General features: G+C 43.6%; 6 protein-coding genes and 2 long non-coding RNA genes across 17 annotated transcripts in view; 6 read left to right on the top strand and 2 right to left on the bottom strand.

Moving 5' to 3' along the window:
* The first annotated feature begins 5459 nt into the window (after window positions 1-5459).
* LOC118173979 (myopalladin-like) lies at window positions 5460-16257 on the top strand. The gene is made up of 7 exons (XM_035338952.1): window positions 5460-5575; window positions 12044-12117; window positions 13402-13464; window positions 14020-14161; window positions 14764-14787; window positions 15318-15437; window positions 15995-16257. The coding sequence occupies exons 3-7, from the start codon at window positions 13402-13404 to the stop codon at window positions 16255-16257; spliced, it is 612 nt and encodes a 203-aa protein (XP_035194843.1). The 5' UTR covers window positions 5460-5575; window positions 12044-12117.
* Window positions 16258-20944: 4687 nt separating this feature from the next.
* Window positions 20945-33133, top strand: MYOT (myotilin). 2 transcript variants are annotated; one of them, XM_035338417.1, is made up of 10 exons: window positions 20945-21120; window positions 22594-23193; window positions 25263-25413; window positions 26814-26912; window positions 28734-28783; window positions 29337-29469; window positions 30612-30819; window positions 31270-31435; window positions 31965-32098; window positions 32539-33133. In XM_035338417.1, the coding sequence occupies exons 2-10, from the start codon at window positions 22760-22762 to the stop codon at window positions 32709-32711; spliced, it is 1548 nt and encodes a 515-aa protein (XP_035194308.1). In that variant the 5' UTR covers window positions 20945-21120; window positions 22594-22759; the 3' UTR covers window positions 32712-33133. The 2 variants fall into 2 exon arrangements, with proteins under 2 accessions (XP_035194308.1, XP_035194309.1); XM_035338418.1 differs by lacking the exon at window positions 22594-23193 and having other exon boundaries at window positions 20951-21120.
* Window positions 33134-34095: 962 nt separating this feature from the next.
* PKD2L2 (polycystin 2 like 2, transient receptor potential cation channel) lies at window positions 34096-45971 on the top strand. Of its 3 annotated transcripts, XM_035338414.1 has the most exons (14): window positions 34096-34195; window positions 34304-34405; window positions 34704-34837; window positions 35979-36235; window positions 37079-37300; window positions 37964-38192; window positions 38688-38858; window positions 40391-40572; window positions 41757-41874; window positions 42615-42716; window positions 44068-44141; window positions 44240-44309; window positions 45118-45227; window positions 45707-45971. In XM_035338414.1, the coding sequence occupies exons 1-14, from the start codon at window positions 34159-34161 to the stop codon at window positions 45822-45824; spliced, it is 1926 nt and encodes a 641-aa protein (XP_035194305.1). In that variant the 5' UTR covers window positions 34096-34158; the 3' UTR covers window positions 45825-45971. The 3 variants fall into 3 exon arrangements, with proteins under 3 accessions (XP_035194305.1, XP_035194306.1, XP_035194307.1); XM_035338415.1 differs by lacking the exon at window positions 45118-45227; XM_035338416.1 differs by lacking the exon at window positions 45707-45971 and having other exon boundaries at window positions 44240-44284; window positions 45111-45227.
* Window positions 45972-47783: 1812 nt separating this feature from the next.
* FAM13B (family with sequence similarity 13 member B) lies at window positions 47784-106971 on the bottom strand. Of its 6 annotated transcripts, XM_035338402.1 has the most exons (26): window positions 106883-106971; window positions 96266-96271; window positions 83981-84147; window positions 82900-83090; window positions 82273-82485; window positions 80446-80623; window positions 79698-79842; window positions 76915-77072; window positions 70179-70220; window positions 69087-69242; window positions 67049-67184; window positions 66788-66817; window positions 64385-64452; window positions 63617-63671; window positions 63046-63193; window positions 60567-60632; window positions 59154-59364; window positions 57195-57324; window positions 56647-56728; window positions 56133-56362; window positions 55681-55764; window positions 54398-54493; window positions 52046-52129; window positions 51776-51948; window positions 51276-51377; window positions 47784-50109 (listed from the first exon to the last, which is right to left on the bottom strand). In XM_035338402.1, exons 4-26 carry the CDS (start codon window positions 83054-83056, stop codon window positions 49986-49988), a joined length of 2868 nt encoding a protein of 955 aa, XP_035194293.1. In that variant the 5' UTR covers window positions 83057-83090; window positions 83981-84147; window positions 96266-96271; window positions 106883-106971; the 3' UTR covers window positions 47784-49985. The 6 variants fall into 6 exon arrangements, with proteins under 6 accessions (XP_035194293.1, XP_035194290.1, XP_035194291.1 ...); XM_035338399.1 differs by lacking the exons at window positions 96266-96271; window positions 106883-106971 and adding an exon at window positions 93134-93391; XM_035338400.1 differs by lacking the exons at window positions 96266-96271; window positions 106883-106971 and adding an exon at window positions 92605-92741.
* On the top strand, window positions 53258-60867 carry LOC118173660. Its single transcript, XR_004754336.1, has 3 exons — window positions 53258-53392; window positions 59456-59459; window positions 60855-60867. It is a non-coding gene; the product is annotated as an uncharacterized LOC118173660 (long non-coding RNA).
* LOC118173654 (thymosin beta-12-like) lies at window positions 101873-104361 on the top strand. The gene is made up of 3 exons (XM_035338423.1): window positions 101873-102006; window positions 102908-103015; window positions 104026-104361. The coding sequence occupies exons 2-3, from the start codon at window positions 102916-102918 to the stop codon at window positions 104061-104063; spliced, it is 138 nt and encodes a 45-aa protein (XP_035194314.1). The 5' UTR covers window positions 101873-102006; window positions 102908-102915; the 3' UTR covers window positions 104064-104361.
* An 8356-nt stretch (window positions 106972-115327) lies between the features above and the next one.
* LOC118174004 overlaps window positions 115328-126159 on the bottom strand; it is a 38381-nt gene continuing 27549 nt past the window's right edge. Inside the window, exons 1-4 of one of the 2 annotated variants that reach the window (XR_004754489.1) lie at window positions 123402-123620; window positions 119447-119591; window positions 118594-119129; window positions 115328-117467 (exon numbers count right to left, since the gene is read on the bottom strand). This is a non-coding gene — a long non-coding RNA (uncharacterized LOC118174004). Of the gene's footprint in view, window positions 117468-118593; window positions 119130-119446; window positions 119592-123401; window positions 123621-126159 lie in introns of those variants that run through there. The other variant, XR_004754488.1, reaches the window with a different exon arrangement.
* On the top strand, window positions 117282-120859 carry WNT8A (Wnt family member 8A). Its single transcript, XM_035338999.1, has 6 exons — window positions 117282-117352; window positions 117439-117472; window positions 117683-117821; window positions 118730-118855; window positions 119014-119156; window positions 120166-120859. The coding sequence occupies exons 1-6, from the start codon at window positions 117282-117284 to the stop codon at window positions 120724-120726; spliced, it is 1074 nt and encodes a 357-aa protein (XP_035194890.1). The 3' UTR covers window positions 120727-120859.

Genomic DNA, 126159 nt, shown 5'->3' with positions numbered 1-126159 from the left:
GTGCCTGGGGGCCGCGAGGGGAGCAGCAGCTGTCGGGGAGGCACGCTGAGCACGCACAGGGAGCTCCTGCGAGAGCTAAAAACAGCGGGCAGCGAGAGCCAGACGCACGCAATCCGCCCGCTGCACTTGTTGTGGCCGAGGCACAGCACAAGTCCCTGCTCGGAGGCATTTCACTGCCTCAACAAGCTGCCTCCCGGGCACCCAGGGGACAAGCCAGTTGTAAGAACGCTGCCGTGAGGGGACGTGGAACGAGGGCGTGATGAGCACGAACCTTCGTGCTCCAGCAAGTCGCTTGCTGAGGGAAAGGCCAGGATAAAACGTTCCTCTCTGAAATGCCTTGGCTTTCAGAACCCTGGACCCACACCCACGGAGAAACTCATGAAATTTGGACATATTTTGTGAAACTGTATCACAGAATCACAGACAATGCAGTCTGCAGAGACCCAGCTTGTGGGCACATGGTCTCTGTAGATACCAAAGTGTCCTACCTAGGGCTGGCAAACTTCCACAACATTCCCCGCTCCTGGACTTACCTATAGATAGGTCTGTATAGCTCAGGCACAGCTTTAAGTTCCAGTGGAAAATATGTCAGATATGTCAAAATATCTGAAGTTAAACCCAAGGGAGCGGTGCCAGAAGGCATAGCTGTAAGATCATCCAACACGTGAATGCCTTAAGGCATCATATAATAACTCCTCCATTGCAACACTGAGCAAACTTGAATTTCAGACCAGTCAGACTAAAACACCACTCCTGGGACTCAGTGCGTGGGGAATGAGCAGCACCTCTGCTAAATTGCTTACAGAAGTTAATACCGAACGATGATTGAGGCTATCTGCCAGCAATGCCACTTCTGTTACGTAAAGACACATTTCCAAATTACTCATGCTCATTTGCGATCTTTTTCCACCACACTTGCTCAATCCCCTTGAAGTCTTCAAACATGTGCCAGCATAATTTAGAAGGGCATTTGCCTAACAAGTGACATCACTGGAGAGAATCTGAATTTACACCAATGTGCTTGTGATAAAAAACCAAGCTGGCTTACTGAGAGCATCACACCTTCTGTACGATGATGGGTAACAGCAGAAGAAAGGTGAAAGGTAGCCCACTGTCCTGATGTAAACCCGCATCACTCCTCCAAAGACAGAGGAGCCGCACCACCCCAACGTGGATTCGGGGCAGTACCCCAACAGGGATGGAGGCAGCCCAGCAGTTGCTGGTCTCAGCCAGGTTTGGCTGGGTTTAATCAGACAGACTTGGCTGAGTCTCCTGGTGAGTTCAGTCTCAGATTGGTTTGGCCAAGTTTCACCAGCCAAACGTGGTCGAGCCTGCCAGGGGTTGCCACCCACTTGGAGACCTCAGCGGTGAGAAGTGAGGGAGGAGGATTTGGGGAGCCTCATCTGGGGAGCCTCCCAGCTCATATGGTCACAGCCCCTCCACTGCCTTTGGACCTCAGGCAGGCTGTGGCACCTTCTGGCCGTGACACCTCTGGGTGACTTAAATCTCTCTGAGTTTGTCCCTCTCTGTTTGTCAGCATTTACTTTTAACCTGCGATCTCGTCCACTGCACTTTGCTGAGGACCTCCTGGAGGAAGAGCCCCAGCTGTGCAAGGGGCACCACCAAACACACACCACGTGCAGACACAGAAGCCTGTCCTCGCAGGCCTGGCTGCTCGGCATCCCCTCTCCCAGCAGCTACCAAGCAGTTTCAGGCCTCTGAGTGCCCAAAGTAAATCACTCCTTGGGAAAGACCAGCTGGCACCTGCCAGCCTGCCCGGTGCTCCCCTCTCCCCCAAAAGTCCCGGCACCACCAAGCTCCCTCCCTGTCCCCGCTTCCCTTGAGGCATGAACGCCAGCTTACACTCAGCTATGGCAAGCACAAATTGGCTCAATTTTCTGGAATTTTCTGCCTGAACACCAAATCTAAATGTTGGCCGTAAGAATTAAATTAATTCTTACCATCAAACCCACCCTAGACATGAAGTTGTCAGTGAAGCCACTCAGTTTCTCCCCAGGGCAGGTCCGTGTGTTTTCATGCTAAGGCCACTTGTTACCCTGTTCAGAAACCCCCTTTGGAAAAAAAAATAAAAAATTGTTCCTCATCTGTCTCAGAGCCTGACGTGGTATCAGCTGAAATGTCACTTCAAAAGCTCCTGACAAAGCCCTTCAGGAAGAAGGGCCGCCAGCATCTGTGACCTTTGTGCCAGCTGCTTGTCCATTTTGAGAAGGGTTTAGGATGGCTGGAATAGCCAGTTTCTTCCCACCACCCCTGCCTTTAAGCTGGTGTCAAAAAATCATCCATTAATTACGCCATCGGGAGGTGAATTCCTTGGGCTCAATTGTCTAGCTGGAGGACCCGAGTCAATCCCGCTGGCTGGCAGCGGAGGTGATCATCCACAGGAGCAGAGAGCTGCACTTCTGGAGTTTGAGACACCTTCCTCGGAGGTCTCCGAGCACAGAGGAGAACTGGAGAGGCAAAAAGCATTCAGAGGAAGCAGGTGCAGCTCCCAGAGCATCCCTGCACCATAGTCTATGATGGTAATATGATGGTAAACATCCACCCAAACTGCCACGTGCAGGCTTTCTGGGAGGTTTACAAAGCTGCATCCCTGCCACAGCATTTAGAAAGCAACAAAATGAGGGTGAGTGTAAAGCTTTGCCTGGGGATATCTCGTCCTACCCGTGCATATCTGCGCAAAGCGATTCCCCAGAGCACTGTGAAGCAGTGTTTTGGAGCACGGGACCGTTCCGGTGAACTCGCTACACTGACACTGGGCCCAGACACAACCCAGAGCTGCAGAAATGCCCCAGCTCCAGCTCCTCACCTCCACAGTACCTCACTGAACAACACACCTTGCTTGATATCTAAACATGTAATGGCAACGTGCTTCTGCCATCAGACATTACTTCAGCTCCCAGGACTTTACACAGCTTCCAGACTCGGTAGGAGCCTAACACGAAACTGCTGGAGTCAGCAAGGTGTGAACTGGCTCCACCAAACGCAAGCTGTCCCCTGCATTCCTCAGCATTTCGAGAATAGGAGCAGCTCCTGATTTCTTTAATACCCTGAGTAAATAGGAAATTGTTTACATTCCAGATCTGTATAAAAGCGGCCTGCTTCTAACAGAGTTTAGTCTCGCTTCTTTTTTTCTTTTTCTGGCCCCTTTTCAAAGCAGAGAATCGCAATCAACCTGAGCTGGCATCCTTCCAGCTCTCAGGAGCACTAACAGGGTAAATTGTAAGTGACTCCAGATCTGGCCGCTATTGTATCCCAACACTGGGCCTGTTTTGTTCCAGCTAATGGTGCGGCTCTGTTGACTCTCAAACATGCTGGAGAGAATAAATTGCTGCAGTTTATTCCCATCCAGCTGACATTCCCGCCATGCCATCACTCACGAGCAGGGATCTGCACATTAGAAATGTAACCCACTACCCCAGACAGCCTTCAGTCCTCGGAGGGGAGTGGGAGGAGAGGAGACTTTCCACTTCAAGACTCAGCACTGACTCAATCCACTGGCAGCAAGAGCCCCAAACCCAAAGTGATGGCTTAGAGGTGAGTAGTACTTTAATTTCTAGCATACTAATTACATTCTCAAGTTACACAATAGCTTTTCAGCGGGTGGGGAGGAGAGGCAGGGATGTGATTTGCCACTTCTGATCGTGGTGCTCCCCTTTCTGGCACACTGAGCTCTGCCTTACCTGGCAAACCAGGCGAGCCAACCCCTCAGCGTGCCTGCCTGCACGAGCAGCTCTTACCCTCATGCCCAGGAACCAGGCTGTCCTCCAGCACGACTGTGGCTTCCAAAGCACAAGTGGACTCTGGTGACAGCCAAGAGGCATCCCAGCTCCAGAGCGTGTGTGCACGAGGTGAAGCCATGATGGGCTCCCCCCTTTGAACACCTCACTTCATTAACAATTTCCTTTGCAAGCAGCCAATCCACCAATACTTCATTTCGTGTCTTGGGCTGGGAGAAGAGGCAAACGGTCCCCAAGGCGTTCAGCTGCTGCTTTACACTCAGCTGAGCTGCAGGCTCAGGTGTGCAGCCGAGCATCTGCTGGGCTCCACAGCTTCTTCCTAAAGGTGGCTCACCAGCAGGTAAAAAGAAAAGAGAAGGGACAGAGATGCTACAGGGAAGAGGGTGGCCAGAGAATACAATGCGTATTTTCAGTGAGAGTCTTTCCATAGCACTGAGAACTGTATGCAGCGGGGTTCCCAGAGTCACAGGCATGGGATTTGGATTTAGTCTTTCGCCCTGCTCCACCTTTCCGCAGCAGCAGACTGCTCTGATCCTCTAACAGCACATTGTTTGCAGCCACAGAAGTTCACAGCCCAGGAAATTAACTCAAAGGTACCAGCATGAGCCACAAGAACGCCTTGCCTGGGTATTCCCCTACAGCAGCCAAGGAAGCAGGATGCTTTGCTGTCCCTGCCCTGGCCATGCAGCAGCCACAGCACAATAAAGATCTCGCACACTCTGTGTGGGTCTTATCCAGAGGGCAGTGAAAACAAGGGACAGGTGGAGGTGGGATTTTTGAGCCTTCCAAATCCAGATGGAAAAACAGCTGAGGATCAAGCATTTCCTTAGCAGAGCAGGGAGCGAGGTGTACCTGAGGGTAGGACCAGCCTCTTGGCAAGCCCTTCATTCTCTCTGTAGCCTGGATGGCAACTCGTCCTTTTCAGATTTGACTTTTCAGCTGTGTCACTTAGTGAATATGGGGTAACCAAGCTTTTTCCATAACACTGTCTCTTTGTGATATTGCTTTGAAAAGTAGTGAGAAAATTCACCGCTTAGTCCTCACTGCCTGATGGAGGAACTTCATCCATTCACCAAAAGCAGTCAACAAGAACTGTAACTCATCTCTACCTCTATTGAAAGCTTAACTCTGAAACTTTAAGCACATTTACCGACCAGCTCTCTCAATAAGCAAACTTTTCGGGAGCGGGGAGCAGGCAGAGACAATGCCCTGGCTTTCCTATGCCTTATACTGCAGGCAAGCCTTCAGATTATCATTTCCTAACTTCCAAAGGCTACAGCTGACAGAACAACCCCTTGCTGCCTGCCAGGGGCTAGCAGCAGGCTCTGGTCACAGCTGGAGTCCCCGTCCATCGGCACTGCTGTAAGTGAAGCATTTGCAGAGCAGATGGGCACTGCTGCCCCCACCCAGCAGGCACTACGTGGGGCATTTCTGTTTTCCTGAGACTTTCCAGCCATTAAGCATTATAGCTTGCTTGCAGGACACTTGAGCAGGAGTTTAGCAGACAGCCTCTCTCTCTCCTTCTCTGGCAGACAGAAATTTCAAGCCTTGATGTATTTTTAGGACTTTTCTACCTAGGAAGTTGGTGTGTCAGCTGCCAAAAAGACAGAAACCCGAGCACCTGCTGAGATCACTTCCTAGATAGACTCCTCAGCAACCAGCACGATATCTGGTAGATCAAGGGACCACCAGCAATTTAGGCTCAAGCCACCGGTGGCTTTCATTAGATGAACTTTTTAGCGTAGAAGCCTTTTCACAAGAGGGGAGCAGAGAGTATATGACCAGAAAAGCTTTCTACCACTTGTAAACAGAAACAGGTACGTGCTAGCACAAAATGCAATCTGGGGTGAGAAAAATAAGTCACGCCTCAATTTTCTAATGAAATGGCATTAAAATCTGAGTTCCTGGGCACTGCACCATCTGTGGTTACAAAGCTATTGCTTGGGTTTACATCGAGTCAAGTGCAAGCTAAACCCAGGCCTGGCTTTCTAGCTTGTCTTTGGGTGGAAATTAACATATTTGCTTTAGCAATGCACTCAGGTTGCTTGGCAGGCCGACAGATTTGCATGACACCAGCTGCTTCCAGCTCAAATGCCCCACACGTAGCTAAAATTAGGCTGCTCAGATTTCTTGGAGGGGACTCTGCCGCACAACCCATGCCCAGCCTTCGCGTGGGCTCCCCAACAACAGAGCTCACTGCTCAGAACGAGCCAGGCACACACAGCGCTGTGGAAGCCCAAATGCCATTGCTCCTCGCTTAAACTAACCTTTTGCTCCCCTTGAACCTAGGAAATGGCACATGCCACTGTCATTAGAGCCGATTGTGAGAGCTGAAACAGGCTGGTCTTCTGCTTCCTAGTGTCAAAATTAGAAAACACAGAGCAGGTGTAACTTTATTGTGCATTTGAGAAACATCTGTGCAAGTTACTTAATTTTATGGAACACTTTGCCAGCTCCATTTTCTGTGAAATGGCTTGGGTTTTGTAAAATGATTTCCCTTTAACGTTTTCTTTGACTGTACAGCAATGGCTTAATTTAGGCTGCTTGAACAGTGACGACTTGGGGAACTGACACTTTTAATTTCATCGTCTAATTCTACAAACACGCCTCTAAACTAGTGATGTTCTTATTATTTGCACTTTGCACACGATTTATGCTCTGTATAAAAGCTCTGTGTCTGGAATAACTTAAAAAAAAAAAAAAAACAGGACAGTAGCACAGGGATGGCTGTCCCCAGCAGCCAGACGGACACCCTGCTGCTGGGAGGCCAGCAAGCTAAAAAAAACACTCCTGGCATGTCAGTGAAACTGGAGACGAGAGAGCTTTAAATAACACTCGCCTCACAATGCAAACACTCTCAAGGGAAAACCTAGGTTTTGTGCTTAATTTAAGGGCTTAATCTCACCCAGGGAATTTGCTCCGTGCGTGGAAGCACTGGCACTGCCTGTCCCCACTGCTGGTGGCTCCATGGGCTGAACGTGTGCCAGCATCACCGGTGCTGGTGGAGCTGACGCAGGACAGGATTTAAGACCAGAAATCACAGCGGGCACAGAGGTGAGGTGACTCACCCAGATACAGCACAGTGGCTGGTGGCCTGGAGGCCAAGTGCCGCTGACCCTGTGCAGTGACTTGCCCTGTCCGGGGCACAGCAGGCAGCAGGGACAAGGTGCCAAGGTCAGGGCACAAAACTCGGTCACTCACCTCTGCTTTCACCACGCCTTTCTCGGCTGCACAGCAGAGCACAGGCAGCAGGGTAAGAGGGCAGGCAGAGTTCAGGAGGTTTGGTTCATCTACTGCTCCACCAGCTGTAAAGCATCAGGGCTGCAGGGCAGAAGGATCTGATGGTCAGGATACGCTGCAGGATGGCCACCCAGGGCACACCTGTGTGACAGGAGATGACAGAAGCTATAGCAGGAGAAAGATATCATGCAGGCTCTGCAAAAGCTACCCCAGCTTACTATTTGCTTCTGAGGGCAACTTCACTACTGGCATCAGTCTACAGACATCACATTTGAATGTGGTCCCACCTGAGGCCGTGCTTTCTCTTGGTTCCTGTTCAATGCAATTTAAATGCTAGGTAAAAGAAAGAGGCTCTGGGACAGAAGAGGCTTTTTTTTTTTTCCTCTGTTTTGGTAATTACTAATATAGTACTGCCATCCCATGCTATGGAAGTCACAACTCATTCAGTGCTGCTCACAAAAAAATTCTTCATAAGTATCGGGTCTGGTCTGGGGAGAGCAGGAATCAGAACACATCATACGCTGCAGAAAGTGCAAATGTAATGCACAGAGAAACAGCAAGTCATTGCGGGCACCGGATAGCAAACCCCTGAGTCATGCACAGTTCCATGCACTGACCACACGATTCAGCTCTCCTAAGCCTGCTGGAATGAGATCTCCACCTCCTTGGAAGGTGTGCCCACACGAACGACCGAGCTGGCTAGGCTGCGCTCTTCCTTGGCCCCGTTAACTTAATCCTCCTGATGACTCACCACCGCACTCTAGGGTGACACGGGCAACTGGCTGGTTGAATGGCCTACTGCGACTTTTTCTACTTAAAAAAAATAAGCACAGGGGGTACAAAACCCCCATTTCTGGGACAATAGAGACCATTCCCACATGAGCATCAGCCGACAGGAGCTGCTGAAGCTGTGCCCGCTGCGGCGCCCAAACCACAGCTGCAGGCTGTGGTCATGGCATGAGAACCTTCCCGCTGAGGAGCCCCTTGAGATTTATTTTACCCTCTTTGGACCCTCATGATTTCAAGTGGAAGCTTAGCATCTCTTAAAATAAGCTCTAAGTGTCTTAATTTCGGTGCTTAAAAAGGGATTTGGTCACTTGGTTCTAGGAACTGTTTGACTCCAGTTTGACTCAAGTGTCCGATGTCCGTCGGCAGTTCAGCTGTCGCCCGAACAAGGGGTGGGACAGCCAGGATTTTCCAGCCTTGAGAAACAGCTGTACCCAAAGGAGGTGCGTGACAGGAGGGACAAAGTCAATTCACTCCCTCCCCTGGTCTGCTGCCCGTTCCCAGCCGCTGAGTGAGAGGCCTGGCTCCTGCGGGGTGAGCACCCCGCTAGGCGCCCCCCCAGCCCCACCTGGAGCCACCGGGCTCACCCCTAAGGGCTGGACCTGGGAGCCTCAAGGCAAGCAGAGGGCAACGTGGATGGAGAGGTGATGAGAGCCCCTCTTCTCACACCACACAGTGAGCAGGACGTGTACCATGAGCGATAACACGCTGTGGGCACTCTGCCCACAGACACCAACATCCCACAGGGTGGGGATGTGGCATTCCTCATGACGTCCTGCTCTGTACAATGGCCAAACTCACATTAAGCTCAAAGACTTCCAGGTATGGAGGCAGAACACACTTCTCAGCAGCTGTGCTGTTTATGCTTGGAAGTCTTTGCTAATCCCACAGCAAACTTGTCCTTGGAAGCCTGCGCACCTTTTTGTCTTTGCTGGACAGCATATATGGAAATCCCACCATATTCACCACCACCCCCAGCACCCCAGGAACAACAGAGAAGCCACTTTCATTGCACCTAGTCATGTCACCAAGTAACCTGTAACTAGAAAGCTCGCTGCTGAAGTGGTGACGACTTCCCCATTTAGCCCTGTAGCACAGAAGGCAGCTCAAGACAGCGCTTTTGCCTTCCCACTGCCTTTGGGAAAACCTCATTCTTTGTCTTCCTGCTTTCAAATCACTGTTAATTTGCATAGGGTAGTGCCACAAGACATCCAAGTGCCTAGCGTACGCTCTCAAAGTTTAAAGACCTCTATAAAAATAAGCACCACCCCCAAGTGCATGCAGATGGCTTGCAGAACGCATCACTCAAACTGACTGAAGGTTGCTATCCTGTATTTCTATTTCAGCCTGTTTCCTAAATAAAAGGCATGCCACTACATTAATATGTTGATGCAGTCTAGGCCTGCCCTCCTCCCCCCACACACACGCTCTTTATAACGCGGTGTATTTCAGATGCAGCAGATGCTCATTTTGATCCTAAAACAGATTTAATGGGTTTTCCATGATCTAAACACCTGGCAAAAGGGCTTCATGCAGCCTTAATACTTTCCTAACCCGATGTTAAATTTGTCCTAGTGTTGCATATAGCATAATTCTGCAGCCATGTCAACTATTCAGGTAATGCTAGAATGTCGTCATTATGGTTTATGTCAGCAGCATGATCTGTATGTACCTTGTAATCATTCTGGTGTTGGGTTGCAAAGGTCCCCGGACACTTCATTTGGCTGAGTCTAATTCCATCCTCCTCACAAAGATCTAGGGTTACACTAAGTAAAGGTTGACATTTACAGGAGACACTAAGACTGCTGGAACGACTCGCCAAGGTAAAGCCCTGGCTGTGTATTCTTTCAAGGGCGTAAGCTGTGCAGTGCCAACGTTTCTGCTAGCCTGCCTTGCTCAGCGAGGCAAAACGGGCCGGGGTACGACATACGGGGAGCCCAGAGCACTGCGTGTGTCGCTGCTGTGCTCCGGCAACACTCAGGAACAGCACGCCGGGCACCTGAGAACAGGGAGCTCAGGAGGGCCTGGAGCGATCACATAAAGGAAGGGAGGCATCAGGGTCCAAGTGCATTTACCCCCCCTACATTCACCCTGCCCTCTAAAGCAGCACCTGCCAGCACATCCAGCACCCCTGGAAGTCTCCTGGCTTACCAAACATCCTGAGCCCCTGTAGCATTAGGTCTCATGGGCGGCTTCAGACTAAAAGCTGCCTTTTTAGGTAATGAAGCTTATAGGTGTTTTGTTTTTTTTTAATCTATTCCCTTGAACTCTTCATTATCCAAGTCCAGTATTAACAGTGAAAACATCCAACACCCTCACTAGAAGCAAACTGAAAAAGAACCACACAATATGAGGTAAGATCACAGCATCTAACACGGACTGTGCACACAAGGGTGACTTGGACTACAAACCAGGGTGCTGCAAGCAACGTGAACCTCATGGATGGCTTCTGCTTCAAACTGCCGACACTTAGAGCAGGCACAAACAGAATTCCCTACCGTGGAACCTCCTCTCAATAAAACTAGGAAGATCCTGCTTTGGCAAGGGATTACCCTGTCCTCCCTCGAGCACGGTAACTGCAGCATCACAAATGTAGCTTCTGGCATTCACTGGGTGAACGCTGACTGCTCTGAGTGCTGCATGGCACCAGTCCAGTCTCACTTGCAGGTTTGACAGCCATCATCTTTGGCCATGGCCTCTGCCACATCAGGCCGCCTTAGCTGCAGTCACCACTTTGTGAATAATGCCACACAACTATTTGTCTCGAGCACAAGTGCTGGCATTAGCTGTTCAGAGCTAACGATCAGAGCCCATTTTATCATGGCTGGAAACTTGTCACAAGTGTGCCATCCCCTCTCTAAGATCTTGCCTCAGCTACGTCCCACCTCCCTGAGCAAACCTCCTGAAGTGCCCCACCACGCTGGTCTTAAACCCCAGCCTGCACAGCCTCACATCCTACCACTTCACTTACTCTTGCTCAGGGGCACATCTGTCCCTTCTGTTTGTATGCACGTCTTCCTCAATTCAAGATTGATCATGGATTTGGAACAGCCAAAAAAAGCGTTCCGCAGAGTGGAACAGCCAGGAGCGACAGCGTGCCGACAGGAGAATTACATCTTCCGTTGTACAGAAGTAAAGGGGGCGTAGGTCATACGATGCAGCTTTGTTAATGCTGTTTCAGTTGTGTGGGAAGACCTTTAAAGCAGATACGTCAGCCCAGAAGTTCCTTTCACAACCTGCACGTCTTATTTTTACCACCATTTCTCTTTGGAGGAAAAAAATCAGCCCATTTTACAGGTACTGAAAACCAACTACCCTGCCCATCACCTGCTAGACTGCAAGGAGGCAATGCCAAGCACCACGGGGATCCAGGGTGGACTACAGCCAGCGTTGGTTTGTGGCGGGAGCCCAGGGCAACTCAATAACATTGGCTTCCCTTCCCCGCCCTCCCACATCCAAGGATTTAGGATTATTCAGCAGTCCTTGCATCATAGCACAGCCCTGCTGATGGCTGTGTGATACAACCTTGGACAGGAGCCATCCTCGAACTGCTTGAGGGATACTTATAACTCAAGAGCAACAGACAGAAATATGAAGGCCACGGGTGGTCTAAGTACACGCGTAATTGCTCTGCTGGATCAGGGCCAAGGGCAGCGCCGCAGGTTTGAACGAGGCACACAGTGACATGTTCTCATCCAGATGCCCTAAAGCAGCCCATTGTCTCACGTGGCTACACCAGGCCACTCCGACCAGAAAGCAAACAGCCTTCACTGAAATCTCTTTTGATTGTTTTGGAGGACAGAAAGCAGGGAGAGAGAATATATCTCATAAATTATTTGGACCAAATCGTTATGCAAAGCCTCAGAAGAGTTCAGACGCATACACTGATTTTTATAGCCAACCGACCTGTTAGACGTACCTAAATGTGGAGGTGCCATTATATCTCTACACCATGCTCCTATCCGCATCTGTTTTGATACTTAATCAACACGCAGAAAAACCCTAACAGAACCCTGGAGCCCGATTTCACAGGTTAACTCTGTACTTTGCAAAGGTCCATACCAGTAGCCTTGGTTAAACATCGCCGTGCTCTGGAGGTGACCTAAGCCTACGCTCAAATACTGAAGGGTGTTACTATTTTCTTTGGCACATACCACTTGCTCTCTGAGCAGCACACGTTCTGTTCACAAAACATAGCCATTGTGTCGTAGGGAAAGTGAGACAGCTCTAAACACGCTGACTTCTGTTTGTCTCTTCAGGTTCCCAGGGTAAATCTGAAGGCTCGGCCTCCTTGCAAGACTCAGCATCCTGGCAGGGCCAGGGGAATGTTACAGTAAGTGCAAACATTGTTGTGTCAACTATATTCAGCCTCTTAAAGTCTTTGTCACCATCCAGCCTTATTTTTTCCCACATACACGAGGAAAAAATAGAAAGCCACCAGGGTTTTGCTGACCACTGGCTCCTCAGCCATCTAACAGCTGGTCAGTCCACCAGAGTTGCAGCACTTTAATTCAGTCATTAATCCTCAAAGAGCAGTTTACACATTTTTAAGATTATTATTTATAGTATCTTAGAGGTATTTCATAAGGATCAGCTCACACACATATTCAACAAGTGACAAAGAGGCAAGGGTCATCATGAATATCAAGATCTGGACCCTAAGCCCTGGAAAAAGGATTTCTGTCTTGGAACATTTCCTAGCTGGAATTGCTAAGAGAATTGATGGAGCAGGGGATAAGGCTGGAAATACTTGAGTGGCTGCCACACAGCTTAGCCATTTGTCAGCCTCCTTCAAAGATTCACTTCAGAACAGAGAGTTGATTTAGAGCACATACTCAGTCAAGAGCTGGGGAATTCAGACTATCTGGAGACCGACTGACATCTGAACTCAGGCTGGGAGGAAAAGAGCTGACCTGGGTTATTTTGGAGGAGAGGGAGATTATAAAAAAGACCATTACCCCAACAAAACAAACCCAAACACTTCAGTTGCATATTTATACGTGAGACACATGGTTCAAAAGCTAAACAAGAAGGATATGAGCAGATATCAACACTCTACCACAGAACAAGGTCGTATCTTGCTCTGCAAATATTTATCACCTTAAAACTGCCATTCTTCATTAATCAGAGACCTTATTCTAAGCTCTGTGTCAGTTGAGCTCTAAGGAAAATGCCAAGACAGAATACCAGTTCCTTCTCATTTCTCTACGTTCAACCTCATTGTAGTTACCATATGCACCACGGATGACAAGTAGACCTGGAACCAACTAAATCAGGTACAGATCTCTGTAGAATGGGACAATTACTAGAAAGCAACATGGATCTTTACACAAACCCCAAGATGTGGGCATTGGACTGGCTTACAATGTAAGACCAGCAACACTTACCAGTTACCAGCTCTTCTTTCTACTGATTTGGTGGTAACAGTCCAGTGAGGCATTTTCTCTTGGAGCATTCGAACAGAGACTCTCCGCAGGGTATGCATTAGGCTGGTACACGCACAACAGAAAAAACACTGTCATCTTCTTCTGTTTCAAATAACGTGCCAGCAACACCACCAGGTTTCTGCAGATCAGAAATTCAAGCTAAAAAAAATGCTTTTCTTCACTATATATAGATGCAGAGTCCCTCGGCAAGCCTGATTGGGTCTTCCTATGGAAGCACACCTGTGTTTACAAAGGTAAAGAGCACACATTGTCTGAGCAACACAGCCTGTTCTGTGACTTCAACTGCTAGCATTAGCTCTTGAGTGTTCTTTTTCTATCAGAAAATATTTAGAGGCTGTAACATTGGCTCATTCACATTTTAAAAAAGCCAACACACTTAATGAGTGATGCTATCAAACCAGCATTGTAATTCATAGCTGATCCAGACAGAATTACTCACATAAATTCATCTCATTTATTTCCTACAAAGAAGGTTGAAGTGGAAATCTCTCACAGAAACCTTCCTTATTGTGTTGTATCCAGTGGAATAGTTGTGTTTTTTTCCTGCAATTTTATCTTCATTTCAATGCATAAGTAAGCTAAAGCATTTTAATAAGCACTGGTCTACAGGTGAAAAAACCTCCATTCAAAAGCCTCTTCAAATACATTTAGAATTAAATAAATTATTTTAAGTAAAATAGGGACACCAAATCATCTTCACCAAAGGGTGTATTGTTCCAGAATAATGGTTCCACTGTGGAAATACTTATCTTATGTCAGCCACTTAATGCCAATTTCTCCTCCCCCAGGGTCTACAAAACATAAGAGCTACAAAGGGTCAATTAGTGGTATTTGAATGTCGCATTCATGCTACACCCACCTTACACGTTCACTGGTACAGAGAATATGATCAGATAACAGATTCTGCGGATTTCCGAATACTACGCAAAAGTAGGTATTGCTCTGCCTGCCTGATGCAATTTTACTGGGACAGGGACAAAACAGGAACGAGAACTGCTGTAAAAATTAAGAGACTACATATTATAGAGTCTTGAGTTAAGGTTAAAAGTATCAAATGAAGTTGCAGGCAGCTGTGCAGAGTCTATGCTTCCTTTGACAGTGCATGAACAGAGCAGGAGCAATGGGAAGAGACTGGCACAGTGACGGGGTACTGCTGGGCCACGAGGGCATTGTCACTGTGCATTGTAACTAATGATGAGCTCACAGAAAAAAACGAAAACATTTTAAACCATTTATCATATTCCCAGGCATGAGGTCATTGCTCCAGTGGGCCAAGTTCACAGCTGGGCTAATTCCAAAGTCAGTGGAGCTCTTTCTATACCACCTCAGCAGAGAGGTGTTCGTACCTTCAGGTCCTAGCCAAACCCGACATTCCCCTATCCAGATGGTATTTCCTCTGATGGACAAGAAGGGAGAAAGTCCCTTTTGTAATCTCACTGACAGCTGAGCTGGGAAAGGGAGAGAGGGCTGAAGGTCTTTCTTCCAGTCTGGCATTATAACCAATTAATTCTGTTCTCTCTTATTTTGAGCAGAGGCTTGTTCATCATCAGTTCCTGGTAAGTACACTGCACATTTCTTTGTTAGACAATTCACTGCTTTACTACCCCAAGCTTAGTTTTCCCCACCTCATCCAATATAAAACAATCATGTTCAAAGGGTAGCTAGAAGACGGCATCCAATGTCAGGCAAAGAGTTTTGCTTTTGACAGAAAGACCTGAAAGGCCCCAATTTATTCCACAACAATGAAATATCAAAGACGTGTACCCAATACATTAAGGGAAAACATATCAACTCTGTGGCTTTTCTGGGGTTTAAACCCATGCAAGAGAACATGTAATTTAGCAAAAATACAGATATATATATATATAATTGTGCTTTGTTCCCTTAAAGTCTCAGGAAGAAAGATCCTTCCTTCTCCTTTGCTCCTTCTGAATCCTTTGACTTCCTATGCTCTTTGCATCACTTTTTTGCATTTCATTGCTGCCAAGCCCCACGACTAAGTAACAGTCCTTCTGCAGTGACTGATTCCTACACATAGACTTGTGGCTTTCATGGTACAACAGCATGCCTGAATGTGTCGTTTCAGAGGAAGTCTGCACCCTGGTCATTACAGAAGCTTTTCCCGAGGACTCTGGAATATTTAAATGTGTTGCTGAAAATGAATTTGGATCTGTAGCATCCAGTGCACGTCTCTCTGTTTGCCCAGGTAAGCATATATGGATTTCTGAGCTGAGCATCTAAGCACAAGAGAATTAATCTGCTGCTGGTCAGTGCCACACATTTGTAGCAACCAGAATTCAGACCCTTCTGCAGGCTCAAAGAGAAATGCCCTCAAAACACCATCAGCTTGGGTGCTTCTCAAAGCTGAATGCAAGTTATTCTGCATTTCTGCTCCTGGCCCTTCCTCTTCATAGGTCAGGATGACAAGGTGCAGATGTAGATCTCTCTGACAGGGAAGTCTCATCCCTGAGCTTCAACCCCTCAGGAATCCTAGCTTAGCCCAACACACCAGTTGTATCTATACCTTGTTTGTTGTAACACACGACTTGTTTGGCTTATGCTGTCTAACCAGAACAGCACTTTGTGTGTAAGCCAAAGCTCTTGCTTTGCAGCTGTGCAAATTTTGTTTTACACGGAGCACAGGCAGGTTCAACTCTCACCCACCTGTACAGACAGACTAGTGTCACTCCCTGTAACTGCAGCATGCTGTACTGATGAACCGTTACTGTTTTCTGCCTGGCCTGGGGACAATTCTACTTCCAGGAGCAAAGGAGCTGGAAAGCTTTGCAGGTGCTGCCCGCTTGCCAGCTGTGCAAGTCACCATGAAGAAACCCACCTTCGCGAGGAACAGCCAAGCTGCAGCCAAGGACCGCGACGCGCCCAGCCTGCCATCCTACAGCACAGACACCCCGGGGCTGGGGAATCGAGCGGAATCCACAAACTTTGGCCAGATGAATTCAAAGACTGAAGCTGAAGATTTTCATGGCATTTATGAGAATTCACCTCAAGCTTCTCCTCTGCGGTAAGACAAAGAGAAAATCACATCCCTTGGTTAGTTTTACACCGTACTTAGGGAATTAACTTACTTGTCATCCCAGCAATACAGCTGCAAAGCTCCTGTGTCCCATACCCTAACAGATCAAACACATGGGCATGCAACAACCTGAGTTGTTTGCCTGTATGACAATAGGAGCTTGCAACACCAGCCTAGCTACACAACAGCACAAGCTCCATTTGGCAAAGTATGTAACAATCCAAAGGCTCGGGTAGGTAGATAATGGTATTTGCAGAAACACCTATCTCTAAGTAACTTTAAAAGCATAGCCCCAAATAATTATCCTCTAAAAGGCCTTTGGCTCCACAGCAGAGAAAAGGGAAAGGTCACAGTACCTGGAAATTTCAAGTAACTGCTCTGTTGTCACCAAGTTCCTCTGAAGCCTTGACCAAGTGGCATCACCTCATGTTTCCATCCACCACTCTGTAAAACAAAATAAAGCTTGAGATGCTCTGTAGGGGACAAGTACTGAACCAGTAACCCACCAAATAGAAATAAAACTGTCCTGTGTCATGGCAGGGACATTTCCTGCTCAGGAGATGGGGATTTTCCTCCCCCCCAAAAAAAAAAAAAAAAAAAAAAAAACATTTCTTCTTATATCAAGACTCAAGCCAGTTCCTACCCCAAATACAACTCTCAAGTAACTATGTACTTATGGCATTATTAGTTATGTTGTTTAAGTATTCCAGAGCAACTAAAGAAGTTACAACTCACATTTTCACAATTCCACCCCAAATTTTAGCAGGGTTTTCCAGGTGTTTATTGGCATTAATGGAGACCTCAAACAGAGAGAGTTAAGAGGTCCAAGCTCAGCACTGCAAAGCAGTTTCCTCAGTACTGTTTGTGAAGGGGAAGCTACGAGGCAGACGTGTGCCTCATCTCCCAGCTGAATGCCAGTAATGCATTACAGGGATACTGTTACATCGTGTGTAAACGGCTCGCTGTGACAGAAAGCATTCTCCGTGATATAGATTATTTTTGGATGTGCTCAGCCACTTTAAACCAGTTGTTTTAACAATTCTGAACACCCTCCTCCAAATTCATGACTGGGGAGCCCATATTGCAATATAGATTTCTCAGTGCACAGGAACTTTTTACTACATTACTGAGTAAAAATGGGGTTTACTTCAATAACCTGCAGATCCCTGTTGTCCGTTTTGCCCCAAGCTCACCCACGAAACCCAGGCAGTCAATCCCTAGTGAAATCAGCTGGGACCCTACAGAGAGCCCGCTGCAGAACCTGGCTGAAGCTAACTAGCACAGACTTCAGAGACTGCAGCCCTACCAAGCTGCAGAGGGCTGCCTACAACCTGTGACAGAGCTGTGCATGTGCTGTCAGCGTCTTCAGACATCACAAGCCAAGCACGTGAACACAGCACTGTATTCGAGTCAACCCACACCCAACCAAATCCAATCTGGAAAGGTGAATTTTCTTGGGTACCTACTGCAGACTTGCATCCCACTGCTTGTAATATTTACCTGATTATTTTAAAGAAGACCAGATTGTTAATTGTCTGCCAGGCAAAAATGAAAGCTTTTTTATAAAATCTCTGGCATAATTACCTCTGGGAAGGAATGGGGCAGTTGCAGACATTTGCTGGCTCTCCTTTTACAACAGGACTAATTTTTCCATCCTCTCTTCACATTGCTCAAAGGCAGCAGGTAGCCTGTACTTTGGCAGGAGGCTCTTTTAGATGACACTTCAATACAAAGGTTATGGCTTGCAGCAATGCCAGTGAGCTGTGCTTGGGTTTTTATTTTTAAAGTTCTGGTCGGTTTTTAATGCGATATCTGATGTCCTGCATGAAGAGATATAACGTTATCACCAAAATCAGCTATGTAATAGCTTTGAAAAATGTGGTTTATACAAAACGTTGACTAGCGTTAACTAAAAATGTTAACTCACGTACAGAGCTGCAGAGTGCTTCCAGTTGGCAGTGATACTGAACCACATTTTGGAAGGCATTTACATGCCTCAAGGTAGAGAGAAAAAACTATTAGACTTTCTAGAAGTATCCAGCTCTGAGCACTTAAATATTTTTGAAACATGCAGCCTTATTGTCACGTGCTTTGAAGTATTGTGAATGGCACTCAGCATTGATGCTGTTAAATTAAGCAATCATCTCTAATGATTAGCTGTTATTTTTAACTGCCTTGGTAGAAAGATTCAGCCATATAACTCTATCAGGTACTTGGCTGAAACTGTTACTGAGGACAAAAAGAAATACTGACAAATACCACCATGAATGAATGCAGTCCTTGTATTCATATTTCTCCAAACTATTGCTTAGCAACGGTCGCTCTACAAAAGCTAAGAAATGCAGTTGGAGAAGACCGCAGCTACCAGCTACTTCTTTCAAAACTTTTGTAGCTACAGGTTACAGCATCCTTCTCAGCAGCTTAAAAAAGCAGAGTAAAACCAGCCCCTGCTAGACTCTGTACAGATTATTATGTTTATTAAAGCCAATTAACCCAAACAAAGAAGAGGCTTCATGCACTAAGTATACAGCCAAGCGTTTTAGGTAGTTTTTACAACTGATTCGTAGCTTTTTCTAAACCTTTGTTGCTATATCACTCAAGAAACTACGAGAACCTGATCAGATGCAGTGCGTCACCGTTCATAGAAAGGAAACCGAAGCAGTACAGCAAAGCTACCCCCTAACAGTGCTGCTCAGGGTACTATTAAGTTACTCCAACATAAGCTACTAGATTCAGTCCTCTGCCTTTTTTAACACTTGAGCTTCTAGTTCTGTCAAGTTTTTTGTTTGTTTGTTTTTCCTACCGTCTAGATGTCACTTTTTTCTGTTCCTCCTCATTCATACAAGTCTCCCGGTCGCGTTCAGCCTCTTGAGTGTACAAAGCTGTCCTCAAATTGATGCCTTGCAGCCAACTTCACTTCTGAAACGAGTGTACTGCACCGTCATTGAAGTCCCCGGGAAGCCAGAGAGCCTGTCTGAGCACAGAGCCTGACCTTTAGCATGCTCACAGCTTCCTACACCACAAGCGATCATGCTACACTTACTGTCTTTTATTTACTTTTTAAAGTACTCAACTCCTTCTGGACAAACGACACATTTTTTTTTGCACATTAAAAAGCAACAACAAACAAAATAACCTCTCCAACAGCCAGGGACACACTTCCTCCCTTAATCACTTTCATCAGGAGGAATTTAAATAAATTAGCACTCAATTAACACCTGCTGTGTAGATTTAGTTCGCAAATACTGAGTTGATGTTTAAATACAAACCCTAAATGTGGATTAACTCTTGAAGACGGCTGTGCTGAAAGGCTCACCCGTACACTGAAGGGAGAGAAGAGGAAAGTTAAAGCCCACACACAGCCTGAGCTGCTGTGCTTACAGGGCTGGAGGTTTTTTAAACAATAGCGTGCGTGTTAGGCAACAGTTGCTAAAGTATAATTAAGACACTTAAAAACTATAATGATAATTTAAGGTGTAATTAAGCAATAAAGCCTTTGATCAAAGGGATACAAATCACCTAATCTACCAGCAGGATCTGTTGCTGTTCTGGTGAAAACAGCCGAGCTGGATCTTTAATTCCGAGTTAACACCCATAATAATACCCACAACTAACAATATACCATCAAATAACATTTTGCCATCAAGTATACTTAACTTGTGTTATTCAGTGAAGGACTGATGCTTCAGGCACACGTCTGATAATTTCACCCCCACGAGTGATGCCACAGCTTTCGATTGTGCAAGGAGCCCCGGGTACCGCTGCACACTATGGCCAGTGGGTGCTGCTGCGGGGTTACTTCACCTGCATTTATGTCGAGCTTCTGATATCTGCTGTTTTTAAGCCTTAAAAGCAGTGCCAAGTTTTATCACTACAGGGGCAATTAGCTGCTGTAGCTAACAGTTACGGTACCTGGAGAAAGGAGGAGTTTCACTGAGATGCTTAACAAAGCAGGATTTGGGGGTGTCTCAGCACATTGCAGCAGCCCTCTGCTGCTGCCTGCTACAGGCAAAAGCTGCTCTTCTGATCAGCACCTGCAGACTTCTTCAGTTCTTTCTCCTGCTTAGTCCCAGGATGTCGCAGGGAGCAAGGCTGACCCTCAGCAGTTTGATCGGTGGGGAGAGCCGGGAGCTCCATGCCCACTGCCACCGCCAGCTTGGGCGACCCTGGAAAACCACAGACTTCACAAACAAAGCCTCAGCTGCCGACTGCATGGAGTGGGATCAAATACCTGGGCTCTGGGAACACCCACGGCTGCTCAAAGTCATGGCCCTGACAGCGAAGCCACTCATCCCACTGCAGGCATGCAGGGCTGAGCCCCAGGGAACCATCCCAGCACCGGCCCTTTAGGAGGGCCTTGTCTCAGCTCCCCAAGTGAGCGGGGTCTGGGCCTCACTCCTGGAGGGGCTCAGCTCCTCCGTGAGCCTTGGAGGCCCAGCCTGGCCGTGGGGCATGGACACAAGGAGTTGGGGATGCTAGGACACAGGGTAGGGAGATGCAAGGGCATATGGCACGGGCACAGGACACGGTGACGCAAGGGCACGGTGCTGCCATGAGGGCAGGTTTTACCGCTGCCCACACTACGTGATTTGCTGACCACAGGCACCTGCCAAAAAATGAGGCTCTGGCCCTTAAATGAAGTGCCCCCGAGAGAGCTGGGCTGGTAGAGACTCTTATTCTGACACTGGTGTAGCTGGAGGACAGGCAGGTCCAGCAGTGTCATTTGTTGGCAGCACATTAAAGTCTCTGGTCTTATAATGCTACGCAGAGGGCTACTATGACAGTCTGTGTCAGTGAATGACGGCCCCTTCCCAAAATACTGGTTAAAGCCCAGGTGACAACTTCTAGGCTGTAGGTAAGGTTGTGTTTTTTTTTTTCCATCATTTTTTATTTCAAATCTGCTACTGAGCTGGCATGAGAAATTGCAGTGCGATGGGTAATGCTATGATAAAAACGTACCCTTAAGGTACTGTGGGTGCAGAGAAGGGAAAAATATGTTGTTTTTTGAAAGAAAGCAAAGTGTTTCTTACTGCTCTTTGTTTTCATCTGGTAAAGTCAAAAGTCTACTGTTTGTTTTCCAAATCAAGGTGGAATGATTTGAGGGAAACGTAACTTAGCCCTTGCTGCGATGGGTGGATCTGTGCATCATGGGGCAGTGTACATTTAGGATCTTATTTTACTGCGGTATTCTAGAAAAGAAAGTAAAGGTCACTTTCTGTACATAGCCTGTAGATGAAATGAATGAACCTGTACACAGGCAGTGATATCAAAGTGGTACAAAAACAAGATTCAACAAGTTTTTTGCGCTAGTGAATGAGAACGTAGTTTGGATATGCTCCAAAAATTTGAGCTGGCTTCAAATTCCAAGAACACGACAAGGGGAAAACCTGAGAATTTTTACTACAAAACCTGTTAACTTACTGTTAATTTACAACTAACATTGGTAACAATTTTTAGGAAATGAAATCTTTAAATCTTCATAAAACAAAAGCAATGTCTTCAGCTGATCTCCCTCCAAGGAATTTCTGACCCCGTGGATCCCTTCTTTGGGCTCTCCAATGGGAGGAATACAATATACTGTGTATATATAGCAGCAAAACAGCTGATCTCAGTGGGGCAAGATTACAATTTTTTCCAGCACATGTAACTGTGTGGATTTACATTCTCATTTTTTATTAGTAGCTTTTCATTTATTTGGGGAGGAGGGGGGGCTGATATTTATTTATCCTGGAGCTGAAGTTAGTTGTCAGTCTTAACAAACTTAGTAAGTTTGCTTAAATGAAACATTCCTCTTCTGTAAATTGATGGGATACCAGGTTTAGATATCAATGACTTCCAAAATAAATGGAGGACCTCTAAGCTGCTTCGCGTGCCCTGCTTTATCCTGTGGCTCTGTCATTCTGGCAATTATTAGCCACAACAGCAAGTCTCAGGAAATCTCTCTGAACAGAAAAACACGGTCCTTGGCAATCCGAAATCTCAATCTGATATAAAAAGCTCTGAGTTCAAAAATTTGGTGATGGGTTGTTGCAATAAGCCAATTGCTATTTCTTTCAGAAATTACTGGGCTCTTGCAGATAGGATAGCCATGGTGAGCACTGCAGCTGGGTCTGATGGAGTGCGTGACTTATTATTTTAACCTGAAATGTTTGTATCGTTTTAAAATAGCTCTAATCAATCCTAAATCGTCTTATTTTAAGCTTAAGCCTTAACTGTCAACTGCCTGAGCATAGTATTCTTTGGACTGCTAATGACTGCTCACAACACGGTATTTTTGCAAGTTAAATTGTGATGTACAATTTACTTTATCTGTATTGTCTTCCTTAAGGGAAAATCCACACCAAGACAGCCTCTATTCTGCAAGGCCAGGGTTCCATTCTATCCAGGAGCCCAGCCAAGAAAGCTTTCGTGGCCTACCAGCTAGTTTTTACCCGTCACCTATCCAAAGCCAGTTATCACCAACAAAAACCCAGGACAGTCGTGAAACTTCTCCTATGAGTGTCCATAATTTCCCATCCGTTTCCTCTATGTGCCAACCAACCATGTTTAACTACGAACGTCCAAAACACTTTATCCAGTCTAAGAATGTGTGTCAAGGGCAACAGCAGCCTCCGGGACCTGCAACCTCTACAGAGCCGAGCAGACAAATCAAACAGTCCTCCATTCTAATACAGCCTCGTAACCCTAGCGGGCAGAAATTCTCCTCCTCGTCATCGCTGAGCTCTTCAATCACGCTCTCCTCACCTTCCTGTAGTGCCCCTAAGGAATCCACATATCCCATCACGCCTGCATCTGCGCAGTCTCCTGCTAGCTCATCATCCGGGCAACGGCTTATATCCATGCCTAACCAACCCCCCGCAGCATTCCTGTGCTCAGTGCTACCCTCGCAGCCTGATTATAACAGCCAAACTCCTCCCGGGGAACCTCAGTAAGTATACACAGGCTGCTAACTTCCCCTCGCTTTCATCTGGCCTGGCCTGGCCTCTCCTGTGCACTGCCCAACCTGACCCCAACCCGGCCAGCTTGGCCGAAGCCAATGGTCCGGCTCCCATTGACTTCTGATGAGCGAGGCAGGGCTTTGCATGCGTGAAGTGAGGCGGGTTAGGAGGCTGAGTGCTTGCCCTTGGTGTCTCTGTGGGAAAGACGGGGATAAATGAGGAATTAAACTGCCCGGCAGTCACACCACCGGCTGTTGCACATGTTTGTTGGGCTCAATTTGAATGGTTTAGTGTGATTTGGTGGAAGTCACTTGTTTAACGGTATCCAGAACAGAAGATGGGCGACCATCTCGAACTTCTCTTAACAAACATGCCCAGTGAACAGCAAGGAAGGCAGCAGTATGTTTCACATACAAACAACGTTAAGATTCCTAGTAAGTTTCGGCAGAATTTTCAGGCTCTACATCATGATGGGACTCTACGCTTCCCTACGATACAGTTTTCATTAATCATACGTACTAGCAGAAGGGCAGCCACTTCAAAATTTTACCCCTCAAGACCAAAGACCAAATTCTTTCCTGAATAAGTATTATATCATTTTGCCTTTGGGCTGCAATCCAAATACCTCCCAAGGTCAGTGAAATCTCAAAGGGAGCTAGGTCTTGCCTTCTTACCAACTTGTACTCCTGCCAATATTAGCTGGAGGTCCCAGGTAAGTCAGTGCAGAATATCCAGCAGAGGGTATTAGAAAGGTGCTAGGGGCAGGGGGCTCATGCTGACCTGGGTATAAATACAGGTTTAAGTGTCAGTTTGTATTCAGGAAATCTAAACGTTTCTAGGTTGGGTTTTTTTGTTCTTCTTTTTTGGGGGGTGTTTTTTGGAGCACAGCACTCTGGGAAGGTGAGACCAAGTGGGCTAGCTGGGACAGTGAGAAGAGCTTTTTAAAAGTCCTGCAGGAGTCCTTGTGGGTTAGGTATGCATCAGGAGTAACTGCTGGGATTTGTGTATGTGGGGGAGGCTGGCTGTTTTAATAGCCAAGGGCTTTGGTACCTCACTATGCCTTTCATATAAGCTGCTCCAAAGAACTAAATGCAGCATCCTGTGAGTTGAGAAATTATTTTCCTAATTATTATACAGATGGGTAAATGGGGCATGAGACTTAATTAATCTGTTGGGCAACTTATTAAGTTATAACTTGGGCAAGCTATTAAGTCTGACTAGTTCTGGAACACACATGAGAATTATAACTCTTCTGCCATATTGTAATCAGGGGACCAAAATCCTAAGCAACCAAGGCAAGAGGAATTAGATGCAAATAACTATGAGGCCCTGCTGTGTTTAAGGAACGGGGTTAGATCCTGTCAGCACAGAGTGCTGTGACCTGTTGCAGACCTTCATAAGCTGGTGAGGGATGCTCCTCTTTTCCTAGCACCTTTCAGAATCAAGTCTACTATATATCTTGCTGCCAGAGCCGAGACTTCATCGTCTCTTGACTACAGATTACAGGAGCAGGCTATGTAGGCATTGTAGCATGAGCACATAAAGACTCCTGTGGGATAAGCTTAGTTATAGAACATCTGAAGAAGAAGATAGTAAATCATTTGTTCACACATAATGAACTAGTTTGTGACCCTGCCTGGATTTGGAGCACCAGGAGCCTTTTTAGCAATTGAAATTGTATAGGAGTGCAGTTCCCAACTGAGAACTCTCTCCTAGAGAGACTCTCCAAGCTCAGTGGAGCTCTCAAAACACTGCTAGCCTGGCTGCGTGCATTCAAACCAGGACAGAGGCCACTGCAAGATTTAGGGATGCTGAATGGTGACCCACAGAAAGCTACTGTGACAGTGCTGTGGGATGACACTGAACGACTTAATTAGACAATGATGCTTCCCCTTAAGTTTTTCATCCTCAGTCATGCCACCTAGCCTATCTATCCCCCAAACTCTTTATAGGTTCCTTTGAACCACAGTTTCTAGGTAGCAGATTGACATTTGTGTCTATAGCGAACAGCCAAGCAAGCCTACAGGAATAACTCTGTTTTCTTTTCCTGCATGAGTAGTTACTCAAAACCAATGTATAACAAACAAGCTAGCATCAACTCTATGCAGAAGACATCTGACCAAGAAATTCGAGGAACAAAAGAGGCCCTCATCCAGGACTTGGAAAAGAAACTCCGATGCAAAGACAACCTTCTCCAGAATGGCAACCAGGTAAGGGAAAGCTGCTGATTAAAGAACCGGTTTGCTCTGCCCAGGGTTCACCCTGCGCACCAATCCACGAGTTGATAAGCTATCCAAATCATTAGAAACTTGGAGAAATACCAATACTTAAAAGCTTATTCTAGAGAGTATCATCACATGTGGTAAACCTCTGACTTTTTATACAAACAATAGCAAATCAAAGAAAACGTGACCTTTTATCACAAAGTCTGTGAGCTATAAGAGGGCCTTAGACTCAGTGCCTATCTATTCATTCTGTGAAGGGACAAAATATAATCCTCTAGGTCAAGAAATCCAAACCTTGGTGACAAAAATTGCTTACCAGTTGGGAAGCACATTGCAACAAACTGGAGTAAGGAGGTCTCTCTTGCAAGATGCAACCTTCCTGCTGGCTGGAGCCAGACTAGTAAAATCCCAGTGTTCATAGTTCCTATCTTCTTTTTCCTGAAATAGAAATGGGTTTTGCCATTACTGTCAGTCTAAAAAGGCTTGTGACATATATATAGTCTTAAACATTGAAGGAAAAATAACGTCAGGTCAAATGCGTCCCTAACAGGAATGTTCTATCTGCTGTAAGAAAGTTTGCCATTGCAAGCCAGCCTTTCTTCCCATAGGAAGCCAGGCTAAAAATAAGGCTTATGCAATCACCACTGTCCTCCTCCCCTTGTCCTCCAACAATGTCTGACCCAACTGGCTGCTCTCAGCCACACTTAATCTCAGCAACAGCGATCTCAGGGATAGTATGCTCCCGCAGGTTTTGCAAAAGGTCTGTCTTGCTCTCTTCTAATGAAAAGTCCCCCAAGCCTTTTCAGATTCTTATCTATACAGGAGTAATCACATATATATCCTGTACATGAGATAAACTTAGTCAGTTTGTCCTCACCTCATAAATCCAAACCCAAGACAAACTCTTGGGAAGCCAAGTTTCAGGTGTTTTGGTGTTTGTAGGAGTAACACATGGGAGTAGAGGGCAGTAGGATCTAGCCTCTAGCTCCTGAAGTAAATCCACAGCTGAATGACTTGGGAAGTTTTCCCAGTGCTAACAGAACGGTACCCTGGGACTTACTCTGGCTTCCGAGATAATGCCATCAGTTACCCATAAATAATCCCAGTGCAGAAAAAAAAGAGGCGTGGAAGGCCACAGATGGCATTAGAGAGGCTTTGATGAACAGGCAGTTTAATCTTTTATGCATTTCAGTGCTGTATATATTGAGGCTGACTTCAGTAGGCATCACAGACTGCAAACCTGCTGGAACACAAGTAGTGTTTCTATTCAGCCACTGCTTTCGTTGACAACACCCTGACTTTGTGGCATATTAATACGCTCTTACAAGATGAACTGAAATAGTAAATGGACTTATGACAAGAATTCCGCTCTGCTCTGCTTTTAGCGATTAACTTATGAAGAAAGAATGGCTCGCAGGCTGCTAGGACCAGAAAACGCTGCATCTGTGTTTGAAGCACAAAGTGAAGATATGCAGAACGCACAGGTAAATGGGGCCTCTCTCTAGAGCAGCAATTTCCTGGTGGTGGTGAGGTGAACTGCTTATACTTAACGAGGATGGATGGAGAGATGGTGTTTTCTTGGTACCGGTGCAGGAGAGGGAAGGGAAGAGCTTTTGCTAGCAAAAGCACAGTTGGGATTTGGGTTTGGGGGAGGTGATGGTGGAGGGGTTGCGGTTTAAGCACCGAGTGCTGGCAGTACTTACACCATCCCCTTGCTGGGCCTGATCTGTAGGAATGACCTCTCTAGGGAGGAATTGCAACAGCTGCTACCCAGCCTCAGCACCCTGCCTGTCACAGAAGCACAGTGAGGGACCCAGGTACCCACTCTAACAGCCTGAGCTCTGCCTTGGCCAGGACAGCAAGATTTACACCTGTCGCTGTTTGGAGTCAGTGACTTTGACTACAGGAGGTCAGGGCTGTGGGGAGGGATTGGTTGGGTTTTATCCCTTCCAGAAGCTTGCAATGATTAACAGAAGACAAAGCAGTTATTTTAGCAGCCCACATGCTGATAGCCAAGAATCTATTACTACTAGCATGTTCAAAAACATTTTAGTTTGGGACTTGCATCATTCATGGGTTATTCAGAACAGGCCAGTTAAAAGCTCTCTCTGGCACTTCTGTGATCAAAGTTACTGGAAATATCTGTGATGTGGCACTGGACACCTGTGCTGCCAAAGAAAACATCCCTCCTGCTGCATGCATGCAGAGAGCTAGCAGGCAGGCATTCATCTTTCCAAATGCAGTTAGCAAAACTCTTCAACGCAAGAGACACTTAAGATCACAGCAAGGGTGGAATACACAGTTTGAGCTATTTCTCCCCAGCAATCACCTGACAAAAGCAGACAAGAAAGGAACATGCTGGATATCAGAGAGGGAGACCTCATTTTATTTTACATGAAAATGCTCCATACAAAGTGGAAGGAGAAATTGGCTTATGTTTAGATTTTTATTTTTTAAAATTCATCATTGTATTCACTGATTCATTCAGGGAATGAAGCTAAAACTTTATTTAAAGCTAAGCCTTTACTTACATGATGCTTGCCCTGAACTGAAGGCTGATTCTATGTTTGAAGTTTAAACCCAGGCTTGTGTTCCACAGGAATGGGCTACAGAGTGCAGAACCAAGCACCATAATGGCAAACACCCCAGAAATGTCCATGTAGCATTTCCTCTGGCTGATTCCATTGCTAAAACGAGTCACCAGTGATAGATAAACTCTGCTTATATTTTCCAAATATCCAAGCTCCTATCAGGAATCAGTCCTAGGTACTTTAGCAGATTTACTCATGTGATTGTGGAGCTGTCAGTAAGCTTACTTGGTGCTGTGATGTAGAAAGAAAAATATTTTCCAGCTCCGCATGTGTTCAGTGCTAGTGGTACCATATTTAAGTGGGCACAATACTATGTTCTTGCCAGTGATTCCACTTCTATTCCTGCTATTGGGAAGGACATTCTGTACTGAGCTCTCATTTTAGATACTGCCAGCAGCACTACTCCCCTCTAACAAAGGTTATTGGCTTGCCAAAGGCCCAGTGTGCCAAACGAAGCTGCTGCACCTATCACCTGTGCAGAGTGACAAGAAGCTGGCCTATTAATAGTACTTGTTGCTAGCACAGCAAAAAGTCTAGGGTGAAAAGAGAGCACGTGTGCATATGATGTAAGTTTCTTTACATCTTAACCCAACAACTTCTAAGCATTCAGTGTGCTTTAAGGAGCAATATACTAATTCAAAATGGCTTCTCATTTGGCTTGTAGGTTAAACTCCCTCTGTAAATTAATTCACCTTTTGTTTTCCTCTTTCCAAGCACCAGAACGCAGAGAACATCAGGCTGCAGGTTCCTACAACACATGTAAGGTAATGCATAAACCTGTGCTGTGCTGCTCTTCAAGATCTTATTTCAAACATTTCTAGACAATGCCAGCATTCCTTTGCTTTTCATTTTTCCTGAAGTAGTAATTACTAAACTCATTTACTTCCTTTCAACTAAAATGCTACTTGTGGATGGCTGCTGAAGCCTGTGGTGTTAAAGCAGTCAATTCTAAGCATAACACTCAATTTTGAAAGACTTGGATCTAGGGCAAATATGTGCCATAGTCTAGAAAATACTTTTCTAGTCAAAGCAAGGCCCAACAATGTAAATGATGAAACACAGCCTGATGAAACACAGCCCACATTGTTCTTGTAAATTCTTTTGGATATTAGGCCAAAGACGAGTTTTCCTATGTTATGCTTCTGTGTTAAACTGAATAACTTCAGCAAGGTAAGTGGTTCATCAATACTCATGCCTTACAGCTGAAAGACAACCAGAACTGTAGTGTTGGGTTCCTAAACCTCCTGAGTGACTCAGCACTGCAGTGAGATCTGTGCTATGGTAACCTTTATACAACTGTTACTGTCCTCGTTTTAGGAGCAGACCATCCTCAAGAGGAGACGAGCGTGGCCGTGACGCAATTCAGGAGAAGTTTTTTCAACCACGTTTTACACAAGTGCCAGAAGATGTCATTATTGAGGAGGGGCGATTCTGCAGGCTCGACTTCAAAGTAATGCCAGCCTTTCACTTTCAGTCCCCTTAGCTGTGTGGTGTGTGTGGCATGAACAGATCTCTGAGCTGCAGCGCCTCTGTGGCTTGATGAGCCAGAGCACTAACAGCAGGTTGCACAGGGTCTCTCCAGGCAGAGTAAAGCTGGTAACAGAAGATGGGTAAATGTGTCAACGTTTTCCCTTGGAAAATGTAAGTGGGATTGGCTGCATAAGAGTATGGCTAAAGCTAAATGGTGGTAAATATGGACCACCACCGAAGACTCACTAGAGCTCAGTGACTGACTATTAAGACCTTGCTTCAAGAAATCTTTTAGAGAAGGGACCTTGTGCCCTCCACTGGGACACCCACTAGCTTCAGTGGAATGGAAACCCATCCAGCACAGCCTATGTAGGAGAGGACTGCCTGCTTTTAATGAGTCCTCTATAAGACTGTAAGTGTGCCCTGGCTGGAGCAGGTATCTGGCAAGGAAATATACTAATTACAAACAAATAGAACAGCAGAATGGCCTCAGACTGCACAGTAATTGTGCCAACCCTAGGGTAAGAAAGAACCTGGCACTTGCACATATGCAGCTTTACTACAAGTATTGTTTTCTGATTGTGCCATGACTTGTTTTTTCCCAATTGCATCCAAACGGACTTCCAATCCCTTGCCTTAAACAGAGTCAGGCAATACCTTAACGTGACCTTTAGCCATTTTGCTGCAATGTGATGGACATGGATGTTTCAGACTGTGATGGGCAACCTAGAGCATGTCTGCAAATACAGTTTATTTGCATACTTTATCAAAATTGTACTAATTTTGGCACTGCTACAGTGCTAGCTGTGAGATTACATGGGTGAGTTCCCTCCCTCCATGAACCCACTATGAACATCTTTGACTTAATCAAACCTATTTTATGGGATGGGAACAACAGGGGTTTGCAGGAATGGCATCCACTGTCCTGTAGCTAGAGCTCATCTCTGCACAGCACTTCATGAGCCTTCCTCTCTGCGCAGCACCACATCAATATTCAAAAATTAATTTTTTGTAGTATGACCATGATTTGATCACCTATATACATTAATCTCTATACAGCATTGAAGAGTTTGTATTATCTTAAAGCTTTTTAACTCTTTGCTGCTTTTCTCCCCTTCACAGGTTAGTGGGCTGCCAACCCCAGATGTGATGTGGTACCAGAACGGAAGGATGGTACATCAAGACCAGTTTCATAAAATGATTGTGTCAGAAAAGGGATTCCACTCATTTATTTTTGAAGCGGTCAAATCATCTGATGCAGGGACATATGAATGTGTGGCTGTCAACCGTGCAGGAGAAGCATCCTTTGCAGTGAAAGTGGAAGTAATTGGTAAGACAGAGAACTGATGACTATCAGACACTGAAAACCTCAGTCACCTAACGCCTTCCTCTGTGTGTTTGGGATATTAAAGCAATTACAAAGTAGAGGCAGATCTCCAGACTCAAAGTATAACAAACACTTTACCTTTTCCAAGGCTACTTCAATATATACATTTGGGATGAAATATTTCTTCAAAGCTCTTGTAGTGGGGGATTTAAACTGTGATATCCAGAATTTGGGAGTTGCTCATCTCCTAGAACTGACAGTGACTCTCCTCCTAAAGTGGGTTGTGTCTACTACACCCCTATGCACATGGGAGTTAATTACCTGTAGGCTAAGAAGTTGCTGTAGGAAATGTGCCCTCCTAAATTTAGCATTTTGAAATCTTAAAAAAAAAAAATAGCCTGATAATAATGTTCAATACTTACAGTAACTCCTCATCTTTCCTCTTTAATTTAGCAAAAGAACATCACACACCTCCAACTTTCATCTTCAAGCCACAAAGCAAAAAGGTTTTTGAAGGAGATACAGCCAGACTCGAATGCCAGATCTCTGCCATCCCAACACCTCGGATTTACTGGAAAAGAAACAATGAAATGGTACAATATAATACAGACCGAATAAGGTATCCTACCAATGAGTTGGCTATTAGTGTGTTAGGAAAACAATAACCAGTTTTTAAGTCAAATTTGAATTAGCTGCTTATTAGAAACAGTAGCTGGGGAGCTAGATATGCCCCTCGTTTATGAGGCATGATGAACCAGCCCATGTGCTGGGCAGGCGTGATGCTCAGAGCATTGTTTTGAGGACACAGCGAGAAAATGCTGTGACCAGATAGATGCCACTGGATTCCAACAGCAGTTACACAGCCCAGTGAGAAGCATGGCTATGGCACCAAGAAATGCAGTGTTCGTCATGCTATGAGGCTGTGGCAGCTGCAGAAGGGTTGTGGTGCCGCCAGAATGCTACCAAGATGTGAATTATTGGCGGCTTGTAATAACAATGCAGTGTTTACATTTTAAAAAGTTAGCAGTGCCCTTCAAGAATTGTTGAGGGCTTTCTCAGCTCCTCACACGTATACAGATTATTATTTCAATGTTTTCTCGCCTTCTCCCTGCAAGCACTTACATGTAAATACCCACTTTTTTTTTCAGCTTATTACATGACAATACTGGAAGGATTTGCCTCCTGATTCATAACGCAAACAAGAAAGATGCTGGTTGGTACACAGTGTCTGCTGTCAATGGAGCAGGAGTGGCCACATGCCATGCCAGACTGGAAGTTGCAAGTAAGTACCACCTTGTGGTGCTGTAACCACAACTTGAACAGCCACTCGCACCTGTATTCCAAATGGACCCTGCAGGTTAATCTCCCAAAGCTTGGGCTGCTGGGAGGACTTCTTTCCCAAGATAATGAACTACACAAAAATAACTAGCCCAAGAAAATTGCATGTTTGTGCAATACGATCTGATGAGTCTTTTGCAAATGGTCTGCTTCTGCTGCCTGTCCTGCTAAAGCCTACATTTTGACAGATACCAAGGAGGGTGAATGTTGTCCTTCCCATAAATTTCCAGCTTGTCTGTTAAGTTCTTTCTAAGGGTTGGCTGTTCTATGTTGCAGATTTAAAAAAAAAAAAAAAAAAAAAAAAAAAAATCAATTGGGTTGCTATACCCTGGGTTTTTCCACAGTCTGGGAAGACACTGAAAGAGGCTTTTTTCTCTCTTCCAGCACACGCAAACAAGCCAGTTCCAGCCCCAAAGCAGTTACGGGTTCGACCAACTTTTAGCAAGTATTTGGCACTTAATGGCAGAGGACTGGACGTGAAACAAGCTTTCTCACCAGAAGGAGAGTTTCAGCGTTTGGCTGAGCAGTCTGGACTGTATGAAAGTGATGAACTTTAACTGGAAATGAAGAGGAAAACTCACACCTATAAGAGACAGTTACTACATAGATGTAGTTAACCAGTGGTTGCTCTGATTAGCAAAATACCTATCTACATACTTCTACTTTGACTCTTGCACATTCTGTTGTTCCTCTTTTACCTGTTAGATTTTATTTATATGTGTTGGTGAATGTAGCCATTTACTGAGTATTGTATTTTAACTATACAGCCTAAGAAAGCAGGGCAATTAGATTTTACAGGTGTAGGTGGCTTTAGCTCCACCTGTGCGTGGTTACTTGCTAAAGTAGATTGGTTTGTACTGCTTCTCTAATATCACTCTTGATAATATCAGAACTCTGTAATGTCTGAATACTAAAACCAGATAGACTAGAGTGTTTTTATGAGGACTACTTAGAGGCAAATAAAACTTTAAATATCCACCACAGGCTATGACTCTCCCTTGATCTGTTACACTACAGCTACAGCTGCCTGGCACCACATCCAGCCCAGCAAAGCCCAATTCTTACCCTGCTGGCTCTGTAGGGGTTCCTCCTGTTCCTTCCCCCTTGTCTTCTGCCTCCTCAGAGCTACTGCAGCTCTTAGCCCTGAAACACGTCAGCGAGGCACCACCAAGATTTTTCCTTCTTGCGTGCTTGATGCAGAAGCTTCACTATATAACACAGCACTAAGGCTGCCACAACTTCCCTCATTCCAATAAAGGAGCGACCAGGCCTCATCTCCATTGACTCCCAACAAGACGTTGATTTGACTAACTCAACTTCTATACTGTTATTCACAGCCATCTTGCTCAAAATACCCCCAAAACATCCAAAAACCCGATTTTGCCAAATTCCAGCAACCTAACCTGAAGATTTTTCAGTCCTGATCACTAAAGGCAGATGGGTGAAGACAAATCCAGCCTGAACTCGGCCTGTTGGGGTGCACAATAGCCCTGCTGCTAGCCAGCTCCCCTCAGAGCACCATAAGGAGTGGACAAAATTAGGTCTCGCCGGTGTGCTGGGCAATAACCCTGTACACCTCAGCTGCCCAGCTCCCACCACAACCCTTCTACTCCACCTGGGCTGCCAGGGCAGCAATAGCGGCTTTAACCGCACTCTACGGCTCCGAGCTCAGCCAACGCCGATTTACACCCGTGGGCTTCTCCCGAAGGCAAAAACGCCTCAGTGCTGAGGGAAGGTCGTAGTGCCAGAGCCGGACACCGGCACCACAGCCCCCACCCCACAACCATGGCTCAGCGCCCGTCGCCATGGCCGCAGCCCGCGTTCCTGCCGCTCCTGAGGGGCAGAAGGGAAAATCCGGGGGGGCGGCCGGGCGCTCAGCCCGCAGGCAGCCCCACCGCCGGGACAAGCGGGGCTCTGCGGGAGCCGGTCCCGGAGCGGGAGACGCCGCCCGTTGGGATTCAAACGAGGGGAGCGAGTGCCGGGAGCGGCCCCGGTCGGGCCGCCATGGAGGCGGCGGCAGAGCAGAGGCTGAGCGGCGGCGGTGCGTGAGGCGGCCGCGGGCCCTCAGCGCGGGGCTGCTACCGGCGGCTCCGGCCTCTCTGGTTTAAAGCTCAGCTTCTGCCTTCCCCGTTTTTCCCCCCTCCGTTAGGTGTCACAAAACCCCGGATAAGCTGCAGCAGAGAATTGGAGCTGAAAACGACCCTGCGGGAGCTGGTTGTCTACCTCATTTTCCTTGTCACTCTCTGTCTAGGTAAGTCAGCAGGTGAAGGGGGTGAGTGCGCCTGTTTACGAGCAATTAATTTGAAGCCTGGCACTGGTGAAGCCATCCCTCTTCCAGTATGCAAGAGCAGGTGAGGAGAGCATAGTCATTTAATCCTTACTCCACCTGTCTTCCAGCCAGAAGCGTTATTTCAGTCAAAATTGCTCTGACTGTGTTTTCCTAGCAGCATGACTGGTGCTGATGATTGAAGAGAGGCCAGCGTGCTTAGAAGTTGATGTCAACCTCTTATTTCATCTGTGAGCATCCCCATTTTGCCCTTTCTTCCTAGTGACATTTGGGATGGTGAGCACCAACATGTATTACTTGAACGAAGTGATGCAACGTCTCTTTCTGGAACAGTCTTCTGCTGAAAATCAAGGGATGGATTTTGATAGTATTAGGAACATGGACGATTTCTGGAAAGTAAGGCTTTTGGTGCAAGTATTTTCTTAGATATAGCAACCAGGTAAAAAGCTCCTAGTGTTAATACAGAGCAATAGAGTCTCCTGGTCCACCCAAAATGCCTGCACTAGATGTTGCAGCTTCAGATGAAGAAAGATAAATAACTTCTTAAAAAGTAGAAATTCAGAGTACAAACTGTAATATTTGTACATCTGATAAACAGTCTGAATAGACAGTTAAGGAAAACAATAGGGTCACTGCAGCATCAAATTCTGAATGTTAGTTTCAACAAAAACAAAGATTTGGGGTCTACAGTTATTCTGATTTTCAGCTGCTTAAAAAAAATTAAACCGTACTTGGTGTGATTTTCACTGGAATCACCAGGTGATAGTTGCAAGACAGGTATCTCTATTTTCACTACTAGATGAAGGACCTCCCAACATTGCCATCACTGCCCAGCTGACATCCAAAGGGAAAGCTTTTCATCCTACCCTTTCTTAAAAATGGAAATGCCTGGCTATGACAATTCACTTGGAATAATTGTACTCCCACTTATCATTGTGTCTGTTATTGTTAGTCCATAAAACAGCCCTTGCTATACAATCGTATGCTGATGTACTAAAAGCAGTTGTAATACATGTTCCAAACCGCGGGGGCATGTCGTTTTGCCCTCTGGATAACGTTTTTTTCAAATTCAGTGCTCTTTATCTGCATCTAAGAAACATACAGAGGAAGAGTTTTCAAAGAGCTTCAAAAATAAATACTTTCTTTAGGTTCAGATGACTAAAAGCCTAGTCAGAAATGCACATTTCAAAACAGATCTTCAGAGAGTAAGATTATGTTGAAACAACATGCAATATTTTGTGTTTAAACATTTTTTAAACTCATTTAATGATACTCCAAACAACTGTATGTCGTTGTTTTGCCCTGAGCAAACCCATTATGTATCTCTGATAGAGTACAATGTTCACCTATACAGTGTCTCACTTGACAGAGATATTTACACCTTTTCCTTATGAATCCATTCTACTCCCTGTGGAATTCCATCTTAAAATCCATACCTATAAGTAACCTGGGAACCCTGTAAAGATTTGTCTTTTAAAAAGCAGGGTAGTAGTGATATTTATACCTTTTGAATCTTTAACCTTGCTTGTATATATAGTTTGCAGAGGGACCCCTCTTGGATGGACTCAATTGGGACAAATGGTATGGCAACACAACATCAACCCTCCAGGAAAACACCAGCCATATTTACTATGAGAATTTACTGTTAGGAGTAGCCCAGATTCGCCAGCTGAAAGTACGCAATAACACCTGTTCCATCTACCCATACTTCCAGAATTTCACAAAAGACTGTTACTCCACGTACCAATATAAAGCAGAAGACAAGTCTGACTTTGGTCTAAAGAACGGATCTGAGTAAGTCATCCTACTTCAGATTTTCTTGTAGCATCTCTTGGATATATATTTATAAGAGATTTTCAGATCTGAAATACTTTCAGTTGGAACCAGACAGCAAGCACAAAAATGTTTTTGAAAATCTTACTAAATCCTTAATACCGTTATTCTTCAGTAACTTATAATTGTGCATGCCATGAGCTGAGTTTTTCCCTTGTTTACAATGAGATAAACCATAGATTTGTTTTTATGCCAATACTATGGACAGGAATTTGGCATTGGAAATTTATAGCGGAGAGACAGGAAAAACTGGAAATGGCAAGCCCAGTTCAGCAAAAGTACATGTTAATGGTTCTATTGCTATTAGCATCTCCAGAGAAATGCTCAGCTATATGAAGCCTTAACTTAAATCACATGTTTATAAATTAGAATCATGCTAAAGTGTTGTGGAAACAGAGCCAAAAGGCCTGTTCCACACATCTCATTTAGCACTGATTTAACCCAATGGGAGAATATGTGAACATGCCACAGTAACGATGAACTACAAAAAAAAGAGACATTCTTTTTACCTATGAAGATTTGAAGGTAATTAAACTGTCTAGCCCACATGGGTGAAATCCAGAATCATAAGCACTTGTTTTTTTTTGTGAATGTACTTAGTAGATAAAGAAATGGGAATATTTTAAGGTCATAAGTCTCATGCTTACTTCTTGTAAATAAAAGTGTTATTTAAAGGTCTGACTTAAATGGTCAATTGTGGATGCAGTGGAACACAAGAACTAACAAGTATAAAATAAAAAGTGAAAGCTTACTTCAGTACAGTTTTCATAGGCCAGCTGCTTTTTTTTTTCCTGTTGTTCATAGATGGAAATACAATTCTGCCCCTTCTTTATCCCCATGGTACTGGGGAGCCGCGGGCTTCTACAGTAGTGGAGGATTTACATTTACCTTGCCAAGATCAAAAGAGGAGAGCAGAGAGAAGTTGGAGTTTCTCAGGCAGCATGGTTGGCTCACTAGAGGAACCAGGGTTGTATTTATTGACTTCTCAACATATAATGCTAACGTAAACCTTTTCTGTATAATCAGGTGAGTTCTTACCTTTACTATGCATCAAATCCATTTACTAAGGCTTCCTGAAGGACACAAGGAAAGGCTGTTTGCCTCAGGCATACACAGTCATGTTTCTCAGGCAGTAGCTGGCAAGACAGTAGTAATTCAGTAAAAAAAAAATGCAGAAATTCAGTTAGAGCAGGGAACAGACCTAGTTCCTTCATTTCCAGTTTTTTAAATGGTTGGTGTCTGTACAGCTGGTTGATACTGTAGGAATAAATTCCATAGCCTTTTGCAAAGTCAAAATCTAGATTATTTGTATTGTTGTCAGCTATTGGAGGGAAGAGGCTCAGGGTGGGGTGACTATGTGTCCTTCTGAGACACAGTTTCTTTAAAGACTTAACCAAACAGCAGAGTTTGAGTGTTTGATTAAATAGATCTGCTGTCCTCACCCTTCACTTCCTTGTAATACCGTTTTCATGGGGAAGTGAGCGTCACCCTTAAAAGAAGATCTTGCAGATAAAGGAGTCATACCAGTTTTCCTGTTTTGCACAAATGTTTGGCCCAACTACAGTCCCAGTTAGCTATTATTACTGAAGTAATAATTAATGTTAGACTAGTAAGGGCTGAGACAATTTAAAGGTAACTGAGATAATTTAAGGGTAATAGTAACTAACACCAGTCCCCGATTTTTTCCAGGTTGGTGGTAGAGTTCCCTGCCACCGGGGGTGCTCTCACCTCCTCACGTATCTACTCTGTGAAGCTCCTCAGATACATCTCATTTTATGATTACTTCTTGGCTTCTTGTGAAATCGCCTTCTGCCTCTTTATCATTACCTTCATAGTCCAAGAAACTATAGAAATAAAAAAACTGAAAATGGAATATTTCAAAACTGTCTGGAACTGTCTGGATGTGCTGCTGGTAATGGTGAGCTGCTCCTCAACTCTTCTGTGCTTGCCAGCATAGGCTAGCACTGGGTAGACACCCATCGAGCCAAAAAAGCCCAACCCCACTCTTGGTTAGTCACTCACCGAAGAGGCCCCATCGTGGCTCAGCACACCTCAACTCTTTCCTAACCTTACCGTCAAGGTGCTGTGGCTCCATGTCCTTTCCACTCTTTATCCACCTTGTTTTAGCTGTAATCTCGGCCCAGCTAGGAAGCACTAGCACACAACTGTCAGCACAGTGAAATTAGAATGTATGCAGTATGTTGTATAGTGCAAATCCACCATTGTCACTGCACAGGTACAAATATATTGGCCAGTAAGGTCTCGTATGTACAGTTTATGACCAAACATCTAAAAGGTTCTTCAAATCTCATCAAGGGCCTGCTGACATCAATGCAGTCTTTCCTGTGCAAAATAAGGCTGAAGAGAATGGGGTAGCTGGACTTCAGTTTCACTGTCTTCTGCTTTCCTTCAGGTGTCCATCCTTGCCATCGGCTTCAATATCTACCGCACCATGGCAGTGTCCCTGCTAATGGAAAAGCTGCTCTCTGCTGAGGATGTTTATCCAGACTTTTATTTCCTTGCTTTCTGGCAAGTCCGTTATGACAACATGATTGCCATCAGTGTCTTCTTTGCTTTTATGAAGGTATTGGCTCTTACTCCTTTTCTTGTATCAATCGTAGTGTTTCTAAGCTTATTATAAACATTCATTTTTACCTTTTCACAAATGAACTGCAAAGGTGGGGCTAGAACGGGGAATTTTGTTTATAAGATTCCAGAAGTGTTTAAAAGTATCTCATTCTCGTAAACATGGGTCACACAGATTCCAAGCCCATCTAAAAAAAATTCTGCACATAGGCAGCTGTCTCCACTGGAGCAGCTGGGACACAACCATAGCCAAACAGCCTCCTTAAACTCAGTCTTTTCCTAGACTCAGTATTATCCAGGTCACAGCCTGACCTATACAAATGGCATGGCGGTAACAGGTGAAGCTATTCATAGTTTTCATAGCTAGAAACTATGAAAACAGTAGCCATTATATAACAGTTTGTGAAACCAAAATGTATCTGAAACTGATCCAGAAATGCCTTTCGGCCAGGACACCTTTAATTTCATTTTTATTTGCGAGTGGATTTGCTGATCTCCAGAGTAGCAAACCTCCCCAAGATTACAGGCTACTTTTACTCCTAACCAGGTGCTCTGGGACCAAACCAATCCTGTCTTTGCATCCAGTGCCCCTACTATACTGAACCCCAGTGGCCATGACTGAGGCCATCCTTTTGCCTGTGCCCAGCACACATCAGTGACTTTAGGCTGGTCAGCCTCTGGGTTCCCAGGGACTGGCTAAAACTTCCCAAAACTTTGCCTGATCTCAGTCTGCTTACAGGCCATCTCTCCAAAGGCATTTATTTGTAAAGCAGCCAGCACAATGTGGCTGCAAAACAGGAAGGGGAGGTGGTCACATCTGGCAGAAGAGATCACTCCTTACACTCATGCTCCATACAATTCAAGTTCTTGAACATACTCCATGGGGCTTTCTGGGTTGTGTCATTTGAAAATAACAGGCTTTTGGCCTTCCTCCACCTCCCAGGCCAAGGCTGCACGAAGCAGCTGTTTGGGAGCCCTGGCTGTTAACTGGCTGTGTGGAGTCTTCCTCATTACATCCTTTCTGTACTCCAGCTGCACATTGCCCCGCATTATCCTCCCAGACTCATTACTGTCAATTTGGTAGCACAAATGTGCTTACAATTAACAGCTGTCATTGAACAAGACCTGCATTCAGGCCTTGTTTCAGGCATAGAGTAACAGAGCTCCTTACTGACTCAGCTCGGCAGGGAATCCTCAGGTGCTGGACGGTGGCATGCCTTCAAGTCTCCTTGCCCAGGGTTCCGCTTCTGCCGGAGCTGACTACTCCTATCAGCACCCAAAGACCTGCCTATACGCTATCAGCTTTAGCACATATGCCCTGCAGAATATTCCTTTTCTCCAGAAACACACCCAATCCTTCATACTCCTTACAGATGCATACCATTAACATCTGGTATGCAATTTATTTCCAAGTAAAACTTAACCTATAAATTAGGATTACAGATAACATTCCAGAAGTTCTGTTAAGAAAATGCGATGCATTCTGACTACTCCCCCCCTCCCAGTAAAATATGGTCTGTTCTCTTGCAGATATTTAAATATGTAAGCTTTAACAGGACTATGACACAGCTATCCTCCACTTTATCTCGCTGTGCCAGTAACATCTGTGGATTTGCCGTCATGTTCTTCATCATTTTCTTCGCCTATGCACAGTTAGGCTATCTGGTCTTTGGGCCGCAAGTTGAAGATTTTTCTACTTTCCTAAACTGCATGTATGCAATTTTCTGAACTTCTTTATGCAAAATCCCCAGCTAGTGCAGGTACAAACAGTTTCTGCTAAGCAGAACTTTTAAAAGTACAGGTCTCCAACTCCTAAGCCTATTTCGTTGAGTAAAACCAATTTTGTTGGCCCTACAAGCTGCTTCCCAAAGCCATCATATGTCCTAAAGAGACAACAAATACACTAAACAGGTCAGAGAAGTGTAAGAAAGAGAAGCTCAGGAGCAGTTCACCCAACAGAGACAGGAGACCATCCCCACAGCTCCCAGAACAAATTTGCAGTGTGTGAGCAGGCCCCTGGGCAAGCAGGCAGCCCAGCCTGGCAACAGACTGTCTTGTTTTGCCTCTTTCAAAGCAGGGACTTGAAATTACCCAGCAGATGTGCCACCGGGTATGCAGTAAAGTCCCCAGCATGAAAACCACATAAGAAATGCTTCAGAGACCCGAGGGCTCAGAGCACAAACCGAGCATGTTCAGAAACTGGAATCACAGCTCTTTCAAGAAACCATCCAGCTGCACAGCTGGCAGTCCCTTAATCCCATGCACTGGCTCTGTTGCTTTCTTCCCCCAGTTTTTTTCAGCCACTCACCATAGCAACAACATCAGATCAGTTCCAGGTGCCTTGCACCTTTTGGCAACCTTAACCTGTCACCCAGGGTGCATTGTGTTTCAGCCTACAGCCACATTTCTCAGAGAGAACTTTAGAGGGGTATCTTCAGTGTACCGGACTGTTTGAAAGCAGCTTTTTCATATATAATTAAGGCACTTCTAAAGGCATAAAATAACTCATTCTGGATCCACTCAAATGCAAAACAGTCCTAAGATGCTGCAGTACGGAGGAATAAATAAATAAATGTCTTACCTAAGAATTAAATCCCCTAGAGGGGGTCACAGGGGCCTATGCCACTACCTTCTGTGCTAACAGAAGGGGTCCTAGAACAAAAAGGAAATCTAAAAAATGTAATACCAAGTTCTCAGACATATACTAGATGCCCAATTTATCATTGCAGTGTAATCCTGGCTTCCTTTTTGATTGCAGTGACTACAGTAATGGCAAATCAGTCTCAATTACATCTGATTGATCTTGAGTTTTGTTTGTTTGTTTAAATAATGCTTAAAATACTTCTCTTTAAGAGAAGCCAGTCAACCTCAGTCTTGTGCTTTTTTTTCCGCCCAGCTTTTCGCAGTTTCGTATTGTGCTGGGAGATTTTAATTTCCAAACCATAGAAGTAAACAACATCCTTGGACCTATTTACTTCATCTCATTTGTATTCTTTGTGTTCTTCATATTGCTGGTAGGTAAAAACGCTCACTTTTGTGTAAGCAGTAGAGAAGAACTACTAGGTTCTGTTGTGTAGCACTCTGAGGCAGTCTCTTCCACCCAAAGATGACGCTGTTGCCTTTAACAGCAGGCTCGGCTCTGATGCCCATCACTACACCTGGGCAGACAGACAGTCTGAACTCCTTTGCACAAGTTCCCAGCTAGCAAGACATTTCTCAGCTCTGCCTTCCTCTAAAGAGCCACAAAAGAGGCTTTTGCACCATAAAACAAGGATGTTGCACCTTTCACTATACTGCACCATCAATTTCTTGAGATTTTAATTTCTGAAAACTTCACTGAGAGCTCTTGAAAATTGCATGATTTCAGCCTTGTCCAGTGGAAGGTTAAAGAGAGACTTTGGTGGCACTCTGTAGTTGCAGGTTTTCTCGGTCAGTTGGATTGGTGTTGTCATTAGTAAGTTCTGATTGTAAAACCATCTGAAAAAGGTGCAATATAATACAAAGAAAACTGTCACTTCCAAGGAACTTGGCCATTTAGCCGATAGGAAATAAGAGATTCCTCTCCCAAAATAGCCCCTAAAACCCCAGGATTCTCAGAGAATTTAAGTGCATTAGAAGCATGCCTGCACCCAGCAAAGCTCCCCCAGTCCCGTTAGTTCCATGCCCTAGCATCAAACGGCCCCCAGAACCACAGGACAGGCATAACAAACACAGTTTCCAGAAAAAAATACCTAACTGCCTCCTTCCTGTGCAGAATATGTTTTTGGCTATTATAAACGACACCTATTCGGAAGTCAAAGCAGATTTTGCAGGGATACCCAGTCATGAAATCCACATCAAAGATCTCGTCAGACAGGTAAGAAAATGCTTCTGTGACTACCTAATTTATATAATTATTAGAGGGGGAATTCTATGCTACATCCGTAGCGAAGAACCTTAAACAGCTGAGCCATAACCATTTAAGAACACCCAACAGCTGATTTTTTACTTTCAGCAAATAATTGACAGATGTAACTTTCCATCAACCCCACAGGAGCTCTTAATGGTTATTATTGATACAAGTAGCATACAAATTAGGGTGCAAAGAGCCTGCCTTTACTTCACCCTTTCAAAAACAGTATTTAAGACCAGCCTGGTTTGTGGTATTTTGTGAGACCAACTTTCTTCAGAGCTTACTGTTGCTGTTCTTCCCAGCCGAGAAACTAAAGATCTTCTCTGCATGCAAGTTTAGGGATATTGCCAAGCGTAACTGAAGCGAAGGGGCCCCACACCAAAAGTGCTTGTAAGGATATAAACCTTAATGGAAGAGCAACGAGGCCTGTCTGTGCTGGTGTAACTGTATGACAGAAGAAGAGCAGGGACAGGGAATTACGGTGCTTCTTGAGTCAGAGCAGTCAAATGCAGTCAGTTAAAAGGCTTGGAAAACTTTGAAATCAGCAGCTAAGACAGATTGGGAAGACAAATTCTATTTATGTGCCTTTAAAATCCCACAGTTTGGACCATTTTTATGTGCCAGAAAGGAGCACAAAAGGGCAAAAAATCTTTTCCCAAATTTTCAGTCCAGCTTGAAATTGTGACCTCCTTTCCCGCTAAAGAGGCTGCGTACAGTTCTGTGGCTGGGAGAAGTCACTACCTCCTCCTAGAAACCAGCCTTTAACTGGGAAGGAAACGCAGCATCACCAGTAAGACTGAAATACACATGGGATGAAAAACCTACCCATTCAGGCCACGTTTCTCCAGGCTGGCTGACGTTGGTCGCTCTGTAAGAGGAAGGCTGGCAGCATTATCTACTTGAAAATTTCCTGTAAGATTTTACACGTTGTGGACACAAATTACTTTGCTTCTGCAAAGCTTAGCCCTTCATACAGCCAGTCCGGTCAGCAACAGCACAGCTTAGTTTCCTCCACCCAACCTTATTCCCCTACTAATCCTGGTCTAAGTTAAGATTAAGTTGTTTATACCAGAAAAACAAAAGCCTTACTGGATTTGGTTGGATATTACCTTCAAGTATTTCACAACCAATTTGAGATACAGCAGATAAGTTTCCCTGAGCTAAGGGAACCAAGAAAGCAGTAAGGATGGTGGCGTTTCTTTTTGATTGCCAAGGCATCACACGGGTGTTTTGTTCCTTGTGTTCAAGTCCTTGTATGGAGGTGTCTGGTTAAATTCAAGCCAATTAACATGCTCAACATTCTGTCTGTGCTCAGAGTTGCAATAAGACCCTTGTCAAGCTCAAACTGAAGAAACCAGAGATGGGTTCAGAAGATGAGAACCTGAAAAGGTAGGATCTCAACCCAGACTTCAACATTTACTCCCTGGACCTAGAACAGAGCTATTCTCACAGGACTTCTGTCTCTTCTCATTTGTGTGAATGAGAAGCAAGGAATTTTCATCCACTAAAAGAAAGGATATTTCCAAGCCTTCCCAAAGGGGCAGCGGTAACGAAAAGGTAGGCTTTATTTTTTCCTGTACCCTTACAAACTGGATCTATTTCAAAAGCTGTTTAATGCCAAAAGAGTCACAGTTGTCCCCGCTGTTACTTACAAAATCTATTTCTCCACAGAAAACTTTTTAACGTGATAGGAATAACAAAAGCTGGAGCTGTAAATAAATAAAAATTGCTAGCTATGCCTCAAGCTTTAAATGAAAGCTTGTTTGGGCTCTGTTCAGACAAGGTCATGAAATACAAGAGCAGAGCTGGCAGTAGCTCCAGGTCAGTGTCTTAGCAGTGCTATGAAGTTGTGAGCTGGGCATTTGCCCAAATGCTAAACGAAAACAGATGTATGGAAAAAGACATATTTTAGAGCAGTTTGTCAGGTCACAGGCTGCATATGCAGCAAGAATCACTGTAGCTTCCACTTGCTTTACAAAAAGGCTTCCAACAGTCCTTGGTAGACCCGTATCTGGGGTAAAGCCAGTGCAAGCACCTCTAAAACATCTTAGAAAGGAAAAAAAAAAAAAATCTACAAGAAAGGGAAGTCCAACAGCTAGCTGTAAACGCTACTCCAAATAATGCTTGTGGTCTCTCACTTCTGAAAAGATTTGTATTCTTACATCCTGTCTTTTTCAAAGATCCAGAAGGAAAATTACTTTCAGACGGAGAGAGAACATTTTTCTCCCCAGAAATGCATACGTCTTTTCCTGCTCATGCATGCCCCCTCCCTGCATAAGTGACACACTGACACGCTCACAGGTACCCAAGTAAACAGTGTTGGCTTTTTCTGATTTTTTTTTTAAATCCCTCTGGTGTGGAATAGAAGTCAAAGTTACAGAAAGGGAGAAAGCATCATCACAGGATCCCACCTCCTGACAACACTGACTCAGGCGCTGCTTCTCAGAGCTATGTCTCCCCTGCAGAATTTCAGCAGTAAGTGTTTGGGAGAGCCTGTTCTTTGAAGTCTTCTTCCCATCCCTAGGCAGTTGCAGCAGCCCTGGCTTGAATTAGCTAAAACCCTCACAGAGCGGCAACTTGAGAGAGACACAAGATCAACACAAAGTCAGTGATCTTAAGATACTATTTTAAGTGCTCTTATACTGGCTGACAACAGCTGCCCTCAGAGAGGGAAGATGGAAGCAGAAAGGACGTTTAGTAGAACAGTTTGTAAGAACATTAGTCAAGAATGAGGTGGGAAAAGAATTTAAAATATTACCGCTCTTCCAGTACATCTCTTTGTGGCTGCCCAGAGAGGGGGGACAAAGACTGTAAGGACTTGAGCTTGTGATGGGGTATTTCGGGACTTAAGACTCTTTGCAGCTGACACAATGCAAGTAAGCAAACAGGAAGGTTACAAATACAAGTTCTAGAGGAGCCCATCTCAAGGACTTGTTGCTGTATTTGTGTCCTAGGCTCCTCAAATATACAGCTGAGTTGGAGGAGGAATTAAACAACGCTAATGCAAAACTCAACAGAATTATGAAAAGCATGCAACAGCTGAAGCAATCTTCAGGCAAGACAGAAGAGTAAAATGGCTCAGCTCATCTGCTAACAGAGATGGCTTTATTCTTCATACAGTTGAAATTCAAAGTCAAGAAAGAGCAATTCTTCCCGACACCTTTTTATATATTTCTGGATAAAAGATGCGGAAATGTCAATAAAGATATATCATTGTTACTTCACAGTCTTATCTGTGAGCTTCAGGTAAGTTCTTCAACCCTGAGAAGAACTCACCACCCTTACCAGCATTCTGGATAGGAATCCCTAAAACAAATGCCATTTATTCTGCTGCCTCGTGTTGTGAAACACAGACATAAGCTAGCTGCTCTTGTAACCAAGGGAGCTGATAGTGAGCTATGACATCTTCCTGGGCCCACTTCATATAATTCAGTCTCTAGCTACGTGGCCCAATGTAATCCTCAGTTGTAAAGTCCAGCATGTGGCTCCTCAGCCCAGACTTCCCTGGACCACTTAACCTGCACTAGTGCACCTGCTGGCAACGTTAATGCTTCTTTCTCAAAAACTCTTGTTGCAGGCACCTACTGTTTCCAGAACAGGTTTGTTTTTCCCCTGAAGGCAAAATTCTTCTTTCAGGAAAAAACAAACACACGGAACAACAAAACTTTATCTAGTCTAGGGCTTAATAGCCGGAACCGCTAGAGGGCGATTTGCTTTCAACTGGAATTCTCAGAACATTTTTATTCCTAAATCCATTACTATACATCGCCTCAGAAACAAGGTGTTATGTTCAAGCCAGAAACTGTCTACTCGTATGTAGCCATTAGTATTTGTTCTGTGATGGGAAGATGATGTTCTTTGCCACAGGAAGAAATAAAACAGAAGGAATAAAATGTGTCCAAACAGCATCCGAGCATGCTGTTAACACCTGAGGTCATCACTAGGCTTCAACACCCCACCTGCACTACACAGCCTCTGCATGCAGTTTTTCAGCTGTACGTCTCAGCTACTGCGTAACATGCAAAGCCCAGCCTCCAAAGTATCCTGAAACCTGTATGAGCCCTACAAAGATTTGTAATACTATAAAGATGTCCTTACGTCTTGCAGAGCAAGTTACTAATCACACTGTGGAGGATCTGTATCACGGGCAGGGGAACAGAGAGCCATTTAAAAGGGACCCACAAAGAGGTTACTGGAGCCCAGTAGCACAAGGCAGCAGCCCTGCACTGGCTCCCTTGTTCTCTCCACTTCCTAGTTGTCTTTCCCATTTTACCTGCAATGCTACACATCCACAAGCAGAATCTTCAGTTCTTCTATCACTTGCCAGGCCTTACACTGAAGAAAGGTACGGTTACACAAAATACAAGTCAGTCTGAAAGACCTCAATTACCTTTAATATGATTTTACACCAACATACTATCAATAATCAATTTGTCCAGAGGAAAAGCATCCTCTTGAGTTTACAGAAATATATGCACAATTACTGGGTTTGCTTGCCACTGATACTGATTTTAAGGCTAAGAGATCATTACAGATACAAAGGCACAAATACTGCTCATCAGCTGTAGGTGTATTCAAAAGCAGTGAATTAATTAGCACAGTAATGGCTGAATCAGCTCTCTGCCCTGTCTCCTCCCACAGTTGCTACCACTGGAGCAGACATGAGTGAGACTAACACTTTGCTCCTGCATCACCACACACCAGGCTGGCACCCTAGCAGGAACTGAAGCCCCCCCATCATACAATCCATGGAGCTGTCAGTTCAGGACCCGATCTGGTCACTCTCCTGCTGGCTCTGCTGAGCGGCACAGGCTAAAGAAGCGAAATAAAACTTAAGCTACTGCAGCTTTGTCGAGAGCCGTCTCAGCACCAGTGCTGCCACCAGTTCTGGTGGCTCTGCTGGCAGGCTGTGGAACTCAGCCCTGCCTGAGCAACACCCTGAAACTAAAAAATAAAATGGGAATACTAAAGAACTCAGCACTTGTTTTTAAGGTAGAGAGGGGGTAAAAAGCACAAGAAGAAACGAAGATATATGACAATAAAGGTTAAGGTACTTTTATTATAAAAGTCTATACAATGAGCACCAGACATAGCAATGCAATTACATCTGGTTTAGTTATATATATATTCCATATCTATATATCCATATAGATATATAGGTTTTGCTTTTACCAAAGTAAAACTGTTATATCACAAAATGCCTAGTTCTACCATTTATTTATTGCTCAACAAGGATGGCACAAAACACACTCATAGCATAACTGTTGCCATGCTTATCTACTATACTGAATAAACAGCCAAACACTGCATAACAAACACAAAGCAGCTGTTAATTCTGAATTGGAACCAGTCTGATCACTCACTCACTTATAAAAATATTGGAATCATATAGATTTAAGCATTATAAAGGAGGAATATATTATTTAAAACATTTAAATAGTGCATATTGACATTCTGCATGTGGTATATAAAACACAAACATTCATGTACAACACTATACAGTACACATTAGTTTCAATGTTTGGATACACCCGTGTCTGCAGACTGATAGAAAAGTAACTGAAGTGTACATTGCACAATGAAACTGAATAAAATTGATAAATGGTCTCGAGACTAGTTTAACCTCATAATTCTCTAAGGTCCCAGATCATTTTGCTGTTTAAAAAAAAGGCATACCACCAGTGCTCAATAGTTTTAGTGCTTTTTTTTTCTGAATTCCAAAATTACATGCCTACAAGCAGAGTAAAACAAAACGGGAAGTATTCTACAGTACTCAGATGAAATCTGAGCACTAAAACCTACTTTCAATCTATTTCATATGCTTCATGGCAGAATAGCAAGTCTATGAGGTTACATGCTAGCCACTTTTTTCTTTGTGAGAAAGTTCATTTTTGGTCTTTCATAAAGCAGTGTGAGTAATAGCTATGTTGACATCAGCCAGTCGTAAAAACATGCAGTGAGAGGAGGTGCATGCAAAACATGGCCACAATCAAACTGATACACTGAAGAAAAAAAATTGAGAAAGCACCAGATAAAATTAACACTTAGATTTTGCCAGATCAAAAACAGCTGCTGATGGCTGCTGCAGAGCAAAAAGCTAGCTAAATGATCATTCAGCACAGCAGATGTGATGCTCAAAACATTATTTAGTTTCAACTCTGAAGCTAAATCATGCAAGGCCCATAAACTGTTTTGCTTACATCAAAAGAGTTAAGATAACTTATTTTTATTCTCCAACTGTAAAACAAAACTGTGATAAACAGCAGTAACTTCTGCACCCAAAACCATCAGTTCACCCTGTGGTGCGCATGAACTACGCTGATTTTAGCCCTTGATACCATACTTATTTCAGGCTGAGTGGATTTTTAACTGACCTAAGCCAGCTCTTTTCTGCTAGAGCTACGCAAGTCTGAGCAACAACAGATTTCCCACACACTGAAATGTTCATCCTGTTCCTCAAAATCTTCTGAAAGTGGAGATGCAGTATCCAATTCAGACAAAACACTATGTCACCAATAGCCGATAAACTATAACCAACAGAATGAACAACAGTAACGTAAGTCCTGTAGGCAGCATGTGATATAACTTTTCAGTTTTCCAAGTTTTAGAAGACACTAAGTAAGGTCACTTTCTTGTTTGTCCACTGTAATCTTTATCAAGGAGGAAACGTGACCACTAACAAGCAATATCCACAGATAGTAATTATTACTGTTATAGATGCAATTTACTAAAACTTAAAAGTTGTTCCACAGCAGTTCTTTGGAAGGAATTTCAGGCTGGCTTTTAAACGTTCCAGGAAAAAGAGCTGTATTTTTAATTTGCTGACTTTTTTCCCACCCTACAATAAAATAGGCAACAGGAGTAGTTCAGTGTAGCATTATGGTATAAATAATTTCTTCGATAATGCAAGAACTTGGTAACAACAAAAGTCTCTGAGTTCTTGAACACTAAATAACAAAATGCTACAATTGTTTTGGAACAAGATGAATGCATCTAATACAAAAATTTTGATGGAAATTGTGTTTGCTAAAGTTGGATAGCGCAGTCTCAAACTTACAAATCTTATTTGCTCTCTAGACAGGACCTACTTACCGCTCAAACATGTTATAGTGGCACCACAATAAAGTGCACAAACTGGATTCTTTCAACAGTGCATGACAAATGAACATAAGCACCCGATAAGTACAGTGGTAGCATACGGAAACGTTATTCGATGTTTTGGAGGAACGCAAGTTAAATTGATTTTGAAGAATCTTGTTTGCTGATTAGGACTTCTAACAGCCTAAGTTTGGCTTTAATTTTCTTGTACTCCCTGTACTCCTCAAGCATTGGAACACGATCTTCTTTCTGTACATTCCTGTAAAAAGAAGCACACCTAAGTTTCAAGAAAACCCTCCACAATGCAGCAAGTCAAACACAAGAGCAGCCACATGCAGTTATCTTAGGACAGAAAAACATTGTTGTCAGGTAATTCACCAATAATAGACTGTCTTATTTTAGTTCCTTGCACTTAAAATTGCCATCGCCTAAAAAAACTGAATGGAAAGCCCAGCAGCATTTATTCAGTGCAACCGTTGCACCATAGTTTATAAATAAATTATTCTCCTAAGTTCTTCTGGACTTCTTATTAACAGGGTATGAAGATTTCATATCCTGTGTATATGTTAAATAAAAAGACAAATCTCCATTTTCACTCTACGTAGACTGACCCACAAATTGATAGCAGAATATTAATTTTATTTAAGACTGGATTATAATAAGTTAGTCATTAATAATATGTCTTTCTTTTTAAATGAACTATTAATTATTAACCTCATTATTTGCCATTCAAGTCAAAAGGAGTTATGTCCCAATTTCAGCAAGCGTACGATGAAGCCCTCTTAGCCAAATTTGTACGACTAATGGTCTGGGAGTTTATCGTTACAAGAGAAATACAATAGAAAGTGTAGTTAAATGGATCAAGAAAATGATTGGTCTCTTAGCATGTTGTTATTTTTGTTCATGGTATGATACACCTTGAATAATCTCCTATGGCACAAACGGAAGCAGTTCAGTTGAACTCGTAACACATCCAAATAAGAAGCCTAAAAGAACAATACAGGAACGAGTAAAAGTGATACACCCTTAAGTGCTGAAGCAAATACCCACTGTCTGGACTAACCTGCTGGAAAAGAAAGACAAATAGGTGTTTCTTGTGCAGGGAAGTCTGCCTGTGTATCTGACTTCGGTTGGTTTTGTTTGTTAATAAAACTAGTTCTTAAAAATATTTCAATAAAGGGTATTTTTAATAAAAAATATTTTCCTTGTTATGCTTTACAGACTGTAAGAGAAGAAACAAAACTCTAGAGCAGGCTTTCTCCACTATTAAAAATACACAAGGATGTTATCTCCTTCAAGGTATTATTCATAATAAAGATGAAAACAGGTCAGATTCCATTTGGTAAAATTCATATAAAAAGCTGAAGAAACACTTGGCTACAAAACGAAGCTGCTGTCCCACATGTACTTCTATGCTAAACAAACCTTCCATTCTGCTGATAAAACTCCTCTTCAAATTCTCGTAATGTCTTGCGTAGCTTCTTTTTTTCAGCTCTGGCCTTCCACAGTTGCTCCAATAATTCAGGCCTAAAAAGAAAAATATTGTTTGCCATAAAAACAAGATTTAGATTCTTCAAAGCATAGTCAAAAACAACGGAGCTCACTAAGCTAATACTGAAATTATCTTGCTTATAAGGAATATAGTATCTGGTCGTGAAATATTGAGAACAAAGTAGTAGTTAATAAAAGGGTATAAATTTTCTGCTGTCTACATAGTTGTAGAAGATTTAGAAATACTACACAATTCACTAAACACAAAAAGATCTTAGGCATGTCAGAGGAAAGAATGCTCATTCAAGCCAAACACCTCCTGAGAAATGCTGAACATGTCAATCCTTTCCACACATCATCAAATTTGGTATCATGACTAAGTGCAAGCAGTACAACTTCTGTAAGAGAATTAGTCATTCCTTATTTATACACACATAGAAGCAGCTCGGGTGCTTGACAGCCTAAGGTCTCGGGTCAGTTTCTCTTGACCATCTTCAACATCAGACTCTGAGTTCTCAACTGGGCTTAAAACAGACTGTGATTGGACAGCAGTTTTTAAGATATCATTCAGGTCCGCAGACAAACCATCACTTTCCTCCTCTTCTTCCTGGAAGTCAAAGCAGAAATTCAAATAAGAAACGCTTCAGTTCCCTAGTACAAGTGCTTGGCAATACATTTTTTTAAAATGTATTTATTGTACACACCTTAATTTCTTCAAAAAAATGTGCAGTTTCACCTTCAATAATAGGCTGTAACACCTGCCCCCGCCTCTTGGTTGATGGTGAACCCTGCAATAGTACAAGTTTGATTATATGCAATGAGACATTAAATGCTGGTCAGAGTTTTGTTCAAGTCGCCTAACACCTAAAGGTGGTACTTCTTTCAGAAAAGAGAGACTGCAAACAGATTTACAGAGCACAAACAAAACAAGCTTAAAGACCAAATGGCTGAGATGCCCAAAGTATCCTTGAAACAGAAGAAAACATTGTGGCTTGTAATTTATGTAAAAATAGCTGAAATTGTAGCACTCTTTGAATTTTCAATAAAAAACACTCTACGTGTTTTGTATAAAATTTGTAAAGCTCAAATTCATATTCACTCTTGTTCTCCCAAACCACAGGCAGATTACAAAAATGAAGTTAAGGCCAAAGACATTTCGTATCTTCTGCCATGCACGCAGCAGGAATAATTCTGCCAGCTTCTCTTTCTAGACTACCTGAAGCCCAACAATTGGAAGTGCTACACCAAAGACATCTATTACTACCTCAGAGTCAATATCCTTCGAACTTCAGCCTGAACAGGTATCGTTGTGATATACAGGTGTTGCTGTTAGCAGCCTGTTAAACGCGTGCTGTTATGCTCTGCTCATTTATTATCCCTGGACATCATAAGCACTTTCAACAGATGGACTATTTGAACAGGAGGAAGGTGAAACATGAAAGCCACACGGACAATGACCTGTCAAAGAACTTCAATTAGAAGAGCTTCCTGCCTCTTCAAACAATGCCATACAGGCTTCCGTGTATGTGATTAATATACCACGATACCGTGACAGGTATCTCAGAAAGCAGTTGCCATATAATCCAAAAAGCAATTCTTGAAATACCTGGCATAGAACACAGCCTACCTAGAAGCTACCACTGAACAATCCTTGGTAATTAGAGAGTTCCACTCGTCTTTCTTACAGATTTCAAAAGTAGAGGCCTGTGAAATGTTGTGCCTGTTGCCTACAGCACAGAACAGGAATTATGTTACTAAGAGCTCTTCTGAATATAAAATCTTTTTGGCTGGTATCACCCACTCCTTTGTTTCACAACTTAAAAAAAAAAAAAAAGATTGATATTCATAAGGCTATTGGCAACGTGAAACATCTCAACTGAACCATCTCAACTGAAGAGTGAGATTTTTGAGGTGAGAAATGAAATAAAACCCAACCAGGCAAAGACACCAATAACAACCTGCGTCTCACCAGTGCTGCAGGAATGCTTAGGTATTTAAGAGCAAATTTTGTGTGTACAGAACTCAGAAAGGGCTACTGACTTAACATTGCAGTCCTGTTTTAGTTTAAGGGCAATGTAAATCATTTGTCTATAAAATCAGCTACTCAAAATGTGTATGTATAAAGGAACTATCTTGAGATGTTTTTTGTTTTTCAATCTCAATGTTCTTCAGCTTAAAGTGGGTAGCTAAGACCAGTCCGAGTCAACGTAGACTGTAGATTAAGTCGCTGCTGAGTAAGCCACTGCCCAGTTACATAAATCTGATAGAGGACTGTTTATATGTAAAGAGATTATCTCATGTCAGCTATGCAGTTCCTTCCTTCTAAAAGGGTCAAATGGCTAATATCAAAACTATGTTTTGTTCCAAGTCTGGGTCAGCATTGCAAGATTTTGATCATAGTTCCTGAAGAACAGACATCTAGCTGGTTGTCACTCCACAACAGATCATGATCAAAAAGGTTTTATCCATCTCTTTGCACAATACGGACACTTTTCTTCCTCATCACTTAGAAGAGGGGAAAGAAAGAAAACAAAGAGCACTAGAAGCTAGGAGGAAATGAAGTGAAGACACAATGAAAGCGCAGATGTTGTACAGATGCTGCAGACATTGGTAACAGATCTCATAACAGGGAAACAAAAAGGAATGGAATGGTTCCTGCGGCCATCCTATTGCTCGTGCGTCTAGTAACACTAATATGTACTACAGAAGAGAAGCAAACTTCATCGCAACTGGTGTGACTATTCCCTGGGGAACCAGAAGTACAATATGTACTGTGGATCTATACCTAGCACTGTGCCTTGAGAACATCAGCCAAGGAAAGTTATAACAGCTTATTTACTTCCACTGGGAGCCATTTACTTCCTCAGAGCTGTCAAGGTCACAGATAGCTTTGAACTGCACCGCTCTCAGCAGTAAATCAAATGCCTCAAATACAATGACATCATCTTATTATCTTCCAAAAGAAAGATGTGTTTTATGGAACAGTACTCCTAGCTGTTCTAAAGTCAGTCTAACACTTGAAAAGTGGAAAAACATAAATAGCATGTTTTACTCACAAGAATAGGAGTAATGCTTGCTCTAGTTAACATTTGTTTTACAAGTCTGTATCTGTCATAAAGTGGCTTCACAATATGTCTTTCTTCTCTAGTAACCTAAAGGCAGAGAAACCACAGAATTAATTATACCAGTCACTCAGTAATATACAAGCAAACACAAAGTGGTATGCTTCTCGTGCCAGGCCACAAATTCCAATTAGGAACATAAAACTATTTTAAACTGTGTGTATGAAATGGGATTTATGGAGAGAAAGGGAAATTATAAGGTGCTTCCTGCCCTCCCCTCCCCGTCTCTTTTCTCACTTTAAACTTCTTCCTGAAAAATATGGAGTTAAGACTTCCTAAAAGTTAGGGGAGCCTAAAGAGAAGCAGACCCTCTGAAGACCTGTAGAAAAAAGGAAAAAAGGGACCAAGAACCACAGAAGACTGTGTAACTTGCAGTGATGGCGACTCTACAGAAGTGACAGGGGAAAAAAAGGTGAAATTATAGAGATTTTATCTGATACCGGATTTCACTCTTATTTCTTGGCCGCTATGTTTACAAACATAATAAATCTTGAAGGTTATCATCAGCACTTACTGGCATTTTCTAAGGTGCTTCCAAGTCCAGTGCCAGTATCACTAATACCATTATTCTTCCTTGGTTTTCAGCACTGAAAGGCTTGTTCAGATACATATATGGTGGTGCTGATTATAAAGTTAGTGCGCCAAATCCAGAAGGCTATAGAATAGTAACCGTAAAGATCTTGCAATTGGACTAGCGATGCTGATCACTGCCCATAATTCAAAACCCAGAACTTTAGGCACTAATTGCTGGTCACTTCCTCTAACTTCCGTATCTCCAATTACGTAAGATACATGCCACATACTTTAGAAAAAAAGTGCCTCAGCATTTTTAGTTTTGTGAAATCCTAATAATCTTTCAGGAATTTTCCTGGAAATTCAATAGTGCCATTAGTTAGTTAGTTAAAGATTTTTCTCTTTGTTTCACAAGCATTGCACCGCACTATACCAATCACTTCTCAAAATCCAACAACCTACTGATCTGCAGAAAAAGGCCTAGGTAACGAATCAATACCTACATTCTAACTTTCAGAAGTCAGTGCAGTAATTTCCTCTGATGGCAATATAGAAACTGTCAGATAACGTTGTGTTTGGGAATAAAAGCACCATTAAATTCTGGTATTAGATAACAGTAATTCTTGTGCAGGAGTTAAGTGTACAGTTTGATGAAGTAAACTGTTATTAAAGTACACAGCTTGATGAAATAAACTATGTATTACCGGCCGTCCATGTTGACTTTCATAATACAGGAGACTCTTCTGGAGGGATGTTTTCTCTTCTACCAAATGGTCCTTTGTCATTTTCTGTCAGAAGAAAATCACACATTAATCAAACACAAGACACTTCAACAGTTGTTTCAACAGTTGTTCTACAGGTGGTATCAGCAATACAGGTGCCTTCGCTAAACTTAGTTAAGAGCATAATGTCCCATCTTAATCCATTCAAATCTGTCCAATATTGTCACTAAGTACTTGCAAATATTTTGATAAAGACTGAGCAAGGAAAATGTGGTTCATCTTGATCATTTCCCTACAGAATCTGAATTGGGAGGGCTTGGAAAAGTGCTGCTAATAAAGGCATCTTTTTGTTGATGAAACAATATCTAATCTGACCATACTCTCTCTCCCCCTCATTTTCTTAGAAATGTCCAAACCATAACCTTTATATTTACCTTTATATCTTCTGGCAAACATCTCTCAACTCGTTTTTCCTTTAATCTTTTCAAAATGAGTTCGAGCGTAGCTTCCTTGGTGGGCTTCTTCTCTTTCTGCACAACACGCATCTCATCTCCATTTTCTTCATCCTCTTGGTCAAGAGAAGAACCAAAACTTTTTGGAAGAGTGTTACTCCGTGGACGTGTTTGAGGTATGAATTCTCCATCTGAGCTCTTCTGCTTTGCATCTGAAAATAATAAAAAAAAATTAATCCAAAGGTTTAAAAGAACTTAAGTCCCTCAGTTGGTTTACCTGCAAACCAAGGAACATAGAAGTTTGCACAGGCAAAGTTTCTATTCTAAAGACAAAGCCGAAAGAATAATTTGATTTTGCTTCTGCAATAAAATAAGTCAGAATCTAGAAATTAAAGATTTTACTGTCCTGTGGAATTCTGCTGAATGACTTAGCACTTCTATTTCAGTCACATAGATAATTTGTGTTTGTACAAACCAAAAGTATAGTATCCCTTACCTTTAATTTGCTTTCTTAATTTGGTAAGGTCAGTCATCCATTTTAAAACTTTAGGATTGGCTGCAATATCACTATAGGAGGGCTGAAAAATAATACAAAGTTTTATGTAGACAAGCACATTAAAGCTTGTTTATAAACATATCATACAAGATTTGGCAGTATTTATGACAGCAAAGGTGACTAGAAACATGGATGCCACTCAGAATGTGGTAAGATCTCAGTGCCAACTTAATGAAGAACACTTGTGAAAATAAGGTTGAAACAAAATATCAGAGGTTGAACCAGAGCAGTAAAGACACTTTTGTCTCCATGCCTCATCAGACATCCCTTCAGTCAGATCAAATGTCACTGCCCTTCTCTGGGCTCAGGCATTATGGCATGTTTTCTAGTATTGCTGTTGTTCAGTTCACTTTTGTAAACAGCAGCATATAACAAGATTATTCTCATTTGTGAACTCACAGTTAGTTGCTCAGTGATGAAATACAAGAAGTAACTTAGCTCTACCACGCAGTCATTTGTCCTGAATAAAAGCAGAAGTGGCAACTTACCTTACTGTTTTTCTCTTTTTCAAATTGTTCTTCAAATTGCTTTATTTTTTTCTGTAATTTCTTGACAAGCTGATAAGGCGTCTTGTCTTCCCTTTTGTCATCTTTTGAGCTGAAGGATGCTCTTCGTGTTCTGTATAAAAAACATTTTAAAATGTCATTTAAAATAATTAAACCAGTGCAAACAACTGTATGTTTGAGTAGCAGGTGACTAATTTCTGTATTTTTTCCTCCAGCTCATAATCCATTCTTTTCAGGTTTTCAGTCAGAGATGTTTACTTACTGAATCAAAATGCTATCACATCCTCTGCCTTCAAACATGATGTATTATTTTCTCCTCTCTAGTTTCAGTTATACCCCTAACAGAAATAGCTCTTCAGTGAAAAACAGCATTTGAAATTCATGTGTAATAAGCGTTTTAGCCACCAAGAAGATCTGAACTGTTTTAATGACAATGTAATTGGAAGTACTTTAATTTATCTAAATTACCTAGATTATCAGTACTTCCTGAAATATCTGGCAAAGAATGCAGCCTCGTCTAGAAGCTCCCACTTAAGAATTCTTGGTAATTAGACAGCTCCACTTATCTGTCTTAGATGAACTACTAGATGCTTATCTTTAAAATATTAAGAATAATCTCCATCATCTAATCTGTCTGATTTACTAATACATTTCTGCAGAATGTGATTCCAGTTTTGAATCACCTTTTCCACTTGGTCAGCCCCTTGACACTTGCTCCTTGTGAAAACCATTTTCATTTCAAGACTAACCAGAAGAATTTTCTAGTACATGTATTATACAAGGCGCCTAAAAGATCTCTCAACACAGCTAGTAACACCTACGTAATTCGAGATACTAGATGCACTAATCTAATAATCCACTACTGTCGATCCTTATTAGTTTCAGAATGAGAACAGCTATTACGATCAGCACTTTTCTGCAGGTCAGCCTTCTGCAACATTTTAACAGTACTCATCGACCATCTTCTCTTGCTAACTGCAGAACACTCTGAAAAGTATTTTTTTTGTATCAGTTTGTCAATGGAAAATTAGAGATTCTAAGTTTGGTCTTTCATGTTCCATTTTTTTAAAATTATTTTTATGTTATTTCTTCCCTAATAAGCATGGAGATTTTTCTTGTACTGCTTTTCATAGCAGTACAGGCCACAGCTTATATACAATTTTCAGAGGATCACACTCTCCAGTGTCACACAAATAACTTGCAGCTTAATTACAACTCAGCTTTCACCCACTGGGTTAAATGGGCTTGATCCTCTAAATCCGCAACAGAGGACCTTCATTAAGAACCCTCTGTCTTCACTCTACTGCTATCCCACACCTCTCCCTCTAACAGTTGATTCTTTCCTATAACCCTTCTGAATGAAGGCTTTCCACAGCCCAAGTGAAGGATCTTCTCAGATTATTACTGCATGTTTTTGTTGCAAGGATGTGTGTAACTTGGCTCTTTACTGGAAGTGGATATGTGAAACAAATCTGAAGTTATGCAACATGAAAATAAATACTCATGCTACTGAAAAAAAAAGAAAATATTGCATAAAATCACAAATCAGCAGTCCAGTAAAGACTGGTACAAAAAAAGGATATAACTAATATCTATATCTTCAGCCATTATAGGAAGTGCCATTATAGTAGGCTGCCAGAAGCCCTGACTAAATGCCAGGGAAAGCTCTGCAAGCTTGTCCTATTTTTACACTCTTTCCCTCAGCACCTGCCAGTGGCCCCTTTGGGAGAGACGATACTGTCCTAGAACCACCTCTGGTCTGACCTGCTACGGCAGTCCCTGGGCATGCAGGACCACCAAATGGCTATATAGTGCTACATTTCACCTTGGTCTTCAATTAATTCATCATACCATGAAAACCATGAGGTTCTTAATCAGCTGAATTACTGGAAGTAACATCTCCTGTCCCAACACCGTGAGAGTTGCATTAAAATACAATACCTAACAAAAGAAAGTGCTTTGGATGAAGAATCTAGCGTTTCTGGATCATGTAAAAAACGCTGGCTTTGCCCAAAATCCAAACTACGATGTGACAGTATTGGGTGACAGTCCTCTTCCAATGGATGATTTGTCATTCTTCCAGCCTGTGGGGAAAGCTGAGCTTCTCCAGATTCACTGTCTTCCTGCCAAGATTTGAAAGCGGGAAATGGATCTGTAAGATAAAAAAAGGAAACAAAATGGTATTTGTCTGTTAAGAGAATTACAAACAAGAGTCAAAAGGAAACAAAAATGTGTACCCAAAGCTTAGTCTTGTATGCTATAAAGGATGTGGTGTCATACACAAAGTGAATAAAAACAGTGAAATACATCAGAAAGCTACAAATTCTGTCATATAACAACTGAAAGAAATATGTACTGAAATGAAGTATGCACACTAGGATCCCTTTTTCAAAGTGTTTCTTACAAGTAAGTATACATTTCTGAAAAATTCATCAGCGTAAGAGCATTATCATCAGAAATCGGAAGTTAAAAGAATGCATTTACTGTCCATTGCAATATATTGATGGGGAATTTAAATTTCATACCTTACACATACGCATTGAAAGATTGTCCTCTTGATTTTGAGCAAGATAAGCCTACAGTACTCATTCATTCAGTCTTTTTAAAGAAGTGTTGTTTGTTGGGTTGGGGGGGGGCGGTTGGTTTTGTTTGTTATTTTCTTTTTTTAATATATAGTTTAAATCCATCTTGACACCACTAAGAAAAAGAGATTTCTTAATTTGTGGAAGGTGATTTCTTTTGGGCCTGGGACTCCAAAACAAATTTTTTAACCCCTATGAAAAGTTACTTGCTAACATTCCTTACAATTCTCAACTGTGGTTTTCTTGTCATCTAACAAAAGCTGACAGAGCCTTCCAAGCACTTTAGTTTAAAACTCACCCCCTTCCCTTTCAGAACTTTGCCTATGTTTTCCACAGTCCAAATCAGAAATTTTGAAAACTGGGTTCGAAGTGTGCAAAACAACAATAACACCCACAAAGTAATCTTAAAAAAAAAAAAAAAAAAAAAAAAGTAACCCTTGTACCTGCTTTCCAGTGGACATTTACTAAGTATTATGGTGGGGTTATTTTGTTGTTTATATTTGGTGGTGGTGGTTCTGTGGTTTTTGTTGTTTTTATTTTGTTTTGTTTCAAGCTAGAACCTTGCCTGTTTACACAGTACAAGATACCTGAAGGGGACCTTTGGGAGGAGGGGGGAGGTAGGGAAGGGGGAAGTAGAGGGGGAAGGAACAAAAAAAAAACTTGCAAATCAGAACATTCCCAAGATAAGGGACAGCAGGTGAAGGGTTAGTTAGAAAGCAAACCATAAACTATCAAAAGGCAGATAACTGAACGTATGGCGAACCATACTTACCCTCCCCTTCTCTCTGCAGATGCATTGTTTTGAAATCAATGAGGGGGAAAGTGATAGGGCATGGCGCTAATAAAATGAAAAAGAATGGCAAAAATACTAAAGTGAACACACAGCACAGTCAGAACAAACCATACATAACATGTAAAGCAGGAAGATACAGTACCAGGGAAAAAAATCCCGTATTATGGGCCAGGCGCTGAGCACCCTCGACTTCCAAGCAATTTCAATGGCACGTAAGGATGCTCAGTCCTTAGCAAATTTGAACTGTTTACCGAAAGGTTTACAAAGAACTGACACAGGAATAGTTAAGACTTACTGTAGTTCAGTAAGAGTCTCATGCATCTTCATGTTCACAAAAGATAAGTTCTAAATATAGTTTTGCTCTCACTTTGTCATTAAAAGATGGTAGTAATTTCCAGAAGCAGGACAAATGCAGCAAAATACCTTCAGAAATGTACATTAACTGATCTGCATTTTCCCCTATTAAAGCAGCAAGTATTTCATGCTCGTTTTCAACAGCTCTGTTGGTTACAGGCCATTAAAATTGCCATCAAACAAGATTTAATAATCCAAATATGGAAGATTTGGACTAGTACAGAATTCTTTACAAAGCCAAGTACTTAAACAGAACGCCACAAGGACTTGCAATGCCTTGGAAGGCTGTGACCCCAATAACCATTCTAAAAAGGACTAAAGAATAGCCCAAAGTGAAAAACTTCACAGTGAAATACCATGTCTTCCACAATACCACGATTTTACTACTGAAAAGCATTTAATATATACGTATATATAGGTATGCTACATTCTCTTCAAAGATCTTAAAGCTAGTTGGAAAAGCAAAAACAAAGCAACTTTTATGAAAATATTTAAAGAAATAATGAAAATGGAATCCACAAACTTTCTAAGAATATGTATTAAACAGAGAGAAACTGCAACAAAACAATGTGCAAGTAAACAATTAATGTAAATAAACATCAAGAACATATAGCAAGTATTTCACAACTTTAAATAACCCAAATTGCAAACGTCATTTTTAGAAGGGTTAAAAATGAAGTATGGATTCATAGAGGGAATCCATTTGGAAATTTGTCACTGAAGTTGACCATTTAACAGCATTTTTAATTATTATTTGAGCTTCAATACAAAGTTTTAGGTGCAGACACACTACAACTACATGCTGAGCTGTTAAATACATACATTTGTGGTATACTTCACTGACTTTACTTCTAACACAAAGTAATTGCATTCAGTCTTTGTTACTAGTGTGTTATTAATGTTTGATGATGACACAGGCACCTCAAAGAATAGCTGCCAGGAGAACAGTCTGTTGGAAGTAAAACCTAATCCTTGTGTAGTAAAACTACCCTAAATCTACTGCTTTGTATTTGCAATCTTTAAAACTTGGAGATAAGTAGACTGGGATCATCCTGTTGGTGATGCTTCACAACATTTTAACAGACTAACATGTAGATTTATTTATTTATACTTTTTTGGCAAGGTATAGACTGATGATTCAGAGTATCAATACCAGGCAGAGGAAATCAGATGTAAGGAACACGTAAAAAGACAAGTACTTTGAAAAGAAGATATCATCTAGAGCATTTTGCTCTTGTTAAGAGTACAGAGAAGTTATGTTTCTACACAAGTAAAAGGACAGTCTAAACAATCATTTCCACACATTTGAGCAACAAAGTTCAACAATGTCACAAGTTCAGAGGCTTGCTAAACCTGAAGGCCATAAAGAATAATGTCAAAAAAGTACAGTTATGCCTCAGAGACGATTCCTTATATTTCATACATTTTCCATTTCCTAAGATCCAAACAACGGAGGGAAAGGGGCACAGAAATCACCCCCATCTGCACCTAACTTTTACTTGTAAACTGGCCGTTTCAAATTGGCCAGTGACAAGGAAACCAATACTGGACATTTCTGATGTTTAGAACAAAACAAACGACGAGATTTTCAGACTAAATCAAATATAAATGGCTGTGTTTAGTAGCTTAGTGATTTTAAGTCAAACAGCTAGTATTATAACTTCAATAGCTTGCATTGAAAAAAAAACACAAACATGATACAACATGAATATCAGCTGCATGGTATCATCAGATAAAGCATTTATAAGGACTCGTGTAAGAGACAGTCATGGAAACACTAAGTCACTTTTTTTTTTAATTAAAGAAAAGCTCTTGTATGAAGCTTACAGTTTTTTGGTTTCTTTAGTTGCTTTTTAACTGTTTTTGTTCTTTTTTTATTTTTTATTTTTAAGGTCCTTTCTTAATTAAATTGCAGAAAGTTCTGAAAACAGATGGGACCTTATATCATGATGTGGCCAACTTTATCACATGCATAGGAAGATTTTATTTGTATCAAACTAAAGAATAAAAGCATGAAGTTGTCAAGCCACTTCTCCTCCTTTGAAAAGTGTTTTTACATATTTTTGCTAGCTAACTATATTGTAAGTTGAAGGGTGAAAATTACCTTCCCATTTGTCACCATCAGATGCATTCTTCAGATCTAGACGTGGTATTTGGACACCCAGAGCTTCCTCAGAAACATAAACATCACCATCCCCTGACACCTCTGAATCAGTATTTGCATTAAGATCACAAGTCTTGCTACTTGAATCCTGTATTTAAATAACATAGAAAAAAATTATTCTTATTTAGCAACTGAAAAACAGGTAACTATTCAGGGCTATTTCCCACACTTCTGGAAATTCTGAAAAAGAATTTATTTCCTTACTCAAGTAAAGATGCTCCCATATTTCACAAACAAGCTTCTCCCCCCTCATCCTCTCCAACATTAGTCAAGTATTGGCATAATGAAATATTCCTTATATAACATGCAGAAGTATAAGCTTGCTCTCTTGCCAAAAGTTTCTGTGAAGCTAGGTGAAGAGATCTGATAAGGATTTTGCAAATCTTGTGGCAGGCCAACCAACATAACATAAATTAGGAAAAGCTAAAGTTATTTATTTTTAAAATATCTGCATTTAAAATAAGTTTATAAGATGTTGTGTATCTGTATATAAATGAAACGGTAAACTTACCAGAAGCATCTCTGAAGATTCTCTATCACTGCCACCAGCCAAAATACTATTTTGCCTAAAAACAAGACAGACATGGTTATCACTTTAAATACTTTCCATTCTTACACACAGCAGTCCAGTTTTAGCGGATATGCAATATATTTCTTTAAAGTGATCATTAAAATCCTAGGGACCAAACGCTACATTTTTTTGTTTCCTTCGTTTTGGGGACAGGGTTGGCTCTGTTATTTCCAACTGAAGCATGTGAACCTGGACTAATAGACTTGAAGCTGGAAATGAAAACAGCTCAAACCCTTATTCTCAAACAGGGAATAAGTACTTTGAAACAATTGAACAAACTGTACTTGAACTAAAACTTAAATCAGTGCTGAACTCAAACTGCAAATGAACTTGACAATTTTCTGGCTAATCACTATTACCAGCATTAATTCCAAAATCATTAAGAGTGATAGAGATTGCCAAAAAATATATATAATTAAATAACATTTTTCCTTCTATTTCTCTTGCCCAGAACATTGGGTTTCTGACAAAAAAGATATAAATCATAGGTTTGAACTTAAGTTTAAGCACATTAAGTTCCACTTCTTTTATATTATCATCATAAAAAGGCAACTCCATCTTGTCCTCTGTTTTCAGAGAAATTTTATGTTTAGTTTCCCCTCCCTTGTGCTATATACTGTGTTGTCACAAATTGCCAGTTTGGTACGCACATTCTCAAATCTGACAACATACATTCTGCCATTTCAGTGATAAATAAAAGATTCATACCTTTCACTATTATTTTCTCCATCAACATCTGCATCTTTATCACATCGCTTCAATAATACGTCTGCAGCCTGTTGGCAAAAAGCATGCTTAGAAAGATTTAAGAATGGCATTCTCAGCTGAAAACATTTCCATAATCACTTACCACAAAAAAGCCCTCAAGAACAGAAAGCACAAGTTTTTAGGCATAGGTGGAAATCCTACTATTTAACCATGCAATATTTTTTCCATTTAAGGTGAGGCCAGCAACCAGGCGTTTTATTCACTAGACCAACAGTGATCTTCTATCTTTGGACAAACCATGGTTAAGGTTTTAAAGTTATTGGTGCTGTTTTGTTTTTAAGGAAGAAACTAACGCTTTCAATACAGGTCGTCATAGCATGAGTTTGGGGGTAACTAGAGTCATGGTAGTCCTGCTCCCAAAGATAACTGAGTTAGATGCAGACTTGGGTTCAGCATTTATGAAATGAAAAAAGTCTGACAGACTTTCTAAAAGGAACTACTAATCCTCGTTGCTAAATAAAGCAGCAACAGAACTGGAAGGGTATGGAGAAATGCTGGTATTTCCACGACAGCATATCACAAAACAAGTTCAGATGAATTTACATAACCATTTTATGCATTAAAAGTTGGCACAGGAAGACTACTTTAAGTAGTCTTTTGGCTTTGATAAAGCCAAAGCCCAGCAACTGCTTTCCTTGAGAAGTGTTTTATCTAGGAGAATGTAAGTAATTTGAATTATAAAATATATCCTTCTTGAAAATGTCTGAATATAAAGAGAGTCACTCTGAGTTTAAACATACGTAACACTTGACAATTTTACATGGCTATATAACATTTGCCCTTATCAGGCCTAACTCCATTATTCTCTTCACATCTTCACGTTATTTCAGTCCTCATGCCAAGTTCCAATTCAGGAAAACAATTTCTAATTACAGGGCATTTCATACTCCAGCCGGTAATTTCCACCCTGGAGAGGCACATTTACTGTAGTTGCAGAAGCAGCTGCTTCTGTTTTCATTTCAGACCCAAAGGAAAGCTTACGTGTACAGAAGTTCATCTTCTGTTTCCTACAGTCCTATTTGCCCATCAGCAAAAAGCATATTTATACACAACCATTTAAGAATCACATTCTTCCTTCAGATTCTTAGCACAGTAAGGTACTTGTAACTCAGAAGTGAACATACTTCTGAAATATAATTCTCATAAGAAGTATAATTCTCATTTCTCAGCTGTTCTTTTACTGGAACTGCATCAAATTCAATGAAGAATGATCAATTTGAAATTTGTGTCGACTCCATCTACATTTGTATTTTTTGAGTTTTCATTTCTGGAGCTCAGCATATATTTTAAGTATGGAGTAATAGGGAAGCAAAGAGTTAGGAGTGAGCATGAGAAACCCACTCTTGAAGGTTTTCCTTGTCAAAAAGACCAAAAGCCTAGAACATACTACAAATAAAAGATGACTGAAGACCAACAGCCGGTCAAAAAACGCAGATGGTAGAAATATGCCACTGTACCCTGTACTTTCAGCACAGTTCTTGCAAACACAGTATTCACCTAGATTGAATAAAATATTACTTAATTCTAATATCACGTTTGGGGCACTTTGCCCCATAGGATACCAATCCAATGAAGATTTTACAAGACCTGGCATTAATGCATCAAAAAAGAATCTGGACAATCAATACATCCTGTAAAATTTAAATTTATAGAATATAACTTTATGGAACTTCTTATGACAGATTTTTTTTCAAGTAAGTGAGGAAGAATAGAATTGTTTTTTTCATTAGAATTGCTTATTTAACAGCTGCATATGTACCATTTCATACAAGTGGTAGTAACTGTATTCTCTCAAGGCTTTCTTGTTTCTTTTTCAGTGATGTATATTACAGCATTGCCTGCCCACATAAAAGCACCCTGAATGAGAGACTGATGTCTGACTGTAATTTCTTTCATTTTCTTTTGCTTAACACTACATGTTTAAAAACTCCTAGCATGCGTACCAGGATGGAGGGACACAAGCTATCAGCACAGCACGAGTCAGGTACACCAGCAGATAGGTTTAAGTACCAGAATCTCTTTCAAGTAGACAGGAGATGAAGATGTGTTGAGAAGAACAGGACAACTATCCCTATTGCAGAAAACAACAACTGTGGAAACAGTGAGAAAAGGCTGAGAAACAAGCTTCTTATGGAAGCATTTTTTCTTTTCAGTAGGCCAGTTATAAAACCATACTCTCCCTATAAAATTCTCATACTAACATTTTCCCACTGTTTATCACAGCAAAAGGCACAACTGTGGGCTACACTACAGTCATAGCTCTAGATCCTTTTCTCCTCACAAAGCCTTTATTAACACCGATGCTATTCTAACTAGTGTATCAGCAACATAGCACTGACTTACCTTTACCTGAGCAGAAGGAAGGGCCAGCACCTGTGAAAGAGAAAAACCCTTAGTCAGGGTCCAAGCAAGCTGCACAAAAAAACATAAAAATTTCTCTGCATGTCTACAAAGTGTGTACAGCAGAAAAGGCAATTAACTGCACAAAGCAACAGAACCACGTAAAGCTGCATTAGAGCTATTAGGAAGAGTCAGATCGCTAAAGTGCTTTGCTTAAGTTGCTGCAATTTACAATTTTCATATACAGGAAGCTCCTCCTCTCACCTGAACACTTTCTTCTTCCTTGGTTACAGTATCGTGTTTCATAGCTTCACTGTCTAAATCCCTGCTAACCAATACTTCAGAGCAGCCTCCTGCGTTCTCACTGCTACCACTGTCATTATCTTCAATAACATCATTCCTAAAAAGAGAAACAGAAAGAATTAGCAGCCTGCTCTTCAACCTTTAAGAGAAAAAAAATCCTTTAAGAGTATCAAATGTTGTTTTTTCCTCTTGATAAAATTATTCTGACTAAAGACACTGGCAATACATACAATTTCAATCACCTGTTGTAAACAAAATTATTTATGTAGTTTATACACACTTCTGAGGTTTTCTGTAACAGTATGATAGATATATACTAAATTCTCTGATTCTCCTATTAAGGGTCATGCATAGATCCCTCGCTATGCTGACCTAATGAATGCAATGACATATTGAAACTACCACAACTAAATGAAGTTGCTTTGCTGTGACTACACTCCTCTCAAACTAATTTAAAGCTAGTATCAGGATGTTCCCCTCACTGAGAAACCCTGTTATTTCTAACATTTTATCTTCCTAGTAATTAAGGCCTGTAACAGTATTCGCAAATTAAAACTACTTATACCATGAGTATGTCTGTCCACATATCCTTTATAAGCCAGCATAACAGTTACCACATGATATTGTAATTCATCACAAGCCTTTGACTTCTTTGCCTTTCTCCTCCTCTCACAAAGAACTCCAAACTACTTTTAAAAAAGCATCTCTTCTATCGGGTGTCTAGATACTAAACAGGATACTTTGTAACTTTAATTTTATTTTATTTTTCCTAATTTCTGCAGTTATTGTGTTATTCCTAGAAAATTTACATGTGATCACTGTGGATTTTAGTTTAGTTTTTCTGTTTAGCTGTATATCTGCCTTGTGCATAGGCTGTTGACTGCACTGCTTTAAAGAACCCAGATAACCTCTTTCAAGAACACTATCATGTATCATCTATTACGGTTAATCCGCAATGGAACGATGATCAGAAGCATTTGAACTAGTCACCATGCCAGAAGAGTATATTAGTTTCAAACCTGCAGCGATGCACTTTTAGCTTCTGCTTCTGTGAAGCCAGCCAGACTTAAAAGCGCTTATGCTGCAACTGAAGAAATTCAGCTACAAGAGATCTATCAGTGTTTATCCACTTACTTTTAATTCTCTTCAAATAAATTAACACTGGAACTCAAGTTATAATTGGACATTTATCTGCACTGATTATTTTTTTACAATCACTTGCTAACTTTAGCCCGAACTATTGTCACAGATAAGACTCCTAATCAACAGTTGAGACAGAACATTTAGAAAATATTTCAGTCTCTCAATACTTCACAATGTTTCAGGCTCTGAGCCACAAAGGATCTTGCATACCAAAATCCTTTGGAGTTTGGGAATTATTCATGATTATTTATTTATACTTAATAAACACAGAAGGCACCAGCTTCTCAGTGCTGCCAGGGCAATTGCTATACCCATAACCTAGTACAATTTATAATAAAAGCTAATCAAACAAGACTGAAGTCCTACACAAATAGACCTACAGTGTTTGTTCTACCTGTTGTTAACTGTTTTGTTGACACTGCCAGCCCAAGTAGTACAATAGCTATGTTGATGTGGAATGATATAGTAAAGAAAGTGAAATAGAACCTACCATAGCTTTTTTACATGGTAAAACTGAGTCACAAGTAATATAGGTGAGATAAAGTGATACATAAAAGTGAGATAATGGGGTAAATTTAAGCTCTTGTGCTACTCACACAGAAATCAGCAGTGAAGCAGATATGGTTCATTTCCAACATTCATAGCTATATTATAAGATCAACAAAATATTTGCTTCAAGAGCTGTTCATTACTTACAATTGATATAAGCTAATTTGACATAAAATGCAAGAAATTTTTAAGTTAATAGCAAAAGTCGTAACTTTTGCTTTGGGTTGAGGTAGACTGGGGTAGCTTGGTTTGGAAAAGCTAAGAAGTATAACCCCATACAATTCAGGACAGATTCAAAAACTCTTACTGGTTGTTAGATCCTTCCTCGTCCCCGCTGGGATTTTTTGCTTCACTGTTACAGCCCAGTCTGTGTTGCTGTATATGTTTAAGATCGTTATCTAAGCTGCTCTGCAGGTCGAAAAGGTGCTGTTCCACAGCTGCTCTAATTGTTCGCTCTAAAATGCTAAAAGGAAAAAAGAAGCCAAAAAATTCATATTAAGAATCCTCTGTTGCATTGATCAGCTATGCAGAAAGGTAAAAATACCAAGTCATACACATAACAGGAAGAGACCTTAAAGATCATCTAGATCCAACCCCTATAGCATGAAATAAGACTTGCACAGAAAGTATTATGAAGTCTGTTAAGAGTATTTTAAGAGTAACCAACACATTACAATGACTATGGTAAGCAAGCTAAAACCTACACACCAGGAGATCCAAAACCTTCTAAAGCCTAATATTGTAAGTATGTGACAGTAAAATCCTGTGTCTATGGCAGGTTGGAGTCAACCCCGGAGCAGGTACCATTTCAGCAGAGCTGGCTGCAGTGCCGCCTGAACAGGGCTGTAATTGTGAAAGGCAAAATCCAAGAAACAGTGGAGACAATGAACAAGTAACTGATGATGGACACAGAGCACACCCAAAGGTGTGTCAAATGAACATCAGTCTTTACAAAATAAATGAGTAGGCTGTTGAGTGCTTCTTAAGCATCTCATTCAAAAAAAAAAAAAAAAAAAAGTTAGGCCTGTAAAACTGTTTTAATTTTTCTCCACATTTGTATATGCAATTCCTCTGAACTGCACTATTAACAACTAGAAGTGGTACTAAAAATACACTGGTTATAATTTTAACCTGTTAAAATCTGTTTTAATATTTTTTTTTGAGTCAAACACCTGTGAAGTATCTAAGCACAAAACCAGACACGTTTTCAAATCTCACTTCTACCATACTGGGCTCTCACACTTCTGCAGTCAACAACACTGACACACGTTAGGTTTTTTTCTGCATTAAGTTCCATAAGTGAAATATTTCACACTGGAATATGTCTCATTTATCAAATGTAGTGCATTTCTTTTTGTCTAATAACAGTTCACAAATTTTACAATGTCATTGTACTTACTCTGCAGAGGCTGGCAAGATACTTATGGGAGAGATATGAGCACTGCAATAAAGAATAAATAAGTTAGTGTAATGCAAAAAATCACCACACTAAATAAAATTCTTGAAGACAGCAGAATGCACCTTAGAAAATACTAAAACATCTAGTGAAGCTAATAAAAATAAATATGGAAGAAAACAAACAATAATTTGCAGCCCCCTTAAAATTTCTCCAACAAAATAAAAAATAATTCCATCATAAGACAAAGTTGTATAAGTAGCATCGCAGGTTTCTGTCCCTCAAGAGCCAATACTCGGTATATTATGAAGCTGTAAGCTCTCAGAGGTATGGTCTTTCCCATGGGAAATACTAATCACTTAGTCTCAAAAGACTTCCTGACACCTTGCTTAAGAATGCAGATTTTAACCTTGCTGCCTAAAGCAAGTTCCAAATTACTTTGCTTTCCTCCACTGTTGGAAGTTCACAGAGATCTTCCCCTGCCTGTCAGATTGCTGCGTAATTTTATTCTGCAGTGTTTAAAAGGTCGGCAGCATTCTCCAAGGACAATTACATTTCAAGTCCAAGGCAGGTATTCTCCAGAGGTTTTGAGACATGGTATAGCCACTTGTAAAGCACTTAGGAATCTCCCAGCACAAGACACTTCAGTCTAGAATATTAAACTATTGAGGAAGGAAATAAAAAAAGTAACTAGTAAGTTAACTCAAGCACATGTTCTCCCTCTCCAATTTTCCCTTAATATGATCAAAATTCTCTTATTGTAAACGTAACACTTAAGTTTTAGTCAAAGTGATGATAAATATGCTAATGTCAAAATAACATGACAAATGCACAGTAACTGACAGTGAGTTGCACCTTACATGTCTCATTCAGGAAAACACATAGAAACCTCATTTCAACGTGGGATGTAAACTAATGCTTTTCCTTCCTATATCTACACCTAAGCTCAAAAAGCTGAAAAAGGATTATTTTAATCTACTCTTTACCATGCAGCAATACTGCTGGCAGCCAAAGTAGTTTTTAAAAATGCTTTTCATGAATACATTAAGTAAACCGAGAAATATAAAGGAGTAGAGGGATATCGCAGCCTCACTAGAGAAGTCAACAGGTACTTCTGCAAGATGGTTCTGGCTGGTAACAGCCCTGCTTGTGCTCAAAAAATTATTTAACAGTCTCTCTGCTTACCTAAGAATAATTTTAATACAGCGAGGAGCATCTTGTTTAGATCTTATCAAGTGTATTAGTAGTTTTATATCCACCACTAAAGAAGTAAAATAATGAGATCACCTGAAGCAGACTTGCTGTTTCTTCTTCCTTTAAATAGATGCAACAAGCCACAATGGACTTTCCTTATCAGGTAGTGTTTAATTGAAAGTAGTTAAAATATTTGAACACAATAAGGCATTTTTTTTCTTAGGCATCTTGTAGCTAACAGTGATGTGCACTGTATTTAAACACCATCACAACCAAGCCGGTGCTCACAGAATTTTTAAGGGACACATTTCTGAATCCAGCTCATTTTAAGATTCTGGTGTTTGTTTTTCAGGCTGAGGGGGAGACAACACATGTCTATTCCAAACACTGTGACAATAAAGTCACCTCTGAAGTCCTGTTCCACAACAGACATTGCCACATAGCTTTGGAAAAATGGAATACCTGTTGTAGAAGCTAGATCTTGTAACCACTAATTTCAAAGCTGCTGGATCACCTGAGCAGGTCTGAATACACCAGCATTTCTGCCTTCTTTCAAACAGTAACAGAAGTAAATATCCTGAGTTGTGTACCTCACCCTTTTTCACTGATATATCTGTGATCAGAAGTTCTGCATAGCCCTACTGCTTGTGCAAAGTGTTCAAGTCTTCTGATAAACAACTTTTGCTTTGACACTACTTGAAATAAAAAAACATACAAAGCTGTCAATAAGATCAGCCCCATGAACAAGATAAGAAAGAAGCACGAGCAAAATCTCAGAAAAAAATAATGAGATTTCAAAACAAGAAAAATGTACTTTTAAGTATCTGGTCTTGATGTTTTTAATGAGTTCTACAAGAGCTGCATTGTAAAATGTATGGTTACTTTCAGAAAGTTCGAATATGTAATTGTATACATTAAAATCAGTTTACTATTCAAACAGGAATTCCTAGGGCAAATAGGAGGAAAAAGAGAGGCAATCAGAGCACAAAGCACTGCAACACTAGATGTAAAAGAGCAAAAAGAAAAAAAAAAAAAAAATCAGTCAAGGGCACAAGTACAAACACTATTTATAGGAAACTGATGGCCTGGAATCCTTTTATTCTATCACTTGAGACAATGAGGAACTGTGTCAAGAGTGGGGAGAATCAAGCTCATCTCCAAAGAATCCAAAAGATTCCAGATAGGACTCACAACAAAAATTTTCCATCTTACTGCATAACCTTCAGCCCCCCAGCGGAGGACTGTTCATCAATGCTTTTAGTAAACACCTTCAGATGCATTAGAAGTACTCAGCAAAAGATGTGCACAAGTCAGCAGTATTCCAAAGCCCGAACAATCCTCTTACTACGCAAAGAATATCTTACGTCTTCCACTAATCACTTTAGCAATTAAGCACTTTTTGAAAGAAACGTGTCTATCGCTCTTAGGTGAAAACATTTCAACTTCCAAACCAACACACCACAGTTCCAGAATGCTTATTTAAAAGCCGTAATTTATACTGCTACAGTCGTAACGCAGCATGACACAGCAAGACACACAAAGGTAAACATCTTTGTTTCATAATGCTAACCCACTCCTGAGAATCCCTTTTGCTCCTTCTCCCTACCCATAAAAAGTCCCGGTAAATATCCTGAGATAGAAAAACACATTAACTAGATAAAACATTTCAAAGTTTTTCTTGCTAATTTACTGGCTGTACACTTATCCTTATTTCTCATTGAAAACAAAAGCAATCGTGACAGTATTTCATTTCATGAAATCCCCAAAATACATTAATCTCATGTCACTTTTAAGTTAAAAAGTCTTATTTCCTATCAAGGCAACGTTTTTCTTTTGTATATTTACCTGTGCAGCAGAACTTTACAGGCCATTCTGATTATTTTTGCTATCCCAAATGAGCACTTCATGTAAAAATGTTTCATCTGAGAAACAGCAAAGCGGGCTGGTGGCTGCTGGTTATGCATGCTGCTTGCTCGGCTCCGATGGCTGCGTGTCAGACAGCACTTCTGGAGTGCTGCACTAAACCCTGCAGTCTAAATAGAAATAGACTGCAACATGAGGTCACTCCTGACAATAAGCTGCCCAATCAACACTTGAAAGCTTTTCGAACATGTTGTTCACAGATTTTCCAGGATGGAAACAGGGACAAGTATTTGGATGTTAAAGAGAGAGCTAAACAAAAGCAGTAATTTATTTTCTAGTAATTCAGGCACTTGTTATAGTTGGTTAGCATTACTATCCGGAATTCGTGTTACTTTGAAACTGTTATCTCTTCTCTCTCACTGCCCAAGCTAATTAAGACAAAAAAAGGATAAAACCCCACAAGGAGCAAGGACCTCACCCTTGTCATTGAGTTATTATGGGGGGATAAAAGCAAACTGCTCACTGAGCTTACCACTTCCATATCTCACCTCGTATACATAGGATTCTGAAATGCCCAAAGAACATTTAAAGGGAGTTTTACTTTAGGCTTGTGACTGACAATATTTGAGATAAATGTGAAAAGTAAAGCAAATGCTATTTGACAAAGAGCTGTGAAGGGAAAAAAAATCAGAATACTGACAGATAAGGACTCTGAAGCAATTACTACAACAGCACACCTTAAAGTCAGCTGCAATGCTTAGTAATTCTTTTCTATGGAAGTCAGGAGGGCAGAACTGACAGAGCCATGCTGAAAAGGCTCCTGATAACAGAGAACACGTTTCCTTCACGTACACAATGTCAGCTCGTGCAAGAAACGCTCCCTGACTGCAGAACAGACTGATCACTCACAGACTGAAAGATCACTCAACAGGTTTAAATACCCTTCTCAAACAGTCACTAAATCAAACTGCATTAATGATTAGCCGTATTCTCACCTCACCTCTCACACTCCAAGTCAAAATAGCCCCATGCAGTGCAGGAAGGTCATATGGTTTAGAAAGAACAAGCAGAACGAGGAGAGAAAAAAAGGTATTGAGCAAAACTTTAAGTGATAGTTCAGGTAACTAAATGGAAGGTCATATGCCCTATCAGATGAACCAAAGTCATCCACCATTAACATGACACACAACCTCAGTCTTCTTTTCTTTCTCTCCATAAAGAGAGCAAAGATATACAGAAACTTGGTTCTCAAAGCCCAGTAACAGCAAGAGAACTGGTTCAACATGACTCTTAGAATTCCTTAAGACTTCTCTTTTCTTTACAAACTGCTGCAGGCCCTAGGCGAAGACAAGCATCCCAATAAATCCACATTAACATTAGTTTATTTTTAAAAATCAAGGAAATAAAGTGCAAAAAAAGCCATTAAAGGAACAATGAAAAGTTTTATGTTTCCAAAAATATTTGCAATATTTACAGTAGTTAGAAGTTTAAAAAAGGATACTTCGTTCAGCCTGTAATTATTATTTGTAATGTTTAGTGCAATTATTCTAGTTTTACAGTCAAAATTGTCTTTATTCTTCTATAGTATTCTTCCTTATCCTTCCCCACAAAATATGCAAAATGCCAACCATAATTAATGCCTATTAATTTTTAATTAACCCTAAACATCATGTAAAATGATTTTCTCTTCAGGCTATTAAATTTAAACTTTTACACATGTTGAGTTTGTCACTACTGCTGCATTTGCACATTCCGCAAGCACCAAAGGAACTATAAACAGTAGAATTGCTTAAAAACTTCAACTGGAACAAGGAACTTCTGCTGAATTCCAGTTTAATGAAGGTTTTTTTGTTTGTTTGAATTCAAGTCAAGCTAAAATTAAGCAGCTGCCATACTGCCAAGGATATAATTAAAATACTATTTCACTTGCAAAACAACAGAAGAATGTTTTTTTCATTATTTTACATTGTACTAATTCCTGCAACGAGGTAGAAGGAAGTGTGAAGCAAAGCAACTAAACAGATTTCAACCTGAAATCCATGCCATCTTAAGACCTGTCAGTCTTAGGCACTATACCTACTCCTGAATCTCTACTCCCTGCATTTGGCTGCTTTTAGTTGCCCTTCTCTTAGATTCCTCCTCACCCTTCCCTACAAGTTGCTACACATCCATACTGAAATACGTGCTGTAGAAGGGAAAAAGTAAAATTCCATTCATCAAATGTCAACTCTAAGTAAAGCAGACCAAAAAAACCTGTGTACTACAAGCAAATAAAATATGAGCCTATGTATTACAAGCAAGCACAAATAAGCTCTCAGACAAGTACGATTTTAAGTTTATGCATCACCTTTAATGAGGACACCTTAATTAAAAGCTGACTCCCACTCTAATACTCCTGCCTGTATTAGACTTTGCAGCTTCCAAGCTTGCTCACAGCTCTTTACCAGCATAGCCTATCCAAACACAGCCCTTTCCAGGGTCAGGCTCTTCAGCAGGTAATACAGGTCTCCCAGCTTCAGCAGCAGTTACACCCTTTTAGATAACATGGGACCTTGCCTTTCTATGCTTTTTTCTAAAAACCTTTTTCTAAAAATCAGTTAACAAATTAAACCTCAGCTTGTGCATAAGTGTTAGTCGTGTCACTGATACTGATATGACAAAGGAACAGCATCCCTGAGTTAAATTTAGCTAGCAGAGTTTAAATTAACTGAAAAAATGCTCAGGTGTTTTACAAATGTATGAAAAGTCAACTTTTATAACACTGTACTTGAATGGGGCATCCAAAGTCGTCTTCTCAATTCAGATTAAGATTTTCTGGATCCTCAAATGAAGTTTTCTGCAGTTGCAAGTAACCCCTTCTATGAAATCACATTTAACCTCTACAAAGGCCACCTTTAAACTGCTCAAAATTTCCTCTGCATTACGCCTACCAATAGGGCCATTCCAGAACCTTATTCCCCTAAATTCCATGGTAAAATTCTTAACAGTCACTATTAGCTCTCCACAAACATAGTTCTATTTGTCCTATCTTGATCCCCTTCGGCCCTCATGATTCTTCTTTCTAGAATATTTTCAGGATGTAATCACACCTACAGAGACTTCATTATAATTGTTTATGAAATATATTCTACATACTACAGTAAAATACGAAAGCACTTCCATTTAACACTTGACAAAACCTAGCATCAGAAAGAAAAAAACTGACATGGATAAACAACTGTTCATGGGTTCAGAAATGAATTAGGGTCGTGTAAGGACACTTACGCCCATTAGCTTGCGACAAGAAATAACCCTCATGTTTCTTATTGGAAGGGAGTAGGAAGAAAGGGAGCGGTGGAAAGATGGCATAGAACGGTTTGTATCTACTAATATACAGATTCTTTGTTAAGTGGTATTTAAAAAACAAATTCTGTAGCAGAAACACAATTTCACTAAAATATGGTCTTCCCCCCCTTTCTCTGCATAAATCATCACACTTAATTCAAACTGACTTTTACAGGCCTTCTACTGAATTCGGGAGGAGTTATTTTATTCCACACTTTACTACCACGAGAACTGCACCTACTTTTTAAGCTTTTGAGGTATATTTCAGTGTCTACAAACGTAAGTCTGACAGCTTCACTCTCACACACAGACTATATTCTGTATTTTAAACCCAAACTCCAAGGCAGAAACAAGTTACCTTGTTGATGGTGTAACGCTCCTGGAATCCGAGATACTCCCTGTCATATCTAGATGCACCACAGCTGGCCTTTCAACAGGTTTCTCTGTGCCATCTTCGGGAAGTTCTTCTGACTGCTCAAGCTTTACATCTTCCTCCTCTTCTAAGAGATCATTTATCTGTACAAAGATTTATTCACAGTTAATGGCTCTTTTAAGAGGTCCAAAGAATTATAAGAACATGTGAGATACAAAAAAAAAATCTTATTTATAAAAGGAGAAAATTCTTCAATTTCAGAAAAATCAGGAACACTATGCCTCTTTTATGCAAAACATACGTTCTACATCAAAAAAAAAATGTTAGACAAAAACTAAAGAGAGAAGTGCCTTTAATGCAGTAAATGAACACAAGCAGAACCAAGAAACAACAAAACCCTGGCCACACATAAGTCACGTGGCACAGAACCTTTCTTCTGCTACCGAAAAACAGGGACTGATAATTCTCCTCTTATTTGTATGTAAGAAGCATTTTCAAGCCCTTTTATGGAAGCCAGTACAGAAGTCCAAAAACCCAAACTTTGAAGTAGTAAATTAATATTTATGATGGCAAATGTAAGAGCAAGAGTATTGAGAATTCCCTCTGTGAAGCCATTGTCTATTTTTGTTTCACAGTTTCCAAATGCAGAGGATGTTTTTACTGAAGCAGCAAACAGTCACTTGAAAAACTAAAATATGGCCAAATGATATATTAATTCAGATGCTTTTTTTTAAAAAAAAAAAAAAAAAAAGAAGCAACTATGTCTAAAGCAAACAGGTAAACACAAAATGATTCTATTTGTTTCATGAGAACCCCTCTTTGATTATTGACCTCCCAACCCCACAAATCCAAAAAATCAAAGTGTCAGCAACAGTCTAAAGAAAGCACGCTTTATAAAATCTGCCATGTGAGTATAAAACAAATAACACTGAACTAAGAAAACTGAAACTTAAGAAAAGTTTAAGATTATAAAGACAACAGAGGAGGGTGTTTTTTTTGTAGGGGTGTGGTATGTTATATTGCACTACATTCAGGAAAAGTAATTTATTTATCCCTGATTTTCTTCTGCAATTGCAAGAGGATGTAGCAGTGAACCATGTGGAAGCCCACCCACACAGTTAGCTTCAAGCAAGGCTGTGTCCTGTATGGACAGGAACTCTTCTGCGCTGCAACACAACCCCACAACCCCTCGCACCAGTCCCACAGGGAGCAGAACCCAACAGAAGTGCACTGTTGACATCTGGTGGAGACATCATGAAATTATAGGGACACCCTGCCAGACCTCAAAACTTAAAGAAAAAAACAGCACAAAACACAACAAAAACCACACAACCACGCCACACACACTGTTTGGGAAGCAGTTTTGCCAAAGTACATAATGAATCAGAGATAAGTCAGTAATTTTAAAGCATGACAGCATAGACCAGCTAACTATAAAGAACAGTCATCGTAACCTAAGGCAATGGTTCTCAGTCTTGGGTTGCAGAAGTTAAATCCAGCTCAGCTGTATTTAACAGCTTCCTGTATGCAGCAGGACAATGCAGCTCTCAGTGCAAGACACACTCTAGCTAAGAGCTGAAGAGACATCAAACATTGCAAAGTTGCAGCAATCCACTTGAAGAGCTAGCAGAGCAGAAGCTGCTCGATCCAGAACTTGCTGCCCACGCTTGGCAGTCCAGACCAACGGGTGAGATATCTGCTGCAGCAAAGAGGAAGCAACCAGCTGTACTAGTACTTGCCTTACCCGTCTTGCTAGAAGGCTTTGTGGGATTAGTTAGGGTTTAAAAATTCAGCATTTCCTATTGCCTTACTTAGCAACTGAAAGTTACTCACTCTTTTTCCTTTTTTCTCTTTAAAGAAAATACACCATTTTAAGATAACTGAACAAGAAAAAATTAAGTTTATAGTTTTTCACATTGCTGAACTAGGGTTTAATCCAGGATTTTATTAACAATCCATGAACCTGGCTTTGATTAGATGAGCTTCCATGCATTATCATTTATGTGTCTTGTTACAATCAAAAATATTTGCCGTGCTGAAGAAGGCTGTATCACAACTCCACATTTTCATTTCCCTCCTAATAGACTATCTCAATTTTCCTCAGCATGACAAAGTATTTTACCCTACAAAGTTTAATTTGTTGTGAAGGCGGCAAAATAGTGAGAATGGATACCATCAGTACCATGAACAAGCGAATCTGGCAACCTGATGGCTGAATACGAAGAGCCAGAACATCTCTCTTCTACTCAACTTTGTTTCTCTGATTTCAAAACTTTTCCCAACTAATATCAAAATATTTTGAAGCCTTAGAATCAGAAACACCACTCCAAAATTTTAGTATAAGAAACCACCACTGATACCATCAATTAGTGAAGTGCAAGACCCTGCATGTTTCTATACATACTACTGAGCAAGACCAACAACAGCGTGGTTCTGCTTTCACTTAAAAAGCAGTTCTCCACTCCTAAAAGCTTATTAAAAAGCTAGACTGTTTGTATATAGCATATACATCCGTAATGGGCAGGATGTTATTGTTGGTTTAATCATACATGTTTTCCTATATGGCATAGATATACATCCCATAAAGCAACAATTCTGCAAGCACATCCATGTTATGAAAATGCATTTAAAGAAACACTAGTTTTTCAGTTTGCATTAAACTGCCAAAAGGCATATTAAAGAAAACTATTGCTATACACCTTTCATACACATAAAGTCATGTGACAGATACTTAAGGGATAAAATATTGCCAATTAAAATATTCTTACCTGCTCAGTTATTGAGCTTAAATCATTAGTAGATGAAAAATCTTCCTCTTCGTTTTCAAAGAACTCATAGTAGTTCTCCAGAAGTCCCGCCATTATTCTGCTAACTATTTCTTGTTCTTTCAGATCCTCCACATCTGTGTAAATGCTAAAGATTTCAACACTGTTTTAGTTTAAAAATCAAAAGCCAGCCAATTCCCCCCCCCAGAACTCCTGAAAATGGCTTCCATGACTAAGGGCTACACTTCACATTACCCCTATTCCATTCTCAACACATAATTTTAAGCACACCTTCACACTACCGTGCATTATAAATCTTTACACTAGTTTATATTTAAAAGTGGTGAAGTAACAACTATTTAGTCAGTTAACTGTTCATGAGGAATGTTTACAATTTAATTATTTGCCTGTAAAAAGGAAACCCCACTATACACTTGCACTTTAATGGCTTCCTTCCTGAAATGTTTTGATGAAAAAAAAATAATAATAAATTTAAATAAATAAATAAATTGAACCTCGGTGTAATTACACTAATACGACAATCAAATCTGTGGTTTCCAATACAAGCTGTAGTTCAGATCCAAGCAAAAAAATTGTAATGTGGTGCTGGGGAAAGACACAGAAAGAATGTTGCCCAAAGCAAATTGCATACTTGCTGCTGTTACTCAGGGACTAGGAAAGACTCTAGACTACAAATTTACACTGTCAAATGCACATAAAAACGCTACATAAACCTTTATAACCAACTTACTGAAAAACATCTGGGCCAAAGACTGCAGCCAAAGAACTTGCTGACCAAATTTCTTCATGATGCGATGCTACATTGGCTAAAAATTTACACAGAAACTTTAACAAACTGTAATTAACAGGTGGAAGCTGCTGCAAGAGGAACCTCAATTTTCTTCCAAATTCATCTTCATTATTATAATCTAGAAAAAATAAAAATATTTTAATCACAAAATAAAATTTGAAAAAGCATGTATTTTAAATCAACCAACCTTTTGATTTGGGCAACAATTACTTATTTCTGAAGTACAAGCACTTTGGTCAGCCCACAGTCTCAGTGTCAGAAATTGAAGTCCATTTGCACAGTCAGACTTTCACACTGTACCTGTCTGGGGTGTGTGGAAGAAACCCTTCACCTTATTGAAAGACTGGGGTGGGACACAAGTTCCGCACTGTAGTTTACATGTCACAGACATTGTGGTGTTCCCTTGTCACGCCAAAGGAGTATACCACAATCCCATTTCCAGTCCTGATAAGGTAACACCACAAATCACGGTGCATAGCACTATTAGCTGACAAATGAGCAGCGAGCTGCTTTCTGCATTACCAACTTAATCCTTTTGTTATTTATCATCTTTCCCCGATGGAAAAAAAAATAAAGAAGTTTTACTAGCTACTCCATGAACCACGACTTCAGCAACTCAAATCAAAGAAACGTATCACTAATGAAATATCATCTGCTGATAGCCACGTCAGTTTCCCATTATTGCACGCAACAAATACATGAAGAGAATTTCAAGTTTTAACATGCTTCTCTAGTCAGTAGCTTCCAAAAATTGTTTCCAGCAGAAGACTATTTGGCGCTGTAGGAGAAACACATCAGCATTCAGCCTCTGCTCACTAGTTAGCCAGGTAACGACTCTGTGTTCAAAGTTTCAGAACATGTGGATTACCACGGGAGGAAACTGAAGCACCTTCACATTCACTGTTGGAGATGACCCTTCAGTTCACCACTTACTAGATGTAGCATAAATTCTACCCTAAACACGAACAAATTCAACATAAAATCCAAATAGACAGAAACGTGGCTCTTACTAAGCACAAGCCCAGCAGTTGAAAACTACTAGTCAACACTGGAAGGTGAGCAAAACTCCCAGAGTTCCAACCAGTAAAACCATCCGTTATGTCACAGGGTGTGGAACTCTGATGTCTACCTACCTTTTGAGGTTGCAGCAGTTAAAACATTTGTCTTGCGGCACTGTGTTAGTAGTCAAATTATGAATCAGCTCTAACACCGCAAAACCCAGCAGAGGCCAGAAGACCCAGGACAGTGGAAACACGTAAACAAGCTGGGAACTGGCAAAGAAAATACTGTAGGAATACAGGTGGGAATTTGAAAGTGCAATGAACAACAGGGTGTTTTTTTTTCCCTCCTACAAATAAATTTTAAACTTAATAATAATCCACAGTGGGAGAGCAAATATGACGTGAGTATAGGGCTTGAGCTTTCTTGTCTGGTGTATATATAAAGCCAACTTGAATCCAGTGGCTTTGACCAGTGTCCCAGGATTCATGCACAAGCACGTGGAATACTTGAAATTTATCTTATGTGGCACCTTCACAATCTTCCTACCTGTTGAATAAATTGTGTCTTCTAAGGAAACTCAGTGTGAATTTGAAGGCCTGTTTATTTGGGCTTTTGTGCTTAGAAATGGTATTGTTTGAATGCCTCCTAATTCACAGGCTATTACACAGAACAACAAAAAAAATCTGTAGTGCCACTACACATCTGGATTTTATAGTGTTTTTTACTCTTAAAAATAGAAAACGTTCCGTCAAAAATATTTTTTACCTTGAGAAAGTTGCATCAAATGTGTGTGCAAACTGCCTGGGATAACTGGCTCTGGAAGTTCTTGAAGAAAAAATCTAAGAAGGCTAATAGCTGAGGGTACATCTGCCTCCTTAACCAGGTCCACATCTTCTCCATTATCGTATCGTTGCCGAAGCCACTCCACTGTCTCAGCATTCCCATTGACTTGAAAAAGTCCTTCTTGTTCCAGACCCCCTGCATTAGAAGGAAGTTAAAAACTTTTGGATCTAGTATAGATAAAGCTACTGATAATCAGATATGCACAATTCACAAACTGAATGACTTTGACCACAGTTCTGCAAGCCCTTTTCCTAGCACACACATTCTTGTGCCCAGCTAACAGTACAATAAGATAAATATTAGCAGTACCAAAAACACAGTTTTCTATAAAGTACTCTACCAAGGTGATTGGATTAATCTCTTCTAAACAGAAGTAATCAAACTTAACAGAAGGAATAGAGCAAGAAAACTTTTATCACCAAAGAAAATACAAAAATCCAAAGCCAATTAAATAGAAGTAACTTAAAATAAATACTTTTCAAATATCAGCCTGTTCTGTAATAGTAACAGATAAATATATTATTTTAAAAACAGAAAGATAATACATACCATGTTCCTCAATATAGTCCACTACATGGCGGACTATGAATGGAACCTCATTGTCTGGTTGCCCTTCTTGCTGCAGCTCATCAAGTGGAATTCCAAATATTTTGTTAGCGAGAACAGAGTTGCAGTTACTCAAGGAAGGGGAGGAGCTCTTCCTCATATCTTTTTGCAGCCAAAAATCAAAGCTGTCTTTTCTGTCAAATAAGAGGAATTTTAATTAAAATCGTACTTCAGCGTACAGTGTTGAGTGTACCAATCCGTAGCACATGTTTTAACTACCTAATGCAAACATTCTCCACTCTCTCTCAGTAAGGGCACTGATTCTGTGACAAGTTCCGTAATGACTCCCAATACAGCTAACTAGATGAATGACTACTGCTCAGGTGTTCTGTGAAGGACTGAGGAGAACATACACAGCAGCAAAGGAAATTCAGAAAAAAATTAAATACCATATTGTTTACCCAAGTAACCTTTAGGATACTTTTGGAGAGACAGATTCTTCAGTATGCTTTCTGAATGTATTTACCAATCAGGCTTTGAAAAAATCTACCTCAAATGACACTCCAGAGGAAATGAAACTAGTGGATCACACCAAAACAAAACCTCAATGTTTAGCTACATGAAAGGAAGTAAATAGTTGGTGATACAGAACTGCACTGCAATCAGTACCTAATAGATTTGGCATTTTCTGTTCTACACAATAAACCTTTCACCACCTGCATCAAATTCAAAACTTTGCTGAACATAAAAACCTCCAAAACAAGTTTCTAGCTGCTCAGTGATAAAATTCTTATCGTGCAGAAGCTCAAACATCACTTGCAAGTCTTTGCTTGATACAGGATGTAGTTAGATAAAGGTATTACCAAAGGCAGTACAAGTCACCCAGTTAAATTGTTACCCTGTCAAAACCAGAAAAATTCTAGCAAAGAAGAAAAATGCTCTTTCAAAACAAAAGAGAAGAAGGAGGTTGGTAGGAAGCAACTTAATGCTTTGTTAATGGATTGATAAATTCTAATAGATTAGAAAGACTGAAAGCTATCTTTTTATTTAAAAAAAAATGAGTTAAGTAGTTTAGGAAACTTACCTCAGAGTACTTAAACAGCCGAGTTTGAAAAACGTTTTCTGCGCCAGCTGCCCTCACTGACCAAGCATTCTTTTGTCATTTATGGTTGTTTAAGATTATGGCAAAAGATCAGCCTGTAGTTCCTCATTGAAGAATAGCAGAACTCGATCAGTACTTCAGCAGTTAATCTGAAAATAAGGAAAACATTATTAGACCGTCCGGTTTTCAACAGTTTTAAGCTCAGTCCCAAATGAAACTGCCACCTATTACGCTACAACACTAGGAACCCAGTGTTCTTCCTGCTCTATTTTTGAGTAAATAACGCTTTCCAGCTCCCAGTCCTCCCCAGACAGCAACCATGTTTTGGAGGAGTTGGCCATAAGCTCTATGCAATACTGCTTCATCTTGGTCCTCAAAACTCTTTTGCAGTGAAGCCTAGAGGAAAAATAATATATACATATTTCAGGCTTACAGGTGTTGAAATCTTTGCCTATGAAAGCAAGCAACACCGCCCAATATCCTTTCCTGTTCTGTCATCCGTCTCTAGCTCCCTACTGTCTCACGTTATGCACAAACTGTAAATGTGTCTTGCACAAGTGATCCTGCTCTGAGATCAGGACTCCAGGTGTGCTGACAACAGAAAATAAGTTATATTCTAGTCAACTGGCTTTACAATTTTTATCAATTATTTTCAAACCTGTCATTGGGTATTCGTGGTTACTAAAGAAGACTGCCAGATTTCAATAGCGAGTTGCTTTTCTTGACTCTCCCATGCTTTATGAAGACACTGCCCAGCCATTCTCCTTGTTTTTTTTTGGTGCACTAAATGATAATCAGCATAATCTTTGTGTGCAAGTAGATTTTAATCAATCCCAATACACCACGCAATTTTTAAATATGGAGTTGCAAACAGCCTATTTTCTCACGTCCTACCAAAGTCAACCCGTCCACAATGAGCCAGAAAGACTCACATTACCCAACTCTGGGGTTAATTGCAGCTGGGAAAAATCTTTGATGGATCTGCCACAATGCTTCAGGCTGCCTTGCCAGAAGAAACAAACAAACAAACCCTCAAAACCAACATCACCTAATAAAAAGAGTAAATTAGAAGCAACTACTTCTTTGTACCGCAGCACCAAACAAAAAACATGGAGTGACAGCTCTCGCCGAGGATAACTTTGTGCTCAGTTAGCTGGCACGAAAGCATAAGCCATTTTTACCAGGTGCTGAAGATAAACACGCTGCCTGAATATTAATTTCATTCAGGAGGCACCAAAAAAAAGAAAAAGACTTCATTTTAACTAGCTTGGCTATGTACCAATGAAGTTGAAATAGCCTGGTTGTCTCACATTTTAGAGCAAAACCAGATTTATGAGCCAAGTTTATACTTCAAACGAAATTTCATACAGCTCATCATCACCTAGATGAATTAGTGACTTTCACCCGCGCAGATGCAGACATCCTTATATATGCATAACTGAATATATCACGGGCATTAATTTATTTTCAGTGCATTCAAGTCTTCTGCCTTTTAGTACAGGCTTTGGTGTGACCTTCACAGGCTGTGATATTTGATATTCACCAACTCAGGAAAAAGCTAGATTTTTTTTTCAGTTACCGGATTTCCATCATGTTTTATTTCCTGTTATTTCTACCATTCTACAACTGAAAAGCAGGCTCAGAAACTGTCAATAATGACATATTACGTCTCCACTTCTTTATATTAACAGCTTTCCCATGCTTTGGCTCAGGATGTGCATTTCCATGGAGACGAGTCTGCAACCTAGGATATGATACTAGCCTTCAGTATTTCTAGAGTCTGCACTGAGCTTTTATTGCTTTTACTAAGCAATAGTGAGCTGGTTGTTTTCATGATCAAACATCTCAGTAACCAGAAGCTGAACCATTCCTTCAACTATTCATTCTTTTATCTGTGTTACCCAGACCTTCTAGAACATGCAATGCCACCCAGTTCACAACCTAAATGCTTCACAAGTCCTACAGAAACATAATAATTTAAAATAAAAAAATAAAAAAAACAACTACGTCATTTTTTTATTATAAATATTTTCATTACACCTTTCTCGGTTCCTCCCCTTGCTAGTGCAAGTGTTTACACAGATCCCCTGAACTACAATACTTTCTAAAGCTTAACTTCAGAAAATTAAAAGTACCCCTTATTGTTACCACACTTCATTTCATATTTTTTCAAGAGGCTGAAAGAAAACCACATGTCCTATGCAACATCTTGAGTTTAAACGGCTTAAATGAGGGTGAGACAGAGTTTCAGTCTATATTGCATACTTCGTTGCTCTCGTGTGATTTTTATTTTTTTTTCTAATAAGGCAAGTATTTCATGAAGTCTGCTGGGAAAACAGCCCCAAAAGTCTCATTTGGCCATTATAATAGCACTCACTTATCTTGGCAACTAAAGCGGTATTCACACCCACACATGAAATGCCACAAAGCGGAATACATGGCTAACTGTCAGTATTTGAAGAATACTTATGGAAGTTTAGACTTAAGTTTAGTTCAGCTTTTACTTTAGTAGCTGACCTACAAATGTACAGGTGTCATTTTAACTTCGAGTCCTCAGAGGTCCAAGAACTTTTCTTAAAATAAAGGAATGAAAAAACAAGAAGTTAAAAGTAAAGCAAACTAAAAAGGCTACAAACTGAAACCATGCTACAGGAATGAACACATTCATTCTAGACTTAGGATTTTGGCCACAAATCTCAACTAGTTAAGCCATTCTTTTATCTGCCTATTTTCTTTATCTAGCAAGTACTTCACATCGCCTGTGAAACCCAAACCAAAGCTAACAGTGACTTCAGTTCTGCTCTATTTTTAATACACTGTCTTATAGTTAGGCATTTTGTGGAATTAGCAGACACCACCAGTGACTTTTTGTAACATATCAAAAGTAAAAAATGCAATGAAGATGTTAGATGGTACAAGTGTTGCAGGGCAACAAAGTCGCCTGTCCCTACCTGTCTGGAAAAGCACCTTGGGTTCAGACTTGGGATCTGCAGCCCAGACGCTGCTGTCCTGAGGGATGGAGCAGGCCACTTGCCACTCACTACTCTCCAGGACAAGAAGGATCCATGGTTTAACTTTAAAGTGCCTCAAAAATGAGTGTTTAGTTCCCTCCTCTGTGTTTGATAACCAAGGAGAACACACAGAGGCTAACCAGCCTGCCTGGGAAACGTCCGCACCCCACACACCCTGCCTGGCACCTCCCACGCTGCACGCACACTGTGCCAGCTCATCGACAACCTGCACTCTTCTCCTTGCTCTTAACTTTTATCGAGGTGAAAGAAAATGGAGAGCTTTTTGTTTAAACTTAGTGTCACCCTCATAACAGTGGACGCTGCTGATTTCTATGCCATTTGTAACTGCACAGCACTGATGGCATCCCCAGCTAATGAAATGCTTTGGGGCAGAAGAGCTTTTGCTCCGCTGATTTCCAGCTTTTGTTCAGCTAACAAATCTGAAAAGAATATTTTGCTCATTTTAATTAATTCAGTCACAACTGAAAAGATGGCCAGGTCAAGGCAGGAGGATCAGCTTGGAAAAAGGAAGGGAAAAAAAAAAGGGAAAAGAAGGAGCTTTGAGCAAACAAACAGGCCCCCACCACCACTCAGGACACAGAAAAGGACAAATGATACTTGTCTCAAGAGCACAGTTAAAAGCATGTTAAGCTGTGCAAGTGCCTGAATATAAATAGAAACAGTATTTCCTCCATGTAAAAAGAACGCTCGATTTTAAAGCTATGCTGAAGTACCCAATATATTTGAGTAGTCAAAACAGAAATTATTTAAAGAAAAGTCTTATAACCAGCAAGATGAGGTTAAAATAGATTCTTACAAGCAAGATTTCCTCTTTATGACTGTCAGCAAAATCAGTCATTGAATGGCATGTTAGCCAGAAATCTGGATCAGCAACTCAGACATTCAAGCTTATTAAGTTTAGCAAAACGTTTTTCTTAAGACCTTTCCCATTCCCACACAGGGGCAATATTTAAAAAAAAAAAAAACACGTGTACGTACAGAATTCCACTTGCAATGCTGAAGAAAACCATGTTAGAAGAAACGTCTTTTCAAGCAGATGTGATCTTCCTGCTCCCTGCATTTCTTACTGTGACACTGACAAGTTCACTTTCTGGTTCAGTAGGAATCAAGAGGAAACAAGCTTATTGCAGCCTTGCACACAGTCACAGAAGCACTGAGCAGAAGCATGCCATACCAGCACTTCAATTAATAAGCTCTCACCTCTCGCCTGTCTATGCCTTCAAACATACCCCAGCCCTCCACTGAGTTAGCTGAATTTCTGCATCGTCTGCCTGCCACTAGCACTTCTGAGATAACCTCAGAAAATACTGGTTATACTGACAAAACCAAAGCCAAAAAATACATTGCATTTAACAGAATGCAATTACAACGCAATTTTTGTTTCCTGGAAGTAAGCAAGCCTTCTAATTTACAAATTAAACTATTCAAATTAAGCCTTTACATTCTTACCATGGAAGAACAGCAAGACAGCAACTCATGAAAGCTCTTCGGAAAGATATTTAAATCCAGAATTCCATCCATTTTATTATTTTTAAAATTTACAAGCTAAGAAACCATGTATTGATTAGTATTATTTTCCTCTCATTAAAATTTAATCTGCAATTTCAGCAGACGGAACTGAATTACACTTTCTCTGAAACAGACTGTCAACAAAGACAGACCTTCCTACGGCATTCCCCAAGGTCCAGAAACAGGGACAGGCATTAGCTAGACTAAACACAGAGTTTAAGAAAAAAATACATAATTTCAGACTTCAACCAGGCAAGTGAACAGTTCAGCAACTGTACTGCAGTGGCATTACTAAAGCATTGCACACAGTGACTGATTTAAGCAACATACAAAACAGTAGGCATTTTTTGAAAGAGAAAGCCAAGATCACTGAAATCTGATGTCTGATTTTGCCAGTGTTTTGATATGCAACGATAGCATTTTATATTCACTTACTAGATAAGATCCAAAGGCTTTTTAACTGCATTACAGCAGCTCATGATCCTTCTGTAACTGTATTTTAGCAAGAATTAAATAACACCAGAGATGCCTGAAAAAATAGATGTTTGCTTGCTGCTTGACACCCACCACCGAACGCTGCCAGATTTGCTCTCAGCTGCTGCCGTCAATGCACATGTGCAGAATTATAAAGAAACTTCCTGCTCGCACAGATCCCATCACATTCTTAACAACAGTAGTTAATAAATAAAAAGGCTTTTGTATCTTGTGTAACAGCTAATTATATTCATCCAACTTGCCCCCCCAGTAAAGCTTCCTTCACCAGCCACCCGCATACACTTGCCACTACATCAGATAATACAGGACTTGAGTGTGGCAGCGTTATAAAAGCGCAGTATGGTAACGAACAGGAAGAAATTATCAGTAAAACTGCACAATTTGAGAAGTGCAAGTTATAAAACAAAACGAGCTCAGCAATTATCTCTGCTGTTAAGACACTTTGGAACAGAAGTCAAACTACCTCACAGGCAACAGGGAAAAAAAAGAAAAAAAAAACTATAAATATATAATGCAGCTAATTTATTATACATAAGTTATCCTATTACATACAAAATCACCAGCTTGTTGCTCTCCCTCCCAAACAGGTAGGCAGAAAAACCCGCTGGAACTCGGCATCTTACAAAATGTAACGCAGAGCCCACTTGCTGCACAAACGCTGCCTCTGTCATAACGCTGACCACGTGCCATCAAAAGAAAGGACAGCCTCAGCAGCTCCACTAAAGGAGGAAGACATCTCAATGAAGAGCTCAATTCTGTAGCAATGACTCTTTGAATTGCAGGGAAGAAAAAAAAAAGGCAAAAAAGAAGAAAAAGGACTGCTAATGAAGTCTCCTCCCCAACCAATTCTTGTCACAACTTGACCATGACCAAATTTGACGATACCACCACAAATCACAAGGTTAGAAGACACTTTACAGAGTAAAATTAAATAAAAAGTAACATGATGACATTAAAATACCAACAAGACAACAAAAGATTTAATGAAATGTGAAGTTCAGCTACAAGGAAAAAAAAAAAAAGAAAAAGGAAAGAAGCTTTCAAATATACACACTTAAGAGTACAAAGGAAGAAAGAACCACATTCATAAGGTTCCAGCTCTCATTTTTTCAGTTTTATTCAACCATTATCCTACAGAGCTGAGCACAACTGTTAATCCTGAACACACTGCAGGGAACACGGAACAGAAGAGATGCAGGAAGAGAGCAGCTTGCAGGACTGAAACCTGGTCAACCCGTACAGGGCTCCCACCAGATCTCTGCTCTGAGCCAGCAGCTGCCCCACCCGAGCAGCCTTACAAACACCCAGGCAAGGGAAGAAAACGAACCATTTAAACCTCCCAATATCAAAAAGCTCTGCAAACCTATTTACTTTTTCACATCAATTCAGTCAGTCTTTGTTACGAGCTTTGAACACAAACATAATGCAGTATCTTCACTTTAAGCTCAATTTTGTCATGTTTTTCCTCTTTTAGGTCAAATATGTTGGATAAAAGGTATTTCATACATTCAGGAAGCAATGTAATTATTTGTCACTATTACGATAAGCTGTTTATTTCACTATAATCACAATACAGTCCTAGACCCAGCTGCAGAACTAGTACATTTCTAGTACTGAATGACCCCACCCACATATTGCAAATCTAACAGGTTTTCAGCAAAGCAGCCGCCTTCGAAACCAGGCTTTTTAAGACTTCACAATAAATCAGCTCCACAAAAGAAAGGAACACACCTGGTAGAAGATGCAGTATAAAACACTCTCTTTCATGCTGTAATAATATACAGACTTCATCTGAATGGACCGAACTTTCCCAAATCCCAACAGTTGGCTATGAAGTCAATACAGAACTCCAGACCCAATTCTGAATTTACCAATACAGGCACAGCCACTCATTATTCTCAACGTATTTTGCAGGTAGAAGCATGTAACTTACAGCAAAACAACACAGTCAGCAAGAGACTCAGAAATTATTTGCCCAATTTTACTAACTTTCTAGGGAGCAATGCAAAAACCTTTTATTCTCTGCCCAAATCTAACTTTGACATGAGACATACACCAGATATTCAGCAGAGAGGCTGCATCAGTCACATTACAAACTGCATTACAAGCAACGAGCCTCACATTCTTCAAGGATTTAATGCTTCCTTCAATATTCTATTTTTTGCTCAGATTTTTCTGTTAAGTAAGGGTCCTCATATCTCAAATGATTAGTAAATACGTAACTGGGTCTACAACACAAGACCCGAAGTTAAAAAGATTTACCTCTTTCATCCTTACAGATCCAAATGCGGAATTGCCTTGCAAGAAGCCAATTCACTCTCCCTCCAATGGCTACTGAATTTTTGTTGTGTGCTAACACAGCAGCAAAGACAATCTGGCGTTATGCACAGAATTTAAGGGCAACTGAAAGGCATTCTCTGACCAACCTCACTTCCTCTTTGAGTTGCTGCTTCTTTTAGAGAAGAAAAAAACTGGAACTAGAACCACCACCTCGGACTTGGCAGCTTTTGCTCGCTTTCTAATGAGCCTTAAACAAGGGCATCGCTGCTGAGTTATGAACATTTGACCGGAGATCAAAAGGTTGAGTACTCGAGAAGGAAATCTCACAAAACCAAACCAAAACAAAACCCTCCACACACAGAAAGCAGGGGCTTTCACAGAACTTACTCATGCTTGTTCAAAATGCATGGAACTTTTCTTCAGCCTCACCTGCTTCTGCAAACATGCTGTTATGTACATTAAAAAGACAAGCTTTACTGCACGCACAAGTCTCATGGTATGAGCTGTACAAGACAAATATTAAATCAAGCATTTTAATGGGCTGTTGGGAGGTCCTCCAACGCTACCACCAGTGCGTACAGCAAGAGCCCCAACTGTTTAAGACTGTGCAGACCAAAACTACCCTTGGCCAAGCTCAGATGTTTCAGTATATCGTGCCAGAATCTGCCAGCATTAGAAGTTATCAGGAGCTCCTTCCAAGGCAACATCTCTGAATGTACCATGAAACACTCTACTTGACTGATCTTCCTAAAATAATACGTAAGTTTCCAGAAAAAGGCTTTCAAAACAATGAGACATTTAATTTCAATACTGTAATGCTGTAAGGACAAGGAAGGGACCCCTATGGTGCTGGACAGTGTACGAAACAGAAAGCTGATAAAAAAGAGACATGCTGAAATGGCTTCAAATCTATGCAAAAAAGAACACACAAAGCAAATTACTTGTAATGAGCAGTAAAAATAAAACAGGATACAAAACAGAGGAGGGCTAACGACAGCTGAATTTGTTGCAATGCAGGCCAGACTGGCTTCTTCTTTCCTTTTTTATGCGAGCAGATTACATTGCACAGAAAACTGAGTAACTTCTAACCTAAATGCTAATCCAGCTTGCGAATTTATTCCAAAATCGCACACTAACTATTGCAACCTTGATGGCGCTCAGGAATACAAGCCAAAAAAAAAAAAAAAAAAAGTGAACGTTTTGATATATTCACTTTCTTTTTCGTTGTTGCTTTTGAACAGGCAAGGCCAGAAAAGAATGATCAGGAGATTTACTTCCTTCATGCTTTACCTTTTCTCCGCCTTGTGCCTGACAGCAGTTCCTTGTAAGAATTTAACAAGGCAGCCAGGCCAAGAACTCGAAAGCGAGGCAGATCTGCGTTGGAAGCTGAAGATGCAGCGTTTTTTTCCCAAACCTGGCACAAATCCCTTCACCCTGCAGCACCTCCCGTCACGGCAGCCTCAAGAACCATTTACGCAGAGGCGCCCAAACCCCGTGAAGCTCCCCGGAACAATGGCAAACCACTGGGGCTCATTCCTTGGGCTGCACAGCCGCTCGGTGCGGGGCTGGAAACGGCGGGGCCGCAGCCAGCGCTGCCTTTAGACGGCAAGGAGCAGCTCCAGGGGCAGGGAGCGGCGGGGCCGGGCTGTCAGCGGCGGGGAGCCCCGGGGGCTGCGACCACGGAGCCCCCTGCGGGAGCTGTCAGGGGCCGCGGCCCCTCCCGGGCGGCTCCCCCCGGCCCCTCCCGCGAACCGCGCATGCGCCCCCCCCCCCCAACGCCCCTCAGAGCGCCTCAGGGCCCTCAGCCGCCACCGCCTACCCCGGGGCCCGGCGCGGGCCTCGCCTCTCGCCGCCCCGCCGCTCTCCTCCTCGCCGCCCCGCTCTCCTCCTCGCAGGCCTTCTCCTCAGCCTCCTCCTCCTCGTCGTCGTCGTCCAGCCGCCGCCGTCCGCAGCCGAGCCGGCCGTGTGTGTACGCGTGTGGCCACCCGGCCGCCCCCTGCCCGCCCGTCCCGCTCGGCTGCCTCGCGCGCCTCCGCCAGCGGGGGGTCCCCAACGGTAGCGGCGGCACCGGGCGGAAGTGACGCGCTGACTGACAGGTGCAGCGCGCCCCCCTCCCTCCCTCCCTCCGGGTCACGTGGGCAGGGGAATGGCGGGGAGGGGAGGGGGAGATGGAGGCGGGGGGGGGGGCGCTGGGGGGGGAGCGGTCCCGCTGAGGGGGCGGCTCGGGAGGAGCCGGGGCTGGGGCTTCGCGGTGCCCTAAGGCGGCCTCCCCTCACGGTGACATGCGTGGGGTGACCGCGGGCTCCTCTGCCATTGCTTCACCTCCCGCAGCCACCCCAGTGGGTTTCAGTAAGCGTCCGGCGTGAAGGCCTCAGGAGCAACCGCTCCAACCGTCCCCCTGGGACGAAGAGCTGGGTGTTGGGAAATACAAGATCCAGCACCCTCACACCACGGAGCCATCTGGTCCTGAAATACAAGATCCAGCACCCTCACACCACAGAGCTATCACATTCTGAAATAAAAGATTTACACCCTTAAACTAAGGAGCTATCGCATTCTGAAATACAACATTTAGCACCATTAAACCAAGGAGATGTCACGTTCTGAAATAAAAGATTGAGCAGCCTTAAACTAAGTTAGCACCGGTCTGTGAGGAGTGGCACCCTTGGGCCAGAAGTGTCCCCACGCACCCCGCCAAAACTACAGCGGGATTTTCTGTCATGCAGTGCCAGCAGCCAGAGGTAGCGGGTTGAATAAAGCATTTACGGAAATTCAGGTTTAGTTAGTAAAAATCCTCATAGGAATAGGAAAGGCTTTTTTTTTTCCTTACCCGTGGAAAACTTACAATGGATATATGAAAGGAGAAAAGCATAGAGGTAAGATAGGATTAGTTGAAGCTTCCACAGTGCCAATAGCTGGGAGGGTTTTGTTTCAGGTTTTACTAAATGGATTCTGAATTTCATCTGGAGATACATTTATAAGGCTCATTAGCAGGTTTTACATTTACAAGCTGAAGAAGGGGAGTCACAACCCCACAGGAAATTAGCCTATTTTTAATCAGGTTTGAACAATATTTTTCCTCCAGAAGACTTGTTGCCATTAGAAGATGCCATACGAACACAATAAAACGCGCAGGGTCACGGGAAACGACCCTCAGGAGGTCTGTGCTTTCTGACAGTCTGCTTCCACAGCAGATTTCTCCACTTGAACAGCTAATAACATTTCCTCACATCAGGATGAGGTTTCCGAATTTGTATTTTGTATACATAGCTGTGTTCTTTCTGATTCATTTAGCCTCATCAACAACAATAAAGATACTGAATCAGAACAAGCTGGCAATTTTGTTGATGAAACATGGGAGAGAGCGGACTCCAGCTGGCTCTTCAGCAGATACGTTGGCCAGTTGACAGGAATAAAACTGAAAGAAATCTGACACAGAAAACACACGCAGAGCGAAGAGACAGACAGCAGAGGCAGGCAGGTAGGCAGGCATTGCTCAGCACCTGTTCAGTGGTTTTCAGTCCAAGACAATATCCCTCCTCTGGACTGGCTCCGAGTACGCCAATTCGTGCCAGCTTATCCTACCTCCTTTCAAGCATTTCCAGTGTTCCTTGCAGGGGGCAGGCATATGCAGTCCCAGGCTGCCATTTTAGACTTTTCTGCTCATTTTGCGTTCTCGCTTCCTCTTTTTCTGAAAGTTTGAGGAGAACCTGGCAGTCCTGATGCTTTAGCCACTTTTTCTAAGTCCGTAAAAATAGAGGGGAGGGAAGCGGCAACTTGGTGAGTGGCCGCATGGCTACCCCCCCAACACACAGCTATTGAAAGCGTCAGCTTCACAAACCACAGTTAAAAATTACCATGGAGCAATGTGGAAACCATCACCATTCATTTTCTGCTATCTCAGCGCACATCTCATAATTTATGGTAGTGTTTTGTAATTCCCTTGCTTACAGGATACACAGACTGCAGCACAATTTACAACACCCAACCCACTTTAAGCAGTCTTGACGTGGCAGCGTGCAGCTTGCACAGGCTCGCCTACCCACCCCAAACCCTCTGGCCTGTGCAGAGCAGCCCCAGCGTGAGCAGGGGTTGTGCAGGTGCATGACTGCCGTCCCACAGCGAGGCAGAGGACTGTCACCTGCTCATCAGGACATACGACAATGCACCACCTTGCATGGAGTCAGTGGTAAGGCTGCAGCGTGGGGCTTCACATGAGGAGAAGGACCTATTCCCCAGCTGCTGCACAGCTCCAGGAGCTTGGCAGCTGCATCTGGTCAGCATCTGACTCCTTGGACCAAAAAGCAAGAGTGCTGTGCCATCCCAGCCTCTTCAGTAAATCCATGCATGCAGCCGCACCGCAAAGAGGGAGCCATTTCTGTAGCTCAGTGCGTTATCTCATGAGCCCCCAAGTTATTCAGCCTAAAAGTTTTGCAGAGATTCTGCTGGTAGACATCCACAAAGTAATTCAGTCGATCTGAAATTATGCTTGTACAATTCCCTTGTTTTCAGGAAGAATGTTCGTGTGCAGAAGTCATTATTACCGGTATGTGTCACAGAAGAACTGGAACATTTTTCATTCGTGTGTCTGTGATTTCAGTCCTGACCTAGTGTGACTTCGGAATAAACACCCTCTGAAAACTTTACCTTCCCGTTGAGTCTAGTTCCAGCAACAGCCTTGAATTACTCCTCATCAGAAGTAGGAGCAAAAGAAAGAAAAATAGCCTTACCCCAACCATGCTCACTGTTGTTCAAGACTTAGTACAAGCTGAACTATAAATACGCAAGAACTTAAATAAATCTTGCAATGCCATTTCATCCTTGGAAGTTCGATTGCACTGCCATGCAATTCCTTGCCTTCGTATTGGGTTTTATCTTACCAGAAGGGCACAGAAATCCGATGCATACCACAACAAGACATCATCTGCCATAGTATCTCTGTATTATGTACCAACAGCTTGTACTTGGGACAAGTTATCCCTGTGTCAGCAAACTACTTGCTTTTGGTTTCAGTTGTCCATCTACAAACAAATTACTTGATATACTGTCCTGGAACTTCTTGTCTTAAATGGATCCTGTCGATGCCTTGTAAAATATTGATAAACATGAGCCCTTTTAAAAATAAAGAATTAGCAAACAGCAATGCTTTCCAGCTGGTTGCTGTGCAAAATGCTTTCTTTTACTGTGTATTCCTTCCAGAAACAGAGATGTGTCCCCAAAAGTAGTTTTTACTTTGTTCCTCTTTTCCAGCATTTTCAAATTTTCTAACAAACATGTTGTTCCAGGATGCCCAGCATAAGACACTGATGAGTGCTGGACACCCAAAACTATCCATGGAGGCTGTCAAAGCAGCACGTATCCAGTTCTTTCATCTCATGGTGTCCAAAAGAGAAGAATCCATATTTTTTTTTAAAAAAAAAGCTTTGCCCTGCATTAACAAATGAAGCTGCACAGAACTCAAGCAAACAAGTGAAAGAATCTATTTTCTGGAAACAGAAACTCCAGCACAGAGAAATACATTCATCTTTTCAAAGACTGTCTGCCATTACAAGACACATATGTAAGGATTTTTTTTTTAAGCTGAATTCAACATCAAAGGCACATATTCTATGTAAATGTCAGATATTTTTACTTGGTTTTCTACCAGAGTTTTGTGATTGCAGCATAAGATTTTTTCCTTGGGTTTGTAAGATCTGTCTTTAAAGTAGAGATCTAGGAATATGGGGCAAATGTGATTTTTGAGAGTTGTTCAGATTTTAATTGCATGGTTGCAGACTTAGCAGGAGATAATTCCTCCCTTCTTGAAATTCAAGACATCGAAAGGTTAATTCAATCTTCTCAGTTCCATTTCCTTCCTTCTGTTCTCCTTCCCACACTCTCTCCCCCCCGCCCCCCAATCTGTAGACAGCTGAGCTATTTGAATTTTATGCAAGCTTGTATTCATCCAAAGGGAAAAAAATCATTCAATGTATGCATCAGACAAGCAAAAATTACAGTATCGCTCGCTTTCATTTTTCACTTCCTATTTGCTTTTCTCTGCATTCACCAATTTGGGCAGTAGACAGATAAATTCATGCCCTAAAAGTGGTTTCCACAGAAAAGTTGACTTGAATTAAGGATCAAATGTCCCAGTTCACTTCAGATTTCCATTCTTTGAACTTACAAGGATCTAGAATTGAACTGCCGTGGTGCTTTTTCCTTGAGTTGTGGAAAGGCTACAGTTCAAGTTAGCACAATTTGTCTGCTGCCAACACAATCGGTCTCTGCTGCTCCGATGTTATTTCATGGTGTGGTCACTCACGCTCAAAGTATAGTAACTCCAGAGGAGTCGATTTGAGTGTACAGAGCTCGAGTTAACCCTTTTGTGAAGGCAGGGCCTTAAAAAGACTGCAGCTGATTTCTGTTCTTTGTATATATTTGCAAGAAACAAGCCACAAAGTCATTGAAAATTATCCAATTTGGGCAAATTCTGAAAAGATAGCTAGCTATTTACCTCAGATGCTGCAAGGAGGAAATCATCCGATCTTTTTCCTTCACATCTTAGAGAAGAAAAACTGCTTAATATAGTATATCACTGCTTTCTTTCAAACAGGCAACAGATAACAAGCGTGGAACTTACTACCACTTTCTTCAGTAATTCTTTACCTTGTACACAGCCTGTGACATCTATAAATTTGGCTTACAAACATAAAGTTGGAAAATTATTTTTGGAAAAGACTGTGTATGAATCCCTTAGTAGAAATACAAGTTTTTATTCTGGAAATTGCTCACAGATCAGCTAGAAAAGCTGTCTAGTCTCTCTGCTCCTCTGCTTCAGTAGCCTTGTTTGCTTAGACATTGAAAAACTGCAGGGTTTATCTTCTTTTCCCCAAAACAAAAAGCATACTTAAGCTGCTAGGAGGTCCCAGGCTATTGAAACTGGAATGATTTTGCAACACTGGTGGTTAGGCATCCCTCAAAGCTACGTCCACAGCTCTGTGTCCCTGGAGCCAAGGACACCACGCCTCCGTATTTCACACAGAGCAGAGCACAATGCGGATTGCAATGACAGATTCACCTGTTGTCCTTTTTCCTCTGGACAAAAATAAAAATCTAAATACTGTATTAGTAGACGTCTGGATTGTATTACCTTATCTTTGATCATCTTTGATTACTTTGGTTATCTATTTGCTACTCCAGCTAGGTGCTGCAATCTGATCCTCTTACAGAATGGTGATTTTCTTTTATTTTTCCAGGTAAAAAGAGTGAGAAATTCAACAGGGGATTGTTTAATTCCAGAGCACACAGCTGCACTGAGAAGAGCCACCTTTGAGCACACTCCCAACGTTCACCCAAAACCCCTCTTACTCTTTCCCTCTGCTAGCAAGAGATGCTGTTACTAGTGTCCAGGCACAGAAAGGAGATATATATATTAAAAAATAATAATTAAAAAAAAATTAAAAAAGGGTAGTAAGTAAAGGGTGGAAGTCATGCTAAACTAGCATTTCTCGAGCAGCGTTCATCACAAAGCATCATGTGCTCCGTAGCATGCTAACTGATATGACTAATACATCACGTGCTGCTTTCCCCACCCTTTCTTTGGGAGAGAAGCATGCACATGGTCATTGTGTGTTATTTTTTTTTCTTTAATAATGCACACATATGTCACTGCACTTTGCTAGAGAAGGCAAGACCAAAGCCAAGTGCTTTGTGCTGGAAGATAAAGTTTTGGGTCAGTCCTTGAGAAAGCTCTGTTGCACGAATCTCCATCTGGCTAAACTTTTAAAAATTCACCCCCATACTGAGTTTTATAAGACCAAAAAAAAAGGGAGAGAGGAAATTTCCACTCCCACTAGCTTATGTTTTCTTTTTTTTTTTTTTTTTGTATTGGGACTCCTAGTATAGACCAACTCCAAAGCTATATGGGAAACGTAGGGCTGGAAAAAATAGCCAGAGCAGCAGGACTGTCTACATCCAGCCTCTCCTCTCCGCTGTATGCACCCACCCTCAAGGCTCAATGGCCTAGAGAAGGAAAATGCAACACCTCACGTAGTGATAAAACACACACTAGAGGACAAGAACCAAGTGTTTACACACTAGCAGCGCAGTGTTACAACAGACACCCTGCCAAAGAGAGATCATTGCCTTCCTTACACCCGCAGGATTCATTGTCTCTTAGCCTGGGAACCTGTCTCCGTTCCCAAACATGGATATTTTTTTTGGCAGCGAGATGGAACAAACAGCACAAAGAGAACTAAGAAAATCCTTTCAGTAGAGCTGTAGGCTTTTTTCTCTTCCCCTAAGGACGGGAAACCTTCTAAGGCTGGCTCACAGCACGCCCAATCCTGCCACCTTTCTGGAAGGTGCTCAATTCTCACTGGAATTGAAAGGAATTAGGGTGCTTACAGAACCCAGCCCAGCGCCTTTGACCTCAGAAAATTAATCTCCTACCTTTAGCACCAAAAATACCACAACATTTTGAAAACGAAATCACTGTTACATTTGAGTGGGTGTGTTATTTCGAGACAGCACTAACGTGATTATAAAATCAGTTGTGTCAGCTTATTGGCTCAGCTACAGGCTCTGATCTGCTCGAGCGTCTGTTCCTCTCAGCGGCTGCTCGCGTTTGGGTGCTTTGTCCCTCCTCGGTTCCACACAGAAACGGGCGCAATCTCATTCCCAGTGTTGCACCTGAGAGAAAGAAACCTCTCTCCTTGTAATTACTTCACGCAACTCGACATTTCCACAGCCCCTCTTGTGCCAGAGGTGAGGGCAGGATCCCCAAATTGTGCGGGCTGAAGCCCCACAAGTCCCCACAGCCCAGCCCCACGGATGCTGGGCTCGCTGCTTCCACGGGACGGTGGCCCAGAGAAAAGCCAAGCGGCAGCAGCAGGCTCCTGGCCTCCCTCTTCAGACTCCCCTCTGAATTTTCCTTTTCACCTGAGCTCCCTTTAAACCTTTTTTCCTCACCTATTACGGCAGCGTGGTAGCCGGCGTTTGTTTTCCCCCGTTTCTCTGTGGGTGTCTGACAGACAGACACCCGGTGGTGTGCCGCGAGCGGCCGGTGACTCACTGCCACCAGAGGTGTCAGTCCTGGCAGGATTGACTCAACCTTCATCCTTTGGCAGGAGGTTGGAATAAAATGTAATTTCCATGGCATCTGAGGCAGCTTTTCAGACATGACTACCAACACAGCTTTGCGCACTTGATGTGTACAGCTTCTGTAGAGATCCTGTGGCACTCCTGCCTTGCCTGCTCTGTTGGCTTGCTGGTTTCTCTCACTGTTACAAGCTAGACCACTCAGCTGTCTCCATGCTCCCCAGATGCTGTGGTTCATTGCTCCCACCATCACCCCACATCCAGGTAACTGCTGCTTTCCACTTGCTGAAGGAAGGGCCTCTGAAACGCTGCCATTAAACTTTGTGTCAAATAACTGCCTGACTGCTAGGATTAGCAAGAACAGCCCGGTTCTCAGAGAAAGTAAGAGGGAAAACATCACCTACCCACCTTCCCTCCTGTGGCCAGCCTCATCTCAACGCAGTGTCCAGCACCGTCAGGGCAATCTCCACACAAAACCTTCCACGCGGTACCTGCCTGTGCTGCACAGAGTGTGCAAACACGAGGATGGGAAAGGGATCAGGGGCCTGGCACCACAGAGGGCTCTGCTTCTTGCTGTTGATATCATGGAGTCCAGACAAGTGATTCAGATGGAGACATCTGAAGCTGTACAAGTGGAAACCCACACCAGCACCTGGGAGGATGCACACAGCCCTTCCCTCTCAAACCTGAGTGCCTTGAAAAAAGCGATTCCCCAAATAGTTTCGTACTGCAGACCAGGAAGCACAGCCAAAGCCACAGAGATGGCCACGGCCCTGAAGAGCAGCAGCTCTGGGAGGCAGCTACACACGTCCACACGCCACACAATCTTGTCTCCATCCAGTTCCCTACCCAATACAAGACACACACAAGGGCTCCGAGCCACTGTAAAGGCTTTTCTGAAATTACATTGCTGGGCACCTACAGCGTGCTCTCCCTCCACCAGCAGGACCTGCGATCCAGCTCCTCGCAGAGCCGAGGCAGGAAGGCCATCCAGCGGCGACTCCCTCACAGAGGGAGGCACCACCAGGTGGTTTTGTAGCTACCAAAACCTGGTGGGATTCTGAAAGATGGAAGATTCTTTGTTGTTCCTTTCAGGACACATTCCTGGCCACCAGCTTATCTCTAGATTTGGGCCCGGACTGCAGCAATGCCACCACGGATGTGCGTGGAGTCCCTTCAACCAGGAGCAGGGGCTCCCACCCGCCAGGCAGCTGTATGATATTCCCCCAGATTCCTCTAAAAAACTACCCACAAACAAATCCTGCAGCCCTTAGGTGAACTCCAAACCTCAAACAAACTCCGAGCTTCAGCATTACAAAATAAGGGCAGGAAGGGAAATTCAAATATTATTGTCTTGGTGAAGGAGGAGGGAAAAAAAAAAAAATCAAGATGTATTTTGGCAGTTTTCCATGTCAGTTTTTCCATCTCCCTCCCTCACTTTCTGCAGCAGCAATCTGTCCCTTCCTAAATGCTGAGCAATCCCAGCACTGAACTAATCAATATTAATAGCGATGGGAGCGGGGGGTGGGGAGGAGAGGAGGGATTAACGTGACCTTTTTAAACTCACACTGCCTCAGACGGGCACCAAGCAGCTGAGGAGAAAGCAGCCAGACGGTAATGCCATGTGGTTTTAGTAGCTTTCCTTTTTTTTTTTTCTTCTTTCTTTTCCTGTGAATATTTACTTCTGTTGTCTCAGGGCAGATAGCAATGAAATCAGGTTGTCTTAAGGAAGGAAAAAATATATTTCTGTCGGCAGTCTGCAGGCCAAATCGAGCCTTGACGGGAACTCCGCTGAGAGCAGTGGAATAACACACAAAACGAATTTTAGCTTGAATTGCTGTTAGAAACAGGAACTAGATTAGGGGCGCTTTGACAGGTGAGGTGTTTAATGCTGTCGTGTTTCGTGGATTTCTGTTAGAACAGGGTGTAATCAGAGCCACGGAGCGTGCGACTCGGATATTGAGTGTGGGAGCAAACAAAGGACCCTGCGAAGCAGTCCTCCCATTGTTAAGCACAAGTGCACACAGCAGCTAATCCACCTACCAGTGTGGGGACGTACTTAGGGCAGCGCACTCAGAATTAACGAAAAAGCCTATTAATTAAAACAAAACCATTATTGAAACTCTTTGTGCATGTTGGATTCACGGCTTATTGCGGACTTTCTGGGTAGCAGCATTCCTTACAGCAGTGTTTCAGGTCAGGAGGCACCCCAGTTCCTTGTTAGTGAACGTACCGGCTTTTCTCTATTCTGTCTTTTTTCCATGTTCAAATTATGATTTTTAGTGATTTATTCTGAGATATCTAGATAAAAAAATCTGTTAATGCTTTTTCTCTTTTGCTTTGCGAGTGCCAAGCCTTGGGGAGAGGTCCCAGATTGAGGAGTTAGATTTGTGTTGGTTTTTGAATAAACATTTTTATGGTGTCTTCATTTTTACAGCAGAAATTGCTTTGCAGATGGCTGATATCACAGCACTAGCTAATGAAGCCACGGGTGTGTTTTTCCTTTCTTTGTCAGGACCCATCATGTCCGACAAACCAGATTTTGCAGAAATTGAAACATTTGACAAGACCAAGCTGAAGAAGACAGAAACCAGAGAGAAAAATCCATTGCCCACTAAAGAAAGTAAGTGCTTATGATGCTGTTTGAACTGAGAGCAGCGAGAACGCGATCTGTATTGCAGCTAATATGCAAAATGAATACTAATCGTAGCATTACTGCCTCAAATATTACACCCAGTTAAAGTCAGGGATGAGTAAGACCTACACTGGATGTTGGGCTTCCACAGATACAAGTAGCTGTGACCAGTTGTATATTTTGTCTGAAAATAATCTGATAGGACTGATCCTGCTTCTGCTAAAAGCAAGGGCAGTTTCCCCACTGGTTGCATGTACGAGGAAGAGCTGTCTGCAGCTAGCACACCACCCACCTCTCCAGAGTAGGGATGCTCAGGGAGCCTTGCCTGCACCCTGCAGGGGAGGCAGTGTCCCCGGGCTCTGGTTGAACACACTATCAGGCAGAGGAGCTGCTTCCCCTGGCCAGGAGAGCTCCAGGCACCTTCTCCAGGAATAAAACAGCAAGAGAAACCCATCATTGTCCTCACCAAACAGGGAATCTTCCTTAGCAAAGGGCTGCACCCTGGGCTTTTCTCATGCAGGGTCTTCCCCCATGCCCATGCTGCACACAGGAGCCGGACATGGGTGCAGTTCACATTCAGCTTTGGGTGTGTAGGTGGCACCGCCCTGCTCTGAAACCCCTCTGCAAGTGGTTTCCTTCAGAAGAGCCCCGTTAACCAGGAAGGGAGCCCAGGGCTCCTCTGTTCTAGTGGGTGGCTTTTACTTGGGGTGTAGGAGTAGGCAACCATGGAAATACACCATTCCCCCACATAAGAAACCTGGTTTTCCCAATTTGTTATCCCTGCCGACACTCAAGAGGAGTGTCTTGAGGAGGATGCACATCATGAACTGCCCTCAGTAGCTTTACAGACAAGAACAGGTTGGCATTTTTGGGTGCCCAAGAAAAGCCAGTGGGAACTTGACGCCCCCAGCTTGAAGAATGACCACAGGAACCTGCGTTGTGCAGAGTCCTTGCAGCAGTTATTGATGATGGTTTTGTTTCCTGTGTTTTTCTGGCAGCTATCGAACAAGAAAAGCAAAGTGAAAGCGCATCCTGAGCATCAAATGGATGATGCGACTGCTGCTTCTTCAGTGGGGTTTCTGAGCTGAGCTGTTTTGTTTTGTCCCCCCTCCCCTCCACCCCCCTCCATGCTTGTTGTCCATTTCATTTAGCAAACACTCACTCCTTTCATGTTCCCTGCAAAGTCTGTTTTGTATTTGTTGGACAAGATACTTTGTGTTTGTGTTCTTAAAACCGTAATTCAAAGTTCTGTACCACCCCCGTTACTTGCCAAAAAAATATCTGCATAAAAAATGTTTTCCTAAACCTCACAATAAACAGGTTTCTTCTGACCAGCTGTGTTTGAGACTCGCAGAAACAGGGTTTACTCTGCAACTCCTACAGCAGACATACACCTGAGCCAGGGGGACACCAGCACCCCTCTGCCTGCACAGGGGGAAGGCTGAGCCGATGGTAAGACAAGGTCTGCCTTTACCTGCCCACATCATCCCTCCACGGGGAGTGTGCCAAAGCTGGGAACACATGGGAAGCCCTCTGGGGGCTGCACAGTCCCATGGGGGGAGCCAGTGCAGCCCCAAGCTGCTCCCTATCACTCCCAGGATGGCTCTGCACCCCTGCTGCAGCCTTCATACCCTTTCCCCACGTCTCCAAAAAAGGGCAGTTTTCATAATGTTAGCTCCTAACCTTTTAAACCCACCTTGGTAAGAGGCATGGATAAGCTGGGAAGCTGTTGGCCTGTTTCAGTCCTATCCGACAGCAGGTTTTAGAGGTCTCCAAGACCTTTCTACACGCTCCATGACAAATTGGTGGCTGGACTGAGGAAAGACTCAAGTCAGCATCCAGATGGGAGAACAGCTGCAGCCTCCTCTCACCAGTTTTTCACCCTCATTAGCCTGACAAAACATAACCAACCCTGGAACAACCACGGCGTGCACAACCCTTTGCTCACCTGATATCAAGCAATATGGGAATGCAGGAAGGAAATTAGGTTTTTATACACTTGCTATCACATCAGTTTTCTGGGATGAGAGAGACCTTGGGCAGCACACATGTGCAACAAGCCCATGAAGCAAACAAGATTTCCCAAAGTCTTCATCACTGGTGGTGCAGTAACATCACCACTGGGCTGCGGAGGGCTCAGCCAAAGCCAAACCTGGTCCCAGTTCTGTTCCCAGTTCCATGGTATTGCCTCAGCTCTGGAATTGATTTGCAATCATATCAGAAAAAACAGACGTGTACTCTGGGAAGACAAACTGCTGCCACTGGAGCCGCAGTCTGATCCTACTTGCACAGGGAAATGGGAATAATTCTGCGTGCTTCAGCAGGGTTACTCTGGACTTAGAGCTGTGTGAAGCCTACAGGCTTCAGGGAACAGAGCCGAGTGGTGGTGTGGTGGGTAGAAAGCTCTCCTTTACTCAGGAGTTGTTTGACACTTGACATTGATGGTGAACAGCAAGAACTATAACTGAACAATAGCAGCATGGCCACAAAACGGGTGACCAAAAGGTAAACAGAGGTGACCGAGAGACCAAGGAAAAGCAGGTTACAAGCAGGACTGGTACTTTCAGTTAGAGCTTCATTACTACAGCGGTATCCAAAGGGCTACGGCTGTGATTTGTGTCACTCCTCATCAGTTAAATGTTAGTTAACTATCTGCTTGGATGGCAGCTCCTTGGTGGAGGCAGCCTTCCGAGCTGGTACCAGCAGAACAGCCCCTCCTGGAAGCTCGCACAGCTAATAGCATTCAGCCAGATTAGCTGCTACTTTTCTGTGCAATGATTTTGGCAACCAGCACGCCCTGTGATTGCACTCAGCCTGCGAGCCCGCAGACTAGACTTTCCCTTTTTTGTGCCAGGAGACAGCATTTTGCTCCACGTGACAATCCCCCTTGTTCCCTGCCAGCTCGGAGCATCTGCCAACTCGCTCGGCACAATAAGTTATAAATCACCCCAAACTTCTTCCGTGCGGCGGAGCTGGTGGGAAGCACCCGCGCCCCACGGAGCCCTGAGGTCTGGGCCGTGCTCTCAAGCAGGAGGAAGAGAAGCAAGGTCTGGCCAAAGCAAGAAAACAATAGCGATATTCTCCTCTCTCCCTCACATAGAAGCAAAGGATTAGCAGCATGGATCTAAGGACAGGGGAGAGAGGCTGGAGCAGCCTAAAGCTCCGGAGACACCGAGTTTGTCCCAGCTGCCCCTCCACTCACTGCCACCCTGAAGCCTCCTCCTGGTTTAGCTATTTGCCTTGACACCTGACGCAGTAAACCCAAAGTCTCAGCACTTCTATTCCTGGGATTTAGCCCCCCAGAAAGGCTATGGGACTCAGGAAAATGCCAGCCCAGTTCCCCAGCCCTGGGCGTGACTGCAGAACCCTTCAGGTTACAGCAGAGCACGTGGCAGCTATGCACCATGAAAACTCTGCGGGGTAAGGGGCAGATCTTCCCACAGCTCACCCAGTGCCCCAGGGGGCACAGTGCTTTATGGGGGGCTTGGAGGCTGTTTCTGCTTCTGTTAACAGTTACAAGAGGCCTAAAGTTAAAGGCATGTAGCCACAGGACCCCAAGCTGAGAAGCATCCCCCTCTGCTGCGCCTTGAAGTCCCTTCAGGGTCGGGAATTAAAAGCCACACAAACCAGGGCGAGGTCTGGCTCTCTGTTACCTTAACCAAACAACATTACAGCACCCATCTGCCGGGCAGGCTGAAGGCACAAACCAGGAAGCTGCAAGGCCAGGAGAATGAATTTTAATCATTCCAGCCATTCTGCTGCAGGAGTGCCCCAAGCACCTCGGAAGCACCTTCTGGGGGACAAAACACTGCCAATCCCCACTGCCCAGAGCACACCCACAGCCCCAAAACTCACCAACAGCTCCAGCACAAGGACTTCCCAGCCATCACACTGATAGGACCTGACCCAGGACACCCAGCAAACTCAACCACCTCCAGGTGGGAAATTTAAGGTTTGGGGCTAATTAGTGACAGCCCTTTGCAGTTTGGATGCTTTACATAACGAGATGCTCCTCTAAAGGAAAAAACACTTTACGTGCTGACCTGTCACAGTGAAGAAATCATTACATGCAGACAAATGGAAGCTTTCTTGGCATTGCCATAAAGCCAGCCTTGTCCCCTTACCCCCGTGAGTCACCACTAATTGCTCTGCACGGCCCCAGCTGAGTGGAGGAAATCCGTATTCCTGTTGTTATTCTACAGAAGTTATTTGATTTAACAAGGCTCGTTAGGCAGGTGTTTGATAACAGGGGAAGGCAGGGAGGACAGACCCTGAACCTGTTGAGTTTCAGCTTGAGCTCAGCTAGGAGCTGCTCAGGAAGCCAGCTAACCCTGGCTCAGGTGTCACAGCCCCAGTCCCAAAATGCATGTTTTTTTCCAAGTTATGTTTGGAGGCTCTCTCTTATTTCAGGTGTTAGCTCTGTGGTGGCTGAGGCATCTTGTAGCAAGATGCTCATGCAAGGCCAAGGCTTGAGGAGCCAGGGCTTTGAGAAAACATCCCTGTGTATCCCCGGTCTGCTGCTGGTGGTGCTCCTGACGTGCCAGCTACCTTTCCCGCTATGAGAAGAACATGGGAGAGGAAAACAGGGGAGATGTGGGGGAACAAGGACTCTGACACTAAGCTGCAGCTATGTGAAAAGAGATGGGGGAGCTGAGCACAGGCGTGGGGGTGCCCGAGGCAGACAAAATCCAAGCCACAAACGGCAAGGGCAAGTCTCATGCCTCTGCCCAGCTCTCCTGCTGTTTTCTTCCAAAACCACAGGCCAAAAACAACGGCCTTTTAGAAAGCACTAACCTGCTGGTGCCAAGCTGGGAGCCTCCTCCGCAGCAAGGACAGGAACAGAGCCGCTGTCTTCCCCCGTGTGCGGCCCCGACCCGGGGCACAGGCACTCAGCCTTCCCTGCACGGCGCTTGGGCCCAATCCAGGGTACGTGGGTGCAGGTACATGTGTGTGCAGGGGTGTTTCTCTCCATCAAATCCAATGCTGCTCAAACTGACAGCGGGCTGATGTCTCCTCTCGCTGGGGCTCTGTGCCGGCAAGGGCTGCTCCGCGTGCTTGCTGTCGTTTCAGAGGAGATCGCTTGGGAAGGAACAGTTGCTGGGGACGGTTCTTGGTGTACATCTTGTACACTGTGCTGACAGCAGCTCTTGACAACTCCTACAATAATCTGCAAATCTTCCGATGCTGCATGTTTTCATCGAGGCCCTGCTCCAGAATTCATTTGTTCAATGGAGATCAGGGAAAAAAGGGGACAAAGCAAGGAGCAAAAGGGTGTTCCCAGTCCCTTTGGTCACAGAGACACATGAAAATTGGGTCTTTCAGGGTTCCAGCAGTAGGCAATAAACAAAAGGAATGAGAATTTCAAAATAAACCAACAATCTCAGGAATTTGAGGCTGGTCTCACAAATTCAGAGGCCAACTCAGTATCAAAATTTTTGGATTTGGCAAGTTGCAACAGTCAGGGAGGGAAAAAAAATATGTGTGACTCCAAGTGGGTGTTTTCAAACAGCATCTTGTTTGGGGAAAATAATCCCTCTTGGTCTGCTTTGTTTTCTCGTGATGCTGGAAATAATTCTCCTCCTCAGTGGGAAGAATTGGGTTTTTCTTTTTCTGTGTGCAACTGGGAGCCACCCCAGGTCACGCCTGACTGCAGCTGGTTCCCCCCATCCTACTAGCACTGGAAATGCCACCTCGAACTGTTAAAGAAACATATGATGGGACCTGTGTCACACTTTTGGCTTAGCAATGAAGAAACCAGGTACGCCCAAACTCCCTTCCCTGGGTGCCCCTCGGCCCTGTGGGACACCTGGGGCAGCAGCATCGTTCTAGGGACCCCTCTGCAGGGAGCAGGACCAGCCATACCTAAGAGCGCTGTAATAGCTTTGTAATAGCTCTGTAATAGCTGCAGCCTCCCCTCCACTCCTCCTGACTTGTACTGTTTTATTTCTGCCCTGTCCAGGCTCCTAGTTCAGCAGCAGCCAGGTAACCAGAGCCTTTGGCTCCTAGCGCAGCCGCTCTGCACAGCCCTCACCTGGCAGAGGCGCAAGTGGCAAAGATGGGGCGTTGAGAGGAAGGCAGCGTGAAACAGCTTTTGTGCCAGCTGCCGTTCTCCCACGTGGGCATGCATCCCCAGGAACACGAAAGACTTTGATGGCATCAATCCAGAGTGAGATTGAGGGCAGCTAAAGTCATACAACCCCATGCAGAAAAGCTGCAGCCACCACTTGCCCACCTAGTGCTGACTGTGGCTTGGCCAGGTGGTAAAGGGATGTGCTTGCTTTCCGGAGGGCTTCGGAGCAGAAGAGTTTTTCATTTCCCTGGAGGGCAGCACTGACTGTGCGTGGGTGGGGATTTGCTGTGCCCATGTGGTTAACACGGGCCTGCCCAGGCACCCTGGGGCTCAGCGCTCCCTCCCCGCCTGCGCTGCGCTGGGCCTCCTGCCACAGCTCACCCGGAGGAAAATCATCGTTCCTCTTGTGCTACTTTAATAGCCCAAGCACATCACGTGTGGCCAGGGCTCCCATTTAATTTTATTTCTCTTCTAATGTGTTTCAAAAATAGCCAGGGACTTGGAAATGTGAAGGCACCAGCCTGGCTGTACCTCATGCAGATAGCAGAGGGCTGTGTCAGCCAGGCGCTGCCTCGAGGCGAGCCTCAGCCCCTCAGGGTGCTGACCCCAGCTTCAGCTACCCCCCGCTGCCCAGAGTGCTGGTAAAGCTTCAACTTTCCTGCTCTTGCAACCTTTGTGTCTGAAGCATTCAATGCCAAGAAGGAAATAAAAAAGCTTAACCTAAAACATTAATCCTGGAGCCCTGCTCAAACAGTAGGGCAGCTGTTTGTGACGGCGAAGGTGCCAAGCGGCAACACCCGTCGGTGACTTTGGTCTCTGCCCCAGTGAGCACCGAGTTCATAGCTAGGCGCCGGTGGTGCCGCGCTCAGACCTGTCGGAAAGGTGATTTATTGAGCCTTGAGATTAAGCCTGGTGCTGTTTGCTCCTCACCAAAGTAGGAATTGAAACAGCGACTGCAGCAGGGCCAGGAACCTTTCCCTGGTGTTATTACTGGTCTTGAGAAGTTCGAGACCTTCCCTGTGCCCCGGTGCTGTGCGTACGGGGGCCTGGGGCCTGCAGAAGAGGACAAGGGGCTCAGTGCTGCAAATAGGCAGCCAGCCCAGGTGCTATCTCTTGGGCAAACCATGAGGACCCCAATTTTCCAAGGCTAAGGCCGGACCCATGAGGACTCATAGCCCTGACACCACCAGGTGCTGGCAGCCCCGTTTGCCCAGTGAGGGCTTTGAGGCCGGCTGCTCTGGGAAGCCAGCGCTGCAGCCATGAGCGAGCCTGGCCACCTCCTCACGCTTTGGTTTCACCGCGGGAGAACAGGGAGCGAGGCAGCTCCCTCCAGCTCCCCAAAATGGCAAAAAAAAAAACCACCCGGTCTATCCCCCGAGGCCCAGCGCGGCCCGGCCGCAGGCTGCGCGGAGCGGGGCCGCCCCCAGGGGGAGCCGCGGCACCGGCCTGAGGGGGCCCCGCCCGGCCCAGCGGCAGGAAAAGGGGTCCCGAATGTTTCCTGAGGGTGGCACAGGGACAGAGTCAGCCCCCAGAGGGCCCCAACGGCACTCTGTGCCCGGAGGATGCTGAGAAGCCGTACCCCCGGCCCTGGTGAACCACTGGGCCAACGTGGAAGTGAACGGTGAGGGCTTCAAGCCAGTTTGGTGAACCCAGAGAGCTTGCCCTAAGTTTGCACCTTGCTCTGTGCTCTGGTAACGCTGGGAACATCTCCTCCCACCTCAAATATTAATAAATGCGTGGCGCTGGCTTCATCTGTGGACTGATTAAAGTGTGTATGTGAATGTGATGCCAATGCACTGCTCATTAGGGAATGGAGATACGCAGCTAGACACCTGCAAGAAGACAGGACAACAAGGGCGTCCTCCGAGTGGGGGAGAAAAGCAGCTGACAACAAAGGGAGTGAGCGAGCCCACAAGCAGCCCAAATCCCTGCCACCTTCTTCTGGGAAAGCAGGTGCCCAAAGCAAGTTTGCTTCTCGCTTTGTTTTTCTTAACAAGACTCAAATCTCTTTTCATGTTGCTCTCCGGCCCAGCCTCCCCCAGAAGTCGTCTCAGTTTTGCACAGTTAGACTCTACTCTGTCCAAAGCAGGGCTGCAATGGAAATAAAGGTGAATTTTAAGAAAATACTCGTCGTTCTAATCACTATTCCCTTCTGTGATACTCCAAACCTCACACACTCACTGTCAGAAATGCAAGGTAATGCCCAGCACCACCACAGGTAACAAATTACAGATATTTGGGCTCAAGTTTGTCCCCAGGACGCCAGGCATATTGGGGGCAGGAGAGGTGACAGAGCCACAGCCGCTAAGGGACAGTACAAAGACTCATGCTGTGAAAGGATGGGGAGCACCATGCAAGCAAGGTTATTAATCCGTTAATTTAGCTTGAGTTTGAATGGGAATGATGAAGAAGGAGGTGATAATTTTCCTTCATATCAAGTGCCCAATCTCTTCCTGGACAGGCGTTTATCTGCTGAGGTGCTGCATTTCCAGGATGAGAGATACCCGGGCAGTAACCTATCTGCTGCACTAACACCGCTTTGCATGACACTTCCTCTAAAGAGGGAGAGAAAAACAAGACTCTCGGCCCTACTTTATCATGCTGCTGTGTAAACAGCCCCGTGGGCTTTGAAGGGCACACCTAAAGGAGGCAGGTGAGGTGAGGCTGATGAGGTCACGGCGCTGCCCAGCATCACAAGGGTGAACTGGGAGGCTGAGTCCTCTCGAGAGTCACAGAGACCCGAAGGTTGACAGAAACCTCAGTGTTTTATTCTACCCTAATTTTCATGGCAGCTCAAGCAGTGGCAAGACAAAGCTATTTGCCTCCTCTTAGGACACTGCACAGAGCAGCCACGGGGGTTTAGTAACTCATCCAGCTCTGGGAGGATGGACAAACAGCCCTCAACAGCCCTTCCCTAGGGGTGGGTGCTGAGGGAGGAACAGCTTCACACTGCTGGAGGCAGTGGGAGATTTTGGGTGGAGAGCAGGATTTCCGTGAACAGTGCAGGTGGGGTGACACAGCAGGGCTCTTACCCAGATGTTTGAGCCTGCAGGCTCGTCTGCCTATTGCCCTGTGCTGGGCAGGAGAGGGAGCTGCCTTTGGGAGTCTGGGAATGGGTGAGAGAGGACAGCAAAGTCATTAGGGTGAGAAGGTAGCGGAAAAGGACAGCTTTAAAACATGCAATGCAAAACCGGGGGGAAGGAAGGGGAAGAAATGCCCTTTATCTGCTTGCAAGTGAAATAGCCTCGTTCTTGCCAGGAGCAATGTCCCGGCCTGCTCCTGGGCTGATGTCTCCGTCTCAGATGAGCTCCCACCATGGCAGGGTACAGCTCACCTGCACCTTTCACCCCTCCTGGCCAATTTGGGCAGAGATTGCAGACTTGTATATATCCCAAATATATCCCAGCCTCGGATATATTCCCAAAACCAGCTAGGCCACGTGGGCTGAGCTTGGTGCCTTGCATTGCTGAGGGTGCAAGGGATCAACCTTTCCAGAGAAAATATCCACACCCACAGCTATTTCTGCTCAGGTGAGGCAAGCAATCAAGCTGAGCTCTGCAGCAGCCAGGGCCAGGACCTGGGAGGAAGCACAGGGCTTTCTCCATGGCTGTCACCAGGCTACTGCGAGACCGGGACCCTGACCCATCTCATTCCTGACACATGATGATCCTGCAGCAAATTAAACCTTCCCTGATGCAGTCTGAGCCTGTGATTCCTTGCTCTGCCTCATGCTAATTGAAAAAAAAAATAAAAAAAAATCTTCCCTCACTTGTTCAATCTCCTCTTTTCTAGCTTAAAGGCAATGTCAGGATCATTCCTACAGCCTCCCATCAGGACACTGCACTCTTTCCGAACTACCTTCACAACCCTTGCTGGGAAGCATCCATGTTCCCAGACAGGTTGTGGCTGGAAAAATCAGAATTTGGTTTCCAAAACTATTTTTTTTAGTTCCTGAAATTAAAAGAAATAAAGCACAAACTGTTCAACCTCAGGCCTCCTGTGGTCTTGGCATTTGGCATCCCAATGGTCTATTATGTTCCAGGAGGTGTTTCCTTCCTTACCTTGGAGTTGCTCGTGGCTCCCCTGATGAATTTCACTGCTTGCCCCATCACGCCATGCATGAGGCTGTGGTGGAATCAGGATTAAAAGTAAAAAAGCAGAACTGGCTGCAGTGGTACAACCGAGGGGGAAGCAGGCTGCTGCACGGAGGCAGAGACGGGAGCCACTCGAGATAATTTTTGAGGGTCACTAATAAGGCAAACCCTAACGCTGCACTGTTGGACTGTTTAGCCTTGTTTTCAGTGAACATTAGGCCACCTCTAATTATGTGCCATAATAGGAATCAAGAGGACTAAGCCTGTGGGATAGGTGTGGTGTAAAAGCTGATTTCAATTTCACCTGATCTTCAATTAACATTCATTAATCAAAGTGTATTCGTTATACAGGCAAAACTCCCACCAGCACTGGCAGGTCCGGGGCTCGGGTCCTGCGGGCTGTTCCTGCTGCTGGGAACCGCAGCAGACAAAGCAGACAGGAACCTATTTTCTTCAATATGGGAAACTTGGGAGTTGGGAAGACTGAAAAATGAGGGCTGAGCATAGCAGGGGCTTGCACAGTGCTCTGTGATGGATTATTTTGAAGCAAAGTGAAACGTCCCCCTGGCCGAGAGACTGTCTGTGTACAATGCAAGGGTACGGCATCACCCATGGGGGCTCAGGCGGCTTCCCAGGGAGAGCACAATAAAATGCAACTGCCTCCGACATTGCTGACGAGGGGGTGTCTTTCTAATTACCCAGGTGGATTTTATTGTAACGAAGCGAGTAATGCAGGATTTGACGCTAGGGGTCTGAATGTATCACCTGCCCAGGGCAATTTAGCAAGTAGTCTATGCTTTATTTTCTTGTTTTCTGTGCTGGTGGTGCTCACTCCCCGCATTTGTGGCCCCCACACAGACCATCATTCCTGTTTGCATGGGTTTCTGCATGCGGCACTTGCATAGACTGATTTATCTTGTGCCTGCCTTCCCTTAAATGCCATATTCTGATGTGAACAGGGTTTTATGGGTGTAAGGGTTTGCATATACACTATTAAAACCTCTTCACTTAGGGCAGATACCAAAATATTTTAGGACTCCAATCATCCCATGAAAATCACTGGCTGTTTGGTCGCGTAGCAAGAAAATAAGAAACAAAGCATCAACATTTGATCAGTAAAGCCAAGGGGCTCTGGCGGACATCCAGGACACCGTTTCCCAAACAGCGTTCCCTGCTCAGTTGTTTGCAACAGCGCGGAGCCAGCGCAGCCTCCGCCGGTGCCACTGAAGCTTGCAGCTCGAGGCTGCCAGAACTCCTGGCCGTTCATTTGCTGCATAACCAGGTAAATTCAGGAGAATTTTTGCTTTCAGATTTTTTTTTTTTTCCTAACCCAAAACAAAACCAAAAGTAAGTTTCTAGGGAGTGGGAAAGCCAAAGGAAAACTCCTTTGGTGTTTCACAGATGAGCACTGGGGCTTGACGAGCAGGGCTGCGACTCACAGGCTTGTCCCATGGGTGATGGAAGAGCCAGCACCACGCTGCAATTTAGGGAGCAAAACACTGAAATCAGCATCAGAATAGAGACAGCCAGTACAGCTCTGCCATTTACTGTCAGGTTTCATGCATGCTGGTCTCTGTGCCTCAGTTTACCCAACTGCAAAGCAGAGACTGCTACACTTAATCTCTCTTACTACAAGGACATTGAATGAGGCACTCTGTAAATGGAAAAATTATCAACACAGCAAGAACAAAGTCTGCTTTAATATAAGGTCTGGACGGTGGGAAAGTCCTGCAGCGGGATGACCACCCCAGTCCCATCCGTCGGGGTGGGCTGGACACACACTAATGCTGGTGTTGGTGCCTGAGCAGCTCCCGTGCCCTGGGACAGAGCTGGGAACACAAACAAGTCCCCCAGAGCAGGAAGGCTCGTCCCAGCACAGCTCTCTGTCTGCTGACAACTAGCGTAAGTGACAACGTTACAAGTGACTTTTAAGATCCCTGTGACTTTAATTGGAAAAGACATTTTTAATAGCCTGGGCAAATAACTGTGTGATCCTGCCAATTGCAGGGACTGCTCGCAGCCGCGCTTCACGCCCAGAGAAGCTGTTATTTTTCTGGCGTGCGATAGGAGGATCATGTGTGAACTGACATAACAGACACGCCAAAATTGTTCAGCTGTACGGGCTCTCTCAGACAGAAAAAAAATAAAACAAAACCACCAATATGCCCCCGGGGACAGCCAGACACAAACCCCAAAATGACATGCATGCATAGAGAAAATGCACAGCAGATTTCCAAGTCATATGCATGGGCTTTAATCAATGAACCTCACTGATACATGGGAAACACTTCATTCCCAGTAATTGTACTTTGACAGCTCTAACAAGTAGGATCTGCTCAGGATGGTAATGATTAAAATGCTGACTCACAGAGGGTTTTGCCATGCTGGCAGGAGTACACCAGCGTGGTGCTCACTTGGAAGGTATTTTGCATCCCTGCTTCTGAACCAATCTGCATCTTTAATCCTCTGACTGCAAACAGTTGTTTGTGGCTTTGCCGCGCTGACTCCAGGTTTCCCTTCTGCGTGGGCTGGCCGGGGAGGTTCCTCTCACCCGCTGACCGACACGGGGAGCAGGGCAGGGGGGTCCCTGTGCTCCCCAAGGCCAGAAGGGGCACGGAGCTGCTGGGATGGGTCTGAGGAGTGCCCCAGCAGAGCCGTGTGTGTGCGCAGGGCCTTGGGCACCCAGCGCCAGGATGTGGAAAACCATGCAGCTGCTCACCGTGCTCGCACGCATTTCGCAGCAGACCACAGAGCACTTTGCAATCACGTTTGCGGCACAAGTCTTTATTCCCACTGGCTCCTCTGCCCCCGGCCAGCACAGCAGCGTGCGGCGCAATCCAAGCTGCTGAAACATCCAGGCTGCAGGCCCTTAGTGCATCACCTCGCAGTTACAGCTAGTAACAGCAGGAGACCAGATGTCACCATCTCGATGGGATAACAAGAGCAGTGGGACAAGGATGAGCCCTGCGCAGCCACAGGAAAACAAAACAAGAGGTTTCCATGAACAAAGTCTTGCTTCTCCTCCATTACTGCCTGAAGGATGTACCACAACTATTATGGATGACCATAACCATTGATACGTAACACTGTAATATTGATGTATAACATATGGATGACCATAACTATCAAGAGGCTTTTTGGCGTTTCCTCTGATAAGGATTTCCCCCTCCCAAGCACAGGGGTATGAAGCAGAGGGCCCTCGCTCGGCTCACAGCAGTGCTCACGTGCGTGGAGCCAGGCAGAGCCCGGCTGCTGCTGGGGCAGACCTCACTGCAGGGAAATTGCTACCCCCGGAAAACTGTTCCCCTAATTACAGCGTTGAAGCATGGAGCAAACCACATAAGTGATTCACACAGTGTTCCCAAGCTGCAGCCGCGTAAATTAGAGAGATTTCCAAACACTCCCGCGACGTGCACGCTGTTGTTATCAGGATGGAAATACAGAAACTTTCATCATAAGGAGGCGAGGAGGGGAAAAAAAAAAAAACGCCGTTAAACGAATCTCATCAAATCGAGAAGAGCTGGGAGGTCTACCCCCGGTGGATCCGTATAGGAGTGCTGTTAAAACTCCTCGGGGAGCTCTCCTGGTAGGGAGCAGGCGGCTGGCAGGGGGACCATAGAAATGCACCAGTTTGTTATTGCAGGGCGCGCAGAGGCCCGGCCTCTGCTCGCAAGCAGGGTGTGAAAGGGAGAAGGCAAGTGCACTTGGGGCAGAAAGAAAGGGATGGTGCTGGTGTGGAGTGGAGTTAAAAGTCGCCCATTGTTAGGGAAGTTTGCTCTCCTCACATCATCACAGCTCCCGGTGACACCACTCTGCCTTTTGAAGTGCAACATTAGGCGTTTCCTTGTCACCCATTGGCGCAGGAGCTTTTTTACCACATTAAGTCATTGGGTAGCAAATGAATGGGGGGTTTTGACTATTCAGAACTTCACCTTATAAATATCAGGGTTGTAGGTTCCTGCAGCTTTCCTGGACCCGAATATCTTGAGATACGCTGGAACTCGGTGCGGAGAGGCGGCCCTGCCCAGAGACCTGCGGCGTGGGAGCTGAGGATCAGCCGGAGGGATCCAACTCCTGGGGTTTGACAGCCATGAGCAGCACCACCTTCCTCAGCCTCTCCATCGTGGGCATCTGTGGTGTCATTTTCAACGCAGCAGCATGGTAGGATTCAGCAGAAGGGGCATTTCTGAGGGATGCTCTTGAGCCTGTGTTAAATTGTGCAACTCGTTTTCTTCTCTTCGTTTCAGGTCTGTGAACAACTTTCTGATGACAGGACCTAAGGTAATTAACACAATCACTATCAGCGATTTAAGTAAAGCAATTTTGTTTTGCAAATGGGAAATATTGCTTTTCTAAAGAACCAGATTTCCCAGAGCGTATCGGCTCCAAACTGGGTTGAGTAACAAGGGGAAGGACTCGCAACCCTTCTGTGTCTGTTTTCATGGATGAAAGCTGAAATGCCAAGGATCTCACACACGCTTTCCCGTGCAGGCGTACCTGACGTACTCCAGCAGCGTGGCGGCGGGCGCACAGAGCGGGATGGAGGAGTGCAAGTTCCAGTTCGGGTGGGAGCGCTGGAACTGCCCCGAGAGCGCGCTGCAGCTCTCCACGCACAACCGCCTGCGCAGCGGTGAGTGCCCGCGGGGTGCCTCTGACAGGAGCCGGGGTGTGCTCTGAAGAGAGCAGCCAGCCGATGGGGAGGTTTTCTGTCCCTCAGAAACCATGCTGGCTTTTCTCCATCTGCATTAATTGGTTTCACAAACGATGCTAATGTTTTTTCTATGATCTATATCCATGCTAAGGTACAGCTCAGCCCTTTCTGCAGTGCTGGTCCGTGGGCTCACTCCTGTTGCTTTCGTGCCGCATCTCAGGCAGCACAGTGCTAGAGGCACCTGAGTTTGATATGGGGAGAATGATATGGGAGATGAAGGGAGAAACCAGGGGCGAGTGCTAAGAAATGCCCTCAAGAGAAAGTTGTGGATATATTTGAATGCTATCTACTTCAGCCAGTGGAGATTTTTCCCAGTGGTGGTTCTGTTTGACTCTGTTAAGAGAGCCCGGAAAGAAACTAAAATAGAAGCGTGGGCCCAGACTGCTATTAGCACAGGTTCAACCACTGACTGATGCAAGTTGAACTGTAATTTTCCCCAGCAGGTGAGACCAAAGCAGGAACAAACCCCCCAAACAGAAAATGGCAGGGACAAACCAAGTGCCAGGTGACATGAGGGATCACCAACCTTGGCAAGAGCAGGATTGGGCATTACTGTACCATCCGACTGTTGCCAAGAAACTCCGTCCCATGCACGGACACCTGCAGAATATTGTACCAAATTGCTGAAACTATCAGTGCTGAAGCTGGAAGAGATTCCAGTCATGAGCATTTCATTTCGGTAGCACCTTACCTTTTGCACAAACTGTTTTGTTATTCACTTCTTGCACCTTTGCAATACAGAAGATTTCACAAGAGAGCACCCTTTTCAATAAACCAGGACCAGTGCGTACGTTTGCATGTGACAGCTTTTTTCTCCTCTCCCCCAGCTACCAGGGAGACGTCCTTCGTGCACGCCATCAGCTCCGCCGGTGTCATGTACACCCTGACCAGGAACTGCAGCATGGGTGACTTCGAGAGCTGCGGCTGCGACGACTCCAGGAACGGGCGCGTCGGTGAGCTGCTGGTGTACTGCCTGCCGCGGCTGGGCTCCAGCCCCCTCCAAGCTGACAAGATGGGCTGGGGTCATCCCAGCCGTCAGCTCGGTGCAAGTCCTGGGGCAGGATTCAGTCCACCAGGGTGGTTCTGTTCTTACCACACATCTGTCTTGCAGGTGGCCGCGGCTGGGTCTGGGGAGGCTGCAGCGACAACGTGGAGTTTGGAGAGAGGATTTCCAAGCTCTTTGTGGATGCTTTGGAAACGGGACACGACACCCGCGCCCTGATCAACCTGCACAACAATGAAGTTGGGAGACTTGTAAGTCAAATATTAAAAATAATAACAGTAATAGTAGCAGTAATAATAATAAAATGTCTATACTGGAAACAACAACAGACAGCCTGGTAGCCTGCTTAGGTCCCCTTCTCTGTCTGTGACAATCTAGGCATTGTGCTATTTGCCTGGGGGGGGAAAGCCACAGCTAGAATCCGATCATAAACCTGAACGTGAGGAACTGCAGTAAGATTCCGTTCCAGCATCTGCAGCTTTGTGCAGCACAGTTAACCATGAGCACTGCTTATTCAGAAATATGCCAGTTTTATACTCACATCATCTGGTCTGTAGCGCAACACAAGTACCAGCCCACATTCCTGCCGTGGGCATTTCCAAGATACTCAGCAGGGGAAGCCAGGTGCGAGGAAGAGTGTGGTACCCGGCCCACAGAGGCTGCCGGCTCTGGCCAAACCTCCTTGTCTGTAAAAACAAGGAGGGCAACATTTAACATACCTATCTCATAGGGTGTGTCGAGGTGTAATCTCACATAGATACCAGTGATTGGGACCTTATAAATACCAGAGGGAGATAGGTAGATAATATCTGTGAAGTGCTTGGTCTGGAGGAGATGTGTAGAGGTTTGGTGTCATTACGCCGCAGCGCTGTTTCACACGTTTTGAATGAGATCTCCGTGCGAGGTGATGGGTTGATACGCCGATGAGAGAGGTGAGCCGCAGACCAGGACGCGCCAGAAGGGCATGACCCTGCACACACACCTTTATCCTGGCCTGGAGAAACAGCTCCTGGAAGGGCTGGGGACAATAGTTTGTGTCCACTCGTTATCTCTGTCCTTTAATTAGTGACAAGGACAGACAGATGTTTGCCTGGAACTGAAATAAAAGCATGAGTTCATGTCTTGGAAGGATCTGAGGTCTTGTCCAGCACGAGCCACATTTGACCCACTGCCCCTGAAGCAGAAGCACCATGCATCCCATTTTTGAAATTTAAATGGCAACAATCTGCTGCTTCTGACTTCTCCACTTTTTCTACCCAGGCTGTGAAAGCTACGATGAAGCGAGCCTGCAAGTGCCACGGGGTGTCAGGCAGCTGCAGCATCCAGACGTGCTGGCTCCAGCTCGCTGAGTTCCGAGAGATTGGGAACTACCTCAAGATGAAATACGACCAAGCCCACAAGCTGGAGATGGACAAGAGGAGGATGAGAGCTGGCAACAGCGCTGACAGTCGCGGGGCCACAGCAGAGACCTTCCACCATGTCCATGCCACGGAGCTTGTCTTCCTGGAGGACTCCCCTGACTACTGCACGAGGAACGCCAGCCTGGGCCACCACGGCACCGAGGGCCGTGAGTGCCTGCAGACCGGCAAGAACCTCTCGCAGTGGGAGAAGAGGAGCTGCCGGCGGCTCTGCACCGAGTGTGGCCTCAAAGTGGAGGAGAGGAGGACGGAGGTGGTCACCAGCTGCAACTGCAAGTTCCACTGGTGCTGCACCGTGCGCTGCGAGCAGTGCCGGCAGCTGGTGGCCAAGCACTACTGTGCCCGCCGCGACACTGCCACCACCAACCACATCAAGCGGAGAAACAAGGGCCACAAGAGATAGAGGAAGGCCCAATGCCACCGTGCCCAGGCTTGCGAGGTGGACCTTTGGGTTTCTTCACCTTTTGTGGCCATCGCCGTAGCTGAGGTTGGGAAGGAGCCTTCCCCAGGGCACAGCAGGGATCTAAAGGGGTTTTGGAGGTTCAAGTGCACGATGAGTCTGGGCCTTCTCTGAATTAATGCTGTGAGATCATGAAACACAACGCACAGGTGCTGAGAGACCACAGTCCTTCTGGTTTCACGGTTTCTCCTCAATATTTACTAACAGCTTCTTTCTTTTCGGGAGTCACTTTGTGTATCTGATGGAGGGAAGACTTCCACTTTTTCGGTGGCTTCAGCTCATCACACCACTGCCAGTGGTCAGCCCAGGCCAGCAGCAGTGAGCGAGGGTGGGACGGACAGCGCAGCCTGAACTGGTCCCACTGGGCAGCTCCATCACTGCCATGGGCATCACAGCCTGGGGCCCCCACAGTGTTCCTGCACAGGTCATGCTTGTAAATACTCCTGGTGGAAAACTTATGCACTTTCTGATGTGAGAAGGATTTTCGCAGCATTGTGATTTCTATTAGCACAACTGCAACTTTTGAGGACTTTGATAAGTTTACAGACAGTGTTTACAGTTTTTTCTTTTTATCTTTTTTAACTTTTGTGATTTGGTACCAGAACCCCTGCCCCGAATGGACAGTAGCTTCATGTATTTGTACCAGATGAAATCAAGCAGTTTAAAATTCCTTTACTTTTTTTTAAAAAAGACTTAGCAAATAAGAATTCAGAATTCTTTATGCCTAATACTGTTTATTAATAAGTTGTATTATTGCTTAGCACAATCTGTTTTCTCTACATATTTTGAAGGCATCCCTAAAGAGTTAGATTTTGAACTGTATTTTGCAATAAACACCGTCATGAAAACAGTTGGCTTTTTCCTTTCAGGCTTCCTAGCAGCATGACTCCAGGTGTAAAACCGCCCATTTCTATGCAAAGCCCAGCACTTCCAAGATTTCCCATCATTAATCCAAAAGTCACTGAAGTCAGCGAGAAGCGTTTTCCTTCCCAGACCTCAAGGAAACTTGGCCCCAGCCTTAAATCCCCGGAGGGTTTGCTTTAAGACCTATCGCTGCAATATCTAACCTTTTCTAAGTGCTGAGTACGCAAGGTCGCACCCGCCAGAGCCCATTTTGAAGCTCCTGAAGCCTCTTTAGTTTGTCTGCAGCCTCAGTCCCCCAGACAACGTGAGGCTGCCCTGCTTTGATGTGGAAAGCATCGGCACTTGCTGCACAATTCTGCCAGGCACGAGAGGAGCCCTTTGAACTCGGGGCAGGAGAGAAAACTTGGGGACAGCTGTGAATGCGTCTGCTGGCTCCCTGCTGCTCGGGTGCGGTGGCGGGGAGGGCGGGAGGGGGCTGCTGCCATCCCCAGCGGGTCCTGCTTTGACCTGGGGGTCTTGGTGTTACCACGGGGGGAGGCAGCCCTGCCAGCACATTGCACCCGCACCACCAGGGCTTTGATGCGGATGTGTGCCGACATCCCAATGTGTGCCAACATCCCATCGGCTTCCAGTGCAAACACAGCCGCCAACACGCGCGTGAGCCACAGCAGGAAGCTCAAGGTGTAAAACGCACACGTCGGGAAGCAGAACTCTTGCGCATGCATTTCTTTTTTCCAGCAGACCGTTTATTTAAAGAGGGAAGGGCTACACCAGCCTGCCATCAAGCTAGGGCCCTTCTTTGCTGCCCTCAGAGTTGCTGTTTCCAAAACTTCCATAACTAACAGGCCACGCTAACAAAGCTAAAAATAAATAAATAAAATTTTGTCACCGCTGCCACAATAGCATTTGTTTGCAACCCCCCCAACATTTAGGCTGAACTAGAAGTGATAAAAACCAGCAAACAAAGCCCCTTTCCTTCACCGTGCCCACAGGCCGGCCTACCCGCACAACAACATGGGGCCCCAGGCCCCACGGGGCTGCCCAGAGGCCCCAGGCTGAAGCTGTAGTGGGCACAGCACAGCGCTGCCATAGGTGCCCAGAGGCAGGAAGATGTTATTTCACCAGGGTAATTGCCAAGCACATATAGGAGCTGTCTTACTGCATGGCAGGATCGGGGTTAATAAATTGCCCAGGCCAAGCCTGGCAGAGGAGGGCTCCCCATGAGCTGCTCTCTCCTCTTCCCCCAGCCTGGAGCCAGCGTCTTGCTGAGCCGGCACTCAGCTCTGCTGTGTTGCATTTAGATGTTGGAGATGAAGTCTCCTTCCCTGAATTTGTCTAATGGCCTTTTTAACTCATTTATATTTCTGGCATCCAAACTTTCCAAGGCAACAACCATATCTTACGCAAAAGCCAAAGACCACATGCAAATTGAAGAGGACTTGGGGGAAAGTTAAGTACCATCTCATGATATCAATTTCCACTCTTTCTATAGCTTGCTGAACTAATACTGAGCCTGAACAAACATAAAAGACAGCGCTATGCCTTAGAGCTGCACCTTGACAGAGATATCGCAGTCCTTGGGAAGCTGAAGCTCTCTCTTCCTCCCCTTGTTGCTTAGATACAATAGTCATCAATTCTCACTACATTCACTACAAAACAATAGAAATTCAGGATTATCCTAATCCATCACATGCTGTCAGGGCACCACTGTACCCCTGAGCACCATTACTCATTTTCGGGAACCACACACTCACCACATGCACAGGGGCACAGGGTAAGAAACCCCAGGCTGCTGGCAGGTCACGATCCAGGCTGATTTCACCACCTCAGCAGTGGCTTTACTGGAACAGCAAAATTCTCCATATCAGTTTTCAAAATAAATAATGACACACAGGAAAGCAAAGCCCTATCATCTGCTGGCTTGCAAAGACTTGCTCTCTAACCACAACCAAAGAGCGTTTGAAGGGACCGATGATGTCTTTAAACCTGAATGTATTTACTCTTGATTACCTGAAGTCAACTCAAATTTGGGACACTAATCCCAACCACCTGTAAATCACTTCATGCTTGAAAAAAAAAAGGATGACCTGGCTTTATAAACCCTTTATGAGGAATCTGACTGCCATCCCACAGTTGTAATAATAATCCTAATTAAAATGAACAAGTAAAAATCTTAATCTGAACCAGGTGCAGCAGATGCTGCATGAACTCAAAACAAAATCCTGATGTCTGTCCCCAAAGAGCTGTCACCTCTGCCTCTCCCCCTTGGGGGGCAAAGGCTCCTCAGATTGTGGCATGGGGCATCGTGGGGTGTCACCCATCAGGGACACTTTGGGCAGGGTTGCGGCCTAAACTGCTTGGACAGTGCTGGAGCAGCCCCAGCAAGGGTAACCTGCTTGCTAAGGGACACCCAGGAAAGAAGCTGCCTTGGCCTGAAGTCCCCGCTCTTGCTGTGTGGGTTCACCACATGAAAATCAAGTTTATTTAATTCACAAAACGCTTCACTGCTGACTGCAGGGGAATGGGACAGCATCTGCTTGATATATTGACAAGCATGGGAGGGAAACAGAGCCAGGAAGGCCACGCACTGACAAACCACTTGTGTAGGTGGTCTTTGCGAAGTGCCTGGGAGGTGGCTGTGCTTTGGCTGAGCTCTTCTCCCTCCCTGCGGGCTCCCAGCCCAGCTGCACGATGCTCTCCTCCCTCTGCACCCCACCACAGCCCCGATTGTGCAGCCCAGCCACTGCTCGCAGCAGCCCTCCTCTGTCCAGGCCTGCTTCGCCTCAGCTGTTACACTCTTTGCTGGGTGGATTACCTTTAAATCATGCTGCCAGTGCCCTTTCATGGATTATAATTCTGTATGAGATGTTTGTGCTGTATCCTCCCCCCGTATTAAAGTGTCAGGAGTACATTCCCGGGCCATCCATCTTTAACACTTCCGCATGGGCTTGGCAATTCTCTGACATGAATATTATGGCTCTCAATGCCGCGTCTCCATCACTCAAGCTGACAAGTGTTAGATTCTCCTCTCTTCAACAGGGTAAGTGACCTTTTCATATGCAGCGTAGATTCCCGGTCACGCTGCAGCTGGTGCAGCGAAACCAGTGAGTGCCAGCAATTCCCTAAAGTCTTGAAAAACAAGTCACAGGTCCTTTTCGACTTGCAAAACCAACCCTTAGCATGACAAAGTTAAAGGGCCTTAATCAGCCCCTGGTTAGCCCCTGCTAATGCCATTCCCATAGAGGAGGATGAAAAAGCATCTGTGCGATGCCTTCTGCAGGATTTATTAACAGGGGTTTTCAAGGAAAGATAGGGGATTTAGGTGTCTGGCTTGTTGGAGTGCATGGAGAAGGTTTTTGTGAGCAGTTAGTGACTTTAAAACCAATTCTGACCTTAAGCACCACTTTTTAAAGTGAGGTGCTTAAAGTTAGATCCCTAAACCTCCCCAGCTTGATTTTCAAAGCTGCTAAGCACCCGTGCTTCCCACCCTGAACACGGGAGCTTCTCTTCAGCAGTGCCTTGGAGAAGCAGGGGGAGAAGCCCTCCCTCCACAGCCTCTCTGGCCCATCCTTCATAGCTGCGCTGCAGCGAGGACACACCAGTCCACATCGTGAGACAGAAAACGAACCAACTGAAACAGAACTGCCTGGCAATTCAAGTTAAAAATCACTCGTTACCCTGAATCTTTGGCTAAACTGGTGCCTAATACTTTTCCTCTCTGCGGAGCAGAGGTAGTTTCACAGCAGCTTTGCCACCTTCCCACTACGAAGCCCTGTGCAGTGGCTCATAGCCAGCACAGCCCAACAGAAACTTGTTAACACCTTTTCAGCTCAGTCTTATTAAAGTCAAGGCAATTAACAGCTTTGCTATTTACAAAACAAATCCTCTCTGCAACACCTGAGAAAAAGCATTACAAGTGTTTCCCAAACATTTCTCAGCTGGGGAGAACACCTACAATAACTGTCTACAGGGAGGTGTTTCATCTGCTCTCCCTGAGCAGAGAGGACAGCTCCAGGTTCACCACAAGTTTGTGTAGCAGTCTCATTTAGGAGGCCTGGCTGGCACAGAAGGTCTCCCAGGTTTATAATCCAAGAGGAAAGATGCCTACAGAAAGCCAGGGTGGGATTTTGTTGCCCACCTGCTGGTCCTTCCTTATGTCTGCTACAGGCAGAGGCGATGGTGTATGAGAGCTGCTGGTGGATGAGCAGGTTGCTCCCCTCCAAAAGTATCTCCACGGGTGGAGACCGGTGGCTGGGGAACAGTGGGTGACACACCGCAGGTTTCCACCTCTGTCGAGCAATTCACACACTCGCGTTCTGCCCTCTCTCCCCAGCCCCCTGCCTTTTCCAGTTCCGTGCTTTCACCTAGGATACACCCCATGCCCCCGCTTGGTGAAACAGTGCCCTGGCTTACAGTGCAGTAAATTCCCCCTCTTCAAACAATCCCCAAGGAGATGAGCCATTTAACAGAAGATTGATGGAATAGAGACAATCAAATAAATGTAACCTGCAA

Source organism: Oxyura jamaicensis, chromosome 13 (genome assembly GCF_011077185.1).
Source record: "Oxyura jamaicensis isolate SHBP4307 breed ruddy duck chromosome 13, BPBGC_Ojam_1.0, whole genome shotgun sequence".
Taxonomy (NCBI): domain Eukaryota; kingdom Metazoa; phylum Chordata; class Aves; order Anseriformes; family Anatidae; genus Oxyura; species Oxyura jamaicensis.
Note: the sequence above shows the minus strand (reverse complement) of the source record. Positions and strands in the feature narration are given on the sequence as shown.

Bases quoted from the DNA above. Each gene is read 5' to 3' on its own strand.
- WNT8A (XM_035338999.1), top strand. From the start codon at position 117,282: ATGAGCAGCACCACCTTCCTCAGCCTCTCCATCGTGGGCATCTGTGGT. The intron at 117,473-117,682 runs GTAATTAACACA...TTTCCCGTGCAG, and splicing joins TTCTGATGACAGGACCTAAG to GCGTACCTGACGTACTCCAG. The intron at 117,822-118,729 runs GTGAGTGCCCGC...CCTCTCCCCCAG, and splicing joins GCACAACCGCCTGCGCAGCG to CTACCAGGGAGACGTCCTTC.
- MYOT (XM_035338417.1), top strand. From the start codon at position 22,760: ATGAGTGTCCATAATTTCCCATCCGTTTCCTCTATGTGCCAACCAACC. The intron at 23,194-25,262 runs GTAAGTATACAC...CTGCATGAGTAG, and splicing joins ACTCCTCCCGGGGAACCTCA to TTACTCAAAACCAATGTATA. The intron at 32,099-32,538 runs GTAAGTACCACC...TCTCTCTTCCAG, and splicing joins TGCCAGACTGGAAGTTGCAA to CACACGCAAACAAGCCAGTT.
- FAM13B (XM_035338402.1), bottom strand. From the start codon at position 83,056: ATGAGGAAGAGCTCCTCCCCTTCCTTGAGTAACTGCAACTCTGTTCTC. The intron at 79,843-80,445 runs GTAAGTTGGTTA...TGAAATCTTTAG, and splicing joins TTTGGCCCAGATGTTTTTCA to CATTTACACAGATGTGGAGG. The intron at 67,185-69,086 runs GTAAGAGTTTTT...TTCTCTTTTTAG, and splicing joins GAGGAAGGATCTAACAACCA to GAATGATGTTATTGAAGATA.
- PKD2L2 (XM_035338414.1), top strand. From the start codon at position 34,159: ATGGAGGCGGCGGCAGAGCAGAGGCTGAGCGGCGGCG. The intron at 37,301-37,963 runs GTGAGTTCTTAC...GATTTTTTCCAG, and splicing joins AACCTTTTCTGTATAATCAG to GTTGGTGGTAGAGTTCCCTG. The intron at 41,875-42,614 runs GTAGGTAAAAAC...CTTCCTGTGCAG, and splicing joins TTGTGTTCTTCATATTGCTG to AATATGTTTTTGGCTATTAT.
- LOC118173979 (XM_035338952.1), top strand. From the start codon at position 13,402: ATGCAGAGTCCCTCGGCAAGCCTGATTGGGTCTTCCTATGGAAGCACA. The intron at 14,788-15,317 runs GTAAGTACACTG...GTGTCGTTTCAG, and splicing joins TTGTTCATCATCAGTTCCTG to AGGAAGTCTGCACCCTGGTC. The intron at 15,438-15,994 runs GTAAGCATATAT...TTCTACTTCCAG, and splicing joins ACGTCTCTCTGTTTGCCCAG to GAGCAAAGGAGCTGGAAAGC.
- LOC118173654 (XM_035338423.1), top strand. From the start codon at position 102,916: ATGTCCGACAAACCAGATTTTGCAGAAATTGAAACATTTGACAAGACC. The intron at 103,016-104,025 runs GTAAGTGCTTAT...TTTTTCTGGCAG, and splicing joins TCCATTGCCCACTAAAGAAA to CTATCGAACAAGAAAAGCAA.